The sequence below is a fragment of the Chiloscyllium punctatum genome, chromosome 38, assembly GCF_047496795.1.
Source record: "Chiloscyllium punctatum isolate Juve2018m chromosome 38, sChiPun1.3, whole genome shotgun sequence".
In the NCBI taxonomy this organism is placed as follows: Eukaryota; Metazoa; Chordata; class Chondrichthyes; order Orectolobiformes; family Hemiscylliidae; genus Chiloscyllium; species Chiloscyllium punctatum.
Genome location: NC_092776.1, coordinates 22,781,202 through 22,925,380, shown reverse-complemented (window position 1 = coordinate 22,925,380; position 144,179 = coordinate 22,781,202). Strand labels below are relative to the sequence as shown.

The 144,179-nt window shown below is 40.0% G+C and overlaps 1 protein-coding gene across 2 annotated transcripts; it reads left to right on the top strand.

Annotated features, from left to right (window-relative positions):
* The first annotated feature begins 55,651 nt into the window (after window positions 1-55,651).
* trub1 (TruB pseudouridine (psi) synthase family member 1) lies at window positions 55,652-143,480 on the top strand. 2 transcript variants are annotated; one of them, XM_072557359.1, is made up of 9 exons: window positions 55,652-55,808; window positions 74,977-75,072; window positions 76,656-76,711; window positions 118,726-118,807; window positions 124,082-124,154; window positions 125,455-125,594; window positions 131,773-131,829; window positions 131,970-132,216; window positions 141,522-143,480. In XM_072557359.1, the coding sequence occupies exons 1-8, from the start codon at window positions 55,676-55,678 to the stop codon at window positions 132,182-132,184; spliced, it is 852 nt and encodes a 283-aa protein (XP_072413460.1). In that variant the 5' UTR covers window positions 55,652-55,675; the 3' UTR covers window positions 132,185-132,216; window positions 141,522-143,480. The 2 variants fall into 2 exon arrangements, with proteins under 2 accessions (XP_072413460.1, XP_072413461.1); XM_072557360.1 differs by lacking the exon at window positions 141,522-143,480 and having other exon boundaries at window positions 131,970-132,305.
* Window positions 143,481-144,179: the final 699 nt, after the last annotated feature.

Genomic DNA, 144,179 nt, shown 5'->3' with positions numbered 1-144,179 from the left:
AAGCCCACTACCGTCTAAGAGAAAGAGTCAGACAGCATCAGGGTTCCCACTCACTAACCAATTTGCTGTTCTCGATATTGGTGAGTGCAATGGATAATTTAAAGAGTGAAGAAAGAGCCAAAACATGGCACCATGTGTGGCTTAGCTGTAAGGAGAGAAGGAAGATGAGTGGAAGGGCAGTACTGAGGGGGAATTGTATCGTCAGGGGATCAGGCAGGTGGTTCTGTAGTCGTCAGTGTAACTGCAGAATGGCATGTTGTCTCTGATGCTAGAGTTGAGAGTGTGCTGCTGGAAAAGTACAGCAAGTCAGGCAGCATCTGAGGAGCAGGAGAGTCGATGTTTCTGGTATAAGCCCTTCATCAGGAATGTAGGAGGTGGGGGGGCCCCAAGGGTGCTGAGAGATAAATAGGAGGGGTGTGGGGCTAGGGGGCTGGGGGTGGATGTAGCTAGAAATGCAATAGGTAGATGAAGGTGGGGGTTGATGGTGATAGGTCAGAGTGGATAGGTGGGAAGGAAGATAGACAGGTAGAACAGTTCAAAAGGGCAGTGCTAAGTTGGAGGATTGAATATGGGATAAGGTGGGGGAAGGAGAGATGAGGAAACTAGTGAAATCGACATTGATACTGTGTGGTTGGAGGGTCCCAAGGAGGAAGATGGGGTGTTCTTCCTCCAGGTGTTAGGTGGCTAGGAATTGGTGGTGGAGAAGGTCCAGAACTTGCATGTCCTTGACGGAGTGGGAGAGGGAGTTTAAGTGTTCAGTACAGGGGAGTGGGATTGTTTAGTGCGTGTGTCCCATAGATGTTCTTTAAAATGTTCCACAAGTTGGCATCCTGACTCCCTAATGTAGAGGTAAACACATTGAGAGCAACAGACACAGTAGATGAGGCATTTAGATTTGCAGAAAAATCTCTGCCAGATGTGGAAGGATCCTTTGACGTTTTGGATGGTGAGGGGTAAGATGTGGGCGCAGGTTTTACACCTCTTGCAGTGTCAAGGGAAGGTGCCAGGAGTGGAGACTGGATTGGTGGGAGTTATGGACCTAACAAGGGAGTCTGGACGGAATGGTGTCTGCGGAATGCTGAAAGGGGTGGGAAGGGAAATATAGCTCTGATGGTGGGGTCTGACTATAGGTGGTGGAAATAGTGGAGGATTAGGGAAACAGCCAGAGGTCATAGTTTATATTAGTGGTAACAGCATAGGCAAGAAGGGGATTGTGGTGGTACAATAAAAACTTAGGGATCTACATAGAAAGTTAGCAAACATAATGTCAAAAGTAGTAACCTCTACATTACGCCAAGTTCCACTTGCGAGTTAGTACAGATATAGGAGGATAAGACTGTGTTTACAAGATACCATGCAAGAACTGTTAAAAAACACTACATTGGACAAACTAGCAGGCATCTGGTCACAAAAAGACACGACCCACTCACTAGTTTCTTTACAGACAGACAAAGAAGGACACCACTTTGACTGGGCCAACACACACCTCCTAAGGCAGGTGAAACAAAGGTACATACAACAATTCTAAGAGGCATGGCATTCTAACCAGAATTCATCAATAAACATATCAATTTAGATGCTATCTACCTTCCCTTGAGAGAAAAAAGAACCAGAAATGACATCACCCACCTTAAGGAACCAAGACCTATAAGTAGAAACCTATAAATAAATACATACCACCAGTACTTCACCAAAGACTCACTGATACTGTTACCTCGTATGGTGACAAAATGTCTGGAAACAAACCTTCAAGCTCAGTGAGCTAGCTTACATACTTATCATCAACCTGGGCTACAAATCTTCTCAAAAATCGATAAGACTGTGTGGTTGGAAAGATAGTGCAAGGGATTCTTGGGACTGGCTCTGGGGGAGATGGTACCTGTACAATCTGGACAGGTTGCCCCGAAACAGAGCTAGGATTGCATTCCTTGCGGGGTGTTTTGCTAGTGCTGTCGGGGAGAGTTTAAATTAACTCAGCAGAAGTGTGGAAACCAGGACAGAATATTAGAAAGCAAAATCAGTGTGTACAAAATGCTGGGAGAGGCAAACAGCTGTAAAATAGAGAATAGTAAGTTAATAGGTGGAGTCATAAAGCAAGGGAGAAACTAATGAAATTTGAGTCAGGATGACACAGAATACAGAATTTTGTAAATAAGCTTTGGGAATTACAGAGCCAGATTATGTTATTATGATGCTGTGGCAATAATGACAACCTGTCTTAAGGAAAAACTGAACTAGATACTGAATACGCCTGGTTACAAGGTGTCAGAAAATATAGGAAAGGCTAAAAAGGAGGAGCGTGGCGCTCTTTAGTTAAGGAGTGTATTGCAGTACTGGAGAGAGAAGGTTCAAAGACAGAACTGATTTGGCTGGAGATAAGGTATAAAATGATGCAATTACATTACTTGGTGTAACATAAAGACCACAGAGAATGAGTAAACATTGTGGAGTAGTTATAATGGGAACTTTAATTATCCATACATCAACTGGAACAGTGTTAGTAAAAAGGGCAGTGAGGGACAAGCGTTCTTAAATTGTGTTCATGAGAATTTTCTATAGCAGTATGTGTCCAGTCCAACAAGAAAGGAAGCAGTGCTGGACCCGGTTCTTGGGGATGATCAAGTGGAAACATTTAGTGATCATTATCATAAGGATTAAGGTGATAATAGAAAATGACATTGGTCAAATCGGAGCAATAATCAATTGGTGGAGAGTGGACCTCAATGAGAGAAGAACAGAGTGGGACTCAGACTGGAATCAAAGGTTGGTGGGGTAAACAGTAGCCAACAATGGCCTACCTTCACAGAGGAGATAGTTTGGACACTATCCATGTATAGTCCCTCAAAAGGAAAAGGTAATGCAAACAAATCCAATGCTCCTAAGATGACAAAGGAGGTAGAAATTAAGTCAGGTAATAAATCCAGTTGAGAACCGGGCTAAATACAAAAGGTTCAGAAGAGAGATGAAATGTAAATGAGAGAAGGAAAGAGGGATTATAAGAAAAGACTAGCAGCTAACATGAAAGAAATACCCAAAGTAACATGAGTACATCAACAGTAAAAAGATAGTAAAAGGAAAAGGCTGATTAGAGACCAAAAAGGAGGCAAGGGACATGTCTGATATGTTGACTGAATAACTTGCATCTGTCTTTACCTACAAGTTTGGTGTTGTATAGCCGTGGTAACAGAAGAAGAAACTCAGTCATTAGAAGGCTTTACAAGATTGATTACAAGAAGGTCTTCCAAACTTAAGATTGATAATGCTCCTCGACTGGACAGATGCATTTGAGGCTTTTGAAGGAAATGGAAGAACAGAATGGAAAGTGGAAGAGGAGACTTGGTAGAAATTTTCAAAATCATGAGGGGTCTGGACAGAGTGGGTGAGAACAACAGGGTATAATCTTAAAATGTTTTTCACTAGAAGCAAGTGCAAGATGAGACAAAATAACTATTTAATTTAGCCAGTGAATAGAGTTTCAGATGCACCGTTTGGAAATATGGTGGAGGCAAGTTTAGGAGAACATGGGCTGTTTACTAAAATAGAAAAAAATCATGCAGAGTTACAAAAAAAAAGCAGGAGATTGACACTATGTTAAAATGGTCAAGAGAGCCAGTGAGGACACATGGGCCAAATGGTCTCCTTCTGCAATGCAACAACTCTGTGATCTGTAATTTGGTCCAGAGCCTTGTGGTCATTGGATCACCAGTGATTTTAGTTTCTATGGGAATAAAAACAAAATACTGAAGAAGAGTCATACAGGACTCAAAACTCATGTTTCTTTCTTCATAGATACTGTGAGACCTACTGAATTTTGCCAGAATTCTCTGTAATTGTTTCAGTTTCTGAAGGTGTTTTACTTAGTTCATTAGTAATGGTCAAGGTTAGTAATAAGAGCTAGTTTGCAGAAAACACCAGTGATCTCATCGATATTCTGTCGACTACGGTCTACCAACCTTGAGGACATTCCAACAATTAAACATAAGCCAGGATGAACACTGAATGTGACATGTGTGGTTCATAGAGAGAACTCCATGTACTGACAAAATTATTTGATTTCAGCAGAAAGTTGAGTACACCTGACATACAGGACAGATGTCAAGAGTACTGGATTAGTGGTGCTGGAAGAGCACAGCAGTTCAGGCAGCATCCAACGAGCAGCGAAATCGACGTTTCGGGCAAAAGCCCTTCATTAGGAATAAAGACAGTGAGCCTGAAGCGTGGAGAGATAAGCTAGAGGAGGGTGTGGGTGGGGAGAGAGTAGCATAGAGTACAATGGGTGAGTGGGGGAGGAGATGAAGGTGATAGGTAAAGGAGGAGAGGGTGGAGTGGATAGGTGGAAAAGAAGATAGGCAGGTCGGACAAGTCCGGACAAGTCAAGGAGACAGTTACTGAGCTGGAAGTTTGAGACTAGGATGAGGTGGGGGAAGGGGAAATGAGGAAGTTGTTGAAGTCCACATTGATGCCCTGGGGTTGAAGTGTTCCGAGGCGGAAGATGAGGTGTTCTTCCTCCAGGCGTCTGGTGGTGAGGGAGCGGCAGTGAAGGAGGCCCAGGACCTCCATGTCCTTGGCAGAGTGGGAGGGGGAGTTGAAATGTTGGGCCACGGGGCGGTTTGGTTGATTGGTGAGGGTGTCTCGGAGATGTTCCCTAAAGCGCTCTGCTAGGAGGCGCCCAGTCTCCCCAATGTAGAGGAGACCACATCAGGAGCAACGGATACAATAAATGATATTGGTGGATGTGCAGGTGAAACTTTGATGGATGTGGAAGGCTCCTTTAGGGCCTTGGATAGAGGTGAGGGAGGAGGTGTGGGCACAGGTTTTACAGTTCCTGTGGTGGCAGGGGAAAGTGCCAGAATGGGAGGGTGGGTCGTAGGGGGGTGTGGACCTGACCAGGTAGTCACGGAGGGAACGGTCTTTGCGGAAGGCGGAAAGGGGTGGGGAGGGAAATATATCCCTGGTGGTGGGGTCTTTTTGGAGGTGGCGGAAATGTCGGCGGATGATTTGGTTGATGCGAAGGTTTGTAGGGTGGAAGGTGAGCACCAGGGGCGTTCTGTCCTTGTTACGGTTGGAGGGGTGGGGTCTGAGGGCAGAGGTGCGGGATGTGGATGAGATGCGTTGGAGGGCATCTTTAACCACGTGGGAAGGGAAATTGCGGTCTCTAAAGAAGGAGGCCATCCGGTGTGTCCTATGGTGGAACTGGTCCTCCTGGGAGCAGATACGGCGGAGGTGGAGAAATTGGGAATACGGGATGGCATTTTTGCAAGAGATAGGGTGGGTAGAGGTGTAATCCAGGTAGCTATGGGAGTTGGTGGGTTTGTAAAAAATGTCAGTGTCAAGTCGGTCGTCACTAATGGAGATGGAGAAGTCCAGGAAGGGGAGCGAGGTGTCAGAGATAATCCAGGTAAATTTAAGGTCCGGGTGGAATGTGTTGGTGAAGTTGATGAATTGCTCAACCTCCTCGCGGGAGCACGAGGTGGCGCCAATGCAGTCATCAATGTAGCGGAGGAAGAGGTGGGGAGTGGTGCCGGTGTAATTACGGAAGATCAACTGTTCTACATAGCCAACAAAGAGACAGGCATAGCTGGGGCCCATACGTGTGCCCATGGCTATGCCTTTGGTCTGGAGGAAGTGGGAGGATTGAAAGGAGAAATTGTTAAGGGTGAGGACCAGTTCGGCCAAACGAATGAGAGTGTCAGTGGAAGGGTACTGTTGGGGACGTCTGGAGAGGAAAAAACGGAGGGCTTGGAGGCCCTGGTCATGGCGAATGGAGGTGTAGAGGGATTGGATATCCATGGTGAAGATAAGGCATTGGGGGCCGGGGAAACGGAAGTCTTGGAGGAGGTGGAGGGTGTGGGTGGTGTCTCAAACATATGTGGGGAGTTCCTGGACTAGGGGGGATAGGACAGTGTCAAGGTAGGTAGTGATGAGTTCAGTGGGGCAGGAGCATGCTGAGACAATGGGTCGGCCAGGGTGGTCAGGCTTGTGGATCTTGGGAAGGAGGTAGAACCGGGCAGTGCGGGGTTCCCGGACTATGAGGTTGGAAGCTGTGGGTGGGAGATCTCCTGAGGTGATGAGGTTCTGTATGGTCTGGGAGATGATGGTTGGGGATGTCAAGAGTATCCCACCATTTGACAGAAATGGAAAACGCTGTGTAACAATCTCTAAAAAACATCATATTTGTACTAACATCAATTTCAAAATTGCTTTTTTCAGAGCTATTGATTTATTTGTGAAGGGTCAGCTGGATGGCTGGTTTGCAATGTAGAGTGACATTAACAGCATGGATTCAATTCCTGCATCAGCTAAGGTCACCATGAAGGACTCATCTTCATAGCCTCTCCCCTCAACTGAGGTTCTGGTGACCCTCAGGCTAAACCAATACCAGTCATCTCTCATCATTGAGATAGCAGCAGCCTTATGGCAACTTTAAGGGGAGACTTAATAGAGACGTACAAAATAATACATGGCTTGGAAAAGGTGGATGCTAGAAAATTGTTTCCGTTAAACGAGGAGACTAGGACCCGTGGACACAGCCTTAGAATTAGAGGGGGTCATTTCAGAACAGAAATGCGGAGACATTTCTTCAGCCAGAGAGTGGTGGGCCTGTGGAATTCATTGCCATGGAGTGCAGTGGAAGCCGGGACGCTAAATGTCTTCAAGGCCGAGATTGATAGATTCTTGTTGTCTAGAGGAATTAAGGGCTACGGGGAGAACGCCGGTAAGTGGAGCTGAAATGCGCATCAGCCATGAATGAATGGCAGAGTGGACTCGATGGGCCGAATGGCCTTACTTCCACTCCTATGTCTTATGGTCTTATGGTCTTATGGTCTTTAACTGATTTATTTGTACTATCTTAAAGTCTACTTCAAATAGATGAATCAAAATAAATAAAGTCAAAGAAAATCTCAACAAAATTAAAAGCAATAGGTATTAAATTTAGTGTCATGTTGCATTTCACAATTCAACTGATTTTTGAGACACTTCAAACATTTTCTATAATTTTATTCTGGGTGGTGATGGAGCTCCGACTTTACTTACTATTTAATATCCAGTCTCAATGCATGAAGTTTGTAGATTAGATTTATATGATATTAGTGCCATCTGATGACTTTAATGTTACTGATGTATTGACAATCTGCAACTTCGGACAAACCCTTTGAGAATGACGTTGAATAAGTATGATCTGATTCTGAGTATTAAAATTTAAATAAATTGATTTTGAAGAAGTTACAATGTTACAAAGTGGATTTTAAAATCTCATGTACAAGGAACACTCAAAGGGATTAAATCGCTGCTGCAGAAAGAAAATATTTCATGTTTTGGAGACATGACCATTAATGCAGTGTGATACACATGATCATTTTTGGGATTAGTTTTTCGGGATTAATATTTTAATAGCACTGAACTAAAGCTTGGATGAAATGGGATTTTTCTTTCAATTCAGTTTATGACAAATATTTGCAACTGGTCGATTAATGCTAAAATTATTGTAATAGCACTTATGTAAAAAGCTTTTGTTTCTTCAGGCTGTTGCAGGATTTATTAAACCACATCAAGGCACATGATCTGCTCCCTTTACTGTCTATACTTTCCCTTTAATAGCTTTCTTCTGTACCTTTCTCAAAGTTGGCAACATCTCAGGATCAAAGTATCAACAATTAAGATTTTCAACGTTAAATGAATGCAGTGAGCTTTTGAAATTTGCAGCAATGTGAAAGCATTCTATCTACTTAAAGATATAAGTCTTGTGTTTGCAGCATTGTGATGTGCCTGAAAGCTGCCAAAACCGTTAAAAAATGGCATAGAGCTTGAAGCAGAAGATAAATCAGGCATATTTGAGTTTGTGTGATCTTTAAAAGAGCTGATTTAAAAATAAAATTGCTGGAAACTGGCCCATGGTCTTACTAGATTGGACATCACACGCTGACAGATAGAAATAATTGAATTTCCACCGATTGCACCAGTTTATGACTATTCAATGACATTTTTCAATGTTTAAAGGTGCAAAAGAATTATTGAACACATTCTAAAATAATATGTTTACTAAGAAACTGTTCAGTCTACACTAATGAAAAAAATGATTTGGTATAGTTTATCAAAGAAGTCACTTTCAGCAATTTAAAATAAGGCTACTCTCATAATGAATTAGGAATTCTAATTAGACTGTTTTTATGTGATAAACATATTTTTAGCTGTAGTGATAAAAACTTTTCACATGAAGAATGGGGAGATGTTCATCAAACAGTGGTACCACCCAGGTATTGTAAGGCAACAATGCAAGAATCCCATGAAGTTCCTATGTCAGGGCATATTGGAATAGAAAAAACACAGGTTTTGTTAAACAAGTATTTTACATGGCCAGGACTTCCTAAAGACATGCAGCAATTCTGTAAAACATATCATAAGTGAGGTGGTCAGAAAATCTCAACATTGTAATCAAAATAGTTTTTGAAGAACAATTTTGAAGAATTTAGTCGAGTGTCACTATCTATTCATTACCGATATTGAAAGCAGGACATCAATACAACCTTATTATGGATATGACAACCTAATACCCAGAAGCTGTTTGTTTGAGGACAGTGTCAGCTTTGTCCAAGGAGGATTGTAATATAAAATTTGGTGACAATCCCTGGAAGGAAATTTTAGATGATGGAAAACTTTGTGATAAAGGAATGAAAACACGATCCTTTGTTTGTTTCGATTTCTGATCAATAGTAACCCCGAAGGTAGTGGGGGATAGTGTTGATAGAGAGGGATCCAGTAACAGTAACACCAGTGAGGGGCAATATTGTAAACTTTTCACTGTCCTCCTTTACTTGAATAAACATGACAATAAACCTAATTCTGATTCGAAAAAGATTCACTTTTGGTGGAGATGGTCATTGCCTGATAGTCAAAGTCTGAATGTTCTTTTGTAATACTCATTGGGACGTTTCTATGTGTGGGACACATTACATCAGACGTGTGGCAGAACCACGCCATTGGGGACAACATTGCCATTGGTTATGCTTCGCTTGAGCCTCCACTCCTCTTTCCTCCTGTGAATGCAGGAATGTGGGATACATAATCCTGTTGGAAGGAAAAAAAACTGTGGACAAACCAAAGTCTGCTCAATGCAGAGGCACGCAGTTGTAACTGTTGTTGAATTGGTCTGCCTGCCTGGATGCGTTCACTTCAACACCGTTATAAAGTCAATATATTTTGGGTTTTTTTAAAATCTACTTGTGGCATTGCTCCAAGTCTTAAATTCTAGGAAGAAACGGATAAGTTTTTTGTCAAAAGAAATGATTCTTCAAAGAGAAAGCAAAGCATTATATTGAGAGCTATTTGACTTTTAGATTTTCATGGAAGGGAGATGTTGAGGTGCTGCTGAGTCATGCTCAAAAGAAATATTTTGGGTAACATCTACATACTTGAGAAAAAACCTGGGCAACATGTTGGAGCATTTGCATTGATGGAGCAGTCTCCACAATCGGGAGCTAAACAATTTAAATTGTTTAGTTTTAAATTAAGGGGTGGTAGGTATAGGACAGATGTTAGGGGTAGATTCTTTACTCAGCGAGTCATAAGTTCATGGAATGCCCTGCCAGTAGCAGTGGTGGACTCTCCCTCTTTATGGGCATTTAAACGGGCATTGGATAGGCATATGGAGGATAGTGGGCTAGTGTAGGTTAGGTGGGCTTGGATCGGCGCAACTGAGGGCCAAAGGACCTGTACTGCGCTGTATTTTTCTATGTTCTATGTTCTATGCACTAGGTCATCACTCAATTACATGAATTAATATTTTAATGCATGGAGAACATATACTGTACAGCTTCATCATGCATGTTCATGGATAATTTTGCATTTCTCACTATGCAAATTAGTTTGGGTAAAATTTGAACGAGAACTTCGCTTCAGAAAGTCAGCATAAATTCAAATCGTTTTCACATCAGATTTTTGACTACATCTGAAATCAAAACTTTTATCCTTGTATGAGCAGTTAAGTGTACAATGATGTAGTATTCATCAGGGCCAAATAATGATCTTTGAGCCCAACTCTGATTTCAGAAAAGCAGGTGAAAAATTGCTTTTCGAAAACCCCTAAAGTTTAGTTATTTTGCTCCTGACCTCACACCAAATCTGTCTCTATTTCACAACTGCATGCTTTATCCCTCTCTCAGCTACCCACCTCACACTCAAGGTGTTCTGCAATTGACAGTTTTCAAGTCATGAAATAGGGGTTACAGTGAGAACAAATGCATTGTCTTCAAGGATACAAATTGATATAGCATCAGCAAAATGTAGTTTTTATTCTCCAACCAACATTCATATCTCCTCCTCCCTCCAGTATATGAAAGTACAATTAGTCAATCTCCTCATGATTTTAAGGTGCTCCCATGAAGTGGCAATGTGAATATTTATGCAGGAGATATATGTACAGTTCTCCTTAGAAAGAGATAGCTTAGGTCACAGGAGCTTATCATGCATGGCATTACAAACAAACTCACTGCCACAAGTGTACCAGCTTCTTCATAAAGATTCACAAGATGAAACTAAATAACATTATTGAGTCATAGGATATTGCAAAAGACACTTCTAAACTTGCTGAAAGCACAGAAGACAGATGCTTTGAACACTCAAAAGCATGAAAAATGAAACGAAAACTTCAAATTAAAATGAATAAGAACTGTCGCAAATGCATGCATTCAAAAGGAGAAGCAGTCAGTGAAAGACATCCAATATAAATAAAATGAATTTGAAAAAGGTTATTGAAAGCTGTTATGGCAAAGCCCTAGATTCTCATGTTCTAGTCAGAGATTCTACTTGCAAAGTCTGCAGTACATAAAAGTGACATCTGCATTCCTCTGGGCATACATATTCCTAGCTGTCAGAAAAGCTATACTGTTGTTTTGTAAGATTAGAATTGGTCCTCTGATACCCATACACTTGCCATTACTGACTCAAATAAACGACTGGTCTTTTTTAACTGATTCTCCACAACAGCCACAATATTATTATTTGTAATGCAACATGTCTCTTCTCTAAAATGATACAGAAAGATGGTATTTGAAATTCATAAACAAGCATTACAAATCTCTGTAATAAAACTGACTGAATCTTTGTGAAAAATCTAATACACTGGATTGTCTTAATTCTCAGAACTGCCTTAGTCTAGAACTAGTACCCAGGGGGAAAACAATATAGTAAAAACACACCTGCTATGGGTTTCTGGACTGGTGAATATTTATACCTGTGAAGCGACATTTGTGGCATTAATATGGCATATTGTCTTAACAAATGCTGCATCTGAAGAGTGATTGCCAGCACAGTATGGGAAAAAGTGACTTACAGCATAGATGGAGTACAGAAAATTAAAATGTTGAGATGGTGCTATAAAATTGACTATTTGCAAGATATCTTGCAATACTGTGACTTGTACTGTCCCTGACTTGGGATGTTTCATGATGACATTGACTGCTATAAAACTGAGCTGCAAATGTCTTCTCATTCCTTGTCACTGTCATGAAGTCTGCGTATTGTAATGCCACCAGGTGTAGCATAGCCATGGCAAGTATTTAGCTATTGCCATAAGAACAGGTGCAATTGCACTAAATGTAACATGAATAAGAAATGTAGGTCGTTGCATAATCATACTAATCTTTGCAATAGAAACAATGTTTTTTTTGAAAGGTGTGCTCTCTCTTATTTTATACATATTTTCTCCAAAATCAGTTAAACCTATCATGGTAGAAAGACAGGACCAGTGTAATTGTGAAGGCCTGCCATCTTCATTGCCTATAACTGGACAGTGGTGGGCATTCCTTATCTTGAAGGACCCCAGCGATATTTTTCTGGACTTTTCCTTACCTTTTAGCTCTTTTCCTTATTTTTTCCTTGTTATTTTAAGTTAATTTTATAACAGTGGTCTTCACCCATTTATTTAAAATGAATTAATGTCCCCACCCAAATAGGGAGCACTAATAGTGGATGACAGTACTAGTAACTTCTAGGCATTGGAAAATATCTTATTATTAGTGATTCTTTTTCCCGAAGGCTGATTAAGATCTAAATTCAACATCAATCGTTAATTTCATGGATATTTCATTGTAATTAAATATGCTCACTCTTGAATGGGTTGAATAAAATTGTCCTTTTCTATTGGGTAGTAGGCATCTTTCACTTTCAGAAGTATTGATTTTCTGGATGAAACATCAAACCAAAGTCTCTCTACCCTCTCAGGTTAGGATAAAAAATCTCCTAGCACTGGTTTGACCAAGACAGTGTCCCCTTATATGCTAATACTTATCTTGTAACTAATGTCACTTAAAAAGATTATCTGGTTATTGGAGAGATTTTCTAATCAACCTGTTCTGAAATGTTCCAACTCACCTCTGGGGCAGGTGGGACTTGAACCCATTGCATCTTAAGAGCCCTATTATCTGGTTATGATCATACCATTGTTTATGGGATACTGCTGTGTGCAAATTGACTGCCACATTTCCTAAATATTAACAGTAGGAGGGAAGGCTTTTGATTTTGGATCATTGGGGCAGCTTCTGGAGTAGGTGGAGCATGCACAAACTGGACAGGTTGCACCTGAAGCAAAGTGAATCAAATATCCTTGCTGGGAGGTTTTAAATTGATTTGGCAGGGGAATGGGGCACAGGGTACATGTAAAGTCGGGGGCAAAGTCCAATCAGATATAAGGGAATGCTAGAACAGTCCAGTCGGCAAAAAAGACATGGGCAGGGCATGAAAGGTCTAGAAAAGTAAATAGTTCTCTATTTTAATGCATGGAGCTTGACTCATAAAGCAGGTAAACTTAAGAGCATTGATCAGCCCATAGTAATATGATATTGTTGCATTCATTGAGACATGGTTAAAGGAAAGACAAGTCTGTCAGCTCAACATTCCAGGGTATATAAATTTCAGGCATGATTGGGGGTGGGGTGGAATGTAAGAGAGGTGGAGGCATTGCATTACTGATAAAAGTAAACCATTACTGCAGTAATGAGGAAAGATGTTCTACAAGGATCTGCAATGAGGCCATGTAGCTAGTGCTTAGAAATAAAAAGGTGCGATTACTTTGCTGGGGTTATACCACAGGCCTCCCAACAGTCGAGGGAGAGGAAGTAAAGATCGACAGGTAAATCTCAGAAAGATGTTTATAGGTTTATAATTGTAAGGGATATCAACTTTGCTAACACCTTAATGTGAAAGGGTTAGGTGGATAGAATTTTTGCATCCAGGAGAGCATTTGGTGCCAGTATGTAGATGGTTCTACAAGAGCTGGGGCAATGCTAGATCTAATCCTCGGGAAGGGAGCCAGTCAAATTGTTGAAAATTCAATGGGTAAGGATTTTGGGGTCAGTGACCATAACTCTGTAATTTTCAAAGGAATAAGGATAGTACAGAAGTTAGGTGTCTAAACTGGGGAAGACTAATTTCAGAATCTGGAAAACATAGACTGGGAGCAACTACTTGCTGGTAAGTCTACATTTGGAAAGTGGGAATCTTAAAAGTAGTTTAGCAAGAATTCAGGGACAGTATGTTCCTTTAAGAGTGAGAGGCAAAGGCAACAAGTCTAAGGAACCCTCAATGCCAAAGGATATTGTGAATCTTATAATAGAAAAAGGAAACAGGTACAGCACATTAAAACAGGAGAGGCCCTTCAAAATTACAGATATAGGTTATGGCTTAAAAAATAAATTAGGAGGGCAAAAAGGGGCCACAAAATATCTTTGGCAGATAGCATCAAGAAAAATCCCAAGGCTTTTTATAAATTTATTCAGAGTAAGAAGGAAATAGTGGGACCTCTTAGAGACCAAAGGAGGAAGCTGTGCAAAGAACTTGAGGGTGTAGATGAGGTCTTAAATGAATATTTTTTATCTGTATCCACAGAGAAGAAAGACAATATAGCCAAAGATCTCATTTGGGATGGTACGGTTTGAGAACACATTAAGATTAATAAGAAGGAGATATGAGACATTTTAATAGGCATAAAGGTGCATAAATCCCCAGGGTCTGATGAGATATATCCCAGGCTGCTATAGGAGGCAAGGGAGGAGATTACTGGAGCTTTAGTAGAGACATTTAATACTTCATTGACCACAGGTGACTGGAGGAAAACAAATGTGGTTCATTTGTTCAAGAAGGGCAACAGAGATAGGTCAGGTAATTACAGATATCAATGGAAGAGACGTCATTGGAAAATATTCAGAGGAAGAGGGTTAATCAACAGTTGGAAAGACAGGGATTGATCAGGGATAGTCAGCCAGGATTTGTTAAAGGGAGATCCTGTCTGACAAATCTAACTGAGCTTTTTGAAAAGGTAACTAATGATATTGATAAGGGTAGTGCAGTTGTTGTAGCTTACATAGACTTCAGCAAAGCCTTTGGCAAGGTCCCACATTGGTTCAAAAGAGCCTATGTGATCCAAGGCAAGGTGGCAAATTGGATTCAAAATTGACTTGGAAACAGGAGGTAAAGGGTGATGGTTGGGTGTTATTTTTGTGATTGGAAGCCTGTCACCAGTGGAGTACCACAGAAATCGCTGCTGGGAGCCTTGCTGTTTATTATGTATATTAATAACTTGGATATGAGTGTAAAAGCTATAATGAACAAGTTTGTAAATGACACAAAAATATATGGTGTTGAAAGTGAAGAGAATGGTCTCAGACTGCAGCCTGATATTGATTTGCTGGTAAATTGGGCAAAGCAATAGCAGGTGAATTTAATTCTGATATGTGTGAAGTGATCAATTTTGGGACGTCTAATAATGGAAAGATATATACAATGAATGGTAGGTCCCTGAGCCATACTGAGGAATAAAGGGACCTTGTGTAGAAGTCTATAGATCCTGAAGGTGTCAACACAGGTAGACAGAGTGGTGAACAAGGCATACAGGATGATTGCCTTCATTTGTCAAGGTGTAGAATATTGGAGCAGGAAGTCTTGATACAACTTTATAAAATATTGGTTAGGTCACAGATAGAAATTTGTGTGCAATTTTGGGCCCCCAATGTCGGAAGGATGTAATTGCACTGTATTGGGTGCAGAGGAGTTTCACTAGGATGTTGCCTGGCATGAAAAGTCTCAGTTATGAGGAGAAACTGGATTAGCCTGATTTGTTTTTCTTGAAGCAGAGGAGGCTGAGGGGTGATCCGATTGAGATACACAAAATTACGAGAGGCATAGGCAGGGTAGGTCTTGAGAGTTTTTCCTCATAGTAGACACGTAGAAGACCGGGGGCATAAGTTTAAGTAATGAGTAAGTGGTTCAGAGGATATTGGAGAAAAAAAAATCATTCAGAGGATGGGAGAAGTATGGAACGTGCTGCCTGAGAGGATCGTGGAGACAGGTACTGTTGCAACATTTAAGAAGCATCTGGATGAGCACTGAAAATGCCAGGTCTCGTCAGTCTAGGCCAAGGAGACTATCGACTAAGTGCAGGTAAATTGTTTTAGTGTAGTTTTGTGTTTTTGGTCGGCATGGTGGGCCGAACAGTCTGCTTCTATGCTCTATGACTCTGAGTAACTGTACTTAAAAAACTGTGAAATGATTTGGAACATCCCAAAAGCCACTATATTAATGCAGGTCTTTCCATGTTTAATCAAACAAGAACTTGCATGGATAAGTGAGCCTTTCATGAGTACTGGATATCCTAAAGTTCTTTATCACAAAAGTTATTAACACAGCAGCCAATTTGCAAAGCACTAGCACCAACAAATACCCATTTATTAATGAGCAGATTTTTTTTAAACTAATGATGATTGAGCAATAAATATTAGACAATGCACTAAAGATAAATGTCTTGCCTTTAATCTACTTTAAAATAATAAGACTGAACCTTTCAAATCCACCAGAGAGGGTGGCAGGACCTCATTTAATATTTTCTTTGAACACAACACCTCCAGCGGGGCAATCAAGTGCATGAATTATTTCCACCCGCCTATCATCTCATCACTTCATTTATCCCACTCTGAATGCTATAACTGAAACCATACAGTTGTGACCAAAACTGTTTTCTATAATTCTGTCTCTCATTTTACCTGGCTTGCATGCTGTCAGGTAGAGTTTTATTCTTCCATTAATGGAAAGGAAGCCTGTTCTTTAAGTTGGTTTCACAGCCTTGCCTTTCTCATTCCCATTCCAACCCATGACAGTTAATTAAAAATAGTTTTGCCAGTCTTTTTTTTGCAAACAGAGGAGAGTTATATATCAAGTGTGCTCCCAGTAGATCATGCTTCCAACACAATGTCCGTCATAGTACATGCTTTAAATAATATGAAGGCCGACTGAATGTTAGACTTTGCAGGACCTTCAATTGTATTTCAAGATTTCACTTCGCCACGTTAATTCACATTGGTAAATGAATGCTGGAAGTGTTGCTAGGAGACAATGCTTTACCCTGAAGGGTCAATTGAGACAAAGATGAGATGCTGATAAACTGCATTACTACAGATAATTGTCTCTACTTGAAAGCCACCATCATGTCAGCCTCCTTATTCATGGCCGAAAGTGCTATGGAATATAAATGTTTGCATTTTAACAAGGATTTCTGTCTCTGGGGCATTGCCAAGAGCAAAGAAGAACGTGAGCGCTGCACGCATCAAAAAATCTTTGATATTTCAACAGACAGTACTTCTGCCCAAGGTCATACAGTGTCTTTCAATTAGCTCATAGCAGACGCTAATTCAGAACCTTGATTATGTTAGAGAAATGCTTTAGCACTTTCTTTTACATTTCAAGAATCTGTAGCTAGAAAGTTTTAGTTGTAGAAAAGGGAATATTACAATTTGATTGCATGTTTTGTATTATTTATTTTAGGGTTTGGTGGTTCAATTTAATACCACATACTGCTCCATTAAAAATAACAGTCTGTGCACATAAAACAGAAATATTTCTACTGCATAGTAAAATAACGAATTTAATGTTGTTCTTCTAAAATACAGTACAAACAAAAACATCAAGACTTTGTTCTTGAAAGACATCCCAATTAATTTGTGTAACATCAGGGGTTAAAAGCGGTGCTAATAGCTAGAGTGCATCATCAGTCGTATCAACTAACATCACATTAAATAGAAATGGAACCTGAAGGAAGACTGTTCGTATACAGTCCTGCTGAATCGTCTCTCTGTAAATAGTTAATACATGGGCTCTGATGGCACAATGGTAGGGTTTATATCTCAAAGCCAGAAGGTTTGGGTTCAAGTCCCACCTATTCCAGAGGCGTATAATAATATTTCTGAACAGATTGATTAGGAAAGTGTCTAAACCTAAATGGGAAGCTTTGTGGTACAGAAGAAGAGCCAGGTTCAGGTCCCACCTGCTCCACAGATGTGTCCTAAATAATTTCTGAACAGGTTGATCAAAAATAGGTAAATACAAATGGGCAAGATTTACAGAATATTTAAAATAAAACAGAGAAATTTAATACATTTGGTAACTATTTTAGACCTTCACCCAGAAGTTTTGTGGGAAGTATTATTGCTGGACTATTAATTCAGAGACCCAGTTGTTCTAGGGATTCAGGTTCAAATTGGAAGATGGTGAAACTGAATTCATTAAAAATCTTGAATTAAGAGTCCAATGATGGCCATGAAACCATTGTTGATTGTTTGAAAAATGCATCTAGTTCACTAATGTCCTTTAGGGAGGGAAACTGCCATCTTTATCTGGTCGGAAAACATGTGAAGTCACAGCAATGTGGGTGACTCTTAACTGCCCTCTGGGATGGGCAATTAGTGTTGGCATAGTACCAAGACAAGATACTGTGAATAATGGGACATGGAAATAAAAACAGATAATACTCAGCAGGTCTGGCAGTATCTGTGAAGGGAGAAAAAGTGTTAATGGGCTTTCATATTTCCCTAGGCAAAAGTGAGGACTGCAGATGGTGGAAACCAGAGTCTAGATTAGAGTGGTGCTGGAAAAGTACAGCAGGTCAGGCAGGATCCGAGGAGCAGGAAAATCAACATTGCAGGCAAAAGTCCTTCAATCTGAAATGTCGATTTTCCTGCTCCTCGGATGCTGCCTGACCTGCTCTACTTTTCCATCACCACTCTAATCTAGACTTTCATATTTCCCTACCTGTGTTACTGACAGCATGTTCTGAGCACAAGTGGAGGAAGGATGGCACTCAGGGCTCCAAATGAGGAGAGTATGTCTCCTCCAAAGTTGCCAACCCAAACCACAACTGACAATTTGGCAGATCAAATACATCACTGATAGAGGTTGAGATTCAGGAAGAACATCTTCCTTATGCTGAGGTGGCCCAAAGGTCAGGTACTCTTTCCTTTAAACTTTGCCAGGGTCAGACAGATAGGATAAACTCTCTCGCAAGTGTCAGAGCTAAAGTGCTAGCTCTGTCATAGAGCAACCATTAGGGAACCATGAAGGGTAAACCAATGAGATATACCACTCTGACTCATATACTTCAAAATGGAAGACCAGTGCAACTAGTATTTTCATTTCCATGTTTTTCCCCGTGGGATGTATTCCTCCCCCAGTACCCTGTAAAACTGTTTGGAGGCTGTGACAGCTCACCCATTGATCTTTCCAGATGCTGGGACTAGTCTCACACAGGGACATATCAATAGGCTTGGAAGGTTGCTGTTAATTGTCAACTGATTGATTTTAATTGTCAACCATCTCTGGTTGGTGGACAGCTATGCTGCTCCCAATCCTGCCATTGGCAATATCTTGTGTTGTTGGGAAGATATTGGACTTCCCTCCTGTACATCCTTATTTGTGAAGCCGAAAACCTCCCACCCAAATACCAAAATTCAGCCCAATGTTTCTGATCAATTAATGTTCCGCAGAACACCCTTGTACTTAAATGATCAATAAACCATGGTGTTGCACACAGGTAATCCCAATGTGATGAAAGGCTATTGAACAGAAATCTTAATTCAAGAAACTGCCTGAACTATTGAGTAATTCCGATATTTTCTATTTATGCTTTATGTCACTTCCAGGACTGGCATGAAGAGGCAAATAATTTTAAAACTATATTTCTTAAATGGATTCATCAGCTTTTAAGATGGTTGATAGAAAAGTGATCCATACTGGTACCAGACCTGAAGACCTGAAACCCAAGCAAACATGTCTCATTAAATTATGAACAAGTCCAAGCTAACAGCAGAAGCTTTTTGGATCAGAGGAACACCATGACAGATATCATTTGGAAAGTCATCTAAAATGCCACTGAATCAGTCCAAACCAATTATGCAACCAACATAAAACAGCTTTCCCTTGAAACTGGGAGAAGGGCCCGACTCCAACTTGATACAACTTCACCTTCAGCTGAGAGCTGATCTCCTGTCAATTCAACTACATGAAAGCACACAAAAAACTGAAAACCTTCTGCTTTAACCCAATCTTCACTCCAGTGACAGCATCAATTCCTTTAAGAAACTACAGGCCTGCTCCAAAAGAGATCACAATTACTGTATTACAACTTGAATTTTTTTTTCTTATCGGTTTCTAATCTTTATGTGTTTGACAGTGTACGTGGGATATCATATCCAGGGCAAGTGTGTGATAATATATCATGTATATTTTAAAAGTTCAAAGCCTGCTGCTGGAAGTTACTTCAATTTGGACAAATTACTCAGAGACTTTGACACACTTTCATACATTAAAACTCTTTGAAAAGAAGATACATACATATGGCGTGTGACACTTCAGTTGCCTCTTTCACAATAACCCTCTTGGATGGACCCATACTGTTAGAAAAATAATTAAACAAAGCCAGCTCAGGACATCTGGAAATAGGTAATAATCTATTGTTGTAATGCTACAAATTCAGAGATAAAAGGACACTAATTTCAAAAACTAAATAAAAGTGACACTACCCATTCTAACTACCAATATATTTCAGTATTTGCTGAGGAGATTGACCATCCTAGTACACTGAATTTGACATTAAAGCTGTATTGGGAGTAGATGGGCCATCAATCAAATTATATTGGAAAGTTTCAATATATTTTTTACTGGGTATGACTCCACAGCATTAAACTGCTCATAATTTAGCACTAATTAGCGTTAAATCGGTAATATGATTTAAAGTGTATAAGGATGGCTGATTTGGGAGATTGAAATGTCACAATAATTCAGACAGACTTGGTATCTGAGATTCAGTTAACTTACATTATTAAGACAGGGTAGCTTAATTTTGTCCTACAGTAATGCTATATTTGAATTAGCCATGCACAATGCTGATACTGAATACAAAAACTGAATTAATGAGATTAGGTCTTGCTGTGACAATGTGAAGAGAATTTATCCTATACCTAATTCATCATCAAAAAAACCCGATATTCAGTTTGGGCATAAATATTGGAAAAACATTTCCTTTTCTACTGAAATTTCTTACCTTGTTGATCAAGAAATGTTACAACAATTCCTCTCATTTTTAACCTAAGCAATGATGCCAGGAGCAAATGTTACACATCCACTGATCCGATTATATTAAGAAATGCAAATCTGTGTCACTGCCTTGTTCAATGGGATCACATTTCTGGACAGGAGCAAAAGCCAGGAACATTGAAACCTGGTGTTGTGCCTATTCTATGCATAATCAATCCATTCATTGTTAGTCAGAGACCATCTGGATCACACAACTTTAAGAGATGCACGTTCAGATAATGAGGGAATTGAAAATAGAACAGTACTTAGGCCTTCATTACAAACTATCTAAGCTTCTTTTGTTGTGTATTGTCACAAAGTGCAGCAATATTTTAACCAATTTGCACAGAAAGACCTTAAAGTGCCATCAGTTACACGCATAAGTAATAAATTTCAGTTATGGTACTGTGTAGTCAGTGTTATTTCCATTTACTTGTACTTTATAGGAGTCAAGAATGAAAAGCTAACTAACCTGCTCAGTTCAGTGCACCAGTCATTCTTCTTAATTTAGTATGGAAGAAATTATCTTTAAGCCATACAAAAACTTGTGGTATATTTCAGATTAGTCTATCAAATACATTATTGCCTGCACTTATACTGTTTGGAATAAAGAGGCATTATGCTACAAAAGCAATTAGGATTATTCCAACATAGGAAAAGATTGCCTGTCTATGTCACGTATAATGAGCAGATTTGTGATACAAATTACGCACACAGGAAATTTTCACAAGCTTTTATAATTGCTGTTATCTTACTGCAATATATAAATTGTACATAACATTGACAGTACCTGGTGCAGTAAAATAGTCTGCATGATGTATTGTGGTTCTGAGTATTTTAGAACAGCTTAATTTGCAGACAACTCTATGTGCAGTGAAACCAAGTCCTCTCCTCAGGTAGAGTAGGTGGGCTAATGGCAACCTCTTTTGGTGTAAGGATCTACCGGACCTATTGGTTGAGTGCAATGGAGGAAACTACTGACTGTTCAAACTGCTTTAATTGATCACAGGATATGTTGCATATTTGATTAAGATCATTAGTGAAGAGCCAAAAACATTGCTGTGGATCTGAAGGCACATATTTGCTGGGCCAGACCAGACAAGAACAGTAGATTTTCTTTCCTAAAGAACATCAGTGAACCAGATAGGTTTTTATGACAATCCACAATGTCAACAATGGTGTTTTGTGTTTCAGATATTTATTCCATTCAAATTTCACCATCTGCCATGGTGGGGTTCAAACCCAGGTTGCAGAGTATTAATCTGAGGTTCTAGATTACTAGTCCAGTTACATTACAATGACACCACTGCATCTTTTGAAGAAGAGGCTTGTGAATTGATTAAGAAGCAGTTTATACCAACATATAAATTAGGAGCAAAAGTAGACAATTCAGCCCTTCAAGCCTGCTCCACCATTCAATAAGATTATGGTTAAACTGTTTGTGTTCAGAATTCCACATTCACATTTACCCCGAGAGCCTCTGATTCTCAGATCAAACAAGAATCTATCTCCTCTTTAAAAATATCCAATGACACCATCGCTGCTGCCTTCTGAGGCAGTGCTCCAATGATGCACAGCCCTCTCAGAGAAAAATAATCCCCTCATCTATATCTTAAAAGGGCTACCTTTTAAAAAAATGTTTCTTAGTTCTGAATGCACCCACAAGAGTAAACATTCTTTCCACATCTACCTTGTCAAGCCCAATCAGGATCTTACAAACTTTAAACAAATCACCCCTCACTGTTCTAAACGCCACTGCAAACAAACCCATTCTTCACTGATAAGACAACTTGCTGATTCCATTTAACAGAAAGTAGAAAAGTTGCTAGCAAGATGAAAATTTAAGAGAAACAAAGCAGAACAATGTCAAACATACAAAGTTAACTCTAACTTAATGCATACAGCTATTGTAACATAGTGGCCAGGACTGGGAATTGAATATTCAAGCACTTTGAGGAAGGAGAGACTAGAAGGAAATGGAGAGTAAAACAAAGAACTGTGGATACAGAATATCTGAAATGAAAACAAATTGTGGGAGAAAGTCAGCCAGTCTGGCATGGAAGGAAATGGATTTGTGCTCAAATAAGGGATAGGATTAGTACGCTATGGGGAATATCTTAGATTGGAGAAACCATGTAGGGAATCTATTTAAGTGAAGCCAAAAGGCAGCAAAAATGTAGCAGACATTGGTTGGAGTTATTTATAACCAGCCAAAGAGCACTGTTCATAGTATTCAAGGTCTGGAGCTGAATTTTATTAGAAATGATCTTCCAGTTGTTTGGAGCTGCGATTCTGAGGATCAGGCACCATTCTCTGTCTGGAAGGTGTCAATACGAATCCCAGAGACATCCTATATGAAAATCTGATGTTAAGATGCCAGCCTATGTTCCATAATGGTCCCAGTGAGAGAAGGTGTTTCATTGCAGATACCTCATGACATTCTGACCTCCACCTCTGGGAAGAATATAACGCCATTGCCCCTCTTTTATCTGCTTGGAACTCCACTGAAGAAAAGATATGGCTCTCCCGCATCTTCATGAGGACAACTACGGATGTAAGGTCCATAGTAGGGATTAGCTCCTCATAAGCTGGAGGTTGATGCTGGTCCTGAGCTTGTGGATGCACGTGTTCCTCATCCACTCATGTAGCAGCCTAAATGCATCAGCCACTGGGATGACACAGCTTCTATGCCCTGATCCATTGGGAACTGTTCCAGTGCACCAATTGGAAATGTTAGAAACATAACAACTCCTCAGTAATTATTCAGCAGTCACTGCGCACACACACAAAAATATTGGGACATGGAAACTCCCTTCAAGGATGCCAGTGGGATGCCTCCATATTGCAGTGTTGTCCTGATTCAGACCTCAGAGAATGAAATATATACCCTGCATACTCTGGTAGCAGCCATGCTAATTTCATTGCGCACTAGCTCTCTGGTTGAAAATAGAAGGAAATAACAGTCACAGACCTTTGAAAGTCCAGATACATAATATCCACTGATTCACACCTGTTCCACTCTACTGGTCACATCTTCAAAAGTTTCCAGAAGATTTGTCAAGCATAATTTCACTTTATACTGAATCCATGCTGACTTGGGCTGACCCTGTCACCACTTTCTAAAAGCTCAGTATTATATCCTTAAGACAGAAGCACTGTGAGCTTTCAAGCTCTGGCTGAGGAGGCAAAGCACAGAAAGTCAAGGTAAGGCAGACATGCTGTGAGCATCCAAATAGGAAAAAAGCGAGTGAGTGCTATGAGAGCAAGCAAGGAGGTCTAAAGAGATGCACTTTTCTCCGATCCCTGAAATAGGTGCCTGTAACTGCACATAGTATAGCGGCAGAATTGCAATGAAAAGGTGCCAATGCACTGCAAAGTGCAGCATTGAAGTACAGAATGACTGAAAATGGATCAGAAGGGTTCTACATTGAAGTGATGAGGCTGTTACATGAAGGATGCCAACGTACATGGATGTTGGGTGTGTGTGGTCACTGCCCATGGAGTGTGCCCTGTGATGATGGTGACTGCTGCCCAAGAAGGAAGCCTGGAGGAGCATACAGTAACTGCTCTGACTTTCCCAATGGGCCATCTAATTGCTCTCTGGCATGTGGGAGAATGGGGAAATGCATATCAATAAGACGAGATGAAGTATTCAATATCTTAACTAATGAATCTTGCACACTTTAAGGACAGATTACTAAATGATCAAACATTTCTCGTAATTTCATTTTTTGTCTTCCATCATACCCACTCCATTGAATTTAAGTAAAAGCTTCCTGATTGTAACTTGGTTTTAATTATCTGATCTTCCACTTATTCTGCAGCTGGAACAAAGAAGACTAACTTACTTTTTCCATTACACCAGGGATGCTGTGGTTTTTAATCAGCCCCGTAGTTGCTTTAATTCTGGCTTGATGACATCTCTTGGTCCCTAATCTATGTTTTGTGGTCTATGCTTTCCATTGACTTATGTGCCTTCTAGTATCCACATGCTATGGTACCAATGCTTGATTTGAACTGTAAGTACTTTCCTTACTTTTTGCATCCTCAGGCTGTAACACTGGTGTTTTAAGGTTTTTTTCCCTTGTTTGCTCAACGTTTTAACCATACACACAGAACTGCCAGTGTCTGTTTGCTCTCTGACTTAACCCTGACTTGCACCTATAGACCATTGCAACATGATGCAGTACTCTGTATTTGCTTTGATGTAAGTGCTTCTCCTCCTCTGGGGAACTCCTAACCCATTTGCTGCAGCACATCGCTTACTAGGTGTGATGCATGTTCACCATTCACTGTAGATTTGTCCTTGTTGAAACTGGCACAAGACTTTCTGCAATTCTTTAATCTTCAGTTCTTCCCTGCTGTTGACTGTGCTGTATGAGGAGGTGACCTAGCACTGCATCTGAAGATCTCATGTTGCTGCTCACCTTGTATTGTATGAGTAGTCAAATCAAATCTGCAGTGTTTCTAACCAGTTATATGTGCAGTGAAACTAAATCTGCACTTCACCATGGGATAGGTCTGCTACCATCATCTTAAAACCATAAGACATAGGAGTGGAATTAAGGCCATTCGGCCCATCGAGTCCACTCCACCATTCAATCATGGCTGATGGGCATTTCAACTCCACTTACCCGCATTCTCCCCATAGCCCTTAATTCCTTGTGACATCAAGAATTTATCAATCTCTGCCTTAAAGACATTTAACGTCCCGGCCTCCACTGCACTCCACGGCAATGAATTCCACAGGCCCACCACTCTCTGGCTGAAGAAATGTCTCCGCATTTCTGTTCTGAATTGACCCCCTCTAATTCTAAGGCTGTGTCCATGGCTCCTAGTCTCCTCGCCTAATGGAAACAATTTCCTAGCGTCCACCCTTTCCAAGCCATGTATTATTTTGTAAGTTTCTATTAGATCTCCCCTTAATCTTCTAAACTCCAATGAATACAATCCCAGGATCCTCAGCCGTTCCTCGTACCATTCCAGAGATCATCCGTGTGAATCTCCGCTGGACACACTCCAGTGCCAGTATGTCCTTCCTGAGGTGTGGGGACCAAAACTGGACACAGTACTCCAAATGGGGCCTAACTAGAGCTTTATAAAGTCTCAGTAGCACAACGGTGCTTTTATATTCCAACCCTCTTCAGATAAACGACAAATCTTCTTTAAAGTAAAGAGATCTACATGACCTACTTTGTCCATTATGGTAGAGGAATGCCACTTACTGATTCAACTAAAAGAGTTCTTGTATTGAACAAGAAATAGTTTGAAGACCAAATTCTCAACTGTTCTACCTATAAGTCCTAATGATATTATCATAGTGGGTGTTGCTTATGGCACCTCCAATAGTAAACCTTTCTGTTCCTTGCTCCTTACACAACATAGACAACACCAGGGAATGTTTGCAGAAAATACCAATGGTTTTAAGCGCATATGTATCATATTTCGCAATGATGTCTGCAGTGTGATATATTACTGATATCACGATGAACCTCATTCCAATTTATTTGCTAAAATTACATTTTCAGATATTCTGGGGATCCTTGTGCTCAAAATGAATCATTTTAAATACAATATCAGTGAATTTGATGCAACTTCACTGTTACAAACAAGCACAGAATTAAATAATCTGCAAAAATTGTATTTTACCCTTTTTGGTAGCTTGGTAGTAAATTATGTCCAAAATTCCACTACAGAAAATAATACCACCTGATGAATTTAAAGCTGATAGTACCTAAAGGTAAAAATTGGAACATTCATTCCTGGACAAGATGGGTCTAAATGTCACCATTTCTATGTTTATTCATACTGGTTAAATAAACATAATTGCCCTGGCATTGCTGATGCTGAAGTGAGAAGGAAATCTAATTTCTGGCACACTGAACTGGGCTATATGGCTTCATTGCCCCCCCCCCCTCCCCCATTTCATGTCTAGGTTTCTGGGGCAGTTCCCACACACATCTCTTGGAATTACCCCTTCCACTCAGTACATCATAACAGCGGAGCTCTTTAAAAAGGCACTAAACCTTTGGTTAATGTAGTCAGGCCCAGCAAGAATTTATTACCTTAGTCTGCATTGTGCACTGAGGAATTTTGCAGACACTATTTATCTTGGCCTTAACAAACTATGGCAGAGTATCTCTTGGCTATTTTTCCCACTAGGAGATGAAATATGCAGATCAGTGTGCTGGTTTGATTATCTGAATGGCACTATCCCTGGAATTTGGGATGACAGCTCCAGAATAGACTGTCAGCTAGGACCCTTGATTATTTTGGGATTGATTTTTGGTAAATATTCCATATTTCCTCTAAATTTAATATCAGAGCTTTTTTCTTAAACATGACTACTAGATTTTGCTCCCTGCTGGAGTCCAGAGAGATTAATTCCCTAAAATGAATGTTAGTATTGCATTAAGTTGCTGCTTTCATGAGGAAGACAGGGATAACCACGTTTGGAGTATTGTGTGCAGTTTTGGGCCCCATATCTCAGGAAGGATGTAATGGCCTTGAAGCATGTTCAGAGGAGGTTCATCAGAATGGTCCAAGGAAAAACTTAACAGATGAGGAATGTTTGAGGACTCTGGGTCTATACTCGATGGAGTTTAGGATGAAGGTGGTTTAATTGAAGCATATAGAGTATTGAATGGCCTGGACAGAGTAGATGTTGGGAAGATGTTTCCATTAGTAGGAGAGCCAAGGATCTGAGGGCACATCTTTAGGGTAAAGGGAAGACTTTTTATAACAGAGATAAGGAGAAACTTCTTCAGCCAGACAGTGGTGAATCTATGGAATTCAATGCCACAGAAGACTATAGAGGCAGGTCATTGAGTATATTTAAGACTGAGATCGATAGGTTCTTGAGTATTAAAGGAATCAAAGGTTATGGGGAGAAAGCAGGAGAATGGGGTTGAGAAACTTATCAGCCATGACCGAATGGTGGAGCAGACTCGATGGGCTGAATGGTCTAATTTCTGCTCCTATGACTTAAGGTCTAACCAACAAAAACTAACCTGATAAGTCCCCTGGACCGGATGGCATTTATCCTAGGATCCTTTGGGAAGCCAGGGAGGAGATTGCCGAACCTTTGGCATTGATCTTTAAATCGTCATTTTCTACAGGAATAGTGCCAGAAGACTGGAGGATAGCAGATGTGGTTTCCCTGTTCAAGAAGGGGAGTAAAGACAACCCAGGTAATTATAGACCAGTGAGCCTTACTTCAGTTGTTGGTAAAGTGTTGGAAAAGGTTATAAGAGAAAGGATTTATAATCATCTAGAAAAGAATAATTTGATTAGGGATAGTCAGCACAGTTTTGTGAAGGGTAGGTCATGCCTCACAAACCTTATTGAGTTCTTTGAGAAGGTGACCTAAAAGGTAGATGAGAGTAAGCCAATTGATGTGGTGTATATGGATTTCAGCAAGGCGTTCGATAAGGTTCCCACAGTAGACTACTGTACAAAATGCGGAACAATGGGATTGTAGGAGATATAGCAGTTTGGATCAGTAACTGGCTTGCTGAAAGACGACAGAGGGTGTAGTTGATGGGAAATGTTCAACTTGGAGTCCAGTTACCAGTGATGTATCGCAAGGGTCGGTGTTGGGTCCACTGCTGTTCATCATTTTTATAAACGAACTGGATGAAGGTGTAGAAGGGTGGGTTAGTAAATTTGCAAACGACACTAAGGTCAGTGGAGTTGTGGCTAGCGACGAAGGATGTTGTAGGTTACAGAGAGACATAGATAAGCTGCAGAGTTGGGCTGAGAGGTGGTAAATGGAGTTTAATGCAGACATATGTGAGGTGATTCACTTTGGTCGGAGTAACTGGAACACAAACTACTGGGCTAATGGTAAGATTCTTGGTAGATGAGCAGAGAGATCTCGGTGTTCAGGTACACAGATCCTTGAACGTTGCTACCCAGGTTGACAGGGTTGTTAAGAAGGCATACAGTGTTTTAGCTTTTAATAATAGAGTTCCGGAACCATGAGGTTATGCTACAACTGTACGAAACTCTAGTGCGGCCGCACTTGGAGTATTGTGTACAGTTTTGGTCACCACATTATAAGGAGGATGTGGAAGCTTTGGAAAGGGTGCAGAGGAGATTTACTAGGATGTTGCCTGGTATGGAGGGAAGGTCTTACTAGGAAAGGACTTGAGGCTGTTTTCGATAGAGAGAAGAAGGTTGGGAGGTGACTTAATAGAGACATATAAGATAATCAGAGGGTTAGATAGGGTGGAAAGGGAGAGCCTTTTTCCAAGAATGGTGACGCGAGCATGAGGGGGCATAGCTTTAAATTGAGGGGTGATAAATATAGGACAGATGTCAGAGGTAGTTTCTTTACTCAGAGAGTAGTAAGGGTATGGAATGTTTTGCCTGCAACAGTCGTAGATTCGCCAACTTTAAGTACATTTAAGTCGTCATTGGACAAGCATATGGACGTACATGGAATAGTGTAGGTTAGATGGGCTTCAGATTCCATACCAGGCAACATCCTCGTAAATCTCCTCTGCACCCTTTCCAAAGCTTCCACATCCTTCTTATAATGTGGTGACCAGAACTGTACACAATACTCCAAGTGCGGCCGCACTAGAGTTTCGTACAGTTGTAGCATAACCTCATGGTTCCGGAACTCTATTATTAAAAGCTAAAACACTGTATGCCTTCTTAACAACCCTGTCAACCTGGGTGGCAACTTTCAAGGATCTGTGTACCTGAACACCGAGATCTCTCTGCTCAACATCGAGGGCGGAAGGGCCTGTACTGCGCTGTAATGTTCTCTGTTCTATGACACAGTGTTAAAATTTAAAAAAATCACATAGAAAATAATCTAGGCTGTCTTGTTAAGGCACGTGTGAACTACTGTTTATTTTGAATATAATTTTATCCATAACAACAAAAAACCTTCATATGTGTGGGGCTTTACAATGCCAAATTCTACCTCCCAATCCTTCCAATATTCTGGCTTGCCAGAGTTGAGGAATTGCTGGTGGAGATCAAGCCTGCGGGAACTAGATTACGATATCTCTTTCTGTTTTAATTCTTATCAACATTTGTGAGAAAGACCTTTGAAACTCATTTTTGAACAAAGGTCAACACGGTATCTTGAAGAGCTTTCCTCATCCAATTAGAAATCAAAAAGAATACGTCACATTTTCTTTCAAACATTCTGATTTTTTTTCTGTTTTTGAGCATAGTTATGGGATTAGCTTGGCTTTGTAATAAGCAGTGTTGAGGAACTGCTTGACTGTTATAGATTTTCTGTTGGATGACAAGTTAAACCAAGGTCCAATCTGTTCTTAAATGGGAATTTAATACAATGATCTCCAACCTTTTTAAGCACGAGATTATTTTTTGAATTTAAATGCAATCCAAGAACTATTCCAAAGAAAATATAGAACCAACAGATTATTTTCAGTGCTGTATAAATCTAAAAGTTTGTATATGTTATTATTCAATTTGGCCTCTACTCACCGAGAATGACAAGTGACTGCATATTATTTGCCAGTGCTTTGAAGGCTGGACTGCAGTTTGAGACTGCGAATCATATCCAATCCATCAAATTAGTGTGTATGAGGAGGGTGCAATGCTTGTACTTGATACCTTCATTTAGTAGAGCAATGTATTAAGAGGTATGCAGAGTCAAATTAAGCATTCAATTTAAAAGGGCAGGATTAGAAGCTGGTATTTTTCTCTGTTCATGAGTCTCCAAAATCATTGTCCATACGTTCAGTTCATATCAGTTTACATTGTAATTATCTCTTTATCAACTCCACTGCCTTGTAGATCAAACACTTGATGGAATTTGGTATCTAACCCATCATGTCTACTTGAAGGAATGAATTTGAGACAAATATGATGATTTATTTCATCATATCTAATTTCTGGAATCGCCTGTTAAATTCCTCTGCTATCTTCCTCAGGTATGCACAGACGTTTTCTAGATAGAACCATTTATTTTCTTTGTCTTAGATTTTTTAAACACATTGTCCCCTGACATGGGAAAGGTTGCAGCATTTTATCTGTTTAAATTGGGAGGCCACAGACCCAGTTGCAATTTGATTGTAATCACAGCACTGATCATGTGTGCAAGTCTCTTTCTTTCCCACAGTTCACAGTTCAACTCATTCAGTTTTGACATTATGTCTGTTATAGAACTCAAAGTCGTACAACTCACTGAACATTCATTTCTTGTTTTAAGAAAAGATGCTTTCAGGCACCACATCAAAAAATACTTACAGAACATTCCTCCAACTGAACCACCTCACATCAACATGAAGATTAGCTCACCATAGGCAGCATCAAATTTATTGACTAAGGATTTCAATATGCGCTGTTGAAGGGCTCTTGCTTGAATTGAGTTTATAATATTAATAGCAACTTTCATTACATGAGGAAAATCCGCAGTTTTGGTCACTAATGTCTTGGTGGTGAATTATACAATGGTAATTGACAGAAGAGAGGAAATCAGGGCAATTTCTGCAAAATTCAACTAAGCCCATATTTGGGTTTTGCGAGCATAGCTGGTACTTCATCAGTAGTGATGGAAACCAGTTCCCTTTTGGAATGTTTTTTTCTCAATCATGGACATTTGGAATTTGTTGTAGATATCTTCATCCCTTGTTCTCCTTTAAAGGGGCAAAAGAGTGACAGGACCCTCTTCAGTTGTTGTTACCTTAACCTATTTTTCTAATCAACCTGTTCAGAATGTTATTACACACGTCTGTATTAGGTGGGACTTGATCCTGGGTGTCCTGATCCAAGGGGAGGGACACTTCCACTACACCACAAGAAGCCTCTATGTCATTAATAACCATGTTCACAAATAGAATCAGCTGGGCTGCATTGGTCATGTTGATGGATTTATTGAACTCCACTGAGAAGCATTCACAGTCCTTTAGGTCCTGCTGTAGGTGCTGAAAAGCATCTTCAAATACTCCACTCATTTTGCTCCTGTGGAAGCATCAAATGACCTGCTCTGAATTGCCAGTATTATTTCTTCTTTGTTCTTAAAGTGTTGAATAATGGGATAACAGGCATAGTCATTGCTTCTTTAATTACTTCATCATCGGTGAAGGATTCCTTGTGTTTTACCAGAAGAGGGAAAAAGCGAAATGATGTTTCAGTGCAAGCCTTACGTTTAACTGGTGGTTTAGAATAAAATTATTCTTGAGCTTACAAAATGGCCTGCAGCTCTTCAACTTTTTCTATTGAAAGGCAAATGTATCTCTGAATTTACTGTGCATTATTGAGTGCTGTCATTTCAAATTCCCATTTTAAGCTATTGATATACTTTGGTGATATATAAGACAAATATATATATATATATATATATATAATATCGTTTATAGTTGTGAACAGAAATTCATTTTTCCCAATATATGTGGAAATTGTACATTTTTGATTTCAGATGATCCACATTCATCACTCATCATTATTGCTTCACCTTGTGATTTGTGATGTCTCTCTGCTGCTGGTCACACTGCAGGTTGGTCTCTGGATCTGCATCTCTGACACATCTGGAATGTTGCAGGCTACCTTCAAGTGTGGAGGAGGTTACTTGTGATCATGGTTTGTTTCCAGGGCCTCTGAACAGCTTGTATTGTTTGGATTTTGAAAGTGAAGTATAATAGTATTCCCTGTAATTTTTCACAGTCCTATGCAGACCTGTTAGACAGCAACTGAAGGAAAAAAGCTGTGGGTCTACAGCGAATGGACAGAAGAGACTAGCCAAGCTGCTATTGCAGATAGCATGCATGGACACGCTAGGCTGAATAGCCTTCTATGTTTGTAGTACTGCATTATACTGGATTTACACATCTTTTTGCAGTATATGTCTTATCAATTTGTTTGCATTGTCATTACGAATTTGCTTTGCAATAATAGTCCAACTGGACTAAACTGAAACACGATTCAACAAATTGGCAAACCTAATAAGGACATCCATTTTTCTCAAGCCATGCAGTTTCTGGAAGTGGAAGTCAAGCATGATACGACAATTGACAAATGTGTGGCGAGGGAATACAAGTGATCAGTGAGATCAGCTGTGAAAAACATGCACGTGGGTGTAAAAGATCTCATGCACTATTCGGAACAAGAACAGGGGACTACACTAAGGATCCTGCACTTATTTAGTTCTCAACAAACATCCTAAAATTGTTGTGCATTCAACTCATTTGCTGTTTATGGTGTCGTACTGTGTACAAATTGGAATCATACATTTCCTGACATTACAACAATGATTACATTTAAAATTACTTCATTAGCAGTAAAACGAACAGGATTAGGTGTTTTTTGTTCAAGGCCTTTCCTTTCTCTCCTTATATATTTATGAGCAATAGTCACAAATATCCTAGTGATAAATGTTGTAACTCTTAGGCTGGAGTGTGCTTAACAGATTCTCAACCAAATGAATTTGTAGAGGAATTTGAGGGCACTTGAAAATTTAAAAGTTTTGACATAAGCATATCTCTTTGGAAGATGCAAAAGCATCTAAGGCTGAATGATTTAGCAAAATCTTGGTTGGCATTGCTGCCTCACAGCACCAGAGACCTACGTTCAATTCCCACCTCAGGCAACTGTCTGTGTGGAGTTTGTACATTCTCCCAGTGTCTGCGTGGGTTTCCTCCCACAGTCCAAAAATGTGCAGGTTAGTTGAATTGGCCATGCTAAATTGCCCATAGTGTTAGGTGAAGGGGTAAATGTAGGGGAATGGGTCTGGATGAGTTGCTGTTTGAGAGCCGGTGTGGACTTGTTGGGCTGAAGGGCCTGTTTCCACACTGTAAATAATCTAAAAAGCCATCGGGGGTCTAACACATCATGCCTTTCTTTAAAGGATATTAGTGTCAGAACTTTGGCATCTCAACTACTTATATTATTCTTTGAAAGATGCACAGAGAGATGCAAATGTCAGTTTCTTTTCACTGATCCTCACCTTTTGGAGAAGTTTATTCTGATATATGAACAGAAATCAGCCTTATGAAGCTGTGAAATACTGTTGTTTTGTTTAAGTCAGTGCTACCAAAGAACAACAATCTTTATTATATGTAATACAAACTGATGAATAATTCATTATGTATCTTGGGCTCTCTTAAGTTAAGAATTGTGATCCACAAGGGAGTCAGAAAAATTAATGCATTAATGTGGTAGACGCTAGAGCAATATCCTGAGCTGTATATTGTCTTAAATACTTAAAGCAACTGAAACTGCCGACGACTTAAACAAATTTAAAGAGTATATTGCATTTAAATAGATCTTTGCCTTTGACTTAACAGGAAGATGCTCTGAGAGACAGCGGAAATTACTTTTACACAGACTGCACTGCTGTGAGCAATTTCCACATTTAGAAATTTTTAGAAAGAGGTTATCTGACATATGGAATTACTTAGACATAAATAGGGATGTAGCACGTATTGATGTAATTAAGTGAACATCTGTGAGTAATGAGAATTACAAACAGTAGAGACAATACTCATGCCTATGCTATGGTGTATTACCTCTTGATATGAAGCTGCATCAGAGAATACTGCCAAAAATAGAATGGTATGAGGAATAAAAATACTTCTTAAGGAAGAGTCAGGCTCCATGTCAGCTCATTCACATTTTGCTGTCAGTGACTGTTATGCGAGTTAAGTCATGTTCTATTCATAACTTGAAAAAGGACTGTGTTCATGGAGTAGCCTTCAGAATGGTCTTTTGATGCTTTAAAAATATTGTCACTCAGAAGATAACTAAGAAGACTGTGAAAGGATCAAGTGACTTACGCAATTTCATGCAGACTCTCTAAGAAATGAGATAACAAGAATCCAGAGAAAGTATATTCCTGTCAGGGTGAAAGGGAAGGCTGGTAGGTGTAGGGAATGCTGGATGGCTAAAGAAATTGAGGGTTTGATTAAGAAAAAGAAAGCATATGTCAGGCATAGACAGAATAGATCGGGTGAATCCTTAGAAGAGTATAAAGGCAGTAGGAGTATACTTAAGAGGGAAATCAGGAGGGCAAAACGGGGACATGAGATAGCTTTGGCAAATAGAATTAAGAAGAATCCAAAGGGTTTTTACAAATATATTAAGGACAAAAGGGTAACTAGGGAGAGAACAGGGCCCCTCAAAGATCAGCAAGGCAGCCTTTGTGTGGAGCCTCAGAAAATGGGGAGATACTAAATTAATATTTTGCGTCAGTATTTACTGTGGAAAAGGATATGGAAGATATAGACTGTAGGGAAATAGATGGTGACATCTTGTAAAATGTCCAGATTACAGAGGAGGAAGTGCAGGATGTCTTGAAACGGTTAAAGGTGGATAAATCCCCAGGACCTGATCTGGTGCAGCCGAGAACTCTGTGGGAAGCTAGAGAAGTGATTGCTGGGACTCTTGCTGAGATATTTGTATCAGCGATAGTCACAGGTGCGGTGCTTGAAGACTGGAGGTTAGCAAACGTTGTGCCACTGTTTAAGAAGGGCGATAAAGACAAGCCAGGGAACTATAGACCAGTGAGCCTGACCTTGGTGGTGGGCAAGTTGTTGGAGGGAATCCTGAGGGACAGGATGTACATATATTTGGGAAAGGCAAGGACTGATTCGGGATTGTCAACATGGTTTTATGCGTGGGCAATCATGTCTCACAAACTTGATTGAGTTTTTTGAAGAAGTCACAAAGAAGATTGATGAGGGCAGAGCAGTAGATTTGATCTATATGGACTTCAGTAAGGCATTCAACAAGGTTCCCCATGGGAGACTGATTAGCAAGGTTAGATCTCATGGAATACAGGGAGAACTAGCCATTTGGATACAGATCTGGCTCAAAGGTAGAAGAGAGAGTGTCGTGGTGGAGGGTTGTTTTTCAGACTAGAGGCCTGTGACCAGTGGAGTGCCACAAGGATTGCGGCTGGGCCCTCTACTTTTTGTCATTTACATAAATGATTTGGATGCGAGCATAAGAAGTTAGAGTTAGTAAGTTTGCAGATGACACCAAAATTGGAGGTATAGTGGACAGCGAAGAGGGTTACCTCAGATTACAAAAGGATCTGGACCAGATGGGCCAATGGGCTGAGAAGTGGCAGATGGAGTTTAATTCAGATAAATGCGAGGTGTTGCATTTTGGGAAAGCAAATCCTAGCAGGAATTATACACTTAATGGTAAGGTCCTAGGGAGTGTTGCTGAACAAAGAGACCTTGGAGTGCAGGTTCATAGCTCCTTGACCATGGAGTTGCAGGTAGATAGGATAGTGAAGAAGGCGTTTGGTATGCTTTCCTTTATTGGTCAGAGTATTGAGTACAGGAGTTGGGAGGTCATGTTGCGGCTATACAGGACATTGGTAAGACCACTGTCAGAATATTGCATGCAATTCTGGTCTCCTTCCTGTCGGAAAGATGTTGTGAAACTTGAAAGGGCTCAGAAAAGATTTACAAGGATGTTGCCAGGGTTGGAGGGTCTGAGCTACAGGGAGTGGCTGAACAGGCTGGGTCTGTTTTCCCTGGAGCGTCGGAGGCTGAGGGGTGACCTTATAGAGATTTACAAAATTATGAGGGGCATGGATAGGATAAATAGGCAAAGTCTTTTCCCTGGGGTCGGGGAGTCCAGAACTAGAGGGCATTGGTTTAGGGTGAGAGGGGAAAGATATAAAAGAGACCTAAGGGCCAACTTTTTCACACAGAGGGTGATGCGTGTATGGAATGAACTGCCAGAGGATGTGGTGGAGGCTGGTACAATTGCAACATTTAAGAGGCATTTGGATGGGTATATGAATAGGAAGGGTTTGGAGGGATATGGGCTGGGTGCTGGCAGGTGGGACTAGATTGGATTGGGATATCTGGTCGGCATGGATGGGTTGGACCGAAGGGTCTGTTTCCATGCTGTACATCTCTATGACTCTAAGTCTTCCAGAACATTCCTAATTAAATCAACCTGAGTAGGGAACCTCTCCTTGAATAGACATGCCCAGATAGTACACCTTTTGGAACTCAGTCTCTCGGAAAATTAAAGATGTAGTATTACGTCTCGCAGTGTATATATCAGTTTACCTTTAAGAGACAGACTTATATCATTGCTACATTATGGCATGTGACCTGAGGGTATAAAGATCTCATACTTCATCTGACTTATGGTGACTTTAAACATGACATTTTACTGGAAGCATGATCTTCCATCGTAAACTTAATATTGGCCCAGGTACTTATGTACCTGAAGAATGTAATATGTGTATGTAATAGATAGCTGCAATGCATACCACCATATTGTGAATTATTTAATACCACAATATCTATCCCCAGAATGTGCAAGCACACACCATAATGACAACAATGGCCATCTATAAAATACTCCAATATCTTGGTGAGAGATAATTAGAAAACTAATTGAAGATCAATTGGACAATGGATTTCGACAACAGAGTGTGGACGAGGGGCAAGATTCCCACTTTTAAGCAGCATCAGTTTGTATGTGCTCAGACCACTATACAGATCTGTGGATAGGCATTAATCACCAAGAAAAGAAAAGTAATTTATTTTGGATTAGAATACAAGTTCCTTTAAGGTCTGAGTAATTTCTGACATTGCCTTAATTTTCAAAAATATATGAAAAGGCTGAAGTGTACTTTTGAGCTGGGACAAAAAGCTAACAGAATGATAGTTCATAGATAAGTGACAGTTTGTCATATCAACAGCTATAATGTCTTATTAAGGAAGGATTGGTTTTTAGTTTACGCTGGCACACCTGGCTTAAAGTGCTGCAGTCCAACGTTTTTAAGGCAGAATCATAGACAGTACCTTTGCTGAATTACAACTGTTCAAAAAACATATACAGTTCCAGTTTACCGATCAAATAATAGATTATGTTAAGAAAAAAGGCTCAAGATTTTCTTGACATGGTGAGAAATGGCTTCACAGAATTAACATAATTGGTCTTTCCAGGGTTGATCAGAAAGATCCAGTAAAAGAATCTTGAAGGTTCTCAAATCTCAAATTAAGAACTAATTTCAGGATTAACAGACTCCAGCACATGTCACACAAATAACAACCCCAAAAGTTGAGTGACCAATTTGACTGAAGATACTGCAGCAAAAAGCATGAATAGAATTTTTCCAAAGGAGAATTACCAGATTCAGCCACTGCTATATCCCAATCAAAGTTTATAGGAAAGATCTTTTGGGCAAGCAAAAGGGTATTGACACATTACTTGAGATGGACACAACTATGAAGCCATAATAGCAGGCCAACGACAATTAGATACTTTAGGTGCAGTCAATGCTATTGCTAAAATCAACAAAGTGCATCAAACCAACAACTTCTGTAACAGATGCAGTTTGTCACATCAACCCAAAAGCTGCCCAGCTTTGCTTAATATCTGTAAACCATGTGGCACTAAAGGGCATTGGGTATACATGTGCAGGAAATTCGGTTTCATAGACCAAGCCAAACACCATGAAACAATACAAGGCAGTACAATACAATAATATTGGTAGTGAGGAAAATATTAAGGTGCACAAACACAAACACATCAATGAGGTGTGGAGTCAAACAGGTTAAAGACAAATTTCAGAAGGTGCACCATGTCGCCTGTATAAGACAAGCAGAAACATTTACAAAAGTTAATATCACGTGTCTTGTAAAGGCAAAACAACATACATAGAAATCTAAAACTGATATGGGAGATAGTGCCAATAGATTACTATGAGAAGGTATTCTGAAAACTGTACCCCAGGAACTGGCACACCTTGGTAAAACATACGAGAGATCACTTCACTATGTATAATGGATCACCAAATCTATGCATTTCTTAGAATAGCACGGTAGCACCAATGTGCAAGTTCACTATAACTTCCTGAAACCTTCTACCTCATAGATATCAACAGTTCAGCAATAGCAAGACAACAACACACACTAATCTCAGTTTAATCACAACTCATGATATGCAAGCCATACCCACTGTGGCAGAACAGACCACACATGACACAATTGAATCAGTAAATGACCTCCAAAAATGTAACTTTGCAACTCGGAGGAGACAATGGCAAAGTAGTAACATCATTGGACAAGTTCTCTGGAGACCCAGACTAATATTCTGGGGATGTGGGTTTAAATCTTACCATGTCAGATGGTGAAATTTGAATTCAATAAAAAAAATCTGGAGTTAAAAACTAGTCTAATGCAGCCATTATTGTAAAAATTCACCTGGTTCATTAATATAGTTTAGGGAAGGAAATCTTATCTGGCCAAGCCTTCATGGCAATGTGGTTGATGCATGGCAATGTGGTTGATGCATGGCAATGTGGTTGACCTTTAACTGATCTCTGAAATGACTTAGAGTTCAAGGGCAACTAATAGCCTCGCTGTATGTATGTGCATATCATTGATTACACCAGACCCTTGTCATTGGTGGGGCACAGGGGTCGGGTACGTTTTGGCGCCGCCCTTTTGGCGCCGATCCTTTGGCCCTGCCGTTTTGGCTCTGAACTGTTTTGGCACTCATTACTTTGGCGCGGAGCTGTTTTGGCGCCAATTCAGAATTAAAAAGAAGTCTTGTTTGGTTAAAGAAGAGAGGGTGACTAACGACCTGATGTAATTTTCTCAACTAGCAAGAGTTAATAGTCAAAGCTGTAATGACCCGCTGTGGATTCAAATCTCCTTTTGTAATCATTTTCTCATTTAACAACTGTTAATAGTCATCTACTGCCTTCATGATATTAAGCACTTCTGTCTTCACATTGGAAAGCTGTAATACAATTTTTTTTCTACTTTCTTGTAGAGCCCATCCCAGAAATGGCTGAAAACATTCTAACCAAAATTTTCACACGATGGTTATCTATATGTGCTTGATAAATGTAGCAAAATGTAGAAATTTGTTTTTATAATGAATAGGTTAAAAATAATGAATAAAAAAGAATTAGATTTATTTCTTACAATGCAATAAAAACAAATTTCTTACGGGCTTCACAAGACTTTTTAAAAAAATTGGCACCAAAACAGTTCAGCACCAAAGTAATGAGCGCCAAAACAGTTTAGAGCCAAAATGGCGGGGCCACATGATCGGCGCCAAATAGTCCCATTCTGGGGCACAGAGGCATGGACTTCCATTTGTGATTATGCTGTGCCTTTAACAAGGTTATGTTATCCTTGTTTTTTTTCAGAGGGTTCACAAACACAGACTCTGGGAAGTCTTATTTGGATAGGTTTTACGGCCAATTTTATTATTGCTAACAGATACTGCCTCAGGAAAAAGGCTTTCAAGTTTAAAAAGAACTTGTACAATGAAAGGGAATGGCCACTTCTCCCAGCTGAGCTTTTCTCTGGTTTGGTTTTAGCAAGCAGTCAGTTGTTGTGAGGCTGTTGGTGAAAGAAACAGCTCCATAGAAGAAGGTGTTCCATGCTGAATCTCTATGCCACCTCTCTGCTCTCTCTGCTGTAAGACCATGTTTTAGATTTTACCCTTTGTACCAAGGTGTGATTATGGTGATGGTTGCAAGTATTTGGAACAGCATCATTAGGTTGGGGTAATCTGTTGGGTTTTCAGATAGGTTAAGTCTATGTTCTGTTCTCTTTTGTTTGTGTTTCATTTGGTAAACTTGCAAATCTGGACTACTTTGTTGAAATGTTTGAAGGAGTCTGGCCTGGTCCATAACAGATTGGGGGGGGGGGTCTTTGCAGGATTTGTTCAATAGTTCCAATTTGGGATTAGGGTTGCTAGACTTGAAGGCAGCGAGTGATAGATGTTTGTTTCTTTTGTTCCAGCTGTAGAATTTGGTTGGTTTAAACAGTGCTTGGGATAGCAATGGCTCTTTCGATCTCCAAGCGTTTTCTGGGGGTGGAAGAAGTGACCTTGGGTGTTAGCAGACAATCTGGAGTTAGAGCTGCCTTCTTCCATGAGAAAAGGAGAGATTATCATAGCTATAGCCCAGCATTTAAATTTGCTGGAAATGCCATTAGAATCTTTAGAGATGTCCAAAATTCAATTGAAAATGAAACAGCTTGAGTTAGTGTCAAAAGTCAAGGAATGGGCAACAGAAATGAAATGGTTTTAATTACAATTAAAAGCAGAGGAAAAAGAGAGAGAAAACAGAGAAAAGGAGAGAGTAAAGGAAGAAAGAGAGGAAGTTTGAACTTCAGAAATTGGCACTCAGACAGCAAAGTCAGCTTAAAAGGATGACAAAGAAGGCTGAAGGTAAGCTTAGTGAGGGAGAGAGTGAAGGTGAACAAACTCATGCTACCTAAAGGCCTGGTGAAGATCTCTTTAAATATATACATGTTTGCCTAAATTTGATGAGAAGGATGTGGAAGCCTTTTTCATCTCATTTGAAAAGGTGGCTAAACAAATGCAGTGGCCAGTGACCATGTGGGTATTGTTAATACAAACAAAACTTGTGGGTATTTGCATCACCATCAGTGGAAGTAGCTGGGGCATATAGTGTCAATCAGTTTAGGTTCCTGCAGTGGGGAAACAGTTAGCCCAACAAGTCCACACTGACCCTCCAAAGAGTAACCCATCTGGACCTATTTCCCTCTGACCAATGTGCCTATCACTATGGGCAATTTAGCATGGCCAATTCACCTGACCTGCACATTTTTGGACTGCGGGAGGAAACCTGAGCACCCAGAGGAAAGCCATGTAGACACAGGGAGAATGTACAAACTCCACACAGACAGTCCCCTGAGGCTGGAATCAAACCCAGGTCCCTAGGGCTATGAGGCTGCACTCCTAACCACTGAGCCACCATGCCACCCTGAGGAATTGAACAAAGCCATCTTAAGTGCATATGAGCTTGTGCCAGAAGCCTACAACTTTTCAGGAATCTAAGAGAGGACCCTGATCAAACTTACATTGAGTTTTAATGGATCAAACAAAGTAATTTTGACAGGTGGAAAAAGGCATTAATAATAGAGCAAACCTGTGACTCTTAAAGAGACAAATATTTTGGAGGAGTTCAAAAATTCATTTCCTGAAGTAGTGAGAATTCATGTGGAAGAGCAGAGAGTTATAACAGCAAGATTAGCAGCTGAAATGGCTGCTGATTATGAATTGTTCCATAAATCAAAGTTTGGTTTCCACAAACAATTTCAATCCGTGACAAATAGAAATTGGAGAAAAGATCGTATGGAAACTAAAAGGTAGATCTCGGTGAAGATCATAAAGATAACTTATGACAGAGTGAAAAGGAAACCCCCAAAAGGGAAAGAGACGTTAAAAAGCTCCAGCATTTTCACTGCTATAAAGTCGGCCACATGAAATCAGTGTTGGTGGGTTAGCAGAAGCATTAGGAAGCCAAATGTAGGAAAACAGGATAAGTCATTGAATGTTGTTGAAGCAGTAATGAAAAGCACAGTGGAATCTAGAAAGCTGCGCCAGAATGTATAACCTGGTTGGAGGTTAGTTAAGGAGGAAATGCCAACTCTTCTTAAACGATGTACTTGCAAAGGTAGAGTTCACTCGCCAGGAGCAGCAGGTAAGGAGGTTATAATATTAAAAGATATGGAATCCTGTCAATCTGTGATGTTGAAAGATGAGGAGATATGTACCACTGAAGGTTTATTGCCAGAAAACGTACTAGTAATGGGAATTCACGGTGAGACAAGAAGCACTCAATTATGTAGAGTGAGGTTAGAGTGTCTAGTGAAGGGTGGAAAAGTCGCGGTTGGAGTACTGGACAAACTGTCAGCTCCAGGAATACAATTTGTCCTTGCTAATGTTATAGCTGGTTCACAGGTAGGAGTGCTGCCTATTGTGGTTGAAAAGCTACTGGAAACTCAAGCAACTGAACTACTGCAGGACACATATTCTGAGATGTTTCTGGACTGTGTGGTAATGAGGTCACAAAGTCTCCAATTAAAACAGGAGAGATCAAAGAGTACAGATAAGAAAACTGAAATGGAATTAGCGGAGACCCTGTTTGATCAGATGGTTGACACAAACCAGCAGCAGATAGATAACAAAGCAGACACCGTTAGCTGAGATAAATTAACTGAGTTATAGCAGAAACAAGAAAATTTAAAGTAATTGTATCAAAAGGCACATACGGAAAAAGAATCTAAATGTATCCCTGAATGCTACTATCTTAAGAATGATGTTTTAATGAGGAAATGGAGACCATCATATAATCAGGGCAAATGAGAAATGGGCAGAAGTTCATCAAGTCGTATTGCCAGTGGGTGAGACAAAGGAGGTGTTGTGGGTGGCATATGAACTACCAGCAGGGGTCATTTAGGGGTAATAAAAACTCAAGCTAAAATACAAAAACATTTTCACTGGACTGGACTGCACAAGGATGTAGGTGGATTTTGCCAGACATGTCGTACATGTTAGGTAATTGGAAAATCACAGGCAGTAATAAAACCACACCTTTAATACCTATTCCTGCATTTGAGCAACCTCTTATAAGAGTCTTAATTGATTGCATTGGACCCCTACCTAAAACAAAAAGTAGGAATCAGTATTTGTTAACAATAATGGATGTGTCCACTAGATTTCCAGAGGCCGTTCCATTATGCTTTATTATAGCTAAGAGCATTGTAGAGGAGTTACTCAAATTTTTCAGCAGATACAGATTACCCACAGAGGTGCAATCAGATCAGGGTCAAACTTCACATCGAAATTATTCAAGAAAGTTATAGACAGTTTAGGAATAAAACAATTCAAATTTACTGCATACCATCCACAATCACAGGGAGTGCTAGAAAGGTGGTGTCAGACATTAAAGACCATGATGAGGGCTTATAGTCAAGACCATCCAGATAACTAGGATGAGGGAATTCCATTTGTACTTTTTACAATTAGAGATGCACCAAAGGAATCGACCAAACTCTGTCCATTTGAATTAGTTTTGGGGCATCAAGTAAGAGGACTAAAACTGATTAAGGAGAAATTGGTAAGTCATAATTCAGAGACCACATATTTGGGCTATGTGTCAAATTTTAGGGAACAATTAAATAGAATGGCTAGACAACATTTAAAAGTATCACAGCATTCAATGCAATGGAAAGCAGACAAGAAATCAAAACCTCGCAATTTTGCTATCAGGAATATGGTGTTAGTGTTATGTCCAGTGATAGGTGAATCTTTAAAAATAAGGTTTAGTGGACATAATCAAGTTAAAAGGAAATTGAATGAGGTGAACTATTTGTTAAGGACTCCAGACAGGAAGAGATTTCATGAGTGTGTCATATGAATATGCGCAAAAGGTATTTTGACACTGAAGGAAAGCCAAAGGAGATTGTGTTATTGGTTACAACACAGAGTGAAGAACCAAGGTCAGAGGATTCTGAATTGGACATTCCTCAAATTAAATTGGACAATGAGGAAGTTGTCAAATATTGGGATAAATTATTGAGTTTCCTTCCAGCGGAAAATCAAAATGACCTGAAAGAGTTATTACTCTCACATGGGGAGATATGTGGAAATAAGCTGGGAAGTACTAACCTAGTTATACATCATGTACATATCAGAGATGCTGTTCCAATTAAGCAACATCTTTAAGGGCATAACCTTCTACAGTTGGCATAGGTTCAAAAGGAGATTGGATGCGTGCTCCAACACGACATAATCAAAGTGAATTATAGCAACTGGAGCTCACTCATAGTAATGGTGCCAAAACCTTGTGGCACCTAATGGTGAAATGTAGACTATCGCAAAGTCAATGCAGTTACAAAGACTGCTACATATCAGATTCTGTGTTTGGAAAACTGTGTTGAGAGGTGGGACAAGCAACTTATAATTCTAAGTTGGACTTGTTCAGAGGATACTGGTAGGTACCTTTGTCCAAAAGAGCGAAGATAGTTTTGGCAGCCTAATGCCAAATGGACTGTATCAGCTTAAAATCATGCCGTTTGGTATGAAAAATGCACCAGCCACATTTCAGAGACTAACCAATAAAGTCATTGCTGGATTACCCAATTGTGTAGTTTATATTGATGATCTGGTGATTTTTAGTCACACATGGAAGGAACATTTGCAACATTTATCAGAATTGTTCGATTGACATCGGGGGACAGGTTTAGTGATTAAACCTAGCTGAAAGTGAATTTGCCAAAGACCAAGTCACCTGACTGTGCCATGCTATTGGACATGGAAAAATGGACCCATGGAATGCAAAATCAAAGGCAATTGGGGAGTTTCCCATACCATTGACAAAAAGAGCAGTACTACAATTCCTGGGATTGAGTGGATTTTATTGAAAATTCGTACCAGATTTTAGCAATGTGGCTGCTCCACACACTGAATTGCTAAAGAAAGGTATGTTTCAGTGGACAGTGGACTGTCAGAAGGCATTTGATACCCTAAAAGCTGTGTTAACCATTGCCCCAGTATTAGCCACACCTGATTATGCAAAGCCATTCAAGGTGGCTATCGATGCAAGTGACGTGGTGTCGGTGTTTTGCTCTTACAGGAAGACGATGAGAAGATAGAAAGACCAGCAGGTAATTTTCTGGGAAACTGAACATTCATCAGCAGAAATATTCAACAGTTGAGAAGGAGATTTTGAGCTAGGTGCTAGTGTTACAACATTTCAGAGTTTACGTTACGAGTAATGTATATGCACTGATCAGAACCCAGTGAAGTTTATGGAGAAATTTAAGGACAAAAATTACAGACTGTTTAGATGGAGCTTGTTGTTACAGCCATTCAATTTGAAAATTGTGCATGTGGCAGGCCGAGAAAATGTGATTGCCGACATATTGTTGAAATTTGAATAAGAAACGGAGGCATTTGCTGACAGGAGTAAAACAGACCAAATCAGAACGTAGTAGTGCATGTTTGCATGATTATTGTCAACGTAAGGTATATGGGTGTGGTTGTGTACTAACAATTTAAGATTAAGGGGTTTTAAAATGGAGCCATCTTTGGTATTGATGATTCATTATTTTTTAAGGCTGGGGGGGGCGGTGGGAGGAAAGTGTGTGATGATACTCCTCCTTTAACAAGGTCATGTTGTCCTTGTTTCTTTTCAGAGGGGCTGTAAATACAGAGACTCCAGGAGGTCTTGTTTGGATAGTTTTTAGGGTCAATTTAATTATAGTTAACAGATACTGCCTCAGGCAAAAGTTTAAAAAAAACTTGTACAATGAAAGGGGAGTGGCCACTTCTCCCAGCTGAGCTTTTCTCTGGACTGGTTTGGTTTTAGCAAGCAGTCAGTTTTTGAGGCTGCTGGTCAAAGAAACAGTTCCATGGAAGAAGGTGTTCCATGCAGAATCTCTCTGATCTCTTTCCTGTAAGACCTGGTGTTTGATTTTACCTTTTGTACCAAGGGATGTTTTGGGGGATTGTTGAAAGCATTTGGAATGGCATCATTAAGTTGGGGCAATCTGTTGGGTTTTCAGATATGTTGGAAGTTATTCTATGTTCTGTTCTCTTTTGTTTGTGTTTCATTCAGTAATCTTGCAAGTAAATTCAGCTTTATTTAAAACTAAGTGGTTGGGCCAGCTGCATTACTCCTGGAATATCCATGCTTACACCTGCTTGAAACAACTAGCAAAGTTAGGGTCTGGGCTACTTTCTTGAAATGTTTTGTGGGAGTCTGGCCTGGTCTGTAATACAGTGCATAACAAAAATGCAGGTTCCACTCCTGTATTACTCTCCCATGTACTGTGAAGGATCATGCAATCTGACCATCAAATCAATGAAAAAAAATAGGATCTGATGTCAACCTTGTGAGCACATTGATCAGTGGGTAACGAATCAACGGATAGCGAGGACTGAGCTTACACAACTTGCCAGAATGAACTTCCTCACCCAATTGAGGTACCTCACACTTCAGAAATTTGCATAAAGCAAGAGTGCACCCATCGACTTTTCATTTCTGATTAAGTATAAAACTTTGGCTGCCTGTCGTAAAATGGTTTCAATGTTCCCTGTCTTCCCTTTTCCTCTACAACTGCAGCAGATGTATTCATGGGAAGCAAGGCAGTTGTGTATTCCTGGCTCATTCCATTTCACAACTAGAGAATGACAAATCACCAGCTTCTCCTTCACAATGGCACTTTAACAGTCATTGCCTCAAATGGCACTTCAGTGCAGAAAGAGTGGGGGTACAAGCAAGGCAGATAGAACATTCCAGATAGAACATCTATGAGCCAAACGCACTGCATGTGCATGAACAACATGCCAATGAGTCAATAGTAAAGGGGAGCTATGGTAGGTGGTAGAGGATGGAGTCCAGTCAGTAAGAGGGTTCTATTACAGTCATTCCAGGATTGTGTCATTTCTAGTCCACTTTGGCCATGGCCAGTTATGTAGTTGGTCAAACACACATCCAGTGATTGGGCCACGGTCAGTGCTAGAAGTCAAGCAAAAATATTCCTGATGAAGGGCTTATGCCTGAAATGTTGATTCTCTACTCCTCAGATGTTGGCTGACCTGCTGTGCTTTTCCAGCGCCACACTTTTTAACTCTGATCTCCAGTCTTCACTTTCTCCTCGTCAAGCAAAAATTAGTCAAGGTCAGTTAGTCAGAGTTGAATTGCAGAATTACTCCAGGGACAGGCCACAGTCAGTCAGGGATGGGTAATAATCATCCATTTCAATTCTCCACACTTCACATTCCAGCACGTTTCTCTTCATCTCTCTCTCTCTCTGTACCTTCTCTGCAGCTGTAACACTGTATCTTGCACTCCTTTCTGCTACCTGATGCACTTTGCATGGCACAATCTGCCAAACAACATTTTTCACTATATCTCAGTAGATGTGACAATAATAAATCAAATCGTCAAATTAAAAACAACCTCTCAGATCCAACTGTAATGCACTAGGAGCAACATGACTAAGAAATATAATACATGAGGTCATTTCCTAATTCCTTTCAGGCAGACCTAAAGGAACATTATCCTGTTCCCTAAGCATCACTTGTAAGTATTATTGTCCCTCTTGGCTCTAGCACATTGGCCAACACCATTGACAATTCACTGGTTGTGCTGTTGATCATGCCTTGTAAACCCAAGCATAAGACTGTTGGGCCTGAACTAACTATAGCGTGAAGTCTCAAATGACCCTATTTCACTGCCTAAAGCATTGCAGGACCCTAATGTATAAAAATTATGTTGGTTGAATAAACATCAGTTCTTTCCTCTTGAAATATTAAAAAGACTGAGAGCACTGACAGTTGAAAGATCTACCTCGACCAGGCTTTGAAACGGTAGTTTAGCTGCCATACAAGCGGTTTTAATTCCAGTGTCAGTTACATGTGCAAACCTGAGAGTAATCACTGCCTTGCCAGCAGAAAGGTACAAGAACTTGGGTATCAATAGGTCAACACCAAAGACAGACTCATAGCAATTGTCCTTGACATAAGTTAACTGAAGGCCACAGTAGAGTATTCATTACCAGGGGAAAGGGGTGAGCAGTAATAGGGTGGGGTATAGAAAGAATGGCAGTTAACATAATATTTCTTGTGGTGCCTGCATGTCTGCTCCTCCTGGTCCCTGGGGAAACGAAATTAAAAAAAAACTTACCTTGCTGGCACTTCCTCATCCAGCTGATGCTCCAGGCAGGTTTTGGCATGTAGGAAAACCACTACTCCCCCACCATTCAGATTAAAGAAGCAGATCACACCCTGGTTAAATTATTGTTGCTGGATCTGAATATTTAGTGAGGTAATTGCCAATTTGGGTGGCCATCGCTGCAATCTGCAGTTTAAAATTTGAGTCATCCAGGTACGTCAACAAGAAAATGTCTCACTCACTTCATTTTAACTGCCCCCCCCCACCAAAAGGAAGGTGATGGGGGGCTTGGGATTTGTTAAAATTGAGGTTCCTCCCCTCTTTTTGCTAAGCAAGTCCGAGAAGAAGGATTGACTATTAAATAAACCCTCCTTCAAGTAATGTCATGCTAAAAAGAATAACATATTAAATTTAATTCTCACTAGCCAGAAAATGGCTAGGTAGGTCACACTCTGGATTGTATTGCAGCTGAGGTAGGTTGTACTCAGGGTAACATTGTAGACATGCTCAGAATTCAAAACAGTTGTGAACAGAGGCAGTAATAGAAGGCTTAAAACCTGGAGGAAATGTAACTAAATAGGCTTCATTGACTTGGTAATTTCATCTATTTTGATTGACACAATTCTAATACATCAATTTACTCCAAGTGCTTGGAAGAGTGCTTTCAGTTTTTAAATTATCTGGTTAGATCAAAGAACATGGTTGTTAATGAGAATGCAATGCATTTAGTCAACTAACAGGTGATGACATTGTTTTAAATCATTTTCAGGAAATTACTTTTCACTAATGTAGTGCTCTGAGCACATTATGAGTCACATTAAAAGGAACTAGTTGTTGACTGATGTTGCCCCGAGTATTGCCTCCAACATCCAAAACAGTTTTGGAAGTATATCATTAATTGTTAGTTGCTAGTCTATCTTTCAACACTTACAATACAGTATATTAGCAGCTAACGGAGAACTATTTTAGTGGCCATATACCTTAATTACTTTGCTTTGCTTTTCACAATTCAAAATATTTGTTGCTATCACCATCAATTACGTTGCTTAGGCAAAGCATTCTTTAATTTGAGAGACTCTGTACAAAACTAATTAAATACATTTTGTGTTTTTCTCATCTATATGTTTGCTTCCTGAAAGAGCCATAATTTGTTGACTTTTTTTACTTTAGATTAATTTCCATGACTCCTATTTGTCTTGGAGAAAATCCTTTGCAACAATTGCTCCATAATAGAATGTAACATACTTTTCAATTGCAAGGCAAAGATCTTAATTGCACTTTAAAATTTAAATTTGATTGACTTAAGTAAATTCATAGGGAAAATGCATTTTAGTAAGTAATTAACAATAATTTGGGCCTACATTCAAATGAGTTTAGAAGGATGAGAGGGGATCTGATTGAAATTAAGAATATTATTAAGCTTGAGAGGGTTCAGAAGATATACCAGGATGTTGCTGGAAATGGAGAGTTTGAGTTATAAGGAGACACTGGATAGGATGGGATTTTTTTTACTGGACTGTAGGAAATTGAGGGGTGACCTTATAGGGTATATAAAATCATGAGAGTTATAGATTATGTAAATGTCTTTGCTCTAGGGTGGGGGACTTCAAGACTCGGGACATAATCTTTCACCTCTCACCTTAAAAGTAAGAAAAGACATGAGGGGCAGTTTTGCACAGAAAGTGAAGTGGTGGCTGTGGGCACAGTTACAATGTTTAAAAGACATCTAGATAAGTACATGGATAAGAAATGTTTGGAGGGATATGGGCCAAGCACAGGCAAGTCGGACTATCTTAGTTTGGGATTATGGTTGGCATAGACTACTTGGACCAAATGGTCTGTTTCTGTGCTATTTAATGCTGTGAAACATAAAATTCTAACAGGGCTAGATAGACTAAAGGCAGGGAGGATATGTTCCTGGTTGGGAAGTCAAGAACCAGGGGTCACAGTCTCAGGATATGGGGTGACCATATAGGATTAAGATAAGGAAACATTTCTTCACTCAGAGTTCACTACCACAGAGGCTGTGGAGGGTGGATAACTGAATGTATTCAAAATAGATTGATACATTTTTACATCTTAAAAGGAATCATGAGATATGGTGAGAAAGCAGGAATATGGCCTTGGGATAGAGTATCAGAAAAGGCTCAAAAGGCCACATGACCTACTCCTGCTGCTCCTTCCATGTTTTTATAAAACATGTACTTTCTAAAACATGTACATCGCTGATTACAAATATATTTAATGAATAAGAAGTGACAAAATATGCCTTGAAAATCTGTAAAAAGAGCAGCCAGTACCTAATGTACCCACCAGGCAGGAGAGATAGTGGGGAATCTCTAAAACTGCCTGGAGCAATTACACTTCTGGTCTGCTGCCAGATTTCCACTTGCAGATACCTAAACCCATCTCCACTGCCTACAGAATTTAGCCAGTTTTCTTTCATTGACCTCTTAATAAAGATGATTAGATATGTGCCCTGTGTGGGTGTCCCTAGTCGAGTCATAGAGAGGTACAGCACAGAAACAGATCCTTCGGTCCAACTCGTCCATGCCGATCAGATATCCTAATTTAATCTAGTCCCATTTGTGAGCACTTGACCCATATCCTTCTAAACCCTTCCTATTCAGATACCCATCCTGATGCTTTTAAATGTTGTAATTGTACCAGCCTACACCACTTCTTCTGGCAGCCCATTCCAATACATGTAATTCTTTGCATCAAAGAATTACCCATTAGGCCCCTTTTAAATCTTTCCCTTCTCACCCTAAACCTATGCCCTCTAGTTCTGGACTCCCCCAACCCAGGGAAAAGACCTTGTCTATTTACTCTATCCATACCCCTCATAATTTTCTAAACCCCTATAAACCTCAGCCTCCAAAGCTCCAGGGAAAACAGCCTCAGCCTATCCAGACTCTCCTTACAGCTCAAACCCTCCAACTCTGGCAACATCCTTGTAAATCGTTTCTGAAACCTTTCAAGTTTCACAACATCCTTCCTATAGGAGGGAAACCAGAATTGCACACACAATATTCCAGAAGTGGCCTAACCCGTGTCCTGTACAGCTGCAACACGACCTCACAACCCCTCTGCTCAATGCTCTTACCAATAAAGGCAAGCATACCGAATGCCGTATTTACTATCCTGTCTACCTGCAACTCTACTTTCAAACCTGCACTCCAAATCACTTTGTTCAGCAACTCTCCCCAGAACCGTAATATTAAATGTGTAAGTCTACACTGATTTGCCTTTCCAAAATGCAGCACCTCACATTTATCTACATTAAACTCCATCTGCCACTCCTCAGCCGAGTGACCCATCTGATCAAGAACCCATTATACTCTGAGGTGTTCTCAGATCCTGTCTCTGTGCATTGGCAAGGTGAAATGGATCTTGGAATTGGGAATGTCAGCCATCATGCCCTCCATCCACTTCTTATCCTAGTCTTAGTGGGGACCAAAACAACAGTGTTTCATGTTGATGGCCTTTCATCAGAACTGGGCAGGTGTTTGAATTTTTAAATAAGTACAGAACCAGGGAGAGTACAGGACAGGAGAAATATTTCAGATTACTAGCATCAGCCCTATTTTAGTTTTCAAATCACTCAAAATACAGAAGCAACAAGTCTTATTTATTTGAATTTTACAAAAATCAGTATAGAGATGCAAATACTTAGAACAAACAAGAGGAAGCCTGCACAAGAAGAGTAGTGGGTAGCACCGTCCCTCTGATTCAGAAGCTCTGTTTTGAAGTCCCACTTTAGGAGTTGATGGCAAAGGAAAGTGCATTCATAAGGCAGCCACGCAGATTGATTATCAACTTGTAAGTCTTTCTGTAAGACCAGAAGATGCAGGAACAGAGGTAGGCCATTTGGCCCATCAAGTCTACTCTGCCATTCAGTAAGATCATTCAACACATGCCAATAGCTGGTGGTAAGAAGGGAAGATATTCCTCATCAGTCATGGAGCCTTACGTTACTGTAGTTCCTCGTTACAGCCTATATATAAAAAAGTATTCTGGATGTAGGTTTGCTTGCTGAGCTGGGAGGTTCATTTCCAGATGTTTCATCACTCTACTAGATAACATCTTCAGTGGGCCTCAGGCAAAGCAGTGACATGATTCCTGCTTTCTATTTATATGTTTGGGTTTCTTTGGGTTGGTGATGTGATTTCCTGTGGTGATGTCCTTTCTTGTTCTTTTTCTAAGGGGATAGTAGATGGGGTCTAACTCGATGTGTTTGTTGATAAGAGTTCCGGTTGGAACGCCATGCTTCTAGGAATTCTTGTGCGTGTCTCTGTTTAGCTTGTCCTAAGATGGATGTGTTTTCCCAGTTAAAGTGGTGTCCTTCGTTATCTGTATGTATGAATACTAATGAGAGAGGGTCATGTCGCCTTGTGGCTATTTGTGGCGAGTAATAACATCTCTGAACAGATTGACTAAAAATTCTTACAAAAACAACATTAGATTCCACCGTTCCATTATAAATAAAGTCCCACATAGGACGTTAGTGAGCAAAATTAGGGTGCATGGTATTGGGGGCAAAGTACTAACTTGGATTGAAAGTTGGTTGGCTGACAGGAAACAAAGAGTAGTGATAAATGGCTCCATTTCAGAATGGCAGGCAGTGACCAGTGGGGTACCACAGGGATCAGTGCTGGGACCGCAGCTTTTTACAATATATATTAATGATATAGAAGATGGTATTAGTAATAACATTAGCAAATTTGCTGATGATACTGAGCTGGGTGGCAGGGTGAAATGTGAGGAGGATGTTAGGAGATTACAGGGTGACCTGGACAAGTTAGGTGAGTGGACAGATGCATGGCAGATACAGTTTAATGTGGATAAATGTATGGTTATCCATTTTGGTGGCAAGAACAGGAAGGTAGATTACTACCTAAGTGGAATCAATTTAGGTAAAGGGGCAGTACAAAGAGATCTGGGTGTTCTTGTTACACCAGTCAATGAAGGTAAGCATGCAGGTACAGCAGGTAGTGAAGAAGACTAATAGCATGCTGGCCTTCATAACAAGAGGGATTGAGTATAGAAGCAAAGAGGTTCTTCTGCAGCTGTACAGGGCCCTGGTGAGACCACACCTGGAGTACTGTGTGCAGTTCTGGTCTCCAAATTTGAGGAAAGCCATTCTGGCTATTGAGGGAATGCAGCGTAGGTTCACGAGGTCAATTCCTGGAATGGCGGGACTACCTTACACTGAAAGACTGGAGCGACTGTGCTTGTATACCCTTGAGTTTAGAAGACTGAGAGGGGATCTGATTGAGACATATAAGATTATTAAAGAATTGGACACTCCGGAGGCAGGAAACATGTTTCTGCTGATGGGTGAGTGCCGAACCAGAGGACACAGCTTAAAAATACAGGGTAGGCCATTTAGGACAGAGATGAGGAGAAACTTCTTCACCCAGAGAGTGGTGGGTGTGTGGATTGCTCTGCCCCAGAAGGCAGTGGAGGCCCAGTCTCTGGATTCATTTAAGAAAGAGTTGGTTAGAGCTTTCAAGGATAGTGGAATCAAGGGTTATGGAGATAAGGCAGGAACAGGATACTGATTAAGGATGATCAGCCATGATCATATTGAATGGTGGTGCAGGCTCGAAGGGCAGAATGGCCTACTCCTGCACCTATTGTCTATTGTCTAAATACTGACTGAATTACTTTTTCAACAAAGGACATATTTTCTACATTAGAATATTCTAAATTCTACTTTAAGATCTTTTGAAGAATGCATTAGTACAGACTTCATTCACGTTGTAAGTTAGCATCAATATTAAGCTACTTTTGCTAACCAATCTCTGGAGGTGATAACAATTCTAATCTTGCTGTACACAGTGTTGCCCTAGGATTTATGTCTGCCTACTGTGACTCCAGCTACAATACTGAGCCAAATTCTTGCCAGGATAGAACTGCAAGAAAAACAGATTATTATAAAGATCATTGCTGTCAGAATTGTGATAACAGGAACACTACTCTAACTCCTTTCACAGATCCGATGTATGTACCAGAGATATTTGGACAATTTCTGTGCATCCTATTATATTTTAAATGTCTTGGCATTTTTGTTTTCTATAGAATTACACTTTTAGCAACTTCTTTTTGCCGATACATAATAACAAGTTTTTAAAGGCATGTTATAAATATTATTAAAACTACTTATTAAAATGTGCATATATATTCCTTTTTATCTGGAACTGGCCATTAAGTACTTATGTACTTCAAATTTTCCTGGAGTTTCAACTAACTGCATGTACTTGTTATTAAATATTACCATTCATTTAAACATGTATTAGCCCCAATCCTCAAACTATTTGTAGAAATTTGTTGATGCACTTGTTATTTACTGTGTATTTATTCATCTACTTGTGCTAAGAAAACAAAATATAGTTTATTTATTTTCCAAAGCCAGCCACAAAATATGGATAGAGAAGTAAGACTGTTGAAAAGGTACTAACAAGACTATTTTCCTACTGGGCACTGTACTACCTTCTAGACTCAGTCTGAATTGATTAAGGGAAAAGACTATAATGAGAACTTCTAATATCTCAATTGTTCAAAAATCTTTTTTAAGGTTTAGAAGATAATTACCATTCCATCCCAACTACTGTTAAGATTCTCTATAATGAGAATTACTGGTTGCTTAGTTGAACCCAGGGCCTTCACTTTTCCTGGGTGCTTCAGTATTCCTCCTTTCAGCAACTCCAAATATAGCTTTTCCTCTCTTTCAACAGAGAGTTGGGGAAAACATTTTTTCAGAGCAAGGGAACAGAGAAATAGAGAGAGGTGTTGACATTGCAAGCTTTGCGAAGAAGGGTCTCTCGAGTCAAAACGTTAACGCTGTTTTCTCTCCACAGATACTGTCAGATGTGCTGAGTTTCTCCAGCAATTTCTGTTTTTGTTTCATACCTTGAGCATCTGTGGTTCTTTAGTTTATTCTCTTGTGCCTTAACTGATGTATAATTTCTACGTTTTCTTGGCTCTCTTGCTGTCTATTCTAATTGTGGCTGTTCATCTCTCCTGCTGAACCTTCTCTTTGGATCCCAACCCTTGTCAAGTTAGCTTAAATCTTTGCGAACAGCACTAGCAAATGTCCCTGCAAAGATGCTGGTTCCCTTCCAGTTTTAGGTTCAACTGTCCGCCTTGCACAGGTCCCACCACCCTTCAGGCACTCTGCCTGTATTCCTGATTAAGGGCTTTTGCCCGAAACGTCGATTTTACTGCTCCTCGGATACTGCCTGAACTGCTGTGCTTTTCCAGCACCACTATTCCAGAAACAGGTCCCACCACATCCAATACAGTCCCAATATCCCACCGGTCTAAAGCCCTCCCACCTGCACATTTCTCCAGCCATAATTTAATGTCGACTAACTTCTATTTTTATACTCATTATAATGGGCCTGAAAGTAATCTAGAGATGACCTTTTGGATCTTGTTCTTTAATCTACATCCTCATTCCCTAAATTCAACTCAGAGGACCTCATCACTTTCTCCACCTGTGTCACTGATAGCATCATGTACGATGATCTCTGTCCATCCTTCCCCTTCAGAGTTAACCTATATTTTCCTGCATATTTCGGGTGCTGACAGTTCAGCCGCTTCTTGCAAGGTGCGTTAACTTCCCACCCCTCACTTCTTTGGTTTTAACATGGAAACAAAAATGTCTACATAACACAATTCCGTCGTAATTATCTAACTACAAGAGCACAGTCTATTTTCTTGGTCCGAATTCTCCAATCACTGAGCTTGGTACTGTCACTGGGTGTGAGCTCTCCAATCAGGACGGTGGACTCCAAGTCCCAGAATGCAGCGGGGGGCCGCTGGTAACACGTGACTGAAGGGGCAGTTGGCGGTGGGTGCTCGATAAACATGGCATCGAGCTCGGGGTCTGTCGCTTTGGCCGAGAAGCTGCAGGGTCTGAATGGGCTCTTTGCTATCCACAAAAAGAAAGGCCCTACTTCAGCAGATGTACTGAATCTTCTGAAAACTAAGCTTTTAAAAGGTACATATGTTTTACAGATTCTGTTTGCATAAAGAAGCATCTCTGCGTCTAAAGCAAACACATTAGTTTTGATTCGTTTCTGACAACTAATATGCATTTAAAAGGACATTTCCTGGAAGTCGAGCAATGGGGTAAAATCCATCTTACGAAGAGAGTTTAGAACAAAAGAAAAATCTATAGTTTTAGGTATTTCTTTTGTTTCTTATCACTTCCTTGGATGTAAACTGTGATTTAAATATTTCCTGCCCAGAAGGGCGGAGCTTCTTTTTAAGAGTGGTTTGCTTTAAATAGTTGATGAATAAATTCAAGTTTCTGTATACACTGTACTTGAAAAATGCGCAGTTGGCACAGGGAATCTGCAGCTTGTTTTGGGGCTAAGTTTTTTTTAAACATTCGTTATCTTGAGTTGCTGAAGACCTGTAGTATATATACCGTGTTGTGCTCTGACATTGAGATATCCGAATTGGAAAGAGCCAAGATTTGTTTCTGATCGTCAGATTTCAGTGCAGTAGTGAGGTTTAGATCTATGGTTAAAATCGATTAAAGTTAGATCCTAATCACTATTGTAACCTTGAGTTAGTCAAATTTAAGTGATTGAATACTGGCAAATCCAGACTTGAGCAAGGTTTTGTACCTGGACAAGAAAGCAGTGTAATTCATAATATGGAAAATTTTGTAGCTGGATCAAAATTTCATGAGGAAATCGGGAGTGTAGACCATCAATGATCTTGAGCTTGTCTGAGAGATCATAGCTGATCTGAAACTATAAAATAACAGGAACATAAGAAGTTGGTTCACATATCTCCTGTGGCTATACCTCTCTCAATCAACTATTTCCTTCTGGAGACTGTTGAATGGAATAGTGTCTCAAGAAAAATAGAAGTGGCAGTCAGATCTTGGGCACTAAGCATGAATTTTGCATTAAGCAGGGTTTGTCAAAATTTAAAAGAATAATTGTTAAAGGGTACTCTCCTATCAGGCACAGACAGGATGCTCTGTGGCAATGAGTGTGAATCTAGAAAAGTATTTTGCTTTCCTAGTGCCAGGGTTCGAACCATACTGTCAAAGGGGAGAGTGAGGAGCCAGAAGTTGCTGTACACATTGGAAGGAATGACATAGTTAGATATTGCCGAGTAAATATAAGGGATAGAAAGTTAAAAAATAGAACCTCAAAAGTAGTAATCTCTGGTTTCCACCTGCTGCCAAGTTCTAACTAGGGAAGGGAAAAGGCAGATAAATCAATGTGCAGATATTCAGATTCTTGGATCACTGGGACCTCTGAGGTAGAAAAGGTTCAAGAGGTGGGTTTCGCGTGAACTGGAAAGGGACCAATATCCTGGGAGAGAGATTTGCTAGTTTACAGGCTTCTGAAATAGAACTATCAAAGAGTGTCAGTGGGGGTGGGGGTGTGGGGGGGGGGGGGGGGGGGGGAGCGGTTCCTAAGTAGCAGTGAAAACAGACAGATGAGACTAGTTCTGAATCAGAAAAGAACAAGTTAATTGATTAGAAATTAATTGGCCTTTCTGTAAGGAAACTAGTGATAGTGGGTCATGTCTTTTGGTGGCTACTAAGTGTTTGTGTATCCTGGTGGCTAGTTTTCTGCCTGTCTGTCCGATGTAGTGTTTGTTACAGTCGTTGCAGAGTATTTTGTAAATGACATTTGTTTTGTTGGTTGTTGGTACAGGGTCCTTTAGTTTATCAGCTGCTGTTTATGTGTTGATAGGTTTGTGGGCTACAATGATGCCAAGGGGTTGGATTAGTCTGGTACTCCTCTCCGAGATGTCTTTGATGCATGGTAGTGTGGGTAGAGTTTCTGGGCATGTTGTCTACTTGTTTGGATATATTGTTTAAGAATAAGCAGACTGTGTTTATCGGGTACCCGTTGTTCTTGAATATGTTGCATAGGTATTTTTCTTATGCCGCTCATTGTTCCTGGATGTAGCAATGTCTTGTGGCCCAATTAAATAATTTCCAGATGCAGCTCCATTTATGGGACCCCTGACTCATAGTCTCACACTATGGCACATCGACATACAGTCTAGCAAAGGAACTCGTGCCACTCCATCCAGTCCACCCAAGAATTCCTGAACATCATTGAAGACACCAAGATAGAAAAGGGTGAAATAATGGTCTCCTTTGATGTAATAGCCCTATTCACATCAATTAACATCAGCCTGATCAAAAAAACACTGACCACATTACTAGATGAACCAAGGACACAAACACCAGAAAGTACTAACTTCATCAGCAAGGACAACATCCTCAAGCTAGTAGACCTGTGCCTCACTACCCACTTCACCTTCAATGACAAGACCTACAAACAAATCAATGGGATACCCATGGCTCACCAATATTAGGCTTCTTAGCAGAAGCAGTAATGCAAAGACTAGAACGAACTGCCCTCCCCCACGATTCAACCCAAAAACTTTTGGGTCTGCTACATGAATGACACCTTTGTCATCACAAAACTGAACAAATTAGAGGAAACTTACAACATCATCAACAACATCCTTACTGGCATAAATTTCACAAAAGAGGAGGAGAATGAAACGACAACAGACTCCCCTTCCCAGTGTCACAGTGGAACGAACAGGTAATGGAGAACTACAGACCAGCGTCTACAGGAAGGCAATACACTGAAGACCAGATACTTGACTAGAGAAGCAATTATCCCAACACCCACAAACTGAGCTGCATCAGGACATCATTTAAATGGGCTACAACACCCAGGAACACAAGTGGCAGAGAAAAATACCTATACAGCGTATTCAAGAACAATAGGTACCCGATAAACACAGTCTGCCGATTCTTAAACAACAAACCCAAACAAATAGACACAACAGGCCCAAAAACTATAGCCACGCTACCAGACATCAAAGATATCTGAGATGGCTGCCACACTACTCCGACCCCTTGGCACCATGGTAGCCCACAAACCTACCAACATAGGAAAACAGCTACTGGTGAACCTAAAGGACGCTGTACCAACAACCAGAAAAACAAATGTCATTTACAAAATACCCTGCGAGGACTGTAACAAACACTACATTGGACAGACAGGCAGAAAACTAGCCACCAAGATACACAAACACTTACTAGCCACCAAATGGCCCACTATCACTAGTTTCCTTACATACAGATGAAGAAGGACACCGCTTCAACTGACAACACATCCATCCTAGGACAGGCTAAATAGAGACATGCATGGGAATTCCTCGAGGCCCAGCATTCAAACGAACTCCATGAATAAATACATTAATTTGGACCCCATTTACCAATCTCTGAGAAAAAGATCTGGAGAGGATATTATCCACCTTGACAGACCAAGACATATAAATAGAATGCAGGACAGAACATCAGTGCTTCACTGGAGGCTCGCTGATGTTACCTAGCATGGTGATGCAACATCTGAAAACAAACCTCCGAGCTCAGCAACCAAACTTACAATCTACAAATTTTAATAGCCTGAGACAAGAGCTTTCAAAAATTGGAGTAAACTACTGTCAAGTAAAGGGATGACTGACAAGTGGGAGGCTTTCAAAGGTGTGATAACGAGAGTTCAGAGGCATTATTTTCTTGTTAGATTGAAAGGCAAGGCTGGCAGATTAGGGAACGATGGATGAATAAAGGCATTGAGGTTCTAGTCAAGAATAAAAAAAAGTCATTATCGGATGTATACAACTGGGAACAAATTATTTTCTTCAAGAATATAAAGCATGTAGGGGCAATCTTAACAGGGAGATCAGAAAGGCAAAGAGAGGATATCACATAGCCTTGGCAGATAAGGTTAAGGGTAATCCAAAGAGATTCTGCAAATACATAAAGGGCAACTAGAGAGAGAGTAGGCCCCTGTAAAAATAAAAAATCAACAAAGTCGTTTTTGTGTTGAATCTCAGGAAATGGAAGTGATATTAAATTAATATTTTGAGTGTTTTTATTATGGAGAAAGAAATGGAGGCTAGAGAACTTGTGGAAATAATTATTGATGTTTTGAAAACAATTCACATTACAGAAGAGGAAGTGCTGGAGGTCTTAGCAACTATAAAGCTGGATAAATTTATGGAACCTGTGTATTTTAGGATGTTGTGAAGGTTAGGGAGGAAACTACAGGGCTTAAGTAGAAATATTTGTATCGTCCATAACCACAGGTGAGGTGTCAGAGGACTGGAGAGTGACTGTAAGGAGAAGCCTGCAAGTTCATAGATGTGCGAGTCTGACATCAGTGGTGGGCAGGTTGTTGGAGGGGATTCTGAAAGAATAGAATTTACGTGCATTTGGAGAGGCATGGACTGATTAGGGATACTTGGCATGGTTTTGTACAAGGGAAATTATGTGTCTCAAACTTGATTGAGTTTTTTTTAAGGAAGGAACAAAATTGATTAACAAGGGCAATGGTAGATGTTGTTTACTTGCACTTTAGTAAAGCCTTTGACCAGGTTCCACATGGTAGATCAATTAATAAATTTAGATCATGTGCGATTCAGGGTGAGCTTGCTAGTTAGATACAAACCTGGCTTTGTAGAAGGAGAGAGAAGGTGGTCAGGAGAGCCTTTTTTTGTCGTTTATTGTTTTTCCCCAGAGTAATAGGATCTTTATTTTTGTTCAACAAAGTCAAGGCAGCTTGTTTTCTGCCTTGAAAGACAGCAAAGTGACACTCCTGCTGTGTTTTGCCCTGTGCTGGCCTTTTCCTGGAAGTGTCTGACGGGGTGTATTTTTTTTTCTGTTTACACCTTTTGGTTTAAAAAAAAGTGGAGGGTTGTTTATTGGATTGGAAGCCTGCAACCGGCAGTGTTCCACAGGGATTGGTACTAGGTCCACTTTTGTTTGTCGTTTCATCTAAATGATTTAGATGAGAATATAGGAGACATGGTTAGTAGCTTTATGGATGACACCCAAAATTGGTGGTAGAGTGAACAGTGGAGAAGGTTATTGAAGATTTAAAAAGAGATCTTGACCAACTGGGTTGGTGGGCTGAGGAGTGGCTGATGGAGGTTGAATTTAGATAAAAGCGAGGTATTACATTTTGGTAATACAAGCAAGGACAGGACTTTACACAGTTAATAGTAAGGTTCTGGGTGGTGTTGTAGAACAGGGACTTGGAGGTTCAGGTACGTAACTCTTAGAAGTTTACATCAAATGTAGACAGGGTGGTTACCAATATGTTTAGCACACCTGCCTTCATTGCTCAGACTTTTGAGTGTGAAGTTTGGATGTTATGTTGAGGTTGCACAGGCCTCTGTGGAGTACTATGTTCGGTTCTGGTTGCCGTGCTAGAGGAAGGATATTATTAAACTGGAGTGGATTCACAAGATTTACCAGGCTGTTGTTGAGGATGGTGGGTTTGAGCTTGTCTGGGACTTTTTTCACTGGAGTGTAGGAGGTTGAGGGGCAACCTTTAAAAGTTTTATAAAATCATGAGGGGAATAGATAAGGTGAATAGCAAAGGTAATTTCCCTAAAGTGGGAGAGTTCAAAACTAGGAGGTACATTTTTTAAGGTGAGAGGAAAAACATTTTTTTTAAAAAGGCATGAGGGGCAACCTTTTTACATAGTGGTTTGTGTGTGGAATGAACTGCGGGAAGAGGTGGTGGATGCGGGTCGAGTTAGAATAATAAAAAGACATTTGAATAAGTATGTGAATAGGAAAGGTTTGCGGGGATATGGGCCAAATGCAGGCAAATGGGAATAGTTTAGTTTGGGAACATGGTTGACATGGATTGGTTGGATTGAAGGGTCTGTTTCCATGCTGTATAATATGATAATGACCTTAACCTTCATTTTCTGCCTGCCCTATAACTTCTGGCTTCCTTGTCTAACTCAGTCTTCAATATATTCTATGACACAGCCTCTTCTGCTCTCTGGGCAAGAGCACTCCAAAGGCCTGAAAGAATAAATTTCTCCTTATCTCAGTTTTCAATCAGAGGCTCCTTATTTTGAAAATGAGTTCAAGTTCTAGATTCTCTTTCAAAGGGAAACATTAGAACCTTTTCAATCAAGTCTGCTGAAGATAGTTTCTTTCATTCAGATCACCCCTCAATCTTCTAAATGCTAATAAGTAAAGGCCCAGTCTGCTCAACCTTTTCTCTAGACAGCTGAGGAAACAACTTAGTGAACCTTATCTGAATTCCCTCCTTAAGTAAAAAGAGCAAAACTGTGTACAATGCTCTAGATATGGTCTCAGCAATGCCTTGTATAGGCTACATTGTACAAGGACTGTCGTATTAAATTCTATCTTTTACAATAAAAGCCGACATCCCATTTGCCTTGCTAATTACTTGTTATGGTTTCATGCTCCTCTTTGCATTTTGTCAAGAAGAACAGCCAGATCCAACTGTACTACAGCTTTGTGTGGTGTGCATTTAAATAATTTTGTTTTCTATTCTTACCACCAAAGTGAACAACTCTCCTTTCTTCATATTAAACTCTTAACTGTCAATATTTGTCTATTCATTAATCTACCTATATCCCTTTCCATGCTCAGTATCCTCCTCACAGCTTGCTTTCCTATCTGTCTTTGTCCCGATATTTACTGATGGTTCAATATAGACTGTTGCTTCATCCAAATGATTTATATCGATCTTAAGTAGTCAAGGCCCCAGTGCTGATTCTGCTGGCATTTCACTAGTTAAAATTTGCCAAATTCAAAATGACCCAGTTATCCTGACTTTGTAAAACGAACAGGAAACAATCTTGTGTGGCACTTATTGAACACACTTTGTAAATATGAATACACTGCATGAACTAAAATTCTTTGATCCACATTGCTTGGTACATTCTCATCGAGCTCATAATTTTATTAAATGTAATTTCCATTTATGAAGCCGTGTTAACACTGTCTATTTTGTACAGGTTCTCCTATAATGTTGTAGTTGTGTGTTTTAGAAAATTGTGCAATAGAAATAGTGGGGCTTATGGGAAAAATAGTTGGGGCGAATGACCAAAAAAAACCTGTAAAAATTGAAATAAAAATATTAGTTAGCCAAGCACAAACTATAACACAGTCTACGTAAATTTTGACCAATTGTAACTGACCTGTAGTATGGTACTGCATAGTGTAATGCATCAGAAGCTTTAACTGATTACTCTTGATTGGCATCTATAAGTGCTGGCTGCGCTACATTCTAGCCAGTCTTCTGATCCCATCCAATGGTAACACTGCACAAGTCAAATCCCCGAATGAAACCTGCCTTGATAGGTCAAGCGCTGAATCTTAATTTCTTTCGCTTACTGTCAGTTTTGTCAAGTTTCTTTTGGAGGGTTTCATATTGTGATGCTCGGGGACATCTATCACCTCATTTTACAAATTCCACCTGATTTATTACCTACCCACCCTTTGGTGTTCCTCTGTCACATTCTAGCACCACCATACCATGTGCCATTTCCAAAACAATTCACCACTTCCTGGATATCCCAGAATTGACCAATATCCGTAGAGCAGCATCATCTTTAAAACGATAATGTGCACTCAGACCAAGAGCTGTCAGTCTGGATCTGCCAAGCATGGTTCCTGACATTTGCCCTGGACATGCAGACAATGGAAAATTGGTGCCTCTCTTTGTGGACAGGGACATGGAGATGCTGCTGATGGGGATGGGGTGATGCTGAGGCAGGTCCTTTTCTTTCAGGCCAAACGAGGATGCTGTTCTTCTGGAACCATGCCAACCAGAACCAGGGTTACCATTCCAGGCCAGTGTAGTCTCAACCACCTGAAGGAATACACTGAAAATAGGAAGATCAATGACCTTCTCCAATGACCTTCTGCCAATGAAAGTGCCATCATCTTCTCGTTGATACTTCAAACTCATTCTCTCTCTGCTACTGTACTTTCCATTTTCTGCAACATTTCTCTCTCTCTCTCACACACACACACACTCACTCATCTTCACAAATAGCATAGAGTACAATGGGTGAGTGGGGGAGGGGATGAAGGTGATAGGTCAAGGAGGAGAGGGTGGAGTGGATCGGTGGAAAAGAAGATAGGCAGGTTGGACAAGTCCGGACAAGTTATGGGGACAGTTACTGAGCTGGAAGTTTAGAACTAGGGTGAGGTGGGGGAAGGGGAAATGAGGAAACTGTTGAAGTCCACATTGATGCCCTGGGGTTGAAGTGTTCCGAGGCGGAAGATGAGGCGTTCTTCCTCCAGGTGTCTGGTGGTGCGGGAGCGGCGGTGAAGGAGGCCCAGGACCTCCATGTCCTCGGCAGAGTGGGAGGGAGAGTTGAAATGTTGGGTCACGGGGTGGTGTGGTAGATTGGTGCGGGTGTCCCGGAGATGTTCCCTAAAGCGCTCTGCTAGGAGGCACCCAGTCTCCCCAATGTAGAGGAGACTGCATCGGGAGCAACGGATACAATAAATTATATTAGTGGATGTGCAAGTAAAACTTTGGATGTGGAAGGCTCCTTTAGGGCCTTGGATAGAGGTGAGGGAGGAGGTGTGGGCGCAGGTTTTATAGTTCCTGCGGTGGCAGGGGAAAGTGCCAGGATTGGAGGGTGGGTTGTTTGGGGGCGTGGACTTGACCAGGTAGTCGCGGAGGGAACGGTCTTTGCGGAAGGCGGAAAGGGGTGGGGAGGGAAATATATCCCTGGTAGTGGGGTCTGTTTGGAGGTGGCGGAAATGTCGGCGGATGATTTGGTTTATGCAAAGGTTGGTAGGGTGGAAGGTGAGCACCAGGGGCGTTCTGTCCTTGTTACGGTTGGAGGGGTGGGGTCTGAGGGCGGAGGTGCGGGATGTCAACGAGATGCGTTGGAGGGCATCTTTAACCACATGGGAAGGGAAATTGCGGTCTCTAAAGAAGGAGGCCATCTGGTGTGTTCTGTGGTGGAACTGGTCCTCCTGGGAGCAGATGAGGTGGAGGAATTGGGAATACGGGATGGCATTTTTGCAAGAGGTAAGGTGGGAAGAGGTGTAATCCAGGTAGCTGTGGGAGTCGGGTTTTTAAAAAATGTCAGTGTCAAGTCGGTCATCATTAATGGAGATGGAGAGGTCCAGGAAGGGGAGGGAGGTGTCAGAGATGGTCCAGGTAAATTTAAGATCAGGGTGGAATGTGTTGGTGAAGTTGATGAATTGCTCAACCTCCTCGCGGGAGCACAAGGTGGCGCCAATGCAGTCATCAATGTGGTGGAGGAAGAGGTGGGGAGTGGTGCCGGTGTAATTACAGAAGATCAACTGCTCTACGTAGCCAACCAAGATACAGGCATAGCTGGGGCCCATACGTGTGCCCATGGCTACCCCTTTGGTCTGGAGGAAGTGGGAGGATTCAAAGGAGAAATTGTTAAGGGTGAGGACCAGTTCGGCCAAATGAATGAGTGTGTTGGTGGAAGGGTACTGTTGGGGACGTCTGGAGAGGATAAAACGGAGGGCTTGGAGGCCCTGGTCATGGCGGATGGAGGTGTAGAGGGATTGGATATCCATGGTGAAGATGAGGCGTTGAAGGCCAGGGAAACAAAAGTCTTGGAGGAGGTAGAGGGTGTGGGTGGTGTCTCGAACATATGTGGGGAGTTCCTGGACTAGGGGGGATAGGACAGTGTCGAGGTAGGTTGAGATGAGTTCAGTGGGGCAGGAGCATGCTGAGACAATGGGTCGGCCAGGGTAGTCAGGCTTGTGGATCTTGGGAAGGAGGTAGAACCGGGCAGTGCGGGGTTCCTGGACTATGAGGTTGGAAGCTGTGGGTGGGAGATCTCCTGAGGTGATGAGGTTCTGTATGGTCTGGGAGATGATGGTTTGGTGATGGGGGGGGTGGGGTCATGGTCGAGGGGCATCAATGTGGACTTCAACAGTTTCCTCATTTCCCCTTCCCCCACCTCACCCTAGTTCTAAACTTCCAGCTCAGTAACTGTCCCCATAACTTGTCCGGACTTGTCTTACCTGCCAATCTCCTTTTCCACCGATCCACTCCACCCTCTCCTCCTTGACCTATCACCTTCATCCCCTCCCCCACTCACCCATTGTACTCTATGCTACTTTCTCCCCACCCCTACCCTCCTCTAGCTTATCTCTCCACGCTTCAGGCTCACTGCCTTTATTCCTGATGAAGGGCTTTTGCCCGAAACGTCGATTTTGAAGCTACTTGGATGCTGCCTGAACTGCTATGCTCTTCCAGCACCACTAATCCAGAATCTGGTTTCCAGCATCTGCAGTCATTGTTTTTACCTCGCTGAATCTCTTCTGCATAGCCTACTCATTCCCTCAGTACATCTCCACACATGCACCAGCAGTAACAGTGTGTGCCCATCTTTTTCTTCCTCACCCGCTATGTGCAGAGCTTGCTGACTCTGACCACCCTGAGCAGCTGAGTGACTGTGTCCGAGCCCCTGTACTGGTATTTTTTGGAATTGGGTGCCATAGTAATTAGTCACTGAAACAGATTCATGTGAGTCTGCAGATTTTTTTAAACATCTATCTGTATTTTTTAAACAAAAGAGAAAAAAGCTCTTAATACAAACAACAAAGCCAAGTTTCAAACTGCTTCTCAACCCTGTCCTTTTACTGCTGGTCAGTTCCAGTGAAATTTCACACATTCAACTCTAAGTGTTTAAATTAACAGATCTCTCCCAGTTTCTTGACCTCGGACCATAAAAACATTTTTACGATGCTTTTCTAAAGTTCACAAGCACAAACCTTTCACAATACCTTTCATGAAGCCCTTTGTGAAAAAGTGCACGAGCTGACTGATCATGTGACGTTGGCGTGAGTCCAATCCTCCGTGACACCTAGTGCCAGGGATGAGAATCGTGTAACAGTGAGCGGGAGCCTGCTTTATTTTAAAAAAAAGAGTCCACGATTCTCAAATCATGTTACAGACATGCTGCATTTAATAAATGCACATTATAAGAAGTACCTGTATCGTGGTTTTCTAACTGTCTCGTTACAACCTATTTAATAACGGAATCCCACGATTTCCCAAGATCAGAGATGGGCAAGGACAAAATCAGGAAGGCATTTGCAAAGATGAGAATGAAATAATTTGCATTTATAGGGCGTAAAATGTTTCGTAATCAATGCAGTTTTATTAAGTATTGTCATTGTTGTAATATCGGAAAACATGGCAGTCAGTTTGTGCACGGCATAGTTTCATAATGCAATTAACTTGATCGCAAGATCATCTGTTTATAATGATGCAATTCAAACACTGAAAGGCTATCTAGTCACTGAGCTCTGCTTCGTGTTGGACTTTGCGATGTTCCAAACGTCGGCTACATTTCTTTGTTACATAGTTTGGGTGTGAAATGTTTTGGGACATTGTGAAAGGTATTATGTAAGTGCAAGTTCTATGAGACATTGCTAAAAAGAGACATGTCATCTAAACTATTTGTATTGTACTCATCAGGACTGAATTGCAAAAAAAGCTATCCTTAGAAAGGAGCAGTGAACATATACAGCATAAAAGCAGTGTGCAGTTAATTGTCAATAATCAATCTAAATTAACTGCTTAAATTCAAACTAGGCAAGTCCATTCTCATTTGAAAAGCTGCAGTATGTGGATATATTCCTTTTGCCCGTAAAGAACAGGTTCCTATTTGTAAATCTATGATTGCTATCACATACTGTTATGGACCAGACCAAACCCCTCTCAAAATATGCAGAAAGTAGTCTAGACCTTAATTTTTTTTTAATTGTAGAGGTAAATGTAAAGTGTTGCATTCCAGATCCAATTTTTGTCAACTTACTGGGTTTAAAGCAAAACACACTTTATTCATCCACTATAGTTAACATATAACAAAAGAAAGAGGGAATTTAAAACCTTCATTCTATTGGAAAACTTAACAGAATAATAAATAATTACTATTTCTGATTAACTGCTCCAATATAGTAACATCTCACAAACACATGCTTGGTAAAAGGCAAAATCAGAATACAGTTTATCTCATACGCAACTCCAGCAGCAGGAAGAGAACCCCCAGCTTTTGGCTGTAACAAGCAGAAGGGAAAAGAAAAAAAATCAAGACCCCAACAGCAACTGAAGAAAAAGAAAAATCCTGGCTCTGAGAGCTTGACCACACCTATTCAGGCTGCTTTTATTGTTCCAACTTTATAAAAGAAAACCCGAGGCCTTTCAAGCTGTTTACTGTTGTTGCTCTGAGAGATGCCTGGGTACCTCCTTTAAAATCTCTCTCCAAAGAAAAGGACAAAATAAACCTCTTAAAGCCTAAGTATTGTCACAATACAAATGAATCACCCTGTGGGCTCAATTGATTGTCTTAAATTCGGGTCTGATGTGATTCTTACTGCAGTCAGGATTAATGTTGATTGCCGTTGACCAATATCAGAATTTATCCAGTGTTGCATGCTGCGACTGGAATTTTTGAATTTTTTGAAGCTGTTTGCACACTGCCTTCTGGAGACAGATATATTGTTTGATATAGTCCAACTTGTTGTGATGTGTGACCTGCTGTACATAACTGGCTTCTCAACAGCATTGGGATTCCTATAACCTAACTTATTTTTGTGGTAAGCAGAATGCCATTTTGATATAGCAGAAATATCCTGTTAGATGTTCTGTTTGCTGTGAATGATTTGTTTTGTGGAAATGGTTGGAGAATTGGACCTTCTTTGCTTGAAAGAATATGAAGAAGATGTCTCCATAGGGAGCATGAAATGATATTTAGCACAGGAAAATTTGAGTTTGGCCGACTTGAACTAAGCCAAAATATTGGGTATGGACAATTTAGGAAAGATGTGACAGAATGATTGACGTTTGTATTGTTATGCTAATAAAGGTGAAACTCTTATATTCATTTAATTTTGCAGTTAGAAAATGTGTTGGGGGGGAGCTACCTGTTTCCTGTATTGATTGATTGCACTAAAAAGTATTGGGCTTTCTATGTCTCTATTTTGGGGGGGGAAGTGCATTATCTGGATTTCAGCAAAATGAGATCAAACTTGGCTCTGATACACTGATTTACTTGTAGTTTTATATCTGCAGTAGTGTCGAAGGAATTGGAACCCATAGTGGATGAGAAGATATTGTTAGTTCATAATTGCAAGAGCACGTTCTTAGATTAATAGATTTTAGAGCAAAATGGTCACATCTTGGTCTGGAAATGGAATGACTATTCCTATTATATGCACATGATCGACCATAAGCTTAACATCTCAATGTTGGGAAGGTTGTGCCATTTTCTTTTCATAATTTGGCTTTTTCTGGCGCATCCAACTTGGAATGAAGTATTTGTGTAATTTCTTCAGATGATATAAATAGTTGAAAAGAAGCTGTCCGTTAATGTAGTACTTAAACAGAGATCTTGAGTATATACTTGACTTGACTATTTGTTTTGCAGTGTTGCTGAACAAAGAGACTTTGTGCAAGTTCATAGTTCCCTGAAAGTGGAGTAGCAGGTAGATAGTATAGTGAACAAGGTGTTTGGTATGCTTACCTTTATTGGTCAGTGCATTGAGTGCAGGAGTTGGGAGGTCATATTGCAGCTTTGCAGGGCGTTGGTTAGGCCGCTTTTCGAATATTGCATGAAATTCTAGTCTCCCTGCTATAGGAAGGATGTTGTGAAACTTGAAAGGGTTCAGAAAATATTTACAGGGATGTGGCCAGGTTTGGAGAGTTTGAACTCTAGAGAGATGCTGAATAGGCTTGGGCTATTTTCCCTTGAGCCTCAGAAGCTGCGGGGTGACTTTTTGTAGAAGTTTAGAAAATCATGAGGAGCATGGGTAGAGTAAATAGACAAGGCCTTTACCCAAGGTGAGGAAGTCTAGAACTAGAGGGCACAGGTTTAGGGTGAGAGGGGAAAGATTTGAAAGGGACCAGAGGGGACAACATTTTCACGCAAAGGATGGTACGTGTATACAGTAAGCTGTCAGAGCAAGTGATGGAGGCTGGTGCAATTACACCATTTAAAAGGCATCTGAATGGGTACGTGAATTGGAAAGGTTTAGCAAGATATGGGCCAAATGCTGGCAAGTGGGACTAGATTTGTTTAGGATATCTGGTCGGCATGGACGTGTTGGACCAAAAGGTCTATTTCTGTGTTATATATCTCAGATTCTGTGTCATCAAAAGTGCTGTATTTACTAAAGACTATCATCATCAGCAATCCCTTGAAACAAGGAGGAATTTAGCTCATGTGCATGTTTTTTTTCTAACATGGGTAGGCTGTCGCACTGGAGCTGCCACATGGTTCTAACTGACCAGTAGATCCTTCTGCTTTTACCATCTGCATTTGCAGGTTGAACATCAACTCGTTCGGTTCTATTATGATTGCACGTTCTGTGACTATCCAGTCCAGGACTCAAACCCGAAGCTTCGGAGTATGAGGTAGTGGTATTACCTGTTTTGACCAATGACTTGCGCTTCTAAACAATAGAGCCATTGCTACATTTGGAGAAACAAATGATTAGCTAAGGATTGATGAGTAGAATTGTCGGTCGACAGTCAAATTGTGCGCTGCATTCAGTGCAGAGCGCACCACATCTATAATGAAAAGGTACCTTTAGCTATAATATTGGCCATCTACCTCTGCTTTATAATGGCTACAAAGACTAAATACACACTTTCTGTTTCCTGACTTGATAATTGCACCCAGTTTTGTCTTGGAGAAAGCACATCATTGTGACTGGAAAGTTTGGTAATTGAATGGGAATTTTCAAATCCGAATTTTAATCATCAGTTACAACTGTGCTTAAATTTTATAGTTATTTTTAACGTTTGTATACGTTATGACATGCATCCGTACATGGCAGTTGGGACTTGTTTCTGAATCATCTTGCCTGGAGGTAGGGATGCTACCATTGTGCCACACTGCTTGTGACACAACCCATTCATTAGTGGATTAATATAGCTTAATTGGAAACAATGGCTTGCATATAGATGGTGATTTTTAAAGCAAATGCATTCAGAGCAGCTTTTCAGAGATATTATCAGACTGAGTTTGATGCTAAAGAGTGTGAGATTTGGTGAGTAAAATCTTGGTTTTTAAGATTTGGATTTTTAAGAAAGATGTTAAGAACTGGTATAGAAGTAGACCCCATGACGTTGGACTATGTAGCTAAAGATCAGCCTTTTGGAGGATTCTGTAGCTTAATGGTATAGGAGCAGGAGGTGAAGATTTTTGCAACACTATTGCTATGGTTAGGCAAGAGTGGAACCAACTGAGGGAAGTTGAAAAGAAGATTGAAAGAAAATTAAGTAACAATCAGTGTTTCATCTCAACCCCAACATATCGCTGCTATAATTTCTTAGTGCAGTGTTCCAGGCCCAACAACGTTTAGCTACTTCAATAATAGCCTTGTCTCCAACATAAAGCAAGATTGAGGATGTTTTACTGATAATTTCGTGGAATGCAGTCTCATTTATAATAAGTGAAATAGTAAAGGGAAGTATACTAATATGTAGCAAAACCTGGGTAACATTCAAGCTTGGATTGAGAAGTGGCAAGAAACATTTGTGCAATGCAGTAACAAACTCCAACCATCATTCCTTGATATATGTTGGCATTATCACCTCTGATTCCACCATTATCAGCATGTTGGGGTTTACCATTAATCAGCAATTCTGAAGTAGCCTCAAATACTGGTTACAAGGGAAAATCAGAAACTGGAAATTCTGCAATGAGTAACTTAACCTTCTGTCTCCCCAAAGGCTGTCCATCAACTACAAGGCAACAGGTCAGGAGTGTGATTGAATAGTCACCAGTTGCCAGGTTCAGTATGGCTCCTATAATTCTCAACCAAAGAAAATTTATACCATCTAGAACAAAGCCCACTTGTTAACGCCCCATTTACCACCTTCAACATTGATGCATTTCAGTACTGGTGCATTGTGGCAGTGGTGTATATGACATGCAAAATGGATTGCAGCAACTCCCTGAGGACCTTTTAACAACATCTCCTACCATCTGGACAGCAGATGCATGGAAACACCATGACCTGCATCTCTCAACATCCCAATTTTGAAATATGTCACTGTCCTTCACTGTTACTAGATCAAAATTCTGGAATTGCTTACCTAATGGCACTGTACATATACCTTCAAACCATGGTCTGCTGCAGTTCAAGATGACAACTTGCACCAGCTTCTCAGTTAGAAATGGACAGTCACTGATATTGTTTGTAACTTTTTGGTCAAGCTTATTTCATCACTGGCTAATTGAATCATTTCAAATATTTTTCCAATCTTGGAGTTGCAGGGAAAATGGGTACATTCTAGAGAAGTAAAAATTTGCTCAGTCTATTTGCAAGGAAAAGGAGATTGGAAATGGCTGTAGTTTATAAGGATAGAGGGTGATCATAATCCCAAAATGAACTAATTCCACCTGTCTGCGCTTGGCCCATCCATCCAAACATTTCTTATTCATGTCCTAATCCAAATGTCTTTTAAACATTGTAACTATATCCGCATTCACCACTTCCACTAGAAGTTCATTCTGCACCCAAATCACTCTGTAAAATAGGTGCCCCACATGTCTTTTCAAAATCTTTCTTCTCACCTTTTTTTAATATAAAAGATGCTCCATAGTCTTAAAATCCCCCTTTCTAGGGAATAGACACTTGCCATTCACCTTATCTATATCCTTCATTATTTTATAAACCCATGTAAGGTCACCTCTCAACCTCCTATGTGTCAGTGAGAAAAGTCCTATCCTATCCAGCCTCTCCTGATAACTCAAACACTCCATTCATAACAACATCCTGGTAAATCTCTTCTGAACCTTCTCCAGCTTAATAATATCCTTTCTATAACGGAGACCAGAACTGGACATAGTACTCCAGAAGAGGCCTCAGCATAACATCCCAACTCCTATCCCCAAAAGGTGTGAGCAATGAAGGCAAGCATGCTAAACACTTCCTTAACAACCCTGGCTATATGTGATACAAACTTCAAAGAATTATGTACTTGAACCCCATGTCTGAATGTTCTACAACACTATCCAAGGCCCTACTTTAAATTGTAGAAGTCGTCTTTGTTTGTTTTACTAAAATGCAATGCATTTATCCAAATTAAACTCCATTTGCCAATCTTCAGCCCACTAACCTAATTGATAAGATTTCTTTGTAAGCTTAACTGGCTTCACTGTTTATGTCAACCGCAAGCTTACTAACCATGTCTGCAATATTCTCCTCCAAATCATTTATATAAATGACCAACAGTAGTGGACCTAGTACCAATCCCAGTGGAACACCACTGGTCATAAGCCTCCAGTCCCAAAAAAAAGCCATCATTGTCTCCTCACATTAAGCCAATTTTGTATCAGTTGGCAAACTCATTCTGAATCCCATGTGCTCTAACTTTACTAAGTAGTCTACTGCGTGGAACCTTGTCAAAGGCTTTACTAAATTCCTCATGAAGAGCTGTTGCCCGAAACATCGATTTTCCTGCTCCTCGCATGCGGCCTGACCTGCTGTGCTTTTCCAGCACCATTCTAATCTTGACTCAAATCTCCAGCATCTGCAGTACCCACCTCTGCCTAAAGTCCAAGTAAGCCATGTTTATTGCACTGTCCTCGTCAAACTTGGTTACTTTCTCAAAAAACTCAATTGAGTTTGAGAGAGAGAGTTTCCCTTACAAAAAAAGGTAACCCTGATCATTCCTTGCCCCTCCAAATGCATATTAATCCTGATTTCACAATTTACCCACCACGTCTGTAGTTCCTGGGCTTCTCCTTGCATCCCTTCTTAAACAAAGGCACAATATTAGCCACACTTCAATTATTCAGCACCTTGCCTGTATTTATAGATGGTACAAATACTTCTGCAAGTGGCCCCACAGTTTCTTCCCTAACTTCCCACCAAATCCTGCGATTAAACTAGATCAAATCCTGGAGATTTATCCTCCTTTTATATTTTCTAAGACCTCTAGCTCTTCCTCTTCTTTAAAATGAACTGTTTTCAAAACATCAATATTTCCAAGTTCTCTAGCCTCCATTTCCTTATCCATGCTAAAAACCGATGCAAAATATTAATTTAATATCTCTCCCATCTCTGATGTTCAATGCAAAGATGACATCATTGATCTTAATGTATTTGTAGAATACCTTTGGATTATCCTTAGTCTTATTTGTCATGGCTATCTCATATCCTCTCTTTGCCTTCCTAAGGTCCCTCTTTAAGAATGTCCCCATTTTCTTTAGTGTTCAAGAGTTTCATTTGCACGCAGTTGTTTATATCTAACATGTAATTTTTAAAATTCTTAACAAGAGCCTTAATGTCTTTATTCATCCACTGTTTCACTGTTTTCTAATCCTACCAACCTTACCTTATAGGAATGTAATGACTTTCAACTCTCATTATCACACTTTTGAAAGCCTCCTACTTATTCCAGTCCTTTATCTGTGAACAGTCTGCTCCAATCAATTTTTGAAAGTCTTTGTCTCATACCATTAAAATTTGCCTTATTCCAACTAAAAGTTTTAATTTTTAGCTCATCCTTTTTGTTTTCTATTTTAAAACAAAAAGAATTATGATCACGAGATCCAAAGTGGTCCCATACATAAGATCAAAATTGAAGTAGATTTTAAGAGGGCATAGGAGAAGATGGCAATGAAAGTGCAAAAAGATGTTAATTCAGTGCTAATTTAGGGGGATCCTTGACCAAGTTCGCTTGTATTGTGCAAGGAGAGAAAAGGGTGAGATGCAGCCCGGGTTGCTGAATGGGTGTCATCAGTCTTGGTGATTTCAAGAAGGTGAAGAGCTCTTCACACTTGGTGAGTGTGAATGGGGGCTTGGAAAAGGCGTTTAATAAGATGCTTGTTCAAGGAGAATAGAAATTGGGTATTACTTTGTCCCTCCAATGTGATGGCCAAGAGACTAGATGGATGGCTAATTAGTTGTTGACCAGGTAAAGAAGTGAGAGAGAACTCACCTTTTTCCAGACTTGATGCAATTCAAAACCATAAGTGATGGAGAGCATTCCTCTAAGCCAAATGAGATCATACGAAATTTCACTTGCTACTTCAACCATAAAATGAATTTAAAATCCATATCCTACATATCATTATGGTCTTTCTTCTTCAGTGTTCATTTTCAAGATTTTGGTATAGCCAACAAGATGCTGGCAGACTGTCAAATTCTGCAGACCGTGGGAGAGTGCACTTTGGTAGTACCATTTAAATTTCAGCCAAAAAGCAGAATAAAACACTTGTTGAGATATTTTGTGACATTTCAATTTTGCTTTTAAACAACTGACATGATGTGTTAGTCTGACATTTGAATTGTGTTGCTCAAACAGAGGCTGGCATCAAGCAACATCCAATGAAAAGAAAGAAACAGATTTTAAAGTTGGGACATGGAGGAACTCTTGACAGTGCAGCATCAGGAGTGCTTGGTAAGAAGAGGTGGGGATTGAAAGCTAAAGGTACTTCGTAGCAATGGGTAAACAGCTATACGCATTGACAACTTGTTTGCTTTTATCACCCTTCGATGTCTTTAAACATGTTAAAATAGACTTTGTGTACTAGAAGGCATATATCACACTATGTATGAGGGATTACAGTAATTTGCAAGCTGTGTTTGTTATCTATCAGCATTCTAATTTGGGCGGCAACTTTATACAATGCTGGTGAGGGATTGTACAACCAGCTGATGACTCCTGTTGCTCACAGATCTTGAGAAACAAAAGGCAGCTGAAGCTGATCACTAGCAGTGATGTACTGAGAAAGCCTATCAAAACATTAGATTTAAATGGACAAGAGCAATGTTTTAGGATTACCCTAACCCTAATATTAGGAGAAAGTGAGGACTGCAGATGCTGGAAGTCAGTCAGGATTGTGGCGCTGGAAAAGCACAGCAAGTCAGGTAGTATTCGAGAATCGACATTTCAGGCAAGAGCCCTTCATCAGGATAGATGCATTCAAATGAAATGCATTTGTCGATTAAATGCATTCAAATGAAATCCAGAGAAAATATTCATCTAGTCTCCAGCTTCCTTGATTTTAATTATATTTGTACTCATTTCTTAGTTTTGAGTATTCAGATACTTGGCCTATATTGACATAAGAATCCTTTTTAAAATAACAAATTAACTTCGGAGCTTTTTTTAATGTTGCACAATCAATGTTTCCTTAAACTTCTATTGACTTTGCTAAACTGGAATGTTGTGCTGCACTCTGTCTTTAAGATAATTGGGTATTACTTTGTCCAATTGTATAATTGGGTGTTACTTAAGATAAACTTGGAAAGGAATGTTTGAGAGTGTTTCTTTATTCCCTGCATGACATATTCCTAATTGCTACATAGATATGCATGTGAAAGAGAATCTTGGTTTGCATCCCGAATTTCAGATCATCCTTGTCAAGTTTCTCTCAGTTCTTGCACCTTAACACCTTATATTTGAACTCCTAGTCTTTAGGAAATAACGCTTAGCATTTTACCTCTGTATTTAAAGTGCAAATAACAAGGTTTTCTATGACTACTTTATTTTGTTAAAAGCAATAATATTTTTTGCAATTGCAGCAAGAGCTGTACAGAGTAGTCGAGAATTAACATAAAAACAGAAATTGCTGGAACATCCCAGCAGATCTGGCAGCATCTATAGAGAGATTTTAAGAATTAATATTTTGGGTCCAGTGTCCCTTCTTCAGACCTCCGTTCAGTCCTCCTAAGATTTTTCCAGCAATTTCTATTTTTATTTCAGATTTCCAGCATCCACAGTTCTTTCAGTTTTTAGTCAGAATTGAGTTATTGCTAATAATACAATGTTTGATTGAACATTATCTTTCTGTTAACAGTAATTGAGTGCTGTTGATGGTTTCATGGATTTATTTTGCATTATAGTCTTAAGACCTATTTCCTGACCAATGTTCTGCACAGTGCTCTCGAGCTTTGTTTACATTTCTGATTTGCTGCAATTGTTTCTCTTGCCACATGTTTTAAAAAAATTACTGTTTTCCTTTTGTTATTTTACTATAGTGGTTGGAATTGGCAAAGGGACCAAAATGCTTAGTGGAATGTTGTCCTGCTCCAAGGTAAGTGTAATTGTTTAATATGAATATGATTTGTTTCTGATCCTGCTAAATTCATAGCTTCAGCATTTAATTCACTGTAAAATGTTCCCTTTTGAGAAGCTCCCTGAACTTTGGCTGCTTTGATTGTGCTGCTTCAGCAAAAGTATAAACTGTGTTAATATTGCTGACATAGTTTAAGATTGCTTTATTAATATTCATCACTCAATAAAGTCATTGTTAATAATATGGGTGAGGTGACTGCATAATGGTATGCAGAGACCCAGTTAATGATCTGTGGTCACAGCAGGTGGTAGAATTTGAACAAAAAAATCCAGAATTAAAACTAAAATGAATTTCAAACCATTGTTGCTTGTCATAAAATCTCATCTGGTTCATTACTGTATCTCTAAGGTCAACTGATGTCCTTAACTGGTCTGGCCGACAAGTGACTCCAACATGATTAAATCTTAACCGTCTATGAAGTGGCTGAACAAACCATTCAGTTGTATAAAGCACTAACTTATTTTTAAACAAGGAAAGGGACCTGACAGATTTCCTGACATTGACTAAGGCGCTGGGAAATAAATGGGGAGATAATGGCCTAATGGTATTAATGCTCGACTATTAATTCAGAAACTCAGCTGATGTTATGGGGGCTCTAGTTTGAATCCCACCATGATGGTGGAATTTGAACTCAACAAAAAAAATTCTGGACTTAAGACTCTTGACCGTGAAACTACTGTTGATTTGTCAGAAAAATGCATCTAGCTCACTAATGTTCTTCAGGGAAGGAAATTTGCCATCTTCACCTTGTCTGGCCTAGGCGTGACTCCAGACCCATAGCAATGTGGCTGACTCTCAACTGCCATCTAAAGTAGCCTACCAATTACTGCAAAATATCAACAAAGAAATGAAAACACACAGACCACCTGCTATCGACCAAGTCCCGGAAAACACAACTGGAAAAACAGCCCTTTTAATCCTGCAAAGTCCTCCTTACGAATATCTGAGGGCTAGTGCCAAAATTAGGAGAGCTGTGTCAAAGACTAGTCAAGCAACAGCCTGACCTTATCTGTAAAGTATGATTCTGTGAGTATGATTTATGTCCCAGGCGCCACCATCATCATCCTTGGATATGTCTTGACTCAAGAGCAGAACAGCAGAAGTTGTGGCACCGTGGTATACAGTTAGGAAGGAATTGCTCTGGGAGATCTCAACATTGACTTCAGACCCCAAGAAGTCTTATTGCTTCAGGTTAAACGTGGGATTTGAAAAATCTCGCTGATCTACCATGTGCCATCTTCCGTTGGCTGATGAATCAATTATTGTTGAATAAAACTAGAAGGACGTATCGAAGTGGCAGGAGCACAAAAAGTACTCTGCGTGGTTGATTTCAATATTCCTTACCAAGAGTGGATTGGCAGCACTACTGATCGAGCTAGTCAGATCCTAAAGGGCAGAGCTGGTAGACTGGGTCTGCAACAGATGGTGAGAGAACTAGCGAACGAAAAACGTACTTGACCTCATCCTTACCGATTGGCTGACTACAGATGCATCTGTTCATAACAGTCGGTAAGAGTGATCACCACACAGTTCTTGTGGCAAGAAAATCCTGCCTTCACACCAGGAATACCCTCTGTGTTGTGTCACTATCGCTGTGTCTGAATGGGGCAGACTTCAAACAGGTCTAGTAAGTCCAGACTGGGCATCCATGAGGTGTTGTGGGCCATCAACAACAGAATTGAACTCCAACACAACCTGCAATTTTATGGCCTGGCATATCCCCCCACTCAACCACCACTGTCAAGCCAGTGGATCAACCCTAGTTCAAAGGAGTGTGTGGGATGGCATGCCAGCAATATCAGGCATTCCTAAAAATAACCTGGTGAAGCAACTGAACAGGATTACTTGCATGCCAAACAGCATGTGCAGCAAGTGATAGAGCTAAGGGATCCCACAATCAACGAATCCGATATAACCTCTGCAGTCTTGTCACATCCAGGTGGACGGTGGACAATTAAATGATTCATTGGAGGTAGAGACTGCACAAATATCCCTACCCTCAAAGATGGAAGAGCCTAGCATGTCACTGCGAAAACTGTGCTGAAGCATTCGCAACAATCTTCAACCAGGCGTGCTGAGTGGATGATCCATATTGGCAACCTCCAGTAGTTCTAGTCATTTAATTGTCCCTAATTTGGAATTTGGAGTTCTAAATTGGAGAAAGGCTAATTTTGACAGTATTAGGCAAGAACTTTCAAAAGCTGATTGGGTGCAGATGTTCGCAGGTAAAGGGACGGCTGGAAAATACGAAGCCTTCAGTAAAGACAGTCCAGAGACAGTGTATTCCTGTTAGGGTGAAAGGAAAGGCTGGTAGGTGTAGGGAATGCTGAGTGACTAGGGAAATTGAGGGTTTGGTTAAGAAAAAGAAGGAAGCAGATGTCAGGTATAGATAGGAGAGATCAAGTGGATCCTTAGAGTATAAAGGCAGTAGGAGTATACTTAAGACAAAAATTAGGAGAGCAAAAAGGGGACATAGCTTTGGCAAATAGGGTTAAGGAGAATCCAAAGGTTTTTACAAATCCATTAAGGACAAAAGGGTAATTAGGGAGAGAGTAGGGACCCCCTCAAAGATCAGCAGCCTTTGTGTGGAGCCACAGGATTTGGGGAGAATATACAAAATGAGTATTTAGCATCAGTGTTTACTGTGGAGAAGGACATGAAAAATATAAAATGTGGGGAAATAGAGATGACATCTTGAAAAATGTCTGTATTACAGAGGAGGAAGTGTTGGATGTCTTGAAACGCATAATAGTAGATAAATCCCCAGGACCTGATCAGGTCTATCCCAGAATTCTGTGGGAAACTAGGCAAGTGATTGCTGGGCCCCTTGCTGAGATATTTCTATCATCAATAGTCACAGGTGAGGTAACGGAAGACTGGAGGTTGGCTAACTTGGTACCATTATCTAAGAAGGGTGGTAAGGAAAAGCCAGGGAACTATACAGTGGTGATGTCGGTGGTGGGCAAGTTGTTGGAGGGAATCCTGAGGTACATGATGTACATATATTTGGAAAGGCAAGAACTGATTAGGGATAGTCAATATGGCTCTGTGCATGGGAAGTCATGTCTCACAAACTTGATTAAGTTTTTGAAGAAGTGACAAAGAGGATTGATGAGGGCAGAATGGTAGATGTGATCTATATGGACTTCAGTGAGGCGTTCGACAAGGTTCCCCATGAGATACTGGTTAGCAAGGTGTTAGATCTCATGGAATACAAGGAGAACTAGCCATTTGGATACAGAACTGACTCGTAGGTGGAAGACAGAGGGTAGTGGTAGAGGTTTGTTTTTCAGACTGGAAGCCTGTGACCAGTGGAGTGCCACAAGGATCAGTGCTGGGTCCACTACTTCTCTTCGTTTCTATAAGTGATTTGGATATGAACATAGGAGGTACAGTTAGTAAATTTGCAGATGGCACCAAAATTGGAGGTATGTTGGACAGCGAAGAAGGTTACCTCAGATTACATTGAGATCTTGATCAGATGGGCCAATGGGCTGAGAAGTGACAGATGGAGTTTAATTTGGGTAAATGCGAGGTGCTGTATTTTGGGAAAGCAAATCCTAGCAGGACTTGTACACTTAATGGTAAGGTCCTCCGGAGTGTTGCTGGATAAAGATACCTTGGAGTGTGTTCACAGCTCCTTGAAAGTTGAGTCGCAGGTAGATAGGAATGTGAAGGAGGAGTTTGGTATGCTTCCCTTGATTGGTCAGTGCGTTGGGAGGTCATGTTGCAGCTGTACAGGATATTGGTTCGGCCGCTTTTGGAATATTGTGTGCAATTTTGGTCTCCTTCCTATCAGAAGGGTATTGTGAAACTTGGAAGGGTTCAGAAAAGATTTACAAGGATGTTGCCAGGATTGGAGAATTTGAGCTATAGCGAAAAGCTGAATAGGCTGGGGCTGTTTTCCCTGGAGTGTCGGAGGCTGAGGGGTGACCTTATAGAGGTTTATAAAATTGAAAGGCGTGGATAGGATAAATACAGTCAATAAACACAAGCAAATGGTCTGGTTCTTTAATACTTCACACTTTAATTTCTTATTCGGCCAGGCACAGATCATCCAGGAACAGAGGTTTAACACTTCAGTGTTCCTCAGAGGAACTGAGCACATGGCTTAAAACAAAGACATTTTTATACTTTTCTTAGAGAGGTACAGGCCATAATTGTATATAATTACCAATTAATTGACAGAATGGTTTTATTGCCAGCAACTCAGTCCAATGATTTTTCCTGGAAACCAACTTTGTTTTCCAACATTCAAGCTATTCTTCTTTAACGAACCTAGTCTCTGCACCTGCACTTGAAGGTCAGTTAAGATGGCCAGTAATGTCTGTCTAGTCTGGTTTTTTCTATGCGGTAAAGGAAGCATTGTCTGCTAATCATTGTAGAGGCAGATTGTGGTTAAGTCAATTATGCAGCTTTAACAGGGTTAAAAGCCATTTTATGCAGCTTTAAGCAGAATTGGCAATTTGCAGCCTAGATGCCGTTTTATTATGTTATTTGCATTAAAAAGCCATTTTATTTCCACCTAAGTTATTAAGAATATCTATTACGTGGTTGTTCCTGACAACTATTAGTTACCTCCACCTGTATTTAGGTTTCAGATCTTCAGGCACAACATCGAAGGCCAAAGGGCCTGTACTGCGGTGTTATGTTCTATGAATGGCTTGCTAGGCATTTCAGAGTTCAGTTGTGAGTCAACCACATTGCTACGGCTCTGGAGTCACATGTTGGCCAGACCAGGTATGGATGGCAGATTTCCTTTCCACAAGGACATTAGTGAACTAAATGGGTCTTTTTCTGACAAAAAAAAACAATGGTTTCATGGTCATCAGTTGACTCTTAATTCCAGATTTTTAAAATTGAATTCAAATTCCACCAGCTACCATGGCAGGACTTGAACCCAGGTCTCCAGAATATTATTCTGGGTCTTTGGATTAAAAGTCAAGTGTTCCTACCATTAGGCCATCGCCTCCCCTCGTAAGTCATAAAATGGAATGTTTTGCCAAGTGTCATTGCAGTGCCATTAACCAAGAACATAACTGGACTAATTCTTTAAATGTGTGTGAATGAATCATCATAGTCTTGCCAGCCCATAGATCTGCTGTCTCATGAGAGAGACTACTGATGGTGATTTTAACCGGAGGGCCACCATACCTCAGGCAAAGGGAGAGGTTAAGAACAATGTTCTTCAGCTGGTGATGAGAATTGATCCCATGCTATTGGCATCTCACTGCAACACAATCATCTAGCCAACTATGCTAAATATTGTTGATACAAGAGAAAGTTATAGAGGCTTGGAATTCCGTGGCAAACAATTATCGAATAAATAAATAATTCCATCATTTGCTCATTTCCCCCAGAGTATGTACATCATCTCGAGACAGAAGGCAGAATTTTCCTGAGTGCAATTCTAACAACATTTGAAACTCTGCTCCATACAGGACAAAACAGCCTACTTAATTAGTACCCATCCACTGACTTCAACATTCATTCCCTATGCCACCAGTGTCTAGCTGCAGCAGCGTGTGCTATGTATACTATTCACTGCTGCAAGTCACAAGGCCTCAGTCAGTGGAACTTCCGAGTGAATAACCACCTAGAAGTACACAGGCAGAGGATGCTTGGGAGCATATTGTATACTCCCAATCATCTTTCATCCCCATGGTGTTCATGAATTTTATCTATCTCTGCCTTAAACAAAATTAAGATGGATGAAGCATGGAGATTCTCCGCTTTAAGCCGTTCTGGATATTTGCTGAAATTTTGTTGCAACTTGGGCTGCTTCAATGAAATTTGCAACTCCCAGAAAATAACCTACATAAATGACAATAAGTAGGCCAGTACTGTCGGCAGAGGACAAAAAGTTAACTTTATTATGGAATGCATGTAGGTATTGATCTCCATGTGGATTTCATGGCAAGCTGGTAGATTTCCTACTTTGAAATAGGAAATTTTCTTCTTGTAAGCCTTGTTTTTACCAGAATTAGCTGGGAAGTTTTGAGGAGGAAACAAGAGGCATCTGCAGAAAGTGATGGTAGATTAAAATTTTACATATTATATCATGGTGAGGTGAATTAAAGTAGTTTGCAGCGGACTGTGATAGATTAATGGGTGCTAATAGCAAATAAGCTATTGTGATAGATAGAATAAGGAAATTCTTGGGGTCAGTAAGAAGTCAAACTGAGAGCATCACATTATTACATATCGACCATGTTATTCAATCAGTGGTGCTTATTTAAGCCCTTTAAAGTGAACTCTCCCACTTAGAAAGATAAGGACAGCAAACTTATGGAAACATAACCACCAGCAAGTTCCCCTTCAAATCTTTCTCCTTTCTGAATTGCAACTATATATTCATGTCTTCTGAGCAGCATCAAAATCCTAGAACTTTTCTTCGAGTGGTGTTATGTCTGTACCTCTTTGCGCCCTTGCATGTCTTCTCGTCCTATTGCTCTTGTCCCCTCTCTCTCTCAACATCCATTTGGTCCAAAGCCAATTGGGAACCAGGTGATTACAGTTCCAAGTGAATTGCTGCAGAAGCTAAAGGGCACCAAAGTGGAACAGTCATAAATGGCATTTGTTACGACTTGGAGAAAAGATGTTTTAATAATGGGGCAGAGGCTCAAACATGGAGAAAGATTGCCGAAAGCTACAACACAGAGTCACTTCGGAGTTTTCTTGTATCCTTTTTTTTTGTGTTGATCTAAGTTCAGGTTAAAGTAAGGCAAATGGAATATTATTCATTATTTCAAATGATGCATTAAATAGGGAGGTCTTGCTAAAAATGTATAAGGTAATTATCACACCAGAGTTGGAACATGGTGAACAGTTCAGGGCCCTTAATCTAAGGAAATTATATCTTAATATAATCTAAAACCCTTAAAATACTGGCATTGGAGGCAATCCAGAGAAGGTTCTCTAGACTGATACCAGATATAGAGGGACTGGTTGAATAGGTGAGGCCTGTTCTCATTTGTATGCTTCAATAAGTTCACTTCCTATTCTTCCAAATGGGGGACTTGACGGTGTAGATATAGAAAGGTTGTTTTCCCTTGTGCAAGAGTCTAGGACAAGCGGGCACAGTCTGAGTAAGGGGTCATAATTTCAGGCCAATGAGAAGCAATTTCTTCTCTGAGGATAGTAAACCTATGGAATGTTTTATGCAGAATGTTGTAGAGGCTGTGTCTATTCAAAGCTTCAGTCAGGTTTAGGGGGGAAAGGCAGGAAAGTGGAGTTGAGAATTAACAGATCAATCACGATCTCATGGAATAGTGGAGCAGACTCGGGCAGAATGGCCTACCTCAGCTCCTACATCTTATGGTCTTCGAGATCTGGCAATGATGGAAATGGATTTTGAAGGTGATGATGTATTGAGGACTGTGGCAAGCAAAAAGATGTCGGAGATGGGACAGCACTGCAAAGACAAGTGGATTAAGGGACCTCTTTGAGGAGAGAGGTGAAAAAGAACATCACCTGAAGAAAGAATCATTTACAATATTGGCTACCTTCAGTGCTGGGGAGGAAAGTTGGATGATCACTTCAATGAGAATAGGATTGTCGCTCAAAATGAGCTAGTATTGAATGCATTGATACACCTATCTGAATGTTAGGAGACGTTTAAGGGAGCTGTTCCAAACTTATCTAACAAGCCTGCGACGATAGCAAGACAGTAGGGAGATTTACGGAATACTGAAAGGTTGGGATGGGTAATTAGCAGCACAGTGCACAGGAGAGTAAAATGACGGGAGGAATGACAACAGAGGAAAATCGGGGAAAATTTTCCATTTGCTAGATTCATGCTAGTACATAAGAAAATGTTTGCATTTGTTGGTGGCTAATCATCTCAACCTCAGGACATTTTTGTAAGAATTCCTTAGGGTGGGGCATTGGGCCGACTCAACCTCGGCCAATTCATTTATCAAATCTTTCCCCATCAAAAATAGAGATGTTCACTGATTGTGCAATTTTGTTTATTTTGTATCATCTGTAATAATGCCGACTGTGCACATGTGCAACCCAACATGATCAACGTCCCAATCACGGGCTGATCAGTGGCAAGTAACATTTGTGCCAGCTAAAGACTATCTCCAACAGTAGGTGATGTGACCATCTACTCTTGGTACTTAGAGTCAATCAGCATAGAAACAGACCCTTCTGCACCAATCGGACATCCCAATCTGACCCAGTCTCATTTGCCAGCTTTTGATTTATATCCCTCTTAAACCCTTCCTATTCATGTACCCCGTTTTTTAAAAGTTGAAATTGTATCTGCCTCTACTTCCTCTGTCAGCTCGTACCATACTCGGTGTAAAGAAGTTACCCCTCAGGTCTTTTTAAAAATCTTTCCCCTCTCACCTTAAACCCATGCCTTCTAGTTTTGGACTCCCCTACCCTTGGAAAGAGACCTTGGCTATTCACCCTATCCATACCCCTCATGACTTTACAAACTTCTATTAGGTCACCCCTCAGCCTTTAGGGAAATTAGCCCCAGCCCATTCTGCCTTTCTCGACAGCTAAAATCTTCCAGTCCTAGCAACATCCTTATAACTCTTTTTTTTGCATCCTCTCAATTTTAACGACATCCTCCCTATAGAAGGGCATCCAGAATTGTACACCTTATTCTAAAAGTGACCTCACTAATGTCACGTGTAGCTACAACATGATGTCTCAACTCATATGCTAAGTGTTCTGACCAATGAAGGGAAGTGTGCCAAATATTGCCTTCACCACACTGTCTACCTGTGACTCCTCTTTTAAGGAACTATGCACCAAACACTTCTCAAGGCCCTACTGTTAACTGCTGCATATGTCCTGTCCTGGTTTGCCTTACCAAAATGCAACTCGTTACATTTAAAATAAACTCCATCTGTCACTCCTCGGCCCATTAGTCCATCTGACCAAGGTCCCATTGAACTCTGAGTTAATCTTCTTCACTGTCCAATAAACCTATTTTGTGTCATCTGAAAACATACTAACCATACCTCTCTTATTCACATCTAAATAATTTATATAAATGAAGAAAAGCAGTGGACCCAGCACTGATCCTTCTGGATACCTGCACTATTGGTTATAGGCCTTCAGCCTGAAAAATAGTCCTCTACATCACCACTTGTCTCATACCTTCAAGCCAATTTTGTATCCAGTTGGCTAGCTCTCTCTAAATCCCATGCAGAAGATTATTTAAATATGCTAAATGCTGACCTTGCCACTGCAACCCATTTCCCTTTAAAAAGAAGTCTCCAGTATAGGTTCTTGGATTTCTGACACCTGCCATTAGCACTGTCCATTGGACAAATCTGGAATGATTACTCTTGTAAGATCTGGAGAATACAGCAACCAATACACGTTATGCATTCCTCCTATGGAGAAAAACCGCACATTGTTCTGAACCGAAAAAAAATCACGATGAAGAGCTAAACTCACCTGCCCAATGCTATTTTGATAGGTACAGTAATGCAGGAAGTAAAAAGATCTGCTGATAAATCCAGATTCATAGATAGAATTTCAATGGCCTCATAGGCAGCTAGCTGGATACAGTTCTTCATTGGTGACAAAGGCAGTTGGATGATTTGGTTTGATAGCTGCACTCCACTCAAACATCATCCTAGATTGTGTGGTGAAGTTCTAACATTAATGATAATACCATCATTGCATGCCCCTCTTCAGTATCCTGTGGGTTAACTATTGAACCAGCATTTTAACTCGACCAGACACCTAAATACTGTAGCTACAAAAACAGACTGAGGCAGGTCACTGTAGCATGTGACTCATTGCCTAACTTCCAACAAAGCCTTTCCACATCTATAAATCAGAAGTATAATGAAATGTTCAATTCTGTCTACTTGCTTAGAGTATTGCAGCTCCTAACAACACTATCCAGGATAAAGCTTAACACTATCCAGGATAAAGCATCCATTTGATTGATGGTGCCTTTTAACATTCATTCCCTTAACCACAGGCAACAGTAACCTCAAGCCTCTCCTGATGTTCACAGATAGACAATGTCAACATTGTGTACCAAGCATAACAAACTGCCGTTAATTCATCGGAGACCTCTTTGATATCATTGCCCAAACCTGTGAGCTCCCCTATCCAGGAGGTTTAGGGCAACTGATGCGTGGGAGCACCATAAAATGTTTAAGAAGGGTTTGACATAACGGAGTTGCAAAAGTGAATAAGAACTCTTGGGTCAATAAACCGCTTGCTCTGTTAGCCAAGTGTAAATGAGCCTACTACTGCACAAGATATTTTTGCACTTTGTGCCAATGCGATGCTAGAGAAGGTCAACGTGCATAATTTTTAAATGCCGAGGGTTGTTGGCCAGTTTCTGAACATCTCTTTTGATATAGTAGTCAGAAGTCTTATTATTTTGGTGTTGACATTAAAATAGCTCCTATTTGTGTTTGTACAAAGCACACCATTGCTTGCATGATGCTTAATTGACAGTCTATTAGATGAGATATGCTATTGGCTAGATATTAATGCCAGTGCGCCATCATGTTAATCCTTGCATTGCTATTGGCAAGACAACTCATTTGTGACAAATCCTGTCCTGGACCATCAATAATTGTCTCAAACAAGCAAAGTTTATGAATCCTTTTAGTAGTGCAAGAGATCCTATGTACCTGGTTTAGAGGCTGGCTTTTCAATCAATTGTGTTGCAAAATTTATCAATATGCTTCTTTATCATAAAATAAGCATAAATGTAGCTCTTAGAACAATGGATAACTTTAAGGGAGACAATGCAAATGCGAGAAATAAAAATTAAAATCATTGAAGTAGAAAAAGAAAATAGTGAGAGTGGAATGGTGTTTTTGAAATTAATTAGTGATTAATTTTAGCAATTGTAGTCTTAATTAGCAATTTTAGTGCCACCTTGCAAGAGTTTAATTCTACAAGAAGCATAACATTCTGTGGAGCTATTAATAGCCTTGCCTTGGTGTCCTACAAGAACAATTGATTCTGTTGAAAATGGCCATTTGGTGTTGGAATTAAACTTTTTTTAATTTTCTTTTTTTCTCTGCTGTCAACACTTACTGTCTAGGAAATAGGCAAAAATTTTCAAAAATCTTTTCTCGCACTCTCTTTCTTACACACCCCTCCCCAACCAAGTTCATCTTAACTACCAGAAAGTGGAGATTTTCATCTCTTTAGCTCTGACTTTTAGTTCAAATGTCGCCTGAAGTACTCAAAGTGTAATCTAGCCCACTGTCTGTCATTATCCCCCAAATTGCTTGAAATAAGTCACTTTATTTTTGATGGTGAGGCTGCACCAACCCATTTTCTTTCCCAAAGCAATGGGTATATTTCCTTATAGTGCAAGCCCAATTAAGTCAGTGTCAATAGCAATGATACTGTCACTCAGATTAACTTGAAATTTTTTTTTAATATATCAGCTTCAGTTTAGCCATAGCCACTGAGAAGATAACCTTTTACTTTATATACAGGGTTTATGAATGCCAGATTTACGAATGCTCATACATATGAACGTAATCTCATCTAGATGTGTAATTATAAAGATCCAACATACAAACATTTCTGATACTTGTGAACGGCTCCATTATCTTGTCCTGTATTGTGTTCCAACTTGCAAAGGACTCCAGAATGGAACATGGTCACAACTGTTATGTCTTGATTTTTAGAAACTTTATATTACAAATGTGTGAACCATTTTTGGAACACTTGCTGTAGATCTTGCCAGTGCAGGCGTTGAATTATGATTTGGTTATGGATATTGAGGTTGCCACCATGCCACTTATTACCTCACTCCTCACACTTTAGCAGTTAAAATTATTAGTGTAATTAGGTTTCCTGTGCATGGGCTTTTAAATTTCTGGTGTGTATAGTGTTTGTTAATAAATCTAAAAGCATGCATTTATTTTATGGAGGTTGGAAGTTTGTCTTATGGCTAATGTAGAGTTGAATTTTTTGCTTTTAATTTCAGTCAGTCAGGTGTTTTCTACAGGAAGTACTCCTAACCTTTCCTTTTTTGTCAGTTGTACTTGCTTTGAACTAAGAGATGGAAGCATGTCTTGTGCTAGGTTCTTGTGATTTAGATATGCTGTCAGTGACCCTAATTCACTGCACTGAGTAATTCAACACATTTAGTCTTAAAAACATTGTCTTATCTTCATTTTTTCATATTTCCTTTTGTACTGCAAGTGTAATTGATGGAGAAGGACCTAGAACAGACCTTGTAGACTGCCTGTCCACTGAACTGATAGATGTATATTGCATCACTGCTGGCAGCACTGGTCTTCCATTTCTCTGCAGCTGTCTCCTGCAGCACACTAATTTTATGTTTCCCTTGCTTGAAGAGAGTGTGGTGACAGAAGGTGCAGTTCTCTGGGTGGGGAAGGAAGCTTAGAATCTCATCTTCAGAGAAGCTCCACCTTAAATCATTGAATGTTTTTGGAACAATGAAAAAGAAATTGCCATTAGTGTTCCAAGAATTGGGTTGTGGAGGATGGGGTCAGCACTGTATCTTGTATGGAATTGCATTCTGTTGTTGTACTGACATTTTCAGTCAGATTGCAGCATTAAAAGAAAAATGGCACATTTTGGGAAACGTATATATTTCCAAGGAATTGATCTTTGAATGTTTATAGTTTGACTGTTTAATTTGATGCATTGCAGTAAATTCTGCACTTGGAGGGTAAATGCATTTTGTAATAAGCAGCATTTTTAAAAAATTCTGAAGAGTGCTGTAAAATCAAATACGAGATACAAAGGCCCGTACTTATTCTGTTGTTAGCTACTGTTTCTTCGTTTTCTGCTGCAATAATCAATCCATACTTCATTTCAGATTGAACTTTTGTATGTTGAGGGGGGTTAGAGGACAAATGTATCAAACCATTATTAACCTTTTACCTTTGGCATTCCTGTCCATAAATCAATCTGATAATTATCTCAGCATTGATCACTGAACCGTGATAAAAGATTGCATTTGGGGGAGTATAATGTTTAGGAAAGCAGTGGTAAAACAACATAAATGAGCTTCTCTGCCTCTATAGGCATGCACTTAGTACAGAATGAGATTTGATGTGTACTGAGTTAGAAATAACGAAGTCTGTTAGATGGAACCACCACGGAATACCACAGTGACCTCTGATTTGAGAACTGCAAAGATATGGAGAAAAACTGGAAAGTGCATATTCTGGTTTGAGATTAAAAATCACGCAACACCAGGTTATAGTCCAACAGGTTTATTTGGAAGCACTAGCCTTTGGAGCACTGCTGCTTCATCAGGTGGTTGTGGAGTACACAATTGTTAGGCATAGAATTTATAGCAAAAGTTTTCAGTGCGATGTAGCTGAAATTACATATTGAAAAAGACCTGGATTGTTTAAGTCTCTCATCTTTTAAAATGAGCATGTTGGTTTCAGTTCTTTCATATATAAATCGCAGAACATTTAAAAGTTACATTCTTAAGTAAACTTTAACAATTGGTGTCATGTCAGCCCGGATAATGCACTTAGTGTTAGCTGCCCTGTGTGAGACTGTCTGTGCCACAATGGTCAGACTGATTCTAATCTAAAAAAATGGATTTATAGAATCGGACATGGATTCATGCAGTTTTTGAGCAAAGTAAAATGTAATTCTGCAAGTACAAATTCACCCCACAAACTTTAATGTCTGTGTGTGCATGTGGGTGGGTGGGTGTGTGTGTGGGATGGAGGGAGGGGTGGGTGGGGGTGTGTGTGGGGGGGGGTGTGTGTGTGTGGGGGGGTGTGTGTGTGTAAAGGGATAGAAGTCTATGAGAGGGTGTATATGTGAATGTGGGAGTGTATGGGTCAGTAGGAGTATGTGTTTGTGTAGTGCAATGGGGTCACTTGTAGTATGACATGAACCCAATGACCCGGTTGAGGCCATCTCTATGGGTACTGAATTATCAGCCTCTGCTTGGCCAGTTTTCGTTGTTGCCTGTCCTGAAGTCTGCCTTGCAGGACGGTCACTCGAAGGTCCGAGGTTGAATGTCCTGGACCGCTGAATTGCTCTCCAACTGGGAGGGAACACTCCTGTCTATTGTGCGGTGTCCCTTCATTTGTTGCCCTAGCCCCTGCTTGGTCTTGCCAATGTACAATGCCTCAGGGCATCCTTGCCTCTAGTGTATGAGATAGATAACGTTGGCTGAGTCGCATGAGTTCTTGCCATGTACATGGTGGGAGGTGGCCCCACGCGTAATAGTGGTACCAGTGTTGACACTCTGGCACGTCTTGCAGTGTCCACACAAGGTTGTATGGTGTTGTCCTGAAAGCCAGGCTGTTTGCTGCGAACACTGATCTGTTTGAGGTTTGGTGATTGTTTAAAGGTGAGAAGTACTCATCATCATTGATAATGTGTTGCAGGCTGGGAAAAACATGGTGTAGTTTTTTGGCTCCTGGGAAGTACTGGACAACGAAGGGTACTCTGTCGGTTGCAGCTCATGTCTCGTCTCCTGAGTTCTTTGCTGTGGCACATTGGAACTGGCGGTCGATGAGTTGAGCATCATATCCTATTCTTATGAGGGCATCCTTGAGTACTTCCAGGTGCCAGTCACTTTCCTGCTCATCTGAACAGAACCTGCATATGCATAGGGCTTGCCTGTAGGGGATGGCTGTTTTAATATGTTTGGGTGGAAGCTGGAGAAGTGTATCATCTTGAGGTTATCTGGGGTTTGTGGTAGAGTGAGGTGCTGAGTTGCCCATCCTTGATGGGGATGTATGTGTCCAAGAATGAAACAGATAGTAGAGAGTAGTCCATGGTGAATTTGATGAAACTCGTTGGTATCACTGTGTAGATGTTTCAGTGACTCCTCTCCATGGGTCCACAGGAAGAAAATGTCATCCATGTATGTGATGTACATTGTTGGTTGGTGATCCTGCGTAGAGAAGAAGTCTTATTCGAACCTGTGCATGAAAATGTTGGCATATTCGATTGCAAATTTGGTCCCGTGGCTGTTCCATGTGTCTGGATGAAGAACTTGTTGTCAAAGGTGAAAATGTTTTGATTGAGGATAGAGCGGATGAGTTGTAGCATGGTACTCTGAGATTGGCAGTTGTTGGTGTTAAGTACTGAGGCTGTTGCTGCGATGCTGTCATTATGGGGGATGCTGGAAATATCCATTGTGATGAGGAATGTTCTCAGTTCGAATGGTCCGTGGGTGCAGAGTTTCTGCAAGAAGTCTGTAGTGTCGCAACAGAAGCTGGGGGTCCCCTGTACAATGGGTTTCAAGATGCCTTCGACATAGCCAGAGAGGTTCTCACACAGGGTCCCATTGCCTGATATAATGGGATGTCCTGGCGTGTTGGCTTTGTGTTTCTTCAGAAGGCAGTAGAAGTTGCCTACACAAGAAGTATGTAGGATGAGGGCGTGTAGGGAACTCTGAAGGACTGGATCCAAAGTCCTGATCAATGTGTTTAGTTCACAGGTGTGCTGTTTGGTCGGATCACCCTATGGTTGCCTGTATTGTTCCTGGTTGTTCAGTTGTCGGTACACTTTCTTGCAGCAGTCTGTTCTATTCTGAATGACTATGGCTCCTCCTTTATCTGCTGGTTTGATGAGAATGTTGTGATTGGTTTTGAGAGCATGGATGGCGTTGCGTTGCAATCGGGTGATGTTCTGCTCTACCTTGTGGGTGTGGCTGATGAATCTGACATTTATATATGTCCAGATGGTTTGTTTGAGCATACATGTCAAGCCCAGAACAGCGGCCCTCCGGTGGGGTCCAAGTTGATGACTCCTTTGGTCCTTCCTCTATGACCCCTCTGATGACTGTTCTACTTCCTTGGTAGGCTCACTGGGATCACTGCTGGTATCTCGAAATAATTTCTGGAGTCTCATATGTCTGATGAATTCCTCTGTGTCTGCTGCAAGAACCATGGGGTCCATTTTGGTGGTGGGGCAGAAATTGTGACCCCTGCTAAGAACTTCAATCTCTTCTGGTTGAAGGGTGTGCTCTGATAAATTGATAATCAACCTCCCCGCAGTGATAACATTTTCCAGGATGGGCTTGGTTACTGCTGGTGTCATACTTCAAATCATATTGTGGTTAGCTTTTGAAATTTGTTTATGGTTCCGAATATATTGCCTCCAGCACCTTTGTTTGAATGTTGATTTCCATTTAACACTTGTTTTAAAAAAATACCAATTGGTAATATAGCATATTGGAGCAGGAGAGACATTTGCATTTAGTTATTTTTATGGTACAAGTTAGCCAAAAGAAAATGGGAAGATTCCTCTCGAGGAATAAATTTCTTTACTGCTAACCTGCAAGTGTTCCTATTTTTTCTGAAACTGGAATGTGGTGGTATTTTAATTTTAATTTTTAGGTCAACATTTTTTATCTAGATTTCTCCTGTGTCCTTGCATCAAATTTCAGCTGTAAATTTCAAAGGAATGGTTTGCTGTCATTCTGTAGGGTAGCTTTTGGGTCCAGCAAACATTAACTGCTTCACCTATAACCTTTGTGACAATATGAGGTCTGAAATGAAGCGGTTTGCTGATGATTCTGTAGTGTTCAGTACCTTTCCTTCTTTAGATGCTGAAGCAGCCTTTTTCAGAAGAATCTAGACCGCATTCAGACCTGAGCTGATAAGTGGCAGGTAACATTGCTAACTCACAAATGCCAGGAAATGACTATCTCTAACAAAAGCGAATCTCCCTTTGATGTCCAGTGTCATTACTGTTGCTGAATTTGCCATCATTCTCTCTGGGGGAAATTAGTAGCAGACTATTTCTTTGTCTCAAAATAATTTTATAGAACTAGAGTAGATTCAACTCGCTGGTTTATTATTGTGTAAGTCTTTAAAAAGCTGAGGCCCTGCAGTACTGTAAAATTGACAGTGATCCGGGTCAAGATGGCAATTTTACATGGCTTCCATAGGTGTATATTGAGAAATGTTTTTTAAAAAAATTATTTAATATTTAAATAGATTTTAAAATCATGTCAGTTACTTTGTCTTCTATTCTTGCATAGTGTGTGTCTTTGCTTCTACAAAGGTGGGCTTATTTCTCTGCTCTCTCGTTATTCCATCTTTGAATCAAACCCAAGTATTGAATCAGGACTCATGAATTGTTGGTGTCTGGAGTGTCTAGATCTTGTGTGCAAGTTGACCACTATGTTGCCTGAAGTAGTAAATGCATGCAACAACTTCAAAGGCAATTTATTGGCTATATGACATATTTAGATTTTCTGTGGACAAGATAACTTTTGTATAAATACAAGTTTTTCCTTTTTACCATTTCTCTTGCCAATCTCTGGACAAGGATTTGTTTGTGTCTGTAATCATCCAATTCAAATTAAGAATTTATTGACACAGAGGCCTCGAACAGTGCACATTTGTTCTACCTTGGGAATCTGACATGAGCAGCATGGCAGTGCAAAACCCTGTGGCACAGGATGACTATGAACCCTGGAAAAACGTTGTGGTGTAAAATTGCACAAGTTATTTAAAAATTGTTTAGGAGCTGGAAAAAATGACCATATGTTTACTACTTTTAACAAATTGAGAATTAATCCGTTTTGCTTCCTAAGGCCAGAGTTTTTGTCTCCAAATCTATCTAATATGGCTTTTGATTTTTAAAAAAATCTCCTAAAGCCATATATTTCTGCTTGGAGGCCAATATACTATACTCAAAATGGGTACAATCATATATTGCTGTTTTAGTGCAAGTTATAATATATTTTGAATACCATGTGTGGCAGTACGAAGCAAGTCAATTCATGCTCCATTTATAAATATAGCATATATAGCATGGGACATCATCTAGTTCTCAGATGCAGTTATATTGATGTCTAAACAGGTTCTTTTTTCCAAAACAGCAAGGCCATTGCATTAAGTTGGAGCTGAAGCAGGACACGAAACATATTGTCGAGTTTGTGTGCAAACAGTGCTTTGCTTTTCAGACATGGTACTTAGTGCAATGATTTGATCACATGCAGATTTCAACTGCTTCCTCCTTTTTCTCCTCCTCTCAACTTCCATCCAAATGATCTTACTCCTTTTTTTCTTTCATTGCTAAAAGTCAAGATTTGTCATACTGTAACTCAGTCCTTCTAAACTGGAATATCTTCTTTCTTGCCAATAGCTAGTTATACTTGCTGATCTTAGCAATGTTTCAAAAATTTTTTTTCAATTGGTAGTCCTACTTTATGGGTCTTATTTTTAAGCAATTATCCCTGCTTCTCTTATAAAATTTGGTGGACGGTAAAACAAAACTTTTTTCTGTAGCTTTATCTCAGCTTGACCTGGTTGGAAAATCCCACTATTTTAGCAACAGATCAAATTTGTACAAAAGCATTAGAGGTATTGCGCAACTGTTAAGGTAATTAGATTTGAGTTGCATAATATATCAATTCTTAGGTGTACAAAATAAAATTTTGGGAAGGACCATTGTACTGGAGAGTAATATTGCAGTAGGTGAAGTAATAAACGATTTACTTCAGAGTTCCAGCATATTAGAGTCAGAGTCCTACAGCACGAAGACAGGCCCTTTGGCCTAAACTGGTCCATGCCGACCAAAATGTCCATCCGTGCTAACCCTATTTCCTTGCACTTGGTCCATATCCTTCTAATCCTTTCCTACCCATGTATTTGTCCAAATGCCTTTTGGATAAGGTCCCTCATAGAGTCATAGAGATGTACAGCATGGAAATAGATCCTTTGGTCCAATCCATCCATGCCGATCAGATATCCCAACCCAATTTAGTCCCACCTGCCAGCACCGGTCCATATCCCTCCAAACCCCTCCTATTCATTTACCCATCCAGATGCCTCTTAAATGTTGCAATTGTACCAACCTCACCACTTCTTCTGGCAGTTCATTCCATACATGTACCACCCTCTGTGTGGAAAAAGTTGCCCCTTAGGTCTCTTTTATATCTTTCCCCTCTCACCCTAGACTGATAAGCAAGGTTAAATCTCATGGAATACAGGGAGATCTATCCATTTGGATGCAGAACTGGCTCAAAGGGAGGAGGTAGAGGGTGGTGATGGAGTCCGGTTGCCTTCTAGACTGGAGGTCTATGACCAGTGATGTGTCACAAGGACCATAGCTGTATCCACTGCTTTTCGTCATTTATATAAATGATTCCGATGTGAGCAGAGGAGGTATAGTTAGTAAGTTTACAGATGGCACCAAAATTGCAGGTGTAATGAACAGCAAAGAAGTTTACCTCCGATTACAATGGGATCTTGACCAGATGGGCCAAGGAGTGGTAGGTGAAGTTTAATTTTAGATAAATGATAAGTGCTGCATTTTGGAAAGGGAAATCAGGGCAGGACTTGTATACTTAATGGTAAGGTCCTGGGGAATGTTGCTGAACAAAGAGACCTTGGAGTGCAGGTTCATAGTTCCTTGAAAGTGGAGTCCCAGGTAGTCAGGATAGTGACGAAGGCATTTGGTATGCTTCCCTTTATTGGCCAGCACATTGAGTAGCGAAATTGGGAGGTCATGCTGCGGCTGTACAGGACGTTAGTTAGTCCAATTTTAGAATATTGCGTGCAATTCTGGTCTTCCCTCCTATCAGAAGGATGTTGTGAAACTTGAAAGGGTTCAGAAAAGATTTGCAAGGATGTTGTCAGGGTTGGAGGATTTGAGCTGTAAGGAGAGGCTGAACAGGCTGGGGCTGTTTTCCCTGCAGTGGCAGAAGCTGAGGGTTGACCTTCTAGAGGTTTACAAAATCATGAGGAGTATAGACCAGGTTTTTTTCCCCTGGTTTCAGGCGAGTCCAGAGTTAGAGGGCATAGGTTTATGGTGAGAGGGGAAAGTTATAAAAGGTATTTCCTTGATCCCAGCTGCCTATATCTGAGCCACATTGTCTTTTCCTGGTCAAAGCCTCAATATCTCTTGTATTGAAATAAATGCAACTTTAATCCTTGTTCCCCATTGTGTTTTAGCCTGACTTCTCTCTTCAGCTTACTATTTCTGATTACTATATCTCCACTGAGCCCCACACTTGCCTCCCTGCTGTTGAGGATGCTACCCCCCCCCCCCCCCCCCCCCCCCCCGACCCGCTTACACAGTATCCAAAATGATATACGTGTTTTCAAGGAGAATGGCCATAGGGGATTCCTGCACTTTCTGCCTACTTCTTACTCCCTTTACCTTTCCTGGTGGTCACCCAGCAGCTTGCATGTGACCAACTCACTACCAATCTTATCTATGAAGCGCTTAGCATCTCTGATCCTGAGTGCATCCATCTCCAGCTCCCCAGCATGGTCTCCCAGGAGCTGCAGATGGGTGTACTTGCCACAGGTGTAGTGATCAGGGACAATTGAAATCTCCCGGAGCTTCCACATCCTTTAGGAAGAACATGCAACTACCCTAACTGCCATCTTAACTGCTGTAAAACTAAAAAGGGAAGTCAAAAGGACTTCACCTGAGCTTACGTGTACTTTTTGCTGAGTTGCTGCTCTCCAAAGTGTCTCAAGTCAAAGCCTTACTACTTTGCTACTAACAAATTTTATAATAGCACATCTCTCCAACCTTCCACTTTTTTTTTGGCTAGAGAACGAGGGAAGCACTATAGCAATGTAGTGTTTGGGCCTTAAGCACTCCTTCACACTAGGCCCACAACGACCTGCTCTTCAGTTGGATAGGGAAAGAAGAAATAGCAAAGGACAAACTTTTGATCAAGCTTGTGCATCCCTTAGAGGGCAAAATTTATCCATGTTTATAACCCACCTCTCTCTAATTGTCAAATGACTATGAAGGAGAGAATGAAAATACATTTTTACAAACTAGGAATAGCTCCTCATTTATTCACCTGCAAAGGTTAGTTTTTCACTGTTTGAAAGCGCCATGTTATTCTACATTTGAACAGATGTTGTGCATTTCCAGTAGAATTAAGACTGGAGTTTGGAGGTTCTGTCATGGCACAGTGGTAGTATCCCTTGCTCTGGGCCAAGAAGCCCAGGTTCACATGTCATCTGTTTTGGGGTGTGTAATAGTACAGGTGCACAATCCTTCATCTGAAATGCTCAGGACCAGCTGGTTTTCGGAATTCATAATTTTTCGAATTTCCGAATAAGTGATAGTTTGGTGAAATTTTACATGAGGAGCAACTCACTGAGTAAAATAGGCCTTGAGAGAATTGAGGCCTGCCAGTGCTGGGCCACGCCCCCCCCCCCCACACGTTGCATCTGAGTGACATGCATAGAGTAGGTGTTGACTTGGCTTAGCTGTTTGTACGCCAAACAAGTTAGTGAGAAAAAACTTCTCAAAAAACCTTTGGACTTTGGAGCTTTTCGGATAAAGGTTTGTCTACCTTTAACTCTAAACAGGTTGATTAGAATATATCGAGACAAAAATTTGGAACAGCAACATGAGGCACAGACCAGGGAAAGCCTTCACTGAGCGTGGAGTCATAGATTTTTACAGCATGAAAACAGACCCTTCGGTCCAACTCGTCCATGCCAACCAGATATCCTAAACTGATCAAAAACCATTTTCCAGTATTTGGCCCATATCCCTTTTGCCCCTTCCTATTCAGGTATCCATACAGATGCCATTTAAATGTCGTAGTTATCCTTTATGACGTCTGACAGTTTGTTGCATTCATGCCCCACTCTCTCTGTGAAAACATTGTCCCTCAGGTCATTTCAGGTCATTTTTCAATCCTTCCCTCTTCCCCTTATGCCTATGTTCTCTAGATTTGGACTCCCTTAGCCTGGGAAAAATACCTTAGCTATTCATCCTATCTGTGCCCCTCATGATTTTCCTTAACCTCTGTTTACAAGGGGCCTGAGGTGCAACGTTTTCCTGCAGAAGGTGGTGCGTGTATGGAATGAACTGCCAGAGGAAGTAGGGGAGGCTGGTACAATTACAGCATTTAAAAGGCATCTGGATAGATACATGAATAGGAAGGGTTTAGAGGGATATGGGCCAAATGGGACTAGGTAAATTTAGGATATCTGGTCAGCATGGACAAGTTGGACAGAAGAGTCTGTTTCCATACTGGACAACTCTGACTCGAAAGGTCACCCCTCAGCCTCCGGCACTCCAAGGAGAGAAAAGCCCCAGGCAATTTAACTCTTCCTATTGCTCAAACCCTCCAATCGCTTCAACATTCTTGTAAGTCTTTTCTGTCAGAAAACATTATAGATGAAGAAATGGAATAAATAATAAATATGTACTTTAGTTGCTCAATATGCAGTGGTAATGTGACTGAAAAGTTGCAGAAGTGGATGTTGTGCACTTGAATTTTTAAAGATAGGATAGCCTCAGGACAAAATTATGGCAATAGTTATTAAATGAAGATGTAGCCTCGAAAGAAGGATAAAAGATGAAAAATGGTGACTTAATGTATTCTTTTTTTGACTGAGGCCAAAGTGCAGCAGAGATTCACCAGTAATGGAAGGCTTAAATTATCAAGAGAGACAAGAGGAACCACTTTATCTTGAGAAAAGAGAAAGACAGGAAAATCTGACAGAGGTGTTCAGGTTTGTAAGTGTATTTTTTGAGATAATAGGAAAGAATTATTTGGTAAATAGCCATACATTTGAGATCAGCTAGACAAGGGCATGGTTTAGATTTTGTTTTTAATGAGGTGGGGTGGGCATTAACATTGGAATAATTATTGTTGAAACATGGAATGCTCTGACACTATTGTCTGCAACTCATTGATCACAGCGTCTCTGACCGTATGTCTTAGTGTCAGTCCCTCATACAGTGTTTGCCTTCTCTCTAAGCTGTGTGTGCACGTTAACTATCATGTCGCTACATGACATTCTGGAAACTTGTGCTACCTCAGAGCTTGGAGGTCCACGCAGGATGAAAAACACGTTATGGGTCTAATGTCTGAGTGACAGAAACAAACCCACAAAACAAGTTGTGACCATAGGAAAGACTTCCTGTGCCATACTTGAAAGCAGCCAATAATCTGATATTCTGGAGGAACAGATCCAGATGCCTACTGGCAGTGTGTCCAGCAGCAGAATGGCATCACAAACCACAAGGTGAAGCGAATGCAGGAGAAAGCAGCTGCTTGATCCAAGTTTTAAACCCTTGATTGATTGCAAGTGCAAAACTTATTTTTGCGTTTAAACAATCTTAAAACTTGGTTTAAAAAGGTTTGCACTCTTGGTTGTTTATGTGTAATGATGTTTATCACTTCTCTAACCCAGTGTTGTAGGTAGTAGGTAGTGCTAATTTGAATTTTTATCTTGGCTGAAAAATACATACCTACATGCATCAAGAAACTGACTTCTGTCACAACTTAAAATGCTTGCTGCAAATGTGAGCTTTGTTGCATTTTTCAGAAATGATCCTTTTTTGCCTCCTCCTCAGTTATTACTGTATAATTCACAGGGAGCATTAGCAAGTAGGTTATGGACTTTTCTCATATAATGAAAGTTCTTGTCAAGATTGTAAACGGAGTTTGAGTGAGATCACTTTTGAACTACTTGTTTAAATCCTTACTCTTCGTACTCATTGCTGTCTGCGGTGAACTGATTCTCCATGTTGATGAGTTAATTCAAGTCTAGGAAAGGTCCTGCAAAGATTTCCAGATCTGATGTCTCAAATCAACGCTACTAAAATCAAGGAATGAGCTATTCAGTGAGCTATCCAACTTCAGGTTCGTTCAAGCTATAATGTCATACCTGAAGTATACAGACTTTGCACAGAGCTGTGAATACATGCAAATTGAAACAGGGCAGTCCTCACTTTCTCCTGGGTCTCTCTCCCTCCAAATTAAAAAAAACTGCAACACCTTATGAGCGAATAACAGAAAGACAAAAACAAAAATCAGATGGTTCCACCCAGAAAGCCTCTCTGCACACCTGAGGAAATTAGCGGAGGAATTCAGAAATTAGATGTGTGGGATCAAATCATGATGTTTATCTTCAATCCATTCCATCAAGTAAACATTGAGTGGGTTAGCAAATTCCATAGTGTTTACAAACCGGTGGCATTAATCTGGAGATAATTACTGTGCGAAATGATATTTAAACTGGGAGTCAGATAAAGTGATTTTTGTTTAAATTGTCATCTCACATTTAAAAGAACCTTGATGTTAATTTCCTACCCATGCAAATCTCTTGGATCATGGATTGAAATTCTTATTTTAGAACAACATTAGTCTTCTGCTGACATTCTGATGTATATAATTGGGTATTAAAAGTTGAATTCGCAATAAATATTGAAAATTGCATATTATTTGTAGTGAGGTTTTCCTCATAAGAAATTTTAGACTTTTTTTTAAAACCACGTTGAATGTAAGAGGATTTAGAATAAAGATTAACAGTTAGAGATGTATTTTGTAGTAACCAATCTGTTTTGGCTTTGATTTTGTCTTTTTTTATTAAAAAGAAACCTTGGTGTGGATGGTGTTTTTCCAAAGATGATCTGCACTTGTGGGTTTGTGGTTTACTGCAACGTAGGTTGAAAGTTATGGGGTGTTGATGAAAATTGAGTGCTGAATTGCGTAGTGGTCATATGCAGGCCTGATGAAACTGAACAGTGAAGATACTGCTGCACAGTGAGAGATGGAGGGTGAGGATTGAGAGGAAAGTCATCTGATTTTGACTTCTGAATTTTGACTAAATACTTTTGATTTTATTATTTTAAATTTTTGATTAGTCTTTTGGGACAAGGTTAGATGAAGAGGGTCTACTTAGTAAGCAAATGCAGGAGTAATGAATGAACTAGGCGATGTGTAAGAATTCTTCTCCCTTCCATTGTGTAATTGTTCAGAGTTACGAATTAAATGTCTATTATTGACTCGATTCAAAGTTTGGGAGAAGATTTGTAGCTCGGGTGCTCGTTGTTGTAGTTGTGTTCGCCGAGCTGGGAATTTGTCTTGCAAACGTTTCGTCCCCTGTCTAGGTGACATCCACAGTGCTTGGGAGCCTCCTGTGAAGCGCTTCTGTGCGTTTCCTCCGGCATTTATAGTGGCTATATTTATATGCCACTATAAATGCCGGAGGAAACAGCACAGAAGCGCTTCACAGGAGGCTCCCAAGCACTGAGGATGTCACCTAGACAGGGGACGAAACGTTTGCAAGACAAATTCCCAGCTCGGCGAACACAACCACAACATTGACTCAATACTGAGATTGATTGCAGTTCACTTAATGTTGCATTTATGATCGCAATACTGCATCTTGTCATCAATTGTTTAGGAAAAATCTGTGTGGATAATATTATTTGTGAATTAAGGAGGACGAAGTGTTTATCCATTTGAAATATGTTTGATATAACTATTGCACAAATGTAGAATTCTGAAACTTGGAATATGGTTGTTGCAGCTCCAATTATTAGGGCTTGTATTTTTTTAAACGATCATGAAATCAATTAAAGTGGTTGACTCCAGTTTGAAATCAAATATGCATCAAGTTTGTAAATACAGAATGATTTTTACCAAGAAAACAATCTGAAAAAGAAACAAGAAAATTATTGCATCCATAAAAACAAAATATCGAGAAACTCTGCACATTTGGCAGCAACTTTGACGGGGAAACCATTTTGAGTCCCGTATGACTCCCCTGCAAGAAGTATGGATAGGTCTTGAAACATTAACTCTGTTTCTCTTTGCACATGATGCTGGACCTGCTGAGTTTCTCCAGCATTTTCCTTTGTTTTTCAGGTTTTCAGAATCTGCAGTATTTTATTTTTAAAATGATTGCTTACATCTGCATTCACAAAGTATAATGTTGAAATCTATCCTTAATTGTATCCTCTATTTATCCTATAGAATTTGCTGATGTGTGCATCTGTTTATTTTTGGTGAAATTCCCGATTTTTAAACAATTTTTTCTATTTTAGAATTTGAGATATTGACAATTGCTGGTGGATGTTGTGAATGAGATGTTGACTGCATCATATCATTTGATATTTGTGTTGAACTGTTGGTTTATCAGGCTCTATTAGCCTGGTATTAATGATGCAGAAGTATTGGCAGGATGCGCAGATTCCTCTTTATATCTTCTGTGAAAAAAGGCGCTACCTATTTGGGAAGTGGCTGGTCTCAGAATCAAGTCAATAATAAATTAGGTGGGTATGCATGATTTGAAATAGCATCATAAATGGCAGAAGTGACTTGATTTGCAAGATTGTAATACTGAAATCATATTTTTGGAGTTGTGTACTCGTGGTATATGCATGTTGGACTCCACTGGTTTTGGATATAGTGGCAGCTGAATTACTTTTTTGGTCCAGTGTGTTGATTTATTCACAAGCAGGTTCATGAATGATAGGTTCAGACATTGCCAAATTCTTTGTCTTTTCCAGCAGGTTTCAGAAATCTAGAGATTAGAGCAGGTTGTAGGAAATAGGTTTTTTTTTATATAGACTGTGTGCTTTTTTTTCAAGAAAGCATTGAGTGCATTGGAATGTTAAAAGGAGCCCCCTGGGGGAAGGTGCCCAACTTTCCCACTTTTAACCTAACATAAAAGGATATTTTAGTCAGTGTCAAATCATGCATAGAAGGCAAGATAGAGGGAAAATGAATTGGATTGAGAGATTTGTTTTTGCAAAATTACAAATGAAACTTTTATATTAAATGCTAAAGGAATAAAGCTAAAATTGTAAAAGTTCATTTTCAGTCTGAGAGCGCTTGTTTGGTAGTAATTTAAAAAATAATTTCAGTGGATTGCACAAACCTTTCAGCATGAATGATTGATTTATATCTGAGACAAATTCAGATACTTTGTCATTCAGTTATTTGAATGGTGTGTCAGGTGGAGAAGTTATTTCTTGGAAACTTTGGTGGAGCTGGCATACTAGTTAACAAATTCCAGACATCCATGTTTATGTCTATGTATGGTCACTAGATATTGCTGTCCCATTTTTTATATGTGAATAATAATGAATATTATTGTCACCTCATTATTTTGACATGAAAATCCAACCTTGTTAAAAATAGGTTATTGTGACATTGCTCATTTCTGAGGTTACTATTGAAATAGAATGTGCTGCATTGGAAATTGGAGAAGCCAATGGGCGAGTTTGCAAAAAGTTCTTTTGAGATATTATGACAACACTGAAGCATGTGTCTTTTGATTTGTTCCCAGAAAATAACCCAACAGTGTTTTCCTCACTGCTGCAGGTAGGTAAACAGATTTTCTCCTTTCACAATGCTAGTTACATTAATATGAAAATCTATTGTGTTGGAGTTACAGAAGTAACTCCTTACTTCGCTTTCTGTTATTTTATCTCTTGTTTTAACTTTATTGCCAGCCTAATAATTGCATCTTCTCTTGCATTGCTGATCATATTCTGTTACTAAGAAGAGCTGGATTGGATAACGCTTACAAACTCTCAGCCTTGGTACATTTTGTGAATGGCTGGTATTTCTGTCGATTGAAAAAACCTGATTTAAAAATGCTGCTACTTTTATTACTCTTGGAAGATGTTTAATTTCAGGCTAAACTCTAAGCCAAAAGCCTAAATTCATTTGTTCAGTCTGCTGCTTATATGTGTATCATTAGTACTTCCCAAGTGGATTGAGTTAGTTCTTATTCTTTGTAACAACGGTCAGTGCATTGTTTTGATAGTTTGAGATAAAACTTAATTTTAGAAAATTGTAACTTGCACTTTTTGAGTTTAATCCATTTCACTAACTTAATTACTGCTATTCTTGGTTTCCCTGAAGTTTGGAATCCATTATAATGTGAGTAATGTTAGTTCTTTACCCAGCTATGATCCCAGCTGGAGAAGTCCGATAGATCATGTTGTTTTAATGAGGTGGTCCTTCCCTGAAAGGTAGTTACACAAGGCTATGGATTTTCTTTTAATAATAAAATACAATGCAATAAAATGATATAGGTAGAAAGAGGAAAGAGTTTGGGCTGCAGAGATATGAGCAGCTAGTGGATAAATAAAAAGCAGAACTGTAAACAAATCTCCAGATTACTTCTGGAGCCACAAGGAAATTGGCACAAGGACAACAAGATTAAAGAGGTGTAAACCCTGTGGCTCAAAGATTTGTCAGAAAAATGGTTGCAAAATCATTGGACGTGGACATCAGTCCATGCCAAAGAAGAGAGTTGTTCTGATGGGACAGGCTCCATCTAAATCCTGTTGGGACCTGATTCCCTGTGAATCACATAACTGGACCTGTGGATTGGGTTTTAAACTAAAATGGGGTTTTGGGTTCAGTTGCATGGAAAATTATGGAAAAAGTAGAGGGAGGGGACGGAGCAAATAATAAGACAAGACAAGACAAAAACAGAAATAGCTTGGGAAGCATCACTGGATCTGGCAACACCTACGGAGAGAAAGCAGACCCACTGGATCCGAAACATTAACTGTACATTCTCTTCACAGATGCTGCCAGATCTGCTGAGGTTTCCCAGCAATTTCCATTGTTTCTGGTTTCCAACATCTGCTGTTCTATGTTTACCAATAGTAATAGGACTTAGATTCCTGACACTTTCGAAACTCAAACTTCAGGCAGATTAGATAAGGGGACAAATATGAAAAGGTGAACAGTTAGTGCAGGACTGAGGATGTTGTATTTAAATGCATAAAGTGTACAAAACAAAGTAAATGAGCTTGTACCATTGAAATTGACAGGTTTGATGCTGTGGGTATCACAGAGATATGACTGCAAGGGGATCAGGGTTAGGTATTAAATATCCAAGGTACTTGTCCTGTTGAAAGGACAGGCAGAGGGGCAGGGTTGCCTTGTTGATAAGAAATGAAATTAAATCGATAGCAAGAAGTGATCTAGAATCTGAAGGCATGGTGTGTGTAGAGTTGACGAACCGCAAAAGGAAAAAGATCCTGATGGGAATTATGTATAGGCTTTCTAGCAGTAGTCAGGACATGGGGAAGAAAATAAAACAGAAATAGGATAACAACATGTACTGAATCAGTCAAAGCAAACACTGAGACACAGTATGGCTTTACCTCCTTCATCTTTATTCTGACCCCTGGAGAGAGAGCGATCACCCATGTACACAAAGACATGAGTTCTCAGTCTTATCTCGAACAGCAAATTCTTAAGGAGTTATATAGTCACTGACAGGGAGCAGCATCCAAATAAGGCAACATTATATTGATTGGATAATCGTTACAATCAGCAAGCATCAATAGTAAAGATTAAGCCATCTGGCATTACACAATAGATGTTCTTCACTCATGAAACCACTACCCTTTCTTCCAGCACCTCATTCTTTACTGCAAGGTCTTACGTGGTCAAAGACATGCTTGCTGAGCCTTTGTTAAGCAACCCTAAACTTAACTGTCTTCTTACCTGCTCATACCTTATACACCTTTCTCAATAAGAAAGGCATTGTTACAGCAGTCATGGGAGATTTCAGTATGAAGTGGGCTGGGAAAATCAAGTTGGTAATGGATCTCAAAAGGGTTTGTGGAATGTCTGCAAGATGTCTTTGGAGAAGTTTGTGGTAGAAGCTGCTGGGGAGTACACAATTCTGGATTTGGTGCTATGTAATGAGGCAGACTTGATTTAAGGAGCTTGAGGTGAAGGAACCTTGAAGGTGGTGATGATAATATGATGGAATTCACCCTGCAGTTTGTGAGAGAAGATTGAGTCAGATATAATGGTATTACAATTGAGTAAAGTTGACTAGAAAGACATGAGGGAGGAGCTGGTCAGAGTTGATTTGGAAGAGACGACAGTAGAGCAGTAGTAGCAGGAGTTTCTTGGGGTAATTTGGAAAGCATTGCAGAAATGCATCCCAAGAAGAAGAAACATGGGGAGGTTGAGCCAACCGTGGCTGACCAGGGAAGTCAGGGACTACATAAAAACAAAAAAAAATCTTACAATATCATGAAGATTAATGGGAAACCAGAGGATTGGGAAGCCTTTAAAAACTGGCAGAGGATAACTAAGAAAACGCAATAAGGGGGGGAGAAGATGAAACATGAAAGGAAGATAACTAGTAATATAAAAGAGTTTCATAGTTATCTAAAAAGGGAGAGAGAAGGAGGAGTGTTCATTGGACTGGTGGAAAATGGGATTGGACAAGTCATAATAGAGCACAAAGAGATAATGAAGAAACTGAATCAATACTTTGCATCAGAGATTTCACGGTGGAAGACAGCATGCTAGAACGTTGAGAAAGTGAGGAATGCAGATGCTGGAGATCAGAGCTGAAAAATACATTGCTGGAAAAGCGCAGCAGGAAAATCGACGTTTTGGGCATAACTTTGAGAGTCAAGGGCAGAAGTGAGTATGGTGGCCATCAATAAAGAAAAGATGCTGGGGAAGCAGAAAGGTCTGAAGGTAGATAAATTGCCTGGACCAGATGGGCAACACGCCAGAATCCTGAGTTGTGATTGAGATAGTTGAAGAGATTGTGGAGGAATTGGTAGTGATCTTTCACGAATCACAGAGTCAGGGATGGTTCCAGAGGATTGGAAAATGGCGACTGTAACACCCCCACTTAAGAAGCAGGGAGGCACAGAATTGGAAACTACAGGCCAGTTAGCCTGACCTCAATTGTTAAGATTTTAGAGTTCATTATTAAGGATGAGCTTGAAAATTACTTGGAAGAGTATAATAAAGTAGGGCAGAGTCAGCACAATTTCATCAAGGGAGGTGATACCTAATAAATCTGTTGGAATTCTTTTGAGGTGGTAACAAGCATGTTAGATAAAGGAGAACCAGTGGATGTGATCTATTTAGATTTCCAAGAGGCCTTTGACAAGGTGTTGCACAGGAGGCTACTAAATAAGATAGGAGTCCATGATATTAGGGGAAATGTACTGGCATGCATATAAGACTGTCTGATTGGCAGAAGACAAAGCATGGGGATAAAGGGGTATTTTTCAGGAAACGGCAGCTGGAGTCTAGAGGAGTTCTGTAGTGGTCAGTGTTGGGACCATAACTATTCATGTTATACATTAATGGTCTGGATGAAGGAACTGAGGGCATTGTAGCTAAATTTGCAGACGATACAAATATAGGTAGAAGGACAGGTAGTATTGAGGAAGAAGGGAGGCTGCAGCAGAATTTGGGATATGTTCAGTGAGTGGGCAAAGTAGTGGAAGATGGAATACAATGTGAGAAAATGTGAGGTTATGCACTTTGGTAGGAAGAATAGAGTCACAGACTATTCAAAGTTTGTGAGAAGATTTGTAGTTCGGGTGCTCGTTGTTGTGGTTCTGTTCGCCGAGCTGGGAATTTGTGTTGCAGACATTTTGTCCCCTGTCTAGGTGACATCCTCAGTGTTTGGGAGCCTCCTGTGAAGTTTCCTCCGGCATTTATAGTGATTTGTATCTGCTGTTTCTGGTTGTCAGTTCCAGCTGTCCGCTGCAGTGGCCAGTATATTGGATCCAGGTCAATGTGCTTAGTAGCCACACACTCAGATGACAAGCAACATGAATTCGACTGGGACAACGCTACTATTATCGGACAAGCCAAACAGAGAACAGTCAGGGAATTCCTAGAGGCATGGCACTCATCTACAGATTCAATCGATAAGCACATCGGTCTTATGGTCATTTTTAGCCTTGTCATATCAACTGTTAATTTATGCCAAGGAAGAAAAGTACTATGAAGCACTCTTATTCATTAACTTCTTCCTTCAAGTCACCTCCAAGTACCAATCTCAGTGGAACCTCAACATTTTTTGGGTGGCGCGGTGGCTCAGTGGTTAGCACTGCTGCCTCAGTGCCTGGGACCTGGGTTAGATTCCCGCATCAGATGACTGTCAGTTTGGAGTTTGCACGTTCTCCCTGTGCGTGCATGGGTTTCATCCAGGTGCTCTGGTTTCCTCCCATAATCCAAAGATGTGCAGGTTAGGTGAATTGGCCATGCTAAATCGTCCATTGTGTTCAGGGATGTGCAGGTTAGGTGCATTAGTCAGGGATAAATGTAAAGTAATAGGGTTGGGGAATGGGTCTGGATGAGTTACTCTTTGAAGGGTTAGTGTGGATTTGTTGGGCCGAATGGCCTGTTTCTGCACTGTAGGGATTCTGTGATTCTATGAAAAGTGATTTCTTGTTACATGTTTTCTTATTAAAATCATACAACGTTCAGGCATATTGACTTCAAGATCTGTGACACCTCATTCCTGCTGAACAGTGAAAAGGATGGATATTCAAGCAGTCTGACTTGGTCACAAAATGAAGTTAATTTTGAACTGTTCCTATGAGGAAGATTGGCTGGCTCAAAAGCACATTTTAGTTTCCTCCTCGGGACCCAAGTTTAAATCCATCCTGACCATTGGTGCTCATGATGTACACTGTTGAAACTGGATGATTGCACTATTCTTTTTTAGAGTCAAGTCCTGTAATTTTTTTGGTGAGAAATCTAAAACTTTATTGGTGTTTAAAATTGCAAAAGTAATTAAATTACCAAAATTACTTCTAAGATTTGATTTTTATCGAATGAATTTTGTGTATCATGCGGGAAGACAACATAACTTCAAAACTTATGAACTGTGTACACATTTGGAGAATACCTCTTTATTAGCTCATAAATAAGAGCTTGATTTATTTCTCTTTCCCTACTTCCTCCATGCTACTGAGCACCAACCACCATTGATATTATATTGCTGGAAAAATTGAGTACTTGTAATCAATGTTCCTTGGTTGCAGCATTTGTGTGCTTTATTATTAAATTTACAAATTCATTTTGTGGCTTTTCTTTTTCCTTATCTATCTGCAACCTCATTACACTCATGGGGATAACTTGAGATGCAATTTTCCTTCCATTTTTGGTAGTGGAATAGGTGGCACGAAAGGTCAATAATTGGAGGAGTTTGGGCCTTGAGAGAAACTTGTTTCCTTCTCACTATCCCTCTAATTCAAGCTTTGGGTTTCAAAATCCATGGGCAACCTTCTCGACCCAACATCAATAACCAATTCAGAGCCTCAACACGTTGACCTTACCAATCACCTGCCTCCTAGATGGGTGACATTGGAGGCTAGAAGCTAGATTCATCTCTCTGCTGATTTGGTGAGGGCTTCCAATGGCCCCAAACTGGTGGAAATCTGTGGATGATTCCAAAGAGTGATCCATGAAAGCAAATTCCTTTAAATTTGCCTCCAACTGACTTTGAGAGAAAAATATACAAACTACATACTTGAGGAGTTGGTCTCAACTGGGAGCAGCTCAATAGCTAGCGCTGCTGCCTCAACGCCAGAGACCTGGGTTTGATTTTAGCCTCTGGCAATCGTCTGTGAAGTTTGTACATTCTGCCTGTCTCTGTGTAGGTTTCCTCTTTCAGTCCAAAGACGTTCAGTTTAGATGGATTGGGATAAGTGGGCTAGGTGGATAAGCCATGTAAAATAGAGGTTTACAGGGATTGGGTAGGGTCTGGGTCTGGGTGGGATGCTCTTCGGAGGGTCACTGTGCACTTGATGGTCAAAATGGCCTGCCTTCATTCTGTAGTGATTCTGAGAAGATTTTAAGAAGCAAAGGCCTCTGGAATCTAATGGTCAAGAGCCTCTATTGAGCTGGGACGCTAATGTCCAGGTCTACAATTCATCAAGAACCTGCCAACACTCACCTGTCAGCTCTTAACAAACTGATTGGTGGGCAATTGGGCAAGTATGCTCATCATTAGGAGGGTCATATTACTTGACATCAAACGAATTTGTGTCCACGTTTCAACAGAAAATGAGTGGAATGTTTAATTTCTGCATTTGATTCCTTTTTGGGTGACATTTCTGTCCTCTGGTCTGGTGAAGTCCTGACCAATTTCAAACTTGGGTTTCAGTCTTTTGTCAGGTAGGCAGGAAGAATGGAGCTTGTAACGTTTACCAAATTTTTGAATTTTCTAATAGAGGAAATCTTGCTTCACTTCATCTTTCTTCTGTGTTCTCATCAAGGAGTTTAAGGAAATGTTTTAAATTACGAGGTTTTAAAATTGCCAATTTCCCAAAGACAGTGAAGAAACTTTGAATTATGCTTGGTGTATGTCTAATTTATGAATTAGGGAATATAGTGAGTGAGGCCATTGGAGCCAAAGTTGATGTTATGAAACCTTACAGGAGAGGATAGCTATAGGAAGTATTCATGTATATGTTATGTTGGGTTTCCTATTTTGAGTATTCAATAAAGGGGAATAATCACCTTGAATAATAGGGGCAAGCCCAAAATTTTTTTTTACCTTACCCAGTAAGTTTTTAATCTTTGCAGGGACTGCTGTTATCTCCCAGTTCTTTCTTGAACAGATCAGATTTGCAAAGTCTATGACAGTGTTGCAAATATACCAACTCAAAATGTTTGGTCCTTTTGGATATCTGACATGCCAGGTGGCAGTTTTGTATGGTTTTTAAGCCTTCTGAAAATTCAGCAGCTGCTAAAGTTATTTTGAGATATTCATGGTTGAGTATCTAATATTGAAAAGTGAACTCTAGTGCAGTGCAGTGATAGTTTAGCAGAACAACATGGAGGTACCTTCACATTTGTTTTTTGCAATAGCCTAATCGTTTATCCAAAATTATCCATTAAAAATGAATAGATGAAGGCTTTTGTAGATCTGTTACTCATGCATGCAGGCTTCAGTGAAATTTCATCAGGTAAGCTTCTAAACTGAGTAAGAAAAATAAAACTGGATTACTTATTTCTTATGCTATTACTTACTTACTTATTACTTTATTTCATATTTATGATCCCCTATGTGTATTTAAATTTATTTTCCAATTACATGGGAGAAGCTTAAAGTCTAAGCTGTAAGCTTTCTACTTAATTTGTGTTTTTGAGTTCTATTAAAGTCCATATTTTCTGAGCTACTGTTGTTGATTTTACCTGATTTGATCAGATAGTATCTGACCTTATTTGTTCTGTCGAATAAAATAAACCCTGCGTGACCGGTCCATTGTAGACTGTTTTACTGGGAGGCATGAGTTCCTACATGTATGTATGTCTTTAAACAGATCTGTTTATCTGTTTAGCTATTAAGCTTTTTGTATAACATTGACTGACTAGGTTTAATTGAAATAGAGATGAAAAGCTGTTTTTCTTTCTCTCATTTCCACAGTGTAGGTGAATAAATTAAAATAAATTACCAGTTAAAGAAAATAATTCAACATAAGTGGTATTATATAACAATTGGATAAATTAAGACCGAGGGAAGTTAGAGTTGGGCAGTAATATTCATTCATGGGATGTAGTAAGTTTTAAACAATCAAAGTATGATGACTATTTACAAAACACAGTGGTATAGATTTACAAATTATCTCACAGCTGGCCATCTATTAAAGTGACCAGCTGATTTTCGACTCCAAGGATGTTTGTGCGACTGACTGGATGAATGATTCTTGATTAGGGACTAGTCAGAATAGACTTGTGTGCTTTGTAAATTCAGATTTTATAAAGGAGAAGTAGTTATGCTTCAGTTGAACCAAACCTTTGTCAGACCCCACCCAGAGTGCTGTACCTCTACAACAAAGAGACTCTTTCTTTTCCTGTAGAAAACAGAGAAAGAGACTCTGTTCCTAGCTCTGGGCTGGAAGTCCTGGATTCAAGTCCCATTGGCTCCAGACGTGTGCCATAACATGTCTTAACAGGTTGATTTTTAAAAATTCTACAGGAAACCAAAGAAATCGGGTATTGCAGTTCATCTTGTAAAACGCACAATATGTTAAAAGCTTACTGTAATAAAAATAGAGGGTCCAAGAAAATAGGTTGCAAAATTACAGAATTGTTATGGCATGGTAGGAAACCATTCAGCCCACTATACCTGTGCCAGCTCATCAAATGACGATCATAATGAAGTGCTAATTTTCTGCTTTATCCCCATATCTTTGCACGCTATTTCTATCCAAGTAATCATCCAATGCTGTCAATTGAACCTGCCCCCACCATACTTCAGGGTAATGCATTCCATACCCTAACCACTTGATGAGTGAAAAGGTTTCTCCTTATCTACTGTCTTCAGCCTGGTCATGATTTTCAAGACCTCAATGAAATCTCCTCTCAGCTGCCTTCTCTCCAAGGAGAACAGTCCCAATTTATCCTCAATTGAAATTTCTCATTCCTGGAACCTTTTCTTCTAAATTGTTTCTACACGTTTTCCAATTCATTCACACATTTCCAACATCTGAACACAATACTCCAGCTGAAATCTAACCACTATCTCACGCAAACTTAACATCACTTCCTTGTTCTTTTCTTCTCTCTGCCCCTGTCAATAAAACTGAGGACACTGCATGCCTTAAATGCTTTCGCCATTTGTTCTGCCACCTTAAGTAATCTGTTCCTAAAAACACCTGGGTCAGTCTGTCCCGTATCCCTTTTAATAAGTATACCCATATTTTACGTTAATGCTCCCAAAAAGTGCAAAAATGTTTTAAAAACTTTTTATTGACACTGGTTTTGGATAGTTTTTAAAATTAATAACTTTATTATTTTTTAATTGTTGTGGAGTGTGAAACAAACCTTTTTTCAATAAACAATAGTTTGCTGGGAAACTCTTTTTTTCCAGAATCTGCTGGCAATCCATTCATTAAAAATGACATTGTTTAATTCACACTTCAATTTCAACCACATTACCTTCCTTGAGATTTGATAGTTTCTGCCAAATCCATAACAGAATAGTCATATGTGGAGAAAACTGATTTAATGGAGTGAGTTGTCAATTTCGGTTGCATACTTATCCCACATCCTGTTTTCTTATAAAAAGGAACTACAATTCCCTGAAAGCAGTATTTAATTCTTTACATTGTTTGAAGTGGTAAACTGAACTTCTTTCAGCATGTGTCAAATGTGAAGCTCTTGGCATCAAGTCGTTGGACTAATTCCAATTTTCCAAAACTTCATCATCAACTGCCTCGCACTTTTTATTTCTAATACTCACTCATATCTGGGTATCATTAGATGAACCAGCATTTTATTACCCATCCCTAATTGCTCTGGAGAAGGTGTTGGAGAGCTGTGGCATTGAACCAATGAGGTCCATGTGCTGTACCCACAATGCAGTAAGGAAGGGAATTCTCAGGATTTTGATCCAAAGACACTGAAGAAGACGTGATACGTTTCTAAATCAGGATGGCAAGTGGCTTGGAGCAAAACTTGCAATTGGTGGTTTTCCATATCTGCTGCCTTTCTCCCTCTAGATGGTAGTGGTTATGGGTTTAGAAGGCATTGTCTGAGGATCTTTGGCAAGTTTTTTCAGGGCATTTATGGATAACGTACGACATTACTGAGCATTAGTGTTGGAGAGACTGAATGTTTATAGATGTGGCATCAGTCTAGCAAGCTGCTTTGTCCTGGATGGTGTCAGCCTTTTTGAGTGATGGTGGTGGTGCTGCACTCATCCAGGCAGTTAGGGAATATTACATCACACTCCGACTTTTGCCCTGTAGATCGTGGGCAGGTTTTGAGGAGTAAGGAGGTGAGTTTCTCACAGCACTATTCCTTGCCTCTGACCTGCTCTTGTAGCATCTGTATTGAGTTTCTGGTCAATGGATGTTGATAGTGGCAGACTCGATGCTGTTGAGTGTCAAGGGCAGTGGTTAGATTGTCTCTTCTTGGAGATAGTCATTGTTTCCCATTTATACGGCACACATTTCTTGCTATTTTTCAGCTATTCTGGATATCATCCAGGTCTGGCTGCATTTGGACATGGACTGATACAGTATCTGAGGAGTTGTGAATGGTGCTGAGCATCCCTACTTCTGACCTTACAATGGAGTGAAGCTACACTGTGGCAAAAGTGAGGACTGCAGATGCTGGAAACCAGAGTGTAGATTAGAGTAGTGCTGGAAAAGCACAGCGGGTCAGGCAGCATCCGAGGAGCAGGAAAATCAACGTTTCGGACAAAAGCCCTTCATCAGGAATAGAGGTGGCCTCCAGAGGCTCCCTGCCTCTATTCCTGATGAAGGGCTTTTGCCCGAAACGTCGATTTTTCCTGCTCCTCGGATGCTGCCTGATCTGTGCTTTTCCAGCACCACTCTAATCTAAACCCTGAATCTACATTGTATTATATTCTTTCAGAATTTTTCACGTTATGGGATGTATTGATACTGTCCAGGTTTCATTTATTGCTTGTAGTTATTTTCCATGAGGCTAGCAGTTGATTCTTGTACAACTGCAGTTATGATATGACGGTGATTCTACAATGGCAATGGTTATCAAAATTCTGACATGTTGTACCTGTCCCAGTAAAGAAGTGGTGGTGAGTGTCAAACAAGACTGGTGAATGATTTGGAAGGGAACCTGGAGGTCTTAATGTTTCTGCAATATTGTTGCTTCTGTATCTCTTGTTAGTGGAAGATGCACAGGTAAAGGGAGATGACAAATTAAGGTTTTTTTTTAAGTTTTTTCTTCTAGGTGATGTGTCCATTCTGCAGTCACACAATAAATATGATATAGTGAGAGTCTTTTAGCAAATGAAATTGTTCTGTCGTGGATTATGTAAAGTTTATTGAATTTTGTTATGACAGAACCTGTTCAGGTGAATAATGCTGAAAAATGTGTTGCTGGAAAAGCGCAGCAGGTCAGGCAGCATTCAAGGAGCAGGAGAATCGATGTTTCGGGCATGAGCCCTTCTTCAGGATTCCTGAAGAAGGGCTCATGCCCGAAACATCGATTCTCCTGCTCCTTGAATGCTGCCTGACCTGCTGCACTTTTCCAGCAACACGTTTTTCAGCTCTGATCTTCAGCATCTGCAGTCCTCACTTTTTCCTCAGGTGAATAATGGACTTGTATCACACTCTGACTTGAATTGAAACATTTAAGGTAGTACACCCATTACAGAACACTATCTTTGCCCTGTTTCTGTAGTATTATTACTGGTCACTTGGTCTTGTTTGAATGACAGTGAATTAATTGTGATGCTGTTTGAATTCAGGGAGAAATAACTGGTCTTGCTTTTGAAATGGCTGTTGCCCACCATTTATGTGGTGTAAATTATTTCTACCTATTGGCTCAAGCTTGACATTCACACCCTGCTGCAAGCTGTTGGCTAACTATCAGAAAATGTGCACAGCATATTGTGAAGTTGTTAGCAAATGTCAGATTCCCAATCTTTATGAAAGAAAGACTGCTAGAAACATGCTGGATCTTTTCACCTAAGGAACTCTGGCAAGGTTTGGAGCAGTAATGATTGGCCTCTAACTATAGTCATCACTCTTTTGACAGCAATGACTCCAGCCAATGGAGAGTTTTCTTTTGACTCAGTTGATCTTATTTTTGCTTGGACTGCTTTATGCCGGATTTAAGTGTTATCTTGATGTTAGGTTAGCTACTCTCTCTCCTGTATTATTCAATTCTTGTGTCTTCTGGTCATATCTGGATTAAATCTGTGATCAGGTCTGGAACTAAGTAAACTTAGCAGAATCTTAATTTAAATGTTGGTGAGCGGTTCTTGCAAAATAGATATGACATGGCATAATTAAAGTTTCCTAGCACTTTCCTAGGACTGAGGTGGTTGATAGAATGGAGGTTACCTGATCAAAGTTTTCTGAGGGATTTGTTTTTTTTGTAGATTCAATATATCAGGACATTGTCTACACTTTTAGGTAATTATCAGTGTTGTAACTGTACTGGTGCAGATTGAAGGAACCTACATTAAAATATGGGGAAGAGAATTCCCACCTTTCCTCAGACTGCATGTCTCTCCCCTTAACATTTTAATAGCCAAACCTGTAGGAGTGACACTCGCTCACTTTGAAGGACAGTCCTGACCAACTGAGTATGGCCCAGCCCTGTACTGCAAGGACACTGATCTCCAGATGTGGTTGGACTAAGTGTCTATCTGATTGTGGCCATCCATGGGGATTGAGATCAGACAATCTTCTGGATTGAGTATGGCAGCAGCCCCTGACTGATCAAGGTTCCCTTTTGAGGGTTGGTCCCCTTTGACTTTCAGACATTGCCATTAGCTTGAATTACATGTACTATGTTTTTTATGTAAGCTGCTCACGTGTACTGCAGGTGTGACATTGACTGGGCCCAGAGCCATGCAGTAACATACCCACCCCCTCTTAACTGTGTAGTGATCTGAATAGTGGCTTTGCCCTCTGCATTGAAGAGCAATGGACACCAAAGAGGTTGGCAACCTTTAATCATGGCTGACAATCCTTTGTACTAAAAAACAATGCAGGTTAGAATTTTGGCAGCCTCAAGGTCTGTACTAAGAATATAAGCTAAGAGACATTCTATGTAAATGCATGAGAAGTGCAGCAAAGGCAATCTGGCAAAAGAATCTGCAAGACGCAAATGTCCTTGAGTCCAAAGTGAAGTCCTGAAGGGCTTAAGTTGTGTGGAAATTGTTCTGAAAGTACTCGTGAAATGAGACTGATTTATTCAGTGATGCCCACTTGCGTGGAGGAAAAGTGAAAGAGGACGGTGTCCATGAACCGTGCTGGGAAATGGTGAGATGGTACAACTGGTTAATGGCCCAGAGAGCCAAGTGTTTAGCTTCAGCACTAGGTATCTATGTTTTGATTTTTTTTTGCCTGAACTTGGTGCCCTCTAGTTTCAGGAAAGAAGGGGAGAATGAGTGTTGTATGCAAAATTAATTGAGATTAGCTACGAGCAAGATGCAAATGTATGGAAATAAGCCTGTTTGTGTTCATTAGTAAGAGTGTGAGCTTGCAGCTGAAAAGTTAAAGGGAAAATGGAAAATATTTCTCAACATCAGGAATCTGATTTTTTTTCTATTCTTGTAATATTCAATCAAATATCCTTTTTAACTTCACAAGGGGCGGCACAATGACTCAGTGGTTAGCATTGCTGCTTCACATCACCAGGATCCAAGGTTTGATTCCTGCCTGGGCAACTGTCTGTGTGGAGTTTACATATTCTCCCTGTGTCTGCGTGGGTTTCCTCCGGGTGCTCCGGTTTCCATCCACAGTCCAAAGATGTGTAGGTCAGGTGGATTGGGCAATTTAGCATGGCCAAAGTGTAAAGGGAAATGGGTCTGGATGGGTTACTCTTCAGCGGGTCGGTGTGGACTGGTTGGGCCAAAGGGCCTGTTTCCACACTGTAGGGAATCTAATCTAATCTTAAAAGCCTTTCGCAATTGTAGAAGTTAATTCTCTCCTTTTTTTTTCCTGCTGTTGCAAAATAAATTTTGTAGGATGAAAATTAACTCTAACTACTATAGTGACATATTTCAATTCTGAATTCATTTATGGGAGGTTGTGACTTGGAATGGTGCTTTAAAACATTTTAAGCTGGGAAACAAAGTTGTAAGTAAACCAGTAATTTGTCGTAATGACATTGCATTTAATTATCATTAGAGTTTTGCTTTATTGACACAGAATATTGAGCAGTTTTTGATAAATATGTTTAAACCTCCATGGGCCAGTCACTGGCATTCTGTGATAATATGCTACATGACAGCTGGGGTAACAATTTGACTCCAACCCTGTCTAACATCTGGCCTTGCAGGTGGTTTGCTGCCAGTTGTTTACATGTCAGGCACAGCATATTTTAAAGACAGAAGCCAGCATAATAGGAAATTTACATAAATTCACCTTGAACCATATATCAAGTCTTACGAGCTTTGCTGAAAACTTTGGAAGTTCATGAATGTCCATTCGCCCTCAATCAGGTATGGGATATAATGTCTTGGAGGCTACCGGGGAAATGTTAACAAATTGCTTGTTTTTCCACTCCAACATTAAAATCCTCAGAATAATCATTCATAGCACAGAAACTGCTCATTCTTTTTCCATTTTAAGTTATTTTTGTAGTGGCTACAATCAGCTATTTAATAATTCACAAAATCAAATTAATTTGGTTTCATTTCTGTAATTCAACGTAATATTAGTCCCTTTAATTATTTAACAAATCAGCTGGCAGTTTAGGCTGGAGGGAGTGATAAATAATCAAGTGTCAAATTCAACCAGATAGATTCATGATCCATTTCTGCTAATGCGGTCGCTGGCTCCCTACTAGTTTTCACAGACTACGATAAGCAGCAAGCAGTCATTTTTTGTTTCAAAGAAAGACATGCTGCAAAAGAAAGTGGATGGTGAAATTATTTGGGTCTAGACAATATCTACAAATGTGACAATTTAATAGAAATAAAAATAGTAATTTACCTTGAATTTATGCTGTTGGTTATGTCTGGCAATGCAATCTTGTCAAATTTAGTTATCCAATTTATTTACAGAAATATACAACAGTTGGGGAATTTGGAAAGGCCACAGACACATTTGATGCTCTAGGGACAGTGACAGAAGTGCAATCATATGGTAAGAAAGCTTTTAGCAATCTTGTTTTAATAATTCTCTTCCAGATGAATTTTCTACACAATATGAAACTTGATAGTGCATTGCCAAAAGTATTGCATTTTCAGCAGCATTTAAAATATTTGACAAAGTCAGAAGTCACACGACTCCATGTTATAGTTTAACGGGTTTACTTGAAATCACAAGCTTTCAGAGCACTGCTGCTCAGTCAGGTGAAGTGACCTGAGGAAGGAATAGTCACTCAATCCAAAACATTAACTCTGATTTCTCTCAACAGATGCTGCCTGACCCGCTGAGTTTTTCCAGCAATTTGTTTTCTCACTCTACAGTATCTACAGTTTTTTTTTGGTTTTCATTTTAAAATATTGGATCCTGGCTCTAGTTTAGTGCGCTCACTTCTGAGACAGAAGGTTGTGGGTTCAAGTTGCACTCAATTGGCGCCCAGTAAATAACCTGGGCTGGTGCATCAGTGGTCTATCAAGGGGGCTATATTGCCCTATCCAACAGAACTGTCTGTTTGTGAAATAAACAATCTCATGCCACTCATGCATGTAATATCAGGAAGTTTGCTCCACCAACACTACGAAACAGATCTATTGATAATTCAGCTTATTGTGGGACTTGATTAAAATTGGTTGTTGCATTTGTCTATACTAAAAGTAATGACTGAAGTGAGGTCCCTTCTTTTGTTTCCAGTCATAGTTACAAAATAGTTCAAACTTAAGATTGTTTCATAAGTATCTTTAGTATATCCTCATCTGCTTCAGAGGAGAAGCAAACATGAGTTGACAATTCTAAACAAAAGTGCTATGCTGATTCTTTTGGAATGGAGCTGTTCAGTTCTGTGCACTTAGTTGAACTTCTACACCAGCCCCTTGCTGAAAGTGTGTTTCTTTGTGTTAGCTCTGCTTTGCAGTGGATTTAACATCCCCTCGAGCGATTGCAGCTTTCTTTTCTTGGGGTGGATATAGACATTATAGAATAAAGAATATTGTGTTTTTCCATCTGAAAACATTAATTGGAAACATAAATTAGTTTAAATACCATTTTCTTATTTGATCTTTGATATATAAATTATCAAAATGGACTAATTGTGACCATGCCTTAATTTCTCCACACCCCACCCTTGAAAGTAGTAAATTGTATGACTTAGCAAGTGCCAAGGGTGTTGAACCCCTTGCTTTTCATAACTGAGTACTGGTATGTTATTCGAATTTGAAGCCTCACCATGCCCTCATTTGACTTCATTAGTTACAGCTACATATATCAGAAGGATCAACCTTCGTTGATTGCTCTTGGGTAAGATGGAAGTGGATGTGGGGTTGCATGTTGATGCTAATTGTAAGTGTCTGTTACAATCCTGGCCGAAATAATTTTGCATTGATCATTGTAGAGACTATGATCTTACTATTTTTGTGTTACTCAGTTCCACATTGCCTACTGGGCAAAAGTTTCTGTGATGTTTATTCAATTTCCTGCTGAAGTTTTGCCAGATGCCTCAAGAAATGATCTAAATAGCAATAAAGAGGAATCTCTATAGAAATTCCAACTTACTTTCTTTAACAACTGAGAAAGTGTGGAAATTTTCACAAATCCCTTTTAAGGCTAGGTATTTTGTAGCTGTTGAATGGATCAGTTTGTTTTCTGTCTTTAGGGAGTGAAAAAGAAGTGTTGAGCAATGTTGATGCAGGTATTCTTTGCCAAAGGAGAGTGATTTCATTGGTCTGTCCCAGTAATCATAATCATAGAATAATGCAGCACAGATGGAAGCCTATCATTTTAATGCTGCCTCTTTTGAAGAACAGTTCCAGACATCTATTCTCTTATGCTCTCTCGTTGAAGTATTTATTTAGTTCCATTTTGAAGGCTACAATTGAATCTGTAGCCACTGCAATCACCATATTAAGCAATGCATTCAAAATCTTAACTCTCTCAGATTTAAAAATGTTTTTTTGTCGTTTGTGGTTCTTTTGCTTGTGACTTTAAATCTGCGCTTCTAAACAAGAGTTCTGTTGGTCTAAAAATGTCAACTCCTCCAATTGTGTGTTTATTTCAGATTTCCAGAATCTCCCAGTATTTGTTTTTAATAAGACCATAAGACATAGGAGCGGAAGCAAGGCCATTCAGCTCATCAAGTCCACTCCGCCATTTAATCATGACTGATGGGCGTTTCAATTCCACTTACCCATACTCTCCTCGGAGCCCTTAATTCCTTGTGAGATCAAGAATTTATCAATCTCTGCCATAAAGGCACCCAACACCCCAGTCTCCACTATGATCCATGGCAATAAATTCCACAGGCCCACCACACTCTGCGTGAAGAAGTGTCTCCTCACTTCTGTTCTAAATTGACCCCCTCTATTTTTAAGGCTGTGCCCACGGGTCCTAGTCTTCCCGCCTAACAGAATCCACTTCCCAGCGTCCACCCTTTCTAAGCCATGCATTATCTTGTAAGTTTCTATTAGATCTCTCCTCAACCTTCTAAACTCTAATGAATACAATCCCAGGATCCTCGGCCATTCATCATATGTTAGGCCTACCATTTCAGGGATCATGCGTGTGAATCTCTGCTGGACACGCTCCAGTGCCAGTGTGTCCTTTCTGAGATGTGAGGCCCAAAATTGGACACAGTATCCTAAATGGGGCTTGACTAGAGCTTTATAAAGTCTCGGAAGCATGTTGCTGCTTTTATATTCCAACCCTCTTGAGAAAAATGACAACATTACATTAACTTTCTTAATCGTGGACTCAACCTGCGAATAACCTTTAGAGAATGTTGCACTAGCACTCCCAGATCTCTTTCTACTTTGGCTTTATGAATTTTCTCATGGTTTTAAAAAAAAGTCCATGTTCTGTATTCTTTTTTCCAAAGCGTAAGACCTCGCACTTGCTCATGTTGAATTTCATCAGCCATTTCCTTGACCACTCTACTAAACTGTCTAAATCTTTCTGCAGCCTCCCCACCACCTCAGTACTACCTGCCTGTCTGCCTAACTTTGTCATCGGTGAACTTTGCCAGAATGCCCCCAGTCTTTTCATCCAGATCATTAATATTTAAAGTGAACACCTGTGGCCCCAACACTGAAACCTGCAGGACCCCACTTGTCACCAGCTTCCATTCTGAAAAAGAACCTTTTATCTCAACTCTCTGCCTTCTGTCAGTCAACCAATCCCCAATCCATGCCAGTAGTTCACCTCGAACACCCTGGGCCTTCACCTTATTCAGCAGCCTCCTGTGAGGCACCTTAACAAAGGCCTTTTGGAAGTCGAGATAACATCCATTGAGTTTCCCTAGTCTAACCTACATGTTACCTCTTCAAAGAATTCTAATAGGTTTGTCAGACCCGACCTCCCCTTACTAAGTCCATGCTGACTTGTTCTAATCCCACCCTGCACTTCCAAGAATTTAGAAATCTCATCCTTAACGATGGATTCTGGAATCTTACCTACAACTGAGGTTAGGCTAATCAGCCGATAATTTTCCATCGTGTGTCTTGATCCTTTCTTGAACAAGAGGGTTACAACAGTGTTTTTCCAATCATCTGGGACTTTCCCTGACTCCAGTGACTTCTGAAAGTTCACACCCAACGCCTCTGCTATTTCCTCAGCCACCTCTCTCAGAACTCTAGGATGTAGCCCATTGGCGCTGGGCGATTTATCGATTTTTAGACCTTTTTTAGCTTTTCTAGCACTTTCTCTTTTGTAATGGCTACCATACTCAACTCTGCTCCCTGATTCTCCTTTGTTGGGATATTACTCCTGTCAGGGAGAAAGTGAGGACTGCAGATGCTGGAGATCAGAGCTGAAAATGTGTTGCTGGATAAGCGCAGCAGGTCAGGCAGCATCCAAGGAACAGGAAAATCGACGTTTCGGGCGTCAGCCCTTCTTCAGAATGAAGGGCTGATGCCCGAAACGTCGATTCTCCTGTTCCTCGGATGTTGCCTGACCTGCGCTTTTCCAGCAACACATTTTCAGCATATTACTCCTGTCTTCCACTGAAGACTGACACAAAGTACTTCAGCTATTTCCTTATCTCCCAGCACTAGCCTTCCAGCATCAATTTGAATCAGCCCAATTTCTACTTCTACCTCCCATTTATTTCTTATGTATTGAAAGAAATTTTTACTATCATTTCTAATATTACTGGCTAGCTTACCTTCATATTTGATCCTCCCCTTCCTTCTCTCTTTGTTATCCTCAGTTTTTGTAGTCTTCCCAATCTTCTGATTTCCCAGTGGTCTTGGCCACTTTATCGGGTCTCTCTTTTTCTTTGATACATTTCCTGACAGCTATGGCTGTCGAACCCCTCCCTGGATAATCTTTCTTTTCTTTGGGATGAATCTCTGTACTGTGTCCTCGTACATCTATGCCATTAACATTTTATTAACATTTTATTAACTTCAACTAATTTGTAGTTTTAAATACATCTATCAAATCTCCTCATAGTTTTTCCTCCTCTAGGGAGAACAACCTTAGTTTCCTAGTTCATCCACAAAACTAAACTTCATCCCTCAAACAGTTCTAATAAACTTTTCTGGACCTTCTCCAAAATGCCTTCATGTCTTCCTGCAGGGTTGTGCCCAGAATTGGAACACAGCTGGAGCTGAACTCACTTTGTATAATTTATCATCATTTCCTGGCTTTTGTACTTGTCTCTATGTTGCCCAGAGTAGAAGTGTCTTTTCACCTTCAACAGTTTGTGCACAGGAATCCTCAGACCTATTTTCTTGCACCCTTTTTAAAATGTTACTATGTAATATACACTCTAACAAGAAGAATGAACATAATACATGATCTCATACTTAACTACATTCCCACAAGTGTGTCTACGTCCTCATAAATTAAAGGAGTTCCCAGTACTTACTGTGATTTAATCCCTCCAATGGAATTTTTGACAGTCTAATGCCAGTACTCCTCCCTTTTTCAAAGGGAAATTCGTAGTACTGTGCCATTAAGGAATAGAGTTCATCCACTAGACTTGTTTCAACTATGTAACAAATGAAACGTAAAAGGTTACTCACCACATCAGGAAGGCTAGATTCCAACCAAGTGATGAAAGTACACTATGCTAATCCATTAAACTACCAACTAAATATTTGGGATGTGTGTGGCAGTAAGTTGTTTTTGTGCTGGACAGGAGTCTGTACTATTCAAAACAGATTTTAAAAGTAATACAATTTTGATTATTCTGAACTGAAGTAGTCTTTGGATAATACCTTTTCTCACTTCTTTGGCACAAAGAAAAGAGTTTGAGAGTTTTATTTTTCCATTAACTAGATCACATAACAAAGGATGATCTGGAAAGTACTCTGAAGAAATTTAGAGGAAACATTATGCAGACTCCTCCAATGTAAGTTGATACTTAATATTTTTGACACTGCTATGGATATTTTGCATTTCTGACTCTGCAGATCTATTTGCCACTTTGATATATTAAAGTACGGTTTTACATATAAAAACAGTCTTTCATTTTTTACCTTTTATTATGAATTGGAACCCCTGCATCATTTAGAATTATAGGCCTGAGTTTTAATGGATTCCCCCCACCTTGTTAGGAATGAGGTAAAATGGGAGGTTATTGGTAAAGTTGTCATAGTTTTACCACCATAGGCCTACTCTTCTGTTAGAGAGAGACAGCTGGTGTTAATTTTAACCTGCGAGTCACCATGCCTTAGGTGAGAGCAGAGGTATAGAAAGAGTGCCAGTTATTCAGCTAACTGAGCTGACCAGCCCCCTCCCTTTTTGGAAGACCATATATCCAGTGTCATTTACCTTATCATTATCAACCCTTTCTGTTCCATGTGTTGGTGACCTATAGAATAAATACAGTATTGTAATGGAGCTCTGTTGTTTAGCCAAATTGATTTGGTCTTTTGTCTATCTACCTCCAGGACAATTTGACCATTTGTCAATGCTATCACCCCTCCCTCCTTTCTTTTCTTAGTTTGGTCATGTTTAGTCCAGGGAATTTGGAATACATGTTCTTGAGCCTTACTTTTCCCTAGAAACATTATGTGCGCAATCATGATTTTGGAAAGCTTAGCTTTTTGTCTCACTTTTTTTTGAAAAGCGCGATTAGACCATATTTATTAATTTTTCTGTCTGGGCATTATTATAGCTAAAATTATCATTTAAAGAATGGATTTTGGAATAGTTTTCAAGATTATTCAAATTACAACTTCTGAAACCGTGTATCCAGATTATTGTTCCTGAAATATGTACCGCAGATGATCTGATATTCATCAAGCATCTAATACAGTTGTGGGATAGCCTAATACTAGTTGTATTGAATTTGACTAAATTTTTTTTAAATGTTGCTTTTCAATATAGGATTATACAACACAGAAAGGTTCAGTCACCTTTTTAGAAGTATTCCAAAGTACTTTAGGGAGCTTGATTTAATGATTATTGGAAATGCAAAGGTAGAATCTTGCTTGGATTGTGCCTCAAAACTATACTACAGAGAAATTGGATGTATGGGTGCAGGCTGCACGTTAGTTCTGTCAAAAGAAATTAGATTAATCTGAAGCTGTGAGTGTAATTTATAATGAACATGACAGTTGTTTTATTATTTATTTTTAACAGCTGATTGGTAATTTCTTTTTGTGTTAAATGTATAATTTAACAATGCTTTACATTCTTGCTTTCAGATATTCTGCTTTGAAGCAAAACGGGCAACGGCTTTCCTGTTTGGTAAAGAAAGGAGAAGCTGTGGAAGCTAAACCTGCCAGACCCGTTGTGGTTTTTAGCCTTTCTGTACAGGATTACAATCCTCCTCTTTTTACTCTGAGTAAGCAAAATCACTTGTTCACTTCCTTCGAGGAGAAGCATTGCAACCTCGGTACTTGCAATTTATTATTAAAGAGAAAATCTCACTTCTGAACCTGGATGGTAGTAAAGAAAAGGAGGAAATATTTTATGTTCATATCGTAGAATCATAGAGTCCCTACAGTGTGGAAACAGGTCACTCGGCCCAACAGGTCCACGCCAAAGTGCACCCCATTCGTGTAATCCTGCATTTCTCATGGCTAATTCACCTAACCTACACATCCCGAGAGACATTGGGCAATTTTGCATGGTCATTCCACCTACCTGCACAGCTTTGGACTGTGGGAGAAAACCGGAGCGCCCAGAGGAAACCCATGTGGACAGGGAGAATGTGCAAACTCCACATAGACAATTGCCCGAGGCTAGAATTGAATCTGTGTCCTGAGTGCTGTGAGGCAGCAGTGCTAATTACTGAACCACTGTGTTACATAAATGTATGTAATAGCATTTCTGATTTACACATGGTTGAAAATTGAAAGTAGCGAGAATAAAAGTCTTAATTTTATAACAACTTTTCAAGAGGATAAGAAGTGGAATAACAGTGAAATTAGATTTTAGAGATTAATTCGTAGGCATGTTAATTTGGAAATGATTTGCCATTTTACATTAGCTTTTTGTTTCTTCATTGTTTACTATGCATCAAAATTGCATGTATTTTGCAGACTTTGCAATTGTCCTTTGCTCCAAAGTCCAAATCTAAGTAGAAATCTGAGACATCAGCGGTGCTTGTATCAAGCTTTCGGTGCCTGTGCATATCTCTTGTTGATCTGAAAAACAGCCATTCACCACAACTTTTACTCTCTCTTCTATCCTTTTTAGGATATTTTATATCCAGAAACTCTAATCATCTTAGTCGAACCTGGTTTGTCTTAAATAAATCTATTCTTGTACTTCTTTTAGTCCACATTTGTCCAAATGATTGTTGGTATAAGACCATCTTATTGTTTCCATATGTTTACCACCATTTAGATTAAACTGAGATTTCATGTAGACAATGTCATGTCTCCATTTATCCTTTTTTTTTCCCCCCTTTGAACAGAATGTGACGTACTTATAGTCATCCAATCCTTTGACACCAGACTGATCTCCAAGGAGACTTTGAGATTATGGCCAGCAACTTCACAATTTATATTCCGATTCCCTTGGCACCTTAGAGGATGTATCCCATCTGTCCACTGAAGCATTTGCAGCCTCTCTATTAAATATCACCTTGTAGCTAACAAGACTACTAAATTCAGCATGGTTTTGGCAAAGTCATTTTCCTAAATAATACTTCAGCCATTCATAATGCCCATCCAATAGTTGTCTCATGTGGTCCCTTAATCCTCTAGCCACTGTTAGTGCTAATGTGCTCCTAGAAGAATTTTGGGTTTCCTTTGTATTAGCCACCAATCTACCCTTGTGACATCTTTTTATTTATCATTTCTTCATTTGATATTCACCTTTGATTTTACCTTTTATTAAAGGTGATGCTTTTATACCCTCTCTTTTTTTCTGCTTCATTCGACTCTCCAGCTCCTTTATCCATGAAACCCTGGCTTTGGTTGCATTCCCTTTCCCTTTCACAACTGCTATCCCATTCAGTTTTGACACAGTTGAGGTCTCCAATCTCTGTGTATACTTCCTGAATCTCATTTCTTTGTAAGTCTGCTCCTTTAACTCTTTACCATTCTTTGGCTTATAAACAAAGAGCTGCTTTATTGTTTTCAAGCTCCAACCAAATAGATTTTATCTTTGATCCCTTGAGGATTTTTTTTTCGTATAATACATTATCGAGAACAGAGAACATTACAGCGCAGTGCAGGCCCTTCGGCCCTCGATGTTGCACCGACCTGTGAAGCCAATCTGAGGCCATCTAATCTACACTATTCCATTTTTGTCCATGTGTCTTCCAGTAACCATTTAAATGCCCTTAAGGTTGGTGAGTCTACTACTGTTGTAGGCAGTGTATTCATGCCGCTACTACTGAGTAAAGAAACTACTTCAGATATATGACAGATGTCAATCACCCCTCAATTTAAAGCTATGCCTCCTCATGCTAGCCATTGCCATCCAAGAAAAAGGATTCTCTTGCCCACCTTATCTAACCCTCTGATTATCTTAAATATCTCAATTAAGTCACCTCTCAACCTTCTCTCTAACGGAAACAACCTCAAGTCCCTCAGCCTTTCCTTTTAAGACCTTCCCTCCATACCAGGCAACGTACTAGTAAATCTCTACTGAACCCTTTTCAAAGCTTCCACCTCCTTCCTATAGTGTGGTGATCAGAACTGTACGCAATACTCCCAAATGTGGCCTTACCAGAGTTGTACAGTTGCAGCATGACCTCATGGTTCCAAAACTCAATCCCTCTACAATAAAAGCTAACACTGTATGCCTTCTTAACAACCTAATCAACCTGGGTAGCAGCTTTCAGGGATTTTCGTACAAGGACACTGAGATCTCTCTGCTTATCTACACTACCAAGTTACACTCCATCTACACTATCATTAGCCCAGTATTCTTTATTCCTGTTGCTCCTTCCAAAGTGAATCACCTCACACTTTTCCATGTTAAACTCCATTTACCACCTCTCAGCCCAGCTGTTCAGTTTTTCTATGTGCCTCTGTAACCTACAACATCCTTCATCACTATCCCCAACTCTACCGCCCTTAGTGTTGTCTGCAAATTTACTATTCCATCCTCTGTGCCCTCATTCAGGTCATTTATAAAAATGACAAACAACAGTGGACCCAAAACATATCCTTGCCAGACACCACTCGTAACTGAATTTCAGGATGAACATTTCCCATCAACTACCACTCTGTCTTCTTTCAGCCAGCCAATTTCTGACCCAAACCATTAAATCCCCCTCAATCCCATGACTCCATATTTTGTGCAGTAGCCTACTGTGGGGAACCTTATCAAACGCCTTACTGAAATGCAGTTACACCACATCAACCCTCATCCACGTGTTTGGTCAACTCAAATAACTCCGTTAGGTTTGTGAGGTACAACTTACCCTTCAAAATCATGTTGACTATCCCGAATCACGCATTCCTTTCTAATGATTGGAAGCGATAGGATTTATAATCTTTTCCAACACTTTACACTCAACCGAAGTAAGGCTCACTTGTGTATAATTACCAGGGTTGTCTGTACTTTCCTCTTGAACAAGGGAACAACTTTTGCTGTCCTCCAGTCTTTGGCACTATTCCTGTAGACGATGACAACATAAAGATCAAAGCCAAAGGCTCTGTGATCACCTCTCTGACTTCTCTTTGAATCCTAGGATAAATTCCAACCGGCCCAGGGGACTATTTTTACACTTTCCAGAATTGCGAACACCTCCTCCTTGTGAACCTCATCTAGTTTAGTAGCCTGTACCTCAGTATCCTCCTCGCCAACGTTGTCTTTTTCTGCTGTAAATACTGTTGAAAAATATTCATTTAGCGCTTCCCCATCTCCTCTGATTGCATGCACAACTTCCCACTACTTTTCTTAATTGGCCCTCATCTTACTCTAATCATTCTTTTATTCTAGATATACATCTGGCCTATATCTAATCTAATCCTTTTTACTTCCCTATGTTTCGTGATTCCCTGTACCAAGAAAACTTAAACATCCAAGGCTCCCCTTTGTATTTTGCTCCAAATCCACACCACTGACACTAAATCTAGTTTCCATATGGCTATTTGCATTTGGAGTTCAGCACCCTTATTAACTGCACTTTGTGCATTTACTATACTTCCATCTCTTGGATATCTCTTAGATATCTCTTAGATGTTTTGTATGATTCTAACTTATTGTGTAATATCTTCAAGATTATCTATGCCAGTGCACCTTGTTTCTACCCCTTATTGCCTAATCCCCTGCAAATTCGATTCCATCCTTTTCCCCACAGTACTGGTTATCCTACCTGGATGAATGTTGATATTAACTTTGTTCGTATGCATTCCACTCTGACTGACAGAACTGGTTCCACTCTCTAGGAGTCTGAAGCTCTGCCTTTTCCACTGTTTTTAGTCATGCATTCGAGTCATAGAGATGTACAGCATGGAAACAGATCCTTCAGTCCAACTCATCTATGCCGACCAGCTATCCCAACCCAATTTAGTCCCACCTGCCAGCACCTGACCCATACCCCTCCAAACCCTTCCTATTCATAAACCCATCCAGATGCCTTTTAAATGTTGCAATTGTATGAGCCTCCACCACTTCCTCTGGCAGCTCATTCACGTACCACCCTCTGCGTGAAACAGTTGCCCCTTAGGTCTCTTTTTTTATCTTGGAGAAAGTGAGGATTGCAAATGCTGGAGACCAGAGTTGAAAAATGTGATGCTGGAAAAACAGAGCAGGCCAGGCAGCATCCGAGGAGCAGGAGAATCGACGTTTCAGGCATAAGCCCTTCTTCAGGAATGATCCCTGAAGAAGGGCTTATGCCCAAAACGTCGATTCTCTTGCTCCTTGGATGCTGCCTGGTCTACTGTGTTTTTCTAGCATCACATTTTTCAACTCTTTTATATCTTGCCCCTCTCACCCTAAACCTATTCCTCTCTAGGTTTGGATGCCCCCCACCCCAGGGAAAAGACTTTGTCGATCTATCCTATCCATGCCCCTCATGATTTTATAAACCTCAACCTCTGATGCTCCAGAGAAAACAGTCCTAGCCTATTCTCCCATGGGGAACCTTGTAGAATGCCTGACTGAAGTCTGTATAGATCACACCTACCTCCCTGCCCTCATCAATCTTCTTTGTTACTTCTTCAAAAACCTCAATCAAGTTTGTGAGACATGATTTCCCATGCATAAAGCCATATTGCTTATCCCTAATCAGGCCTTGCCTTTCCAAATACAGCCGAACATATTTTTCCATTTCTGCAAACTCTAGCATGTACAGGTAGTTCTTCTATAACATGATCATTGCATCCTTGTTCAACCCCGTGTTTTAGAAAAATCCTGCTTTAGAAACAGCGCTTAAAATGTTTGCGACGTAATCGTGTTACAGCCAACACGTTTTAAAAGTTCGCTATTTTGAAACTATGTCACCAATTTGTCAAACATAATATAGCAAATTTGCGTGAATGAAATGCACATTATAGTAGAATAACCTGTAGTGCTTGGACTAATCCACAATTACTTTCTTTTTAGATACTACTTTTTAACTTGCTCAACTTCCAATTCTTGCAAAACTGACTCTGGGACCACTTAATCCCTATTGTTGATTGGCCACAATCTTTGTTCCTCCATTCCTCTCAATGATGTTCCTTAGTCTGGTAGCAGAGAGGCAGCCCAACGTATGGGTCTCTCATTAATGGTCTGTCTAGAATTGTGTGACCCAAGACTACTATGCAACCTCACTCTGCTTTATTCTCCCATGCACTTTCTTCCCTCCAGTTCACATTAAATATCTAGATATTTAGCTTAGTTATTAGTTTCAAATCCTCTGTCTCTGTCGTTTTACTTCTGTTGAGTTGTGTGTGAGGAATGGCCTGCTGAGTCTCTCCCAAATTCCTGAAAACATCAAATTTTTAGCAGTTTATGTTTAACCCCACTGTCAACAAGCCATAAGACATATTATGAGAAAAAACTTGAAACCTGGACTTTTCAGCCAAGTGCCTGAAAACTGATCTTGTAGAATTCTATAAACAGTACATAAATGAACACTAATTTGAACACTAATTTAAACTAAATCCCGATGGAACATGTTTGAATTATAAAGCATTCATTAATGATTGATGGAAAACCGTTCTTTGTACAACAAGTGATCATAACGTGGCTTGAGAGTAGAAGAAGCAAAAACCTTGAAGATATGGGGACATGTAACAGGAATATTTGGTCTTTTGCACCCTTGAGATGTGGTAAAATGGCCTTGCCTATTTGTGATGAATTCTAGTAATATGTTCTACTCAGCTGCTGAAGTGGATCCAGAGCAATTAATTTATTTACAATTCAGAATTATCTTTTGGATCAGTTTTTTTCCCATATAGATTATATATAGGTTATCCTGCTTTACTTTGTGTACTACCTAAATAAAATTTGTTTAGCTCTCCAAAATGTAGATATTTTAGTTTGTAAGATGTTGCTCAGAGAAGGGTAAAGACTGATTGATTGTTTTTTGATCCAAATTAGCTGACTAAATTGATGTGTTTTTATTTCAGATGTTGAATGTGGTGGTGGGTTTTATGTCCGCAGTTTGGTTAATGACCTTGGCAAAGGTAGGAACAAAGAAATAAATTTACCTTGTAGCAAAACCCAATCAATAAAGATTAGTGTTATTCACAGTTTTCTTTGCTCTATTGGAGCAATACCCATGAAATTAACATCATATAATAATGTAAATGTTTTTATTTTTAAGAACTTTCTTCATGTGCCCATGTAAAGGAGTTGATCAGAACCAAACAGGGTCCTTTTACACTGGATGAACATGCACTTCAAGAGGAGAAATGGACAATAGTTGAAATAGTAAAAGCGGTAGAGTCCGGCGTGCAATTAATTCCATCTGAAGTGGCATGTAAGAAATTGAAGATAGATTCTCAGGACGACAGTGAACAAGTGAAAGAAGCTACTTGATATTGAGTAACATTTCTTGTTGAAAAAGCAAAGTAAGGAATACAGTTTAACCTGAATTATTCTACTGTATGTTTATGATCTGAGCAATAAACCAGTCTGATTAATAGCACTTTAAACATTTGCTTTGAAAGTGCCAAGGATTTTGACTTTTTGTGTTGCCTAATGTGTCAATCCAGCTTCATAAGTTTGAATGATGTTTGGATGATGGTTGTCAACAAGAGAAGGTCACTTAACATCAAGATATTTTGTTGAAATGTTCAAGTGAGTTCTCATTTTTATACAAGATATAAATAAGTCAATAATTATTAAATATTAGACAAATATAAAATTTGAAAACTTACTTTTGAAGTTATATTTGATCAATTATTGATATCAATACACAGCAATGAAAAATGTTCATTATAATCCCTGAAGGTGAAGACTTTCATATTGAAGTTTATTGGATTTTACCCGACAACTTTGCAGCTGAGCTATGAGGTGAAATATTGTCTTCCTTGTTAGAAATGACCCCTTTACTCCCTAAGGCAATTCATCCCTGCACTATATCTATTTTGTTTAAAATGTGTAATGTAGGTCTGTCACATGTACTAATCAAATTCCATTAAAAGTTCAAGACAACATTTTAAAACTGTTAGCAAGTTTTGAGAAGATTTGTAGCTTAGGTCGAGGTTCTGGATGTAGGTTTGCTCACTAAACTGGAAGGTTCATTTTTCAGGCGTTTCGTCACCATACTAGGTGACATCTTCAGTGAGTTTCTATATGAAGTGCTGGTGGCAGAGCCCACTTTCTGTTTGTGTTTTCGGCTTCCTTGGGTTGGTGATGTCACTTCCTGTGGTGATATCATTTCCTCTGGTGACATCTAGCCACCAGGATACATGAACATCAACTAGCCACAAAAAAAAAACCTACTCTTTCTAGTATCCTTACATACGGATGACAAAGGACACCACTTCGACTTGTACAACACATCCATCCTAGGACAAGCCAAAAAGAGACATGAACAAGAATTCCTAGAAGCATGGCATTCCAACCAGAACTCGATCAACAAACACACTGACTTGGATCCCATTTATCACCCCCTGAGAAAAAGAACAGAAAATGACATCAGAGGAAATGACATCACCACAGCAAACTACATCACCAAACCAAGGAAACCCAAACACAAATAGAAAGTGGGCTATACTACTAGTGCTTCAGCCAGAGGCTCACTGAAGATGTTACCTATATGGCGGCAAAATGTCTGAAAATGAACCTTCCAGCTCAGCAAGCGAACCTACATCCATTTTAAAACTGTCTTTAAACAAAACATTTTCAAACTAAAACAGAAATTGTTGGCAAAATCCAACTGGTCTGGTAGCATACGTGGAAAGAAAGCAGAGCTAACAGTTCAAGTCTCTTGGTGACTCTTCGTCAGAACTCCTTAGCCACTGGGCGAAATTAGTACTTTATGCTGACAACATAATTGGAGGGATGGAATGAGATGAGCAGTAGTGGAGAGCCCAGAGAGATAAGAATGGATTAGATAAACAAGGAATATATGGATAATAGGCCAGGATAAAAGAAATTCTAAAAAACTATTAGCTAAGTATAGGAGAGAATGGGTGAGCTGTACTGAAAATTACCTATACAATGTGATAATAGGCAGAGGAGTAGGTGAGAACAGATTTCATAACAGGACTGGGTGTGGGGTAAGTAGTAAACATTGGAAGCAGGCTTTGAAGTTATTGAACTTGATTGAGTCTTCAAGGTTTCAGGGTCCCCAACCAGAAAATGTGGTGTTATGCTTTGTGCTTGCACTGAGTCTTGCTGGAATCCTGCAGCAGGGTTCTCTCTCTCTCCCTCTCTCTCGCCCTCCCGCTCTCTCTCTCTCTCACCCTCCCGCTCTCTCTCTCTCGCCCTCCCGCGCTCTCTCTCTCGCCCTCCCGCTCTCTCTCTCTCTCGCCCTCCCGCGCGCTCGCTCTCTCTCTCTCTCACCCTCTTGCGCTCTCTCTCTCTCGCGCTCCTCTCTCGCTCTCGCTCTCGCTCTCGCTCTCGCTCTCGCTCTCGCTCTCGCTCTCTCTCTCTCTCTCTCGCTCTCTCTCTCTCTCTCGCTCTCACCCTCTTGCGCTCTCTCTCTCTCGCGCTCCTCTCTCTCGCGCTCCTCTCTCGCTCTCTCTCTCGCTCTCTCTCTCTCTCTCTCGCCCTCCCGCTCGCGCGCTCTCGCCCTCTCGCTCTTCCTCCTCTCTTTTTTTTCTTCCCCCCACCCCCGAGAGTCTGAGGGACTTGAGGCTGTTTTTGTTGGAAGAAGGTTGAGAGATGACTTAATTGAGACATAGGTTGCACAGCGAGAGTTCTTTTTCCTCGGATGGCGATGGCTAGCACGAGGGGACATATCTTTAAATTGAGGGGTGATAGATCGATGTAGGACAGATGGTCAGAGGTAGTTTCTTTACTTGGAGTAGAAGGGGTGTGGAATGCACTGCCTGCAATAGTAGTAGACTCACTAACCTTAAGGGCATTTAAATGGTCATTGGATAGGCGTGTGGTTGAGAGTGGAATAGTGTCGGTTAGATGGGCTTCAGATTGGTTCCACAGGTCAGCACAACATCAAGAGCTGATGGACCTGTACTGTGCTGTAATGTTCTATGTTAGCAGCTGCTAAATAACACAAAATATTATGCTGTGAAAATCTCCTTGAAGCCCAGTGGAAGATTATTTTAGCTTCTCATTGAATTGAATAGCTTTTTCATGTAAAAATATGGTGAAAGATACAATGTGCTTCAGTAAACCTCAAATCCCATGATATTGTGGGAGCCCCATTGCATCGGACTTTCCCCCCTCAGCATGACCTGACTTTCTCTTTGGCCTTGATCTCAACCCCAGCCCATTTCACTCTCTGGTTTTTGATCCTCTTCCATGGCCATCTATCCACGGTTCATTTTTCAATCATCCATGGTCATATTACAATACATTTGCGCTCTGGTTTGGCCAAAATAGAGTTTTTGCCAATGCAAAAGGGAGATTGGAAGAGTTCAGAAGAATGAGAGGAGATTTAATTGCAAAAGGTATTGACAAGGGAGAGAGGCTGTTTCCTCTAATGAGGCAATCTAGAACATGAAGTCACAGTTTTAGGATAAGGGGTTGCAGATTTAAAACAACTAAGTAGAAATTAAAAATAAAAAAAATTAAATATTAACTCAGTCTGAAATTTTTAAATATTAAAATATAGTGCACTTCTCGAGTTTTTATGTTACTCATTGACACACAATGACTCCTCTATAAAGCTGAATGTCAGATATAACAGACGTTATTTTCTTCTTGTATCGCAATCCACCAAGCAGAGGGACCAGAGCTAGAGTTAGAAGACTTTTAGGCTAGTTAATTTCCCAACAAGCATCATTTGATCTGTTAAGTGAAATTTACTATTACATCCATCTATCCTCCATCCTTACAATCTAAAATACCATACTTTACAGACCAAAATACAGCAACCAAAACTAAACTAAAACCATTAAAACAGTTCTAAAATCTAAAATATTAAAACATTTAACATCAATTATAAAACTAAAATCAAATCTAAGACACACCTAAAACTATTTACCAAGAATAATTAGAAGTTCATTTAAAAGTCTGTAAACATTTGAAGCAGTTCTACAGTCAATAACGTTGTCAAGGTAGAGGTTTCCTGAGCAAATACTTTAAATTACTCTATTCCCAGATGTTCCATCAGTTTATTATTCGTATCAGTCCATTTTCCCCTAGCTCCCATAACAAAATCATTAAAGGAGAATAATTCACTTAGTTAATTCTTTAATCTCCTCCTGAAGATGTTTATATTTACTTGATTTTTCATCCCAAGCTTTCTCCAAAGAATTGTTTTCATTTTTGAAATATACAGTGACACCCTCTACCGTCACTTGTTCTTCTTTCCATCCTTATCCCATAATCAAGATTCTAAGTATGCTTTCCAACCATATTTATCAACAAATTTTTGAAGCTTCTCAATTCTATTGTGTCTTTTTATCGTTGCCTGTTTAACAAATGGGCACTATCCAGAGATATGGGGCAGGGTCTCCAAAGATATTTCACATCTACGATAATTTTTGTTGATCTGTGGTGTACCATGGGTTAACGTAGTTTTTGTGGGATATAAGTTGGTTTGTAATAACATAATATTAATCAGTCTTAATGTTTTAGTACATTATGTGTTTTAATCCACGCATTCGACAATTTATCACTTTTAAAATCCCAGACTTTGACAGGGAAGAGACGTCCAATTACTCATTTCCTTTTCTCTTCAGCTTCTGTAATTAATGGTAATACCGTCTATAATTTTTCTTCTTTCTCTTCTGGATCCATCTCTTCTCAAGTCTCGACCACATATTGGGGGATCTCAAACTTATCTAAGATTATGTAGTTGGCCTAGTTCCATTATTTAACTAAAATGTCTTCATTACTAAATTGAAAAAGGCATGCATTATCCTACCTGATGAATGATTAAAGGCCTCATGTCTCCTAATAATTGTGTAGGTATTTGAACCGCTAATTTTGGAATCCCTAACCTCCGACCCTGTTTTTCACATAGAGTATTACATCAAATACATATGGTGATAAACGTAACAGCTCTTTAAAAAACCTCTAATAATTAAATCCAATTTACATAATAAATTCTGGGAGGCCTCTATAATAGCTAAATGATAATATAGTCTTGAAAAAATAAGTTTTAAACAATTCAACTTTCTGCATAGGACGCAAAGCGGTTTTTTTAAAATTCCCAATCCATTCCTGTAATTTCAGCTCCCAGTCTCTCAAAGGGTAACAAATCTGTGGAGTTCAGAATCTTGAGTGCAGTGGATGCCTGGATATTTAGGAGGAGACAGATGATTTTTAATTAGTAACTGATGGAAGGGTTATGGAGTGCAGCCAGGAAAGTGGAGTTGAGGCTAAGATGAGATCAACCACGATCATATTGAATGACAGAGCAGGCTTGAGGGACCGAAATGTTTACCTGCTTCTAGTTCTTCTCAATTTTCTAAATTCTCTTGTTTTGAAAGACTGGAATGTTAAACAATAATTGAAAAACATCAATCATATAACATGGGTGTTTTTTAAATAATTGGTGGCTAAAATATTTAGAAGAAATGTAATGGTAGGTGTTTATAATTGCTGTTTTGTAAAGACTATTTCTTATAAGGGGTCAGCTCTTTGGTGTACACTTCACTGGATGCAAACTGTCCTACAATGAATTTCCCAGATGACTATTATTCATGGAATTGATCAGAAATCAGGTTAATCTTATTGCTTAATAGCCCATTGCTGCTGCAAAATGTAAACTTGTCTAATCTAACCTTCCATGGTCTACTGAGTTTGGCAGTGAGGTCAGTTTACACACTTCGGTGCTATAGATAATGTCAACTAACTCTGCACAGGTGGGATTATTGAAGCAAAATCCTGACATTCGATTTTTCTCAGCTGACTGCTGAGACATCAAATGTGTTTCTTTTGTGTACTTATGTTTTTAGTCATGCCTTTTGTTTGTAGTTATTCACATGATTGAGCATTGTCAAGTTGGATATAAGTCAGGCAATTTGTGATAAATGGAGAAAAAAAAAGTTCTTGTTTTCCATCTTGTTAACTATTTGGTGCTCGCTGGAGCAAGTTTTTGTTTGAACCTACTTCTATTTTGAATTTTGTCCCCTCATTATTGCTAATGATCAGAGAACCTAATTGAGAAGATAAACCACTGCAAAAGGCTTAATGCCGATGTACAAATGTGTCATAAAATGGAAGCTGTGAAGCAATGTTTATAAAGTAAACATTTAATCACGCAAATCTTATTCTGAAAATCACAACTAAGAAATGGTTCCCTTACTTGCATTTTCCATTTCATACTGATTTTTTTTGTATTTATAATCAAAGACCATATGCATATTGGCCATTTGGAAGGTCAAATTGCATTCTTTGCAAGAACAATAATTTGCATTTATGTTACACTTTTCACAAGTCAAGACATCCCAAGGTACTTCACAGCTTCTGCTGGCCCTTCGCATTCCAACAGTAGAAGCAATTCTGTTGTAACTTTTGCTAATCTGTTTGATTCATCCAATTTATAACCCAGCATGAAATCTACGGCATAAGTAATTAAAGATAATGAGCTACATGTTCTCAAAGCTTCACACGCAGCTGTCAGAAACTAGGTTTGTGTCGTGTGTCGTGTGGCATGCATTCCTGGTGCTTGTGAATTCCCCATTATTAGATGAAGGTTCATGTAGGTGAACAAGAAACTACTGACATCCATGGATGGGTTGAGCACCAAGTCCTCATGCAGCAGAGCAAAAGTGCCCTACTTCATCAATGATACATGCTATTTTGATTTGATACAACCACAGACATTAATTTTGGTTCCTCTGCCTACCTTAATTTTTGTGTTCACATTAAAGTTACAGTTGCTACCTCTACTGTAAAGCACTGTAGTGGAACATGGCCTGATCCTCCTGAAATTTCTAATAGAAAATTAAAGCAACTTTTCTTTTTGGTCAGATTGTTAGTGCTACTCAATTTTCATGCAATATGTGAACCTACAGAAGGTGAAAATCAGGAGTATAATCTCAGAAAAGAATTCATATAATTTGCAAAGTGTTTAAATAAATCAAACTGGTAAAGATGGCAGGATGATCATCTTGCTTCATAGGGGGTTATCCTCCAGTTGTTCTTAAAAATATAGTATTCAGCAGCCTTTCTGATGCGCTGTAGTCTGTACAGTGTAGGTATGCCTACAAAAAGCAGCGCAAACCCAACCCAGCCAATTACCATCCTATCTGTTTATTCAGCAAAATGATAAGAATAGTCAACAATACTGTAGCGTGTCACTTGTAAAGATATAACCTACTCGTTGATGTTTGACCAGGTCTCAGCTCCTGCCTTCATTACAGCTTTGGTCTAAATGTGGACAAAAGAGTTGAACTCAGGAGTGAGAGAATTCTCTTGACATCAAGGCAGCTTTTGACTGGGTATAGCACGAGGCACCTAGCAAAGCTAGTGTCATGGAGTCATCCAGAAACAGACCCTTCACTCCAATTCGTCTGCACTGACCAAACATTCTAATCTGACCTAGTCCCATTTGCCAGTAATTCACCCATATCCCGCTAAACCATTCTATTCATGAACTCATCCAGATGTCTTTGAAAATGTTGCCATTGTACCCGTCTCCACCTCTTCAGCTGGCAGCCCGTCCTATACACACCCCACCCTCTGTGTGGAAAAAACTACTCCTCAATCCTTGTTAACCCCCCCCCCCCCACTCCCTCCCCTCTCTTCGCCCCCCCCACCACCACCACCACAAATTTAGTTTTGGACTCTCACATTCTAGGTAAAGGACCTTGGCTGTTTTCCCTCTCAAGGGAAAAAAAACCCTAGTCTATTTAGTCTCTCCCAATAAATCAAACCCTTCAGTCCCAGAAATATTCTTGTAAATCTTTTCTGCGTTTTCTCAAGTTTAGCAACATCCATCCTATAGAAGGGTGAGCAGATTGTAGGCAATATTCTAAAAGTTCTGTGCAGTTGCAACTCCTATGATGTCCCAACTCCTATATTCAAATGTTCTTGTAGATGAATTGAATGATTTATTATCACTTATATTTGACAATGAATAATTCATCCCAATCAGGCCCAATTTTGAATATTTTAAGAATAAAAAGATATAATTGGGGCAGCATAGTGGGGATCAGTGGTTAGCACTGCTGCCTCACAGTGCCAGGGACCTCTGTTCGATTTCTGCCTTGGGTGACTGACTGTGTGGAGTTTGCATATTCTCCCCATGTCTGCGTGGGTTTCCTCTGGGTGCTCTGATTTCCTCCTACAATCCAAAGATGCGAAGATCAGGTGAATTGGCCAAGCTAAATTGCCCATAGTGTTAGTTGCATTTCTCAGAGGTAAATTTTAAGTAGGGGAACGGGCCTGGGTAGGTTACTCTTCGGAGGGTTGGTGTGGACTTGTTGGGCCAAACAGCCTGTTTCCATACTGTAGGGATTCTATTCATTTCTAACCGAAAAAAGAGTCTATCTTGTACATTTGTTGCATTAGTTGCACGGTTGGGTGGGGAGAGATTATTGCATTCTGTAAGTTAGCTCGCTGAGCTTGAAGGTTTGTTTTCAGGCATTTTGTCACCATACTAAGTAATATCATCAGTGAGAGTCTCCTGTGAAGCGGGTGGTATGTCCTGCCTCTCTATAGGTCTTGGTTTCTTAAAGTGGGTGATGCCATTTCCAGTTCTTTTTTTTCAAGGGAAGGTAGATAGGGTCTAAATCGACATGTTTATTGTGGAGTTCTGGTTAGAATGCCATGCCTCTAAGAATTCTCGTGCATGTCTTTGTTTTGCCTGTCCTGTGTCATGTCCAGAACTCTAACCAGAAATCCATCAATAAACACATCGATATAGATCCTATCTACCTTCACTTGAAAATAAGAACTGGAAATGACATCACCCACCTTAAGAAACCAAGACCTATAAATAGAGAGGCAGGACATGACATCAGTGCTTCACTTCTGGTGATGAAACGTCTGAAATGAAAGCTTCAAGCTCAGTGAGCTAACTTACATACTTATTGTTTGCTTATCTGCGCTATTTAATTATGTGACCTGCCTGTATTGCTCATAAGACAAAGCTTTTCACTGTGCCTTCACACGTCACAATAAATTTAATTCAGTTCAATTCAATTCATCAACCTGAGCTACAAATTTTTTCAAAAATCCTACTTATTGTATTCTCTGTTACTAGAGATGCTCATTGCCTCCCCCCTCGCACTTTCATAGTCTGACTGTTAGCTGTCGCTATCTGACCAAATTTAAATGCTGTTCAAGCCTTGTTGAGTATGGATACAGACTGCTTCAGTATCTAACAAAACGTTATGAAATCATCAGCGAACATTCTCACCTCTGACTTCCTGATGCAGGAAACTCCATGTTCCTCACTTAAATTAACAAAATAATGCAAAATATTGTTGAAGCTATGAAGGTTTGGTTTGGAGACTTTGGACAATTCCATTTGAAATTCAGGATTTTTCAATGGCTTAATCCATAGATTCTGATGTGAGATAGGATGGTGCAGTTGCAGTGCAAAATCATATGCTGCATCAGAAAATGGTTGAATTGCCATATCAAAACTGGCTTGATATGCATTGGGAAAGAATTCTTTGTAATAGGAAAAAGTAATGTGCTTGAAACCTTTGGTAATTTGGCAAAATGTGTAGATTTCCTGATTCATTTTGGCAAAAAATGTAAATTTCCTGATTCATTTTGTCAAAGAACTGTATCTTTGCCTCTCTGTATATGCTGTTTCAATTTTCTAATTAATTTTCAGTTCCATCTAGAAGAACAAGATCCCCAATACAGAGGAGGCCTACTTGCGGAATGTTTCAGAGAACACCTCTGGGACACCCGGACCAACCAACCCAACAACCCCGTAGCTCAACACTTCAACTCCCCCTCCCACTCCACCAAGGACATGCAGGTCCTCGGACTCCTCCATCGCCAGATCATAGCAACACGACGGTTGGAGGAAGAGCGCCTCATCTTCCGCCTAGGAACCCTCCAACCACAAGGGATGAACTCAGATTTCTCCAGTTTCCTCATTTCCCCTCCCCCCACCTTGTCTCAGTCAAATCCCTCGAACTCAGCATTGCCTTTCTAACCTGCAATCTTCTTCCTGACCTCTCCGCCCCCACCCCCACTCCGGCCTATCACCTTCACCTTGACCTCCTTCCATCTATCGCATTTCCAACGCCCCTCTTCCCTACCTTTTATCTTAGCCTGCTGGGTACACTCTCCTCATTCCTGCAGAGGGGCTCATGCCCGAAATGTCAATTCTCCTGTTCCTTGGATGCTGCCTGACCTGCTGCACTTTTCCAGCAACACATTTTCAGCTAAAACAAATTGTACCCCATTCTTGAAAAAATGTTTATTGATTCTATTTTGTCCCTGCCTAAATGTTCAGAATCTTGCTTCTCAAGATCTAAATTAATTGTTTGCTCCAATCATCTCACCTGACAGTAAAATTTTGTTTTTGTGTGCATTGGAAATCTTTATTATAAAGTATAATATAAATGCTTGCTATTGTCATGTTAGTTATTGTCTGAAAGAGGCTGCGTCTTTTTTAGGAACTTTGCTCAATCCCTAACTATAAAAAAATTTTGTTCAAATACATGGTTTCACCCTTGATCTCTTTCTCTCTGAGCTTAGCTTTATGTTCCCTTCCAACTGGCTATATTGTTTTGGCATATTTTGCTTCAGTCGAGTTACAGCTTTAAAGTACATAGAAAAAGGAACTTATCATTGATTATGATTTATCAACGATTCAAAATGTCCAGCAGTCAAGCTCATCTGAGAATATGCAGATAGATTTATTATTTTAGTAATCATATTAAATTACAATTTACAAATATGCTTTGGTTGCTTTATTCTGAAATACATCAACTATATTAATGTTTTGGAAATTCCAGGAAAATTGTGAAAATGATCAAGATTCCTACTGTCTCTAGGATGCAAAGAATAGAATGCCATACCTTGTTCAGTGCTTTATAATTTGTTTGAAGCCAGACTGAGCAACACTTCCAGTTTTGTAATGCATGATATTGAATGATTCCTAATAAAATTGCATCAAGAATGGATAAGAGAATTATGTTGCCAATCATATAAACAGTCTCAAAAGACTCATGATTACTCTGAAGATAAAGCTGGCTGACTGACTGACTCTTCCACTTGTTTGTTCACTTCAATTGCTGTTTCATTAACTCTTAAGTATTTGAGGTTATGTTAAATTCAGACGTTTCCTTCCTTTGGTATGTTATCCAAGTTTAAAAGCCTGAGCTGCAGCAGCTGAGGTGGTTGAAATTACTATTAAGTAGCATGCAATGCAACTAAAGAAAACTACTTAACTTTTTTTTTTAAGTGCTCTTGACTTCTATTTTGAACTGCCAAACAGTTCTGCTCTGATTTGTTTTGAACAACTTCACGTTCTGGTTTTTGTTCAACATATCCAAAATTCTGTGGTAGCCTCATAAGGTGAGCTGGAAAAGAACTTCTCATCATATGCTCTTGATTCAAGTCTATTTCTCTGCGTAATTAAAAAGATTACATTTCTCTTGAGTTTTAATGATGCAAAAATCTTGGCCATATAATCTCTCCTGTCTCAATCCCAGACCTTTCATTTTGTTATTCCACCCCAACCCCATATGCTTTCAGTCATATTCACCTCAAAGTGTTGACTGTTTTTCTGGCAGCACCTGTGGAGCAAGAGTTGACGTTTTTGGTATAACCCTTCATCAGGACTGGGGAGGGGGTGGAAGGGGGCTGAGAAATAAATAGGGGGAGGGAAGTAAGGCTGGGGGAAAGATAGGTGACATGTAGATAGGTGGGCGAAGGTATATTGTGAAGTAGGTTGTGAAGTGTGGAGCAGATAGGTGGGAAGGAAGATGGACAGGTGGGTCAGGTCAAGCGGGCGAAGCGGAGTTGGAGAATTGGATCTGGGGTGGGGGAGTAAAGATTTGGAAATATCTCCAAATAGGATGAATGCACAGTAGAAAGGATGAATGCACAGAGTTACAGGAAGAAGGCAGGTGAATGATACTAGACCAAGTCATTCATTTAGGGAGACAGTGCAGATATTGAGCTGAGTAGTCTCCTGTGCTGTAATGATTTGTGATTCTCTGGATAAGACTGGATAGGTAAGTGTGGAACTGGGAGAGGGTAGTCCCATCCAATTTGATCTGAAAACAACAAATGCTGGTGATCACAGCGAATCAGATTGCATCCATGGAGAGAGAACGAGCTAACATTTTGAGTTTAGATGATTCTTCAGAGCTGGCGTGAAGTGTGGAGGGGGCAGCATTTATGCATGGGCGAGAGATATTGATGAATGATGGCACGCTCAAGGGTGAGGAGATAATGTTTACCACAATCGCAGTCACAGCAATACCTGTACATTTTAGTAAGGTTATAATTGATCTTTTTGTGTATTGTA

Coding starts and splice junctions, on each gene's coding strand:
- trub1 (XM_072557359.1), top strand. CDS start 55,676: ATGGCATCGAGCTCGGGGTCTGTCGCTTTGGCCGAGAAGCTGCAGGGT. Junction 124,155..125,454: donor ATTATGCAGACTCCTCCAAT/GTAAGTTGATAC, acceptor TCTTGCTTTCAG/ATATTCTGCTTTGAAGCAAA. Junction 131,830..131,969: donor GGTTAATGACCTTGGCAAAG/GTAGGAACAAAG, acceptor TTTATTTTTAAG/AACTTTCTTCATGTGCCCAT.